Below are 139,119 nucleotides of genomic sequence, written 5' to 3' on the forward strand. Positions count from 1 at the left end.
AGTAGATGGCGTGACGAGCGGTGGGTCGGGTAAGTTTCAGCTCGACCCTCGTTTACCTTCTGTAAGCTGGAAGTTGCTTGTGCTGAAAGAAAAATATTTTTGGTTATGGAGGTCAGCTGTTGCTTGTCTCCCGATTGTATGTAAAATGGTTTTTTTTTTTTGATTGATAATATTAGACTAAATGAATGGAAGAGAAACACATCCTGTATTTATCGTTTAACACGACATTCCTTGAACACAGTGATGCGAGTGGAACAATGAAGGAAAATTAATTGTTCTCTTGTTGCTCCGCCAGTCGTCTCACTCAGGCGATTCTTGAAACGGATCTTTCCCTGGGTCTCTCCCTGAGGCTCTCTTTCGAGTACATCAATACTCCTCTTCCTCTTGATCGGCCTTGCCGTGGTGGCTCTGTTGGTTTAGGTGCTGGCGGGATGGGATCTTGTGTTGGCTCTTCGATTGATAGGCTCTCGTAGAGCAACTGCAGAGCCTCCTCCTCCTCGCTCTCTTCACCACCGACGGCTCCTTCTTCTTTTTTGTTTTCTCCGCCAACGGCTCCTTCTTCCCGCGGGACTGCCTGGACTGGTTCGTTTGGTTGACGTTGTCTGGGGCCGTGTAACAGCCCCCTGGTGATCCGGAAGTCCTGGCAAGGAGTGTTTCTCAGCCTGTGATATTCTGCTATATCAGCCGGCGTCGGGAAATATCTGTGTGGAGGAGGGTCAGCTGCGGCAATTCGATCCAAGACCCTGCGGAAGTTGACTGCCTCCTGTTCCAGTGATGGAGCTGGGATGACCGGGTCGTTAGATGGAACCGCGCACGGGACGATCGGCCGGTTGCGATATTCTTCACGCCGACCTTCTCTGGTGTTCTTGTAGAGTGGCTCTCGGATTGGGCCCGTCCATGGAGCTCTTCTCCGCGTTGGCGGACCAAATTCCGCTTTCTCTTTTGCTCGGGCCGAATTTTGCTAGATAAAGGAGCCCGACTTTGAGCTCCGCTAGAGTGGAGCGTGAGGAAGAAAAGAAACCGGTTAAATTGTGGAAATGAGATGCGGGAATGAGCAAAAAAAAATTTAATGCAAGAAGAGCTTGGAAGAATTAATTATCTACTTTCTGAATTTAATATTTAGTTATATTAGATATCAGGGAGAGAGAGACTTATCGACCGATTATACCCACTTATCGACTGATGCCGTTGACTCCTTTCCTCGGCGACGATGGACTATTACGATCAGGTGGAAGATTAGGGCGGGCCAAACTCCCATATGATTACCTACATCCTCCAATTTTGCCACTCACACGAGCCATCATAAAAGCCTTCCACGACAATATGCATCATGTGGGAACAGATTTTGCTTTCAGATATCCGGCAGAACACCTGGATTACGGCCGGAAGAGAGGAAGTAAAACGCATCAGAAACGAGTGCATTCCATGTCGCCGCTTTCACCCGAAAGCAGCCCTCCAGATCATGTCCAACGTTAATCAGGCGCGATTAGGAGCTCGGGAGCCGCCTTTCACATACACATCGGTAGATAATTTTTGCCCAATCGATGTCACCTATGAGAGAGGAACGATGAAGAGATGGGGAGCCCTGTTCACTTGTCTAGTAACACGGGCTGTCTTCGTAGATGTGGCCATCTCGCTCTCTTCGGACGATTTCCTGATGGTATTGAGGCTATTTGCAGCGATTTACCGGAAGCCAGCGCACATGTTTTCGGATAACGGAACAAATTTGGTGGGAGAAGAGCGGATCCTGCGGGAGGAGCTGAAACGATTAAAAGGAGATGAAGATTTAACCGTGCAGCTCAAGATTCTTGGAATTCACTGGACCTTTCAGCCCGCTCAAACCCCTCATTTCGGCGGATCGCACGAGGCGTTGTTACGATCTGTGAAAAATGCTCTGTATGCAGCACTCGATTCAGAGAATCTCAGTTTGAGGAAACCGAGCGACGAGATTCTTCGCACCCTGTTATTCGAAGTGTCTGGTCTGTTAAATTCGCGTCTGCTCACATACGTGAGTTCGGACCCGGATATTTTTCGCCCTCTTACTCCAAATGACTTTTTAAATCGGGCCCCAGTGGCGGACTTGCTGGCCGGCGAATTCAGTCGGTCTCTGCCAAGAGATCATTACCGCTACACCCAACGGTTAGCTACTCTATTTTGGGACCAGTGGCATGGAGCCTTTTTACAGTCAATGGTTGGACGAAGAAAATGGCAGACGCCAGCACCGAATCTAGCTGTGGAAGATTACGTCCTAGATGACTGGAAGAATGCCCCAAGAGGACGATGGCGCACGGGGAGGATGGTACTGACTTACCTTGGTTCCTACGGTTTAGTCCGTGCAGCGGATGTGAAATTCTAAACCGGAATTCCAAGAAGAGGAGCAAATCAACTAGCGCTACTGGAGTCCAGCTCACTCGATCCGGAAGGAACGAGTTCGGGGGAGGATGGACCCGCGAAAGGCACTGCATGAGTGGCTAGCAGCATCATTAACATCAGCGTTTTCATTGTGACAATTATTCGGGCCCCACTTGTCTTGTGACGACTGTTTACCCTGTTTTCTCCTCCTGCTGTCAATCAGTGTAGTTTTTGTGTGAGCATTTTGTTTTTGCTTTCTTCTTCTTCTGACTGACGTGTAACTTGACAGGTATCGTGAATTGTCTTTATGCTCATTAACCCATACTGATTTCAACTTATTGTAACTTTAGATACTTTCTCCTATTTTGAATGATTGTCCCTGGTTGCCCTTGATGTATAGTCGTAACCATAGTGACACATTTTATGTTGACAAGGCGTCATCTGACACACACTCTATTAGGTATCCGTTAATTTGTATAGTGTATGACACTCATGTTGATTTTATATTCCTTTCCATATTTGTGTGCTTCTGATGTATGTATGTGTGTGTGTGTTCACATCAAACTACCCTCAATTTGTGTTTTGTCCCTCACCGAACACTGGTTTTCCAGTTATTACCTAATCACATTCAACTCCAAACTTGTAATGACATATTTTGTACATAGGATTGGTGAAGTTTGTTAGAAAATAGAAACTCTTCGACCTAAACTGGGTTTCTCACTAGTTTATTAGTCTCTTATGACGATTTCAGTACGTACGTACTTCTTCCAGATCCAAAACTTGTTGTTCTTGCGCAAGTGCGCCGGTGTGGGGAAGCGGCGTCCGGATCTTGTCGTCGTCGTTTGTTGGGATTTCTTCCCAACACACTCCCCGCCAGATCCCGTAGCATCTGGCTCTACTTCTCCAACGACGTCGTTCGCTTCTCCGGCAGCTGGTGTAGCGTTTCCGACAGCGAGATCAGTTTCTGGTTCTAGTAGGAGTGGGTTTGGATCCTCTTCTGGCTCCTGGATCGGTTCCGGATTTTCAATTTCGACGTCTTCATCGAGGTCTTCTCACAACTCTATGGGGGAAAGACATTGAATTGCTCGATTAATGATATTACCATTTGGAACCTTGAGCATGACAAAGCGGATGAGTCCGTCGCGGCTTGGTATCAATTCTTTCACTACTCCGGTGGACCACATGAGTCGTTTGGAGTGTTCGTCGTCGATAACGACGACCTCTCCTAAGCGGATCTTTCTTCCGGATTTTCCTTTGGAGTGGAAGTTGTCCAGTTGGAGCAAATAATCGTCGACGAATCTTGAACAGATGTCAGCCACGTATTCTCTCCTTCTCTTGTCCATCTCTTGTAGTATGATGCTGGTCGAAGTAGGAGATAGCAAATTAACGGCTGGCTCCGGATCAGCGCGAGTAGAACGTATATTATTTAGAAATTAGTGAGGAGTGATCGGAATTGGATCATCAGCTCCTTCTCCAATATAGCTGAGTGGGCGGGCGTTAATCACGCTTTCGATTTCCATTAAGCTCGCTTCCAATTCCATGTAGTCAAGGCAGACTCGACCGTTGGAGCGTCGTAGCAGATCCTTGACGCTCCTCACCATCCGTTCCCAGAATCCTCCCCACCATGGCGCTAGGCTGGCGGAAAATATCCAAAGGGTTTTTCTGGATGCTAGGAAATCTTAAATGATTGGGTCAGCGTGGAGAGTCCTCAGGAATCGGTCAACACATCGGAACGTTTGAGAGTTGTCCGAGTAAATCACTGAGACGGGTCCTCGTCTAGCTGCAAATTTTCGGAAAGCAAGTAAGAAAGAGCGCGCCGTCATATCCGGTAGTATTACCAAGTGAATTGCCCGAGTAACTGCACATGTAAAAAGACAAACATAACACTTGAGATGGTTAGTTTTCTTAGCTTTAGTGGTTGTTGGTAGAATGTCTTGGATCTCGACATCCTCTTCGATTGACTCCTCTTCGCCTACGATCGGAGCTTCGATTGGAGCGTCTTCTTCACGAGTTCACGAGTGGCCGGTTCCTCGGTTGGCTCTTCAGTTGGATCGTCTGCTGGTGTCGGATCCTGGACGTATGATGGAGCTTTCCTTTTCTTCCTTCGCTGTGCTGGCTTGTACAGCAATGGTCCAGCGAAATCAACTCCTGTAACGTGAAAAGGTTGAGCATGTCAGAGTCGGTTTAAGGGAAGAGGGGCTGCTATTTCTTGGAATGGTGGTGATGTCAGTTTTTTACATTCAACACAAGTAAACAAAATCTTTTTCACTTACTATCGTCCCTTGACTATCCAGAATTTTTCTTTTAACTCTGATAGCGTCACCTTTGCTCCTGCATGTAGTAGTGACTCGTGTTTATCTGTAACTAGAAAAGTGATTACTATATGGGTTAAGGAAGCAAAATTGGGGGATCGATATTTCTATCCCTTAGAGCAAGTCATACTCTTCCATGGATTTGAATGAGTCGGTCTCTTGTGTTCTAGATTGGAAAAAGCGCAGCGACTTTTTCCTTGGGCTGGATTGTGTTGTCTAACTGTAGCGATTCAAACGCCTTAGGATATCGCTCTCATTGGAGCTGTCTGTAGATCGTTAGTTCCGCTTCATCCAGCTCCTCTCTGGATAATCTCGTAATTCGAATCACCTTTCCATTTGCATTTATTGACTCCATTCGTTCTGGACCGGGGGGTCTAAGCTTCCCTTAACTCCTGCTGAGGAATCGTGAGATCCAGGCTGTCCGTCTTAATAGTCGATTCTAGGTGGATATTTTGTCGAGATTCCATTCGACGATGGTTGTTGGAATTGCGATGGCTGCTGATGTGCTGACTGTCGTACTTCTTGCTTCCGATTCCATTTCGGATTGGATTATTTGTGGAATTTGGTCGTTGGGAGAATCTGGCCATTTCGTTTCTTCTCTTTTGAGCCAAATCGGGCCGTTCCACCATAGAGTTGAGGTTATCAGCGTTGGCGCTGGCGCTCCCCGCGAGGCAAGATCGGCCGGATTTTGGAGACCTGGAGAGTGTCTTCACCACTCGGGCTGTAAAAACTTTCGAATCGCCTCCACTTGATTCCGGACGAACGGTTTCCATTTGTTTGGCTCCTCTCTGATCCATCCTAGCGCGACTAAGGAGTCCGACCAGTAGATTGTTCTCCAATACTGGATTTGCATCGAATTTTTTACGAATTCACCTAAACGTACTTCTAAAAGTGAGCTCAGCAATTCTAAACGAGGTAAAGTTACTTTTTTCTTAGGTAGAGGTGCAACTCTAGTCTTGCTGGCCAGTAGGATGATGCATGGATCTTCTTGCCCTCTTTGGAGTCAGGCGTAAGCTACGGTTCCGTACGCTGCTTCAGAAGCGTCTCCGAAGACGTGGATTTCGTGAGAGGTGACCTTTTCAGATAATCCTATCCATCGCGGAATTTGCAATTCGGTAAAATCGGTGAGATCTGTCATCACTATCTTCCAAGATTTTTGGATTTCGGTTGGAGCTGCTTGGTCCCAACCTATCTCCTTTTCCCAGAGTTTCTGGTAAATAATTTTTAGTAAGTATTAAGTTAGTAAGTATTTTTCTTTTGGTGATTTCTTCTCCCACTTCTTCCACTGCTTTGATTATGGATGCTGGATCGAATTTAAAAGAGTCAGATCCGGTGTCCCACCGGATACCTAACCCCTTCTTTTGGCCGTCTAAGGCTGGGGAGAGTAGGCCTACGACTTGGTTCGATAGTCCTTTCTCCTTCAGGTGTTGTTTTAGGTCTTCGTTGTTGGTTGCCCAGCTTCTCATGTTGAGTTGGGCGCCACTAAAAATTTCATCCGTTTCATCGACTCTTTTCTTGGCGAGTGATAAATTGCTTGCTCCGCCGAGGTAGTCGTCTACGTACACATTTTATTCCAGTTGCTGTATCGTTTCTGAAAAGCGAGATTTTAGTGACTTAAAATGCTTATTGATTGTTACACGTAGGAGGAAGGGGCTAGAACTTAACAAGGGCAAAGGGCACTCTTTTCCACTTGTAGGCTATTATAGGGGATCCAGGCACTGCTGGATCTTTGGGCCATAAAAACCTGATTGCTTCCGCATCTTCCGGCTGCAAGGCGATGTTTAGAAATGCTTTTTCTATGTCGGCAATCCAGGCGACCTCGTATATTCTAAAGCGTATTAGTACCGATAGGAGATCGGGATTGAGATTTGGTCCGGTCTCCAACACGTCGTTCAAACTTGGTCCATACTTCGTTTTTGCTGCTCCATCAAAGACGGGTCTGATTTTTGTCGTTGTTTTTTCGCCTCTGAAGACCGGAAGGTGTGGGAGATAGATTGAATGAGATTGGTGCACTTTCCTTGTTGTTAAAGAAAAAGGATGTAAACGGAAAATTCGCGTGGTGGATTCTAACACTACAAGAATATTCAATCGACATCCAACATAGTCGTGGAACGGCGAATGTAGTAGCTGACGCATTATCCAGAGCTCCAGTCGATACAGAAGTCAGGTCAGAGCCAACCGAAAGTGTAGTAGCGACGATTCAATCGGGTGGATACGGTACAAAAGAGATCGGACTTCTTCAACATGCTGATGACGACATTCGGCAGATAGTTTTAGTGTTGCAAGGATTTACAAAAGATTCATCAACCCAGTGGAACTTTAAATTTACTCTCTTTAAAGGAGTTTTGTACAAGAAAAATCCAGGTAGTGGACGCTCGCTTCTCTTAGTGGTGCCTTCTATAATGCGAAGAGACATCGTCGAGGAGTGTCACGACTCAGCAGATGGAGGTCACAGGGGAGTAGAGAAAACTCTTGCTCGAATTCGTTAACGATTTTGGTGGAAAGGAGTTGCATCGTCTGTTAAAAGTTACGTAAAGTCCTGTCATTTCTGCCAGACGTTCAAACCCCGCGTCGGATTACCGGTAGGGAAACTCCAGCCTATTTCACCACCCCGTGAAATTTTCCATACACTGGGCATAGAACATCTTGGCCCGTTCAAGCCTACTATTCGTGGAAATCGACACCTCATAGTCTGCATCGACTATCTTTCCAGATGGATGGAAGCCCGCCCCATGGCTAGTACAGGAGTCGTCGAAGTATTGCCTTTCCTAGAGGAAGCTCTTATCTTACATCATGGAACGCCAACTCGAATAATAACCGACAAAGTACCATGCTTCACCTCTTTTGCTTTTTCCGCTTTTTGTGATAAATGGAATATTAAACATGTACAGGCTTCGGCAGAGCATCCAGAAACAGCTGTTATATCCCTGGAGTCGGCATTTCCATGGCCGCCATCTACACCTCTTACGCACGAAGAACGAGTGGAGGTGGTATCGCGTTGGAGAAAAATTGCTCGCCGACTGATCATTATCCGCCAGAAAAAGAGCAAGCTGAATTATGATCGTTTCCGAAAAGCTGATCCAACCTTCCAGATCATAGAACTAGTCCTCATTGCCCAGCATCGAAAAATCAATAAAAACCACGAAGAAATCCATCCCTCGATTCTTTGGCCCGTACCAAGTCTACCGCAAAGTATCACCTACATGCTATGCAGTCGAAGATTTACCATGTTTCCGACGAAAACGACTTTGGCGCCGTTTCAATGCACACGTCAGTCAAATCAGGCGATATTCTGTACGACGTGAGACGGAATGGTGCCCGGATAGCAACGAATATGAGAACTGTGACGAAGAAAACGGCCCAATTGGAATCACGCCTAATGAATCCGAGCCCATCGAGAATAAACCGTACGAGCCCAGCATCGAGAATCAACCGTCCGAGCCCAGCATCGAGAATCAACAATTTGTGCCGAAACACCACCCTCCATTTGTCTCTCGAGCAGGAAGAGCGGCTTGACCAATTAATAACGACAATAGTTTCATTTATTATTAATACCCGTCGTGCCGAATTGTTAGGTTAATTTCAACTGTCGCGCCGTTTATTTCTGGTCGTCCGTATTAATCTAATAGTCAATAACGTGTTTGATTTCAAAATCCAGTTTATTCATTTGCTCGTTCTATTCATTTTGTTGTTTTGCTCACGCACTCTGCTTCATCAATTGTGTTACGATAATCAGTCGCTTGGTTATATGATCGCCCCCTTTTTGTTCGGTTCTCGTTGTGTATTTAATTTTTGTCTGTGGTCTGTGGATTCTTGAATCAAAACAACAAAATCCTAATGTCAGGAAGGGCCGAATGTTGGGTAATACCCGGCAACGTCTCCTTCCCTCCCCCCATTGTATTGTCCGGCTCGCCCCCCCCCCTGGTGGGATAATGAAGAAACTAAGAGAGGAATGTAAGAAAAGGCAGTACGAGTCTGGACGCGCTCTCGATAGGATACTCAACGTTTCGTGTCGTTTTTCGGTTATTTCGCAACAGCCTCGTCAGGCTAGCCCGACAGAGAAAGGCGAGATATTTGACAGGAACGTAAATGAATTTTTGAGCAGAGATCCCCCCCCCCCTATTTGTCGTTTATTGTGCGTTTACAATTTAATTCACTCTTGGTTTTAATAAAGGGGAAGCAAACTTCAACGTTTGGGTTTTTTTTTTTTTTTTTTTTTATAGCCCCAGCCGGCTTTACAAGTTAAATTTGAGTGTGTGTCTTGATAGGGAGGACACGGTGTTTCACTGGTTAGATAATTGTTCGAAGGACCATGTAAAAACTATATTAGAATTGGTTGGCGTGTCAAGCCTTTACTTGGGAAAAGAAATTTTTACAAGAAAACAGCTTTTTAAATAGATTAAAAAAAGTAAGACAGAAATCACAGAATCTTCTGAAAATCCCAGTAATATCGGGAAACATGTATTGATTATAAACGAATAACGAACACTTGAGTGATTACTTGTTAAAGGTTTCAGTATTCAATATTTTCTTCGTCATCATACTTTGCAGTGCTATTCGACTTCATCGTTTGGCTCGTTATCTTTTTTGTTAATCATTGTAGTTGCAAAAACTATATTAGTTGTAAAAACTATATTAGAATTGGTTGGCGTGTCAAGCCTTTACTTACAGTTTTTAGGATGAAATAAATACGACACAAACAACCGTGTCCTCTCTCAACGATATATGTTTACACACTTACTTCAATACAACAATTTTAATGGGGCGTAAAACAATTAAAGAAAGGGAAACAATCAGTGGAGTTGGGGCCCCCTAGGCAGAAGTCGCGCAACTGCGCCGGTGTGGAGACGCGGCGTCCAGATCTTGTCGTCGTCGTTTGTTGGGATTTATTCCCTACAATAATTTTATTTTGAATTATAATGACTTCGTATGGTGAAAGGAATTTTTCCAAAATGCCAGTTTCTTTTTATGCCCAATCCGTCTACAAATATCCTTGCGAAACAATTTAGTTTCTTCTCCATTATCCAAGTTGTTTTCTGTGAAAAATTTAAAAAATTACAATTATGAAGTAATTGAAATTTTACCAAAAATTACTTGTTTATTTTTGAAAACATTTAGCATATCTATTCCAGTTATTGAAAAAAGATTGGAAGAAACGCTGCCATATTTGGTTTCGAAACCACATAGAATGAATGTAATGTCCGTTGGTGAAATCTTGAATCTTTCAAAATCTTCAAGTAATTCAACCTAATTAAAAAAAACAATTAATTTTGAGTTATGCAATAATTAATTGTTAATTGAAAATATTACCATATTCGATGGCTTGCAAGTGATGGATGATATTGTTGAAGCAACAATTGTGACTTTATCACAATTATTTCTGATGACAGCGGTCAACATATAGATAAGGTCACAAATTGGCGAATATTGGTTTTCCTTCTCATCTATTAAAACATGATTCATGTCGCGATAGCTTACTAAACCACTTCCAATGGTTCCAATAGGTAGCATGACGAATTGTACAGTACCTTTCATAAGAACAACTCGCGCCCACGAAAAAATAAATAAAAAGTCGAAGTTGAGCGCAAGATGGCTGTTCAATGAAATTGCAACGTTTTGCCGGAAGTGTACACCGGTTACATACCGAAAGATGAAAAATAAATGACACAAAATGAGGTGTAGACTTAATCGACTTTCTTTTCACACTAGTTTATTCGTAGCTTAGAATCGGGCTGTTTACACGTTTGGGGTAGGGGTACAATGGTGACAATGGGGCCACCTAACGGGGGCCCCGAAGGCAGTAATCATTAAGATGACGCGGCAGGTGACTCTGACGGCCAAATTTTGAAATAGGCTGTTGAGGTGTCGGTACATTCCCAACAATGGCTACCTAAATCGTACAAAAAAAAGCGAGGTCGGTAGATTCTTGGCCTTTTCAGTTTTTCCTTTTCTTCTTTGTTTAAGTAAACGGACGTGGGACCCAGACAGACTAAATATTTGTTCACATTTTCAATCTTGCATAAGGAATGAAAAACGTGTAGGTTGAAAGCTGACCTCGGCCGGCCAAACGAAGCTTTTCCTACCCTACCTGTGTCCGGCGAGATTACAAACACGCTAAAGGCTAGCAGGATCAAAATTCTTTGTTAAGTCTTACATAGAAGACTTTTTCCAGATATATCGAGGGAAAAAATTACCCAGCCCTAGAACAATATACCCGTTTTCAAAACCCAGCCTTTCTTCCAAAACTTTAACCCCCAACCCGAAGAAAAACGAAGCAAAAGGTCGGGAATCTGCCGACCTCATTTTGTTTGTTAGTTAGGTAAAGACACCTAACGCTAGAAATTGACTTTTCTGCTTTCTTTGTCGAAAAGCCCGAGTCGTTTTTATAAAGGTACTGTACATGGCCATGCAAATTCGGCAATGTCCTATCAAATGTTTAATTATCAAATTGTTTTATAATTAAAATATAATAATTGCAATTGTTTTACAATTTTAATTAGAAAAAGTTTTGAAATTGAAATTGTTTTAATCTCTCGGTGTGTTGAATTTTATTTCATCGCGATTCAGCGCGCAACAGAGTGTAAGACAATAAAAAAAAGTACACGAAAATGAATAATAACTGACTGAAATAAGTCAAACATAAAATGTCACTGCACAATTCCTAACCTGCATTTTGGTGTAGAATTTCAAACCTGCATTTTACCAAGGGAGACGCTCGGTTGGGGAAAGTGCAGGGCTCCTGCACTCCGGGCTCCGCACTTTACCCACCGTCCAACCTGCACCTGCACCCTGCACTTTACCGACACCCTTTATTCGGTGATAGGTGGCGCTAGTAGATGTCAAATTCATGCTTAAGTCTTTAAAATTAGCGATCAACATTTAAAAACTCTCTTTAAACTTTAGACTACAACTGATAAAAAGTAAACAAAACAATAAGCGAATTAAGTATAATTAAAGATACTCTTTAATATTTAAGCTTAGAATTTAAGCATATAAATTAAGAAAAGAATTGTCTCCACGGCACGCCATAATCAATTGGCGACAGCTCTGTTTAAACCATTGACTACGAACTAAAGACGGCGATCGGATCCATAAGCCTGAAAGGAATCGTCTGAAGCAATGCTTCTGCATGCCGGTAGGGGTCAGGTTGTACGGACTAGGATGGTGAAATTCGTTTTCCTGTTTCCCTTTACTGTTTATGTGCTTTCACACACACGCATCTGGACTCATACTCATCAATTAATGAATGACTGCCGACCAGATCCTTTTTTTTCTTCAATTGTTTGTTCACCTTGGAAAACAGCTCGAGTTCTTTCTGTAAATAAATGTAAATAAGAATAAATTTAAATTTTTTTTTTTTGGGGGGGGGGATTGGGAAGGCGATAATTTACTACATTCAGAGCAACTTGGAAACCTTCGGAAACTGTGTCGTGATGAATCTCGCTGGTGGCTGATGGCCGAGGGTTCCTTGGTTTTTTAAAACCAGTTGGGGCGCTCTCGTGCTCGCAGGAACAGCGGTTACAGCGTACACCAGTTGCTGGCCCGCCAGCTTCGTCCGAAGAACTATGATCACGTGCCTCTTCCTCATCATGCGGATGTTTCGAAGACTTCTTGTTACCTGCACGAGAAAAAAAAAATTTTAATTTTCAAGATAAAACTCGAATAAGGAGGCTTACCCTTGGATCGACTAGGCCAGTCCCACTTCTCACGTAAATAGTATTGAAGTGGTGGCCAAAGGGTAATTTTGGCTACCGCAACAGTTGCCAATCCAAAAACACCTTCAGCCATGTACAGGCCCCAGTTTGCAATTTGGTGATAAAACTCATCACCTTCCGATAGCTGGGAGCTAGCCATTACTGTAAAATAAAACATGTGATGAGTAAAAAATACACAAATACACAAAGAAATCTCATCACGACAGGTAGTACACCATACACATAGTACACATGGATCAATGGTTCCGATACCAAATCAATGCCTGACTCTGATATGATGGCCGAGGGTTTCTTGGTTTTTTAAAGCCAATTGGGGTGCTCTCATGCTCACAGTAACAGCGGTCACAACGTACACCAGTTACAGGCCTACCAGCTCTGAATGAATAACATCAGTCTATTTACCATTACGAAATGATGTCTTCTTTTTTTCCAAAGTGAACATTTGAACCAATTTCGTAATGTTAAAGGTTTCATTTAGGTTGTTAGTGATTACTTCCCTGATCCACTCAACCTCTTCAGAAAAAAAAACACCTTTGGTTCAACTTTCTATATTACAATTGAATGAAAACAATTTAAATATAACGAAATTACTAATTAGTGACAGTTATACTTCGGCAGTACAGTTTCGCATAAAACGAGTCCATCTTTGTCGCATATAATAGGCTGCTCTCCAAGGTGATTTGCAATTAACGCATTGGGGCAAACAAAAACATTTTCGCAAAAGGACAACATTTCCATGAGGTCTCTAGACTCGACATCCCTAGACTCTTGACGCTTTTGACCTAAAAACAAATAACCATTACTACGATTAATTGGAAATATTAATCATAGTAATTTCATAAAACCATCAATTAAACGTTGTAAATACGTGATCCACAAATTGATTAAATAATACGCAAGATGACACGGCCCCGTCCCAACCACCCCTGCTGCACTCCTAGTAGTATGCACTAATGGAACTAGGCATTGTAAGGTGAAAGACAAATCTGACGTCTTCCAAATTAAAAATTAAAATCATAATAGATTTTTTTTACATACACATTTTTACTAAAATATAATTACTGGATTTATTTAAACCCATTCTAAAGGCGTTCGTGGCGCAAATAATCTATAAATCGAAAACCGGTAAAGTTACTTAAACCTAATTTCTAAAAAAAAATTGTTTCAATTTTTTAAATTAAAGACGATGTAATTTTAAAAACCCATACCTGGCATAAACCAGCCATCAAATTCCGCTGTATAGATTCTCTTTCGGTATCAGTGAAACCAGCGTGATATGACGTGCCATTGAAATCATATTTCCTGAGATATTCCGCTAAGGAATCACATTCCTTACGAGAACTGCAGTTAACAATACTGCAATCTTTCACGTGACTTTTTCGTATAATGTCAACAACAGTTATGAAATTGTTCGCAGGGTTCGATTTTGAAATCAAATCCAAATTTAGATTTTCCCTAACGCAACTGCTAACAGATCTGTTTTAAAAAATATAAATTTCAGTAACAAATTCGTATTTTAAAAAATTAAAAAACATTACAGGTGAGGATTCTTCATGATCAATGATGAAAAAATTTTATATTGCGTCGCCGGATTAGGTTACCAGAGCCATAATGGGTACTTTGGGAAAAACGGTACGTAAGACGCCAAGCTGTCCGTATTCCTCACTAGCAAGTAAAGACAAATTATAATTACAGAAAGTAGTAATTCTAATTTTTCAAAATTACCGAAATTCTCATCAATGACAAATCTCGCAAGATAGTTTTTCCAATAGAGGACAGTCATAATCTTTCGTAACTTACGAGGCTCTCCCACAGCAATCAAAGAGTTGATTAGCTTCTCCGGGGTGAAAAAAAAAATTTCACATCTAACAAAATTTCAATTTACAATTACAGAGGTTGCGCCTTGAACCATCAATCCTGGAATGATAAAGCAACCAGATTTTCCACCACCCGTTGGCATGATAACAAGCCAATCTCGTTTATTCAGAGCTGCCTACAAAACATACTCTTGCTTCTGCTTCAAAATACTACAAATAAAGGTTATTAATCGTGAATTCTATTAATCATTTATGATTAATCATTTAAGTTTACCGAAATCCAAGTAATGATATTGCATAATTACGTGTATACATTTCAACACACTATTCATGACATCTTTCTCCAACTAGGATTACATTTTCAGCTGATGACATTATCGCATCCACTGCAATTATTTTTATAACATAAAAAAAAGAATTACACAAATGACATTATCATGTTGAAAATAAAAGATGAAGACATAACGAACCACTATTGTTGTACACATCTTTTACTTCGACAGCATCACTACAAACAGCTTGCAAACTTTTCTTTTTGTCAATGAGATAGTTTATGAGTGCTTTTGCTACCTCATATTTTCTCAATTTTTCCTCATCAAGTTTATGAATAGATTTTATTACCAAGGAGATGTATCGATCTATGGTATTGTTCAACACCACTTTATTATGTTACTGTTACGAATATCTTCGTGAGATTGACTTATTTTCAAATTTTCATTTTTCCTATTCTCCCTTTGATGTTGGTTATTTGTTCTACCCATCACATTATGCTGTTAAAAGGTGTGATATCGTTTATTTAAACCTTTTCCAGGAAAGGACTATGACCCTTTTTCATTGGATTTCAGAAGTGACGACATTCTATTATAGGTTAATCTTTTTTTTGCCATTGGAATGATTTGTTGGTCACAAATGGAAAAAATAATAATTTGTTAGTATAGTTTGAGTCCTCCATTTATAATAAAAGCTAAATTTTACTTGCAAGAAATCTTTTTTGTCCCAGTTTTTTGCAAGAAAGAATCGCCACTCTTTTTTTCATAGGATTTCAGAATTGGCGAAATTCTATTATAGCTAAACGTTTTCAGTCTTTTGTTGGTCATAAAAGCAGAAATTGGCATTCGTGGTATAGTTTGATTCTCCATTTAGAATAGAAGCATTTATAAATTTTCGTCGCAAGAAGTTGTTGTTCTTTTTTCTCAATGTTGTCCTTTATTTGCTGGTCTAGCCATAGCTACAGGTTGTCAGTTTTCCTCATCTGATATCATTGAACAGAGAGGAGTTTCCCTTCGTGTTGTTTTGCCTGACTCTGATATGATTCCGAACCACTGGAAGAAAAATTGTTCGGTGCTGTCTACAAGAAGGTTCGCTTGGATAGTACCTCTCCTGATTTTACTGGAAACGTTCACTTCATGCTCAACCGAGAGCGACTAATATAAATCTGTAATGACGTATGACCTTCTTGAAAACACAAACAAGGAAATTGACATGAAACTACGTCACTAGAGAGAAACAGGCATTGCGCCCGCTTTGTGAACCATCCAATCCGACCTATCCACCGACTCTATCCAAAACTGACCCATACAAAGTGAGGCACAATGCCTCAGGCTCTATAGCAGATGATTGCTAACTACTCTGATATTATACCCTATAACAGAAAACGTCTAGCTTAAGCCCCATTAAAGAAACTAGACGAACCTGAATTGAAAAAAAAAATTGTATGTAGTGAGAATCATTCCAATTAAAAGGGAAGTAAGCATAAATTGTAATAACACAGGAAAAATAAAGTTTTGTAGTGAAAACAGAAGTATTGTCGGTTGGTACAGAACAAAAATTGAAAAAAGAAGTCATGCCAAACCAAAATACTACAGAATCCGGACAACTAGAGGTGGTGTATGCAAAGCCTGGATGGATACTCCAAGATGATAAATAATACATTTGAAGGAGATTAGGTTAAAAGAGGCGATTTTTCATCCTCACTTTGAATTACAACTTTTCCTATTTTAGAAAGATTTGAGTGGGGTCCATTGGAATTTCCAATGATGCGATGGCCATATTATGCCGGCTGCCTTATTATGTAGGTGCTTAGTGTCACTTGCACTGGTCAGAGGTGCATAGAGTCAGTGACAAGCAACCCAACCCATACTTCTTTCGGGGGTTGAGTTCGACACCCTATTAAAAAATAACTGCAGTTGGCCAAATTACTGCAGTATTTCGGCCAAGTTACTGCAGTAATCAGCTGTTTTACTGCAGTAATTTGCAAAAACTACAGTTTAATTGCAGTTCTTTTTCAGCTTGGAAATTAAATAGTGTTAGAGGGTATGAGATGGGGCGACCCGTATTTCTTTCTTGCTGAAAATAAGACTTATAAATAATGATTGGTTTCTTTCAGTTGTGTAACACAAAAAACAAGTAAATATAGAAAAACAGTCATGCGTCAAATTTTGATTGTAGCCAAGACTTCAGACAAATAAGAGTAGTTATTTTTTTCCGCAGAGAGGGGGTCCCGAGTGTGATTGAAAAGTAATTTACCTCCGGAAAAGGCTCTTTCTGATGATTTACTCGTCATACACACACTCAAGTGTTTGATTGCCATAACTTACAAACAAGGGAACCTATTCATTTTTCCTTTCAATATAACAGAGGGTCTGATTCTTTACTAATTGTAGGTTCAGACCAAGAAATTTTTACTTCCTTGTATACATTTGAGCATTTTGTTTATTTCGGACAATCCACGACAAGTTACCACTATCTTGAGGTGGCTCACCCTATCTCCTGTCCTGCGTCTAGAATTTGGTTTGAAACCAGTAAATCTGACCATTTTATGGTTTTTTTACTGTTTTTTCGAACCGTTTGGCTACCTCTACATCTTTCTGACCATTTCCAAACCGTTTGCTGTACTTTATGTAGGACAGTAAAGATTTTTCGAAATATTTTTCCCTTTCGGCCAAGAACATTTTATGGACTCCAGTCCAGTTTTTCTACCAGAACGGTTTAATTGGCCTCCGCCTCGCAGAGGATCAGCGGCTGTTACTCCGGTAACTCGTCCGGTTGATGAGGAGGCTCCTCACGATCCTCCAGCTGCGAATCCAAGTACAGTTAGTCCCTGCCACGGTGCCTTTCCCAATGCTGCAGCACCCGTGCCCGCAATAAAGTACTTCAAGCCTTCTAGTCTACTATACGTAGACAAAGGAGGTGTTCCGAGGCCACATGTTTATCCTATCGAGCAACCGAACGAGCAGCCACATCAGACAGTTCAATTTCCATGCGTTCATCAGAAGGCTGTGACAACGGCCAACGGCCAATGACAACATGGATCATCGGACAATGAAGAGTCCAGAGTGGCGCACAATTTGGCAAGAAACTTTTGGCGAGATCGCCACCACTCTCAATCGGCTGCCACTCACTGCTCTGCTCAGAAGTCGTCAAATTTGTCCCAGCCCAATTCGGCTCAGATGGAGTCTATCGATTCGCCTTCTTCCGCGTTATGCCAAAATTGTTCTCATTCAGAAGAAACAAACCGCGTGTGATATCTACCAAGGGATTGTGCAACACAGCAAGTCATACGTAACGTTGGCAAAATTTTTTGATCCGTTCGCGTTTCCCTTTCTCAGCCCTTTCCAGCGTTATAAATATTATTAAATATAAAGCGTATATTTCATTAAGATAGATTGCAATATGGTTACGACAATGTTGCATTTACAAAACGCACTCGGATTTCTTGGTGATTAAAAACATCAACTATAATTAAGTTTTACCAAATGACTGCAGCAAGCAACATCTCCGGTAAGTGAAAACTTTTCTGTATTCGTGTTGTATTTCTAATTAAATGTGTAATATTAACAAAATATTATTTTTTTTATTTTCTAGATTCCGATTTGGCTGAGGGTTTTAGCAAAAGAGATGAATTGGACAAAACCCTAAGACAAATAGACTTCTCCGTCCTCACCGCCTCTCCCAGCACGCCAAGCGCCTCAACTTCCCTCCCCAGCGTTTCTACAGCTTCCCCCCGTCCCGCCTCGCCAAGACTCGCCAGTAGGCCGATGACAAAAAATTTCGTGTGGACTGGTTGGAGTGAGAGCGGGAGCGAGTTGAGAGGGAAATTCTTGAGGAAAAAATTTAAATGCGCCAAGGGCATAAATTTCGAAAAATGCGCAACAACTTAAAATTGTAAGTATTACTGTTTTCCAAATGTTCTATACACAAACTTACTGATTTACGTTGTTGCGCATTTTCCTCAACTTCTCGTCGTTGTATTTGTTTACTTTTGATCTTAAATTTTCCAAATGTTTTTTATTATTTTTTTAGTGCTAGGGCCACCTTATCTCGCTTTTTATTGGATGAGGCGGCCACTAGAAAGCAGTTGGCTCAGGTGGAGGGGCAGTTGGCAAAGATGGAGAGAAAGAAAAAGGAGATAATGCAATGATTTTTAAATGTTTTTTTTTATTATGTTTAAGGATTTATATACATTAATTTTGTCTTTCTTAGAGCTATTTTCAAGCAACCATATCGACCTCGAAATGTTTTTAACATTATCCGAAGAGGAGATATCCTCCCTTGGAGTTCACTCATTTGGGGCCAGGAGGATCTTAATTGATGCCATTCGGGGTATTTTTTTTCCCATTTTTTTATATTTTTATTTTTAATATTTTTTTTTTATCAGTGCTCCTTGAGTTGTACGGCGCATAGTGCGACCCACTGGCTTTCTTCGCCAGCAATGATTTTTAAATGTTTGATGTTGAAAAGGAGCTCAAAAGATCAAATTAGCTGGAGTGCATGTAAATCACGTTCATGGTTTCGAGTTTTCCATGGCTTACTCGCAGCTCGAACCGGCCCAAAGGGAGGACTGAACATAGGAGAGAAGTCAGTGAATGTGACACGTGAGAAATACAACCTACACCCTGGTTGTATTTGTGGTCGTCATAGTAAATGTCATTTCCTCGGAGGGTAAGAAAAGATTTTTGTTGTTGTTTTTTTGGGGGGGGGATGTTTTCTTCTTAGCAGTATTCTGCCATCGGACCCTCATGTCATTTCTCTCTCTCGGTAGGAAAAAATGCCATGAGAATCTTGACTGACGATATGGATATTGACGCCTTATGCTATTCTTTCTGGCGACAGTCAGCCGAGAAGGCCAATGAAGTCATATCTTCGCATAAAAAAGAAATAAACAATTCGATCAAAACGGTTGTTGGAATTTTGGTAACTGGTATCGTTAAGTTTTTTCCCCCACTAAACTATTTTCTCCAAGAGTATTTACACTAGGGTACTAAGAAAAGCAAGTGTCCAATTTTTTTTTTATTTAAAAAAGGTTCTTTGCCATTGTTTTTTTTTTCTTTTCAAACTCCAGATATGGACAGCGAAACTCCTCCGCCGAAGTCAGTGCCAACCAGTAGTCCCTGTCCTCGGGTCCCCTTTGAGTCCGAGAAAAAATTGATCCAAAAGAGTCTTTGCCGGTTACAACGCCACCGTTTGGTAAAAAGCATCAACTTCCGCCACAGATAAAGTTAAAACGGCAGAAATGAAGCAAGAGAAAGACATTGCTGGACCTAGTCAGACTGAATATTAATCTTAAAGTGAAAAAAGGAAGAATGTCGAAGCTAGATGTAATAAAGGAGCTCAAAAGATCAAATGAGTGAGAGTGCCCGGAAAACGCGTCCAAATTTTTTAGTTTTATGTGGCTGACTCGCAGCCTTAGCCGACTAGGCGGGGGGACTGCGCATACCCACGAGAGAGTGGTCAGTGTTCAGTGAAAGTCTGCTAGAATATTGAATGAAAACGTACAGGGTTGCCGCAAAAACTCGAAAGCCCTATTTTTATTTTGCACTTTAAATATGTCCAGTAGAGGGCGTCAAAGATATTTTAAAAATTGCGACATAAATGCCATCTAGAGATGAATATAAAAAAATATATAATATAATATAAAAAAACAAAACAAACATTCAATCTAGTTTGAGACAATTGTCTGGGGTTTGCTAATCGTCAATTCGGCAGAAATATAGGCTGACGAATAGAGTCGCCGTTGCAATTCGGCAAAATTTCCAAATTGTTTGTAATGGAAATTGTAAATGGAAATACAAACTAAAGTAGGATATCCGAAATTCAGGCCCATTCATTACAATCTTTTTCTGTATAATATTCCAACATTTATAAATTGCATTATACAAGTCAACGGTTGGGCTATTGGAAAGCTCGTTGAAATTACATGCGAGAAAGCATAGGATTGAATCTGGTGATGACAACGCTATACATGGCGCTCGTCTTCTAAACTATAGTGTTTTTTTGAATAATAAAAAAGTTATGCATTATTAAAAACAATTGTAGATTTTGTATTTTCAGTTTTTTCACTTTTACTTTACTGAGATTCGAAACTCAGACCTTTTGAATGGCAGCCACGCCATCTAACTGCCAATTTTTAACAAGCAAGTGAAAATTATTTTCCCGGCCATTAAGAATGTGTTCAAAAATAATTAATGCTTGTATAATAACGATTTTACCATGCCTTTTTGCTATTTACAATTGTAAGTTAAAGCAATAAAATTATTCAAAAAAATTTAACAGCAAATTCTAAGGTTTCAAAAGGTGTCACCCATTAGACCCCAAGTTAAATTGCTTATGGCACTAAAACTTGCTTTTCTTCTAACTATAAAAACAATAAAACCCGTTTCTAGCGCACCATCTACGAGTATGATTGATATTAAGAAGGACTCGAAAATTGTTTCATTAATAGCCTTATTTCTGAGACCCATGTGGGGGTCATTCTTTCTCTTGTGAAATTAATTTATTATCGACTTCATTTGTAGCTTATTGAACCGAATGGAGTTAATTCTTCCTTCTTTTAATTTTAATACAGTTTATTGAAATACAGTCATCCGCGAAAGTTTCTTTGGTAGGAAAATGGCTCTCTTTGCTTTAAGTTTAATTTGACGGAAGGGATACTACGCGATGCCTACCGTCATGGACTACTCTATTTTAAGGATTGGACTCAGTGCAATTTCGCCATGTTAAAGGCTGTCGGTGGGCTTTTTTACAAAAAAATCAGTAAAAATACTGTTCAATAGAGCTTTCAAAGGAATTCTAACTAAGTAAAGCATTTGTATCGAAACTTAGAATGAAAGGAGATATTTAAGTTTTTATTTTCGGAGAAGGGGAAGAAAGTCAACTGGACTTATATGCCATCTATCAACCAAACATTATTTACTAGTGCATACAAAGCTGCACGTGATGTTTGTTGCCGATATCAACAGCTGATATCAAATTTTGTTAATAGCAGACACCAAATGACAAGAGCTTGGATGTCATTCCGACGAGTTTTTTATTTTTTTGTCGCGAAAAAAATTCGATTTGTTTCAAATTTTTATCGCGTATTTCTTCATTTCATGAAGAACTCATGTGCCAAAGGAATTTTTTTATTTTGAGGAGTTCGCCTTCAATAAAATGTTAAAATTTAGCACTTGTCATGAATTTTTTAATGGTCAGCGGATCAAATCTGGCCTCTCGTATCGACGAGAAAGGAATTGGATGTAAGACACCAATAATTAAAAAATGAATTAAAACTAAAGGTACCCCGATTCCTTATGGGAATTTACACAGGAAAAACTAATGAGATCTAAAATGGCCGATTACGGCGTTGCCGGATTGGAAAATCCCGACTTTCCGCACTGTGAACAAGTTCTATTACTACACCGCTCGTATATCTAATATGACGAACATCATGTATGGATTATGTGTTTGGAAGGTAGATGTATGTCAATAGGAAATTCAACATTTTCTGTCCTAAATGCATCCAATTTTTGCGTCCTTATTAGGACGTAAAAACTTATCGCCCATTTTACGAAATAAAAGGGAAATCATATGAATATCCCTACTAAAACCAAACCCGACAAGACGTCATTTGGACGACGGACCTAACAGGATATCCTATGGATATCTTGTGTTAGCAGGGATGTCGTATGGTAAAACGTTTTATGTGTAAACAAATCACCAATGCCCATTACATTTTTCAACACCGTCATCATTTGCCCAGTTGTCGATCCCGTTGCATTTATTTTATAACTGTTTGTTGGAAATGTAAATTTTGCACATGAGAGATGTTTTCTCAGATTTTTTTCCAAAATATGCAGGCTGCATACATTCGCGGAATATTTTTCCACTCTCCTAGCTGTTCAATATCCACTGTTTTTATGTCAGTGTACTGATACCTGCAATGATTATTTTAATGATAATAATTGGATTTTATTATCTGTGACTTTTTAAGACATTTACATGCCTTTAAAATTACTTTGAAACTGCAACTGGCAACCGGGCGTGTTGCAAGGGGAACAGTTGAGTAAAGGAAGAGATTACAATTCGTAGGAGGTAGCACTGTATTGTAACACTAGCAAGGTTTGCATCTACAATTAAGACAGTGAATACACTTGCGTGTGCGATCTCCGCTGGAGTTGAGCTTGTATACCTTATAGTTAGTAGTTAGTGTAATACCTAGTAAGAAAGTAACCTAATGTAGAGAAATGCATAGGAATGACTCCCATACTTTTATTTTTTCTTAATTCTTATATTTAATTAATCGGCAGTGTAAAGAAAAAAAATGTTCCACATAGCCCGGTCACCGGTCAATTACAGTGCATTGTCCACGCATAATATCCAAAAATTCAGCCCTTGTCTGGACGTCAGGATTAGCATAGGGCATCTTTCAAACCACTCTACCATTCTGGCCGCCTGGTAGTCTGTTGAAGGTTAGAGATTTGCCCACCTCTACAGAACTGTTTCTTGCTCATCAGCCGTGAAATATTGGTTCAAATCCTAATAGAAGATCCGGTGTATCTCGATCCTGGCCTAGTGCAGCAGAACAATTTTCACCAATGAAGAATGTGCCCTACTAGCACACATATGTCCATAGTAAGTTTCAAACTCTGTTCATAGGAAATTTTTTCTTTAAACTAGATAAAAAATTTAAATCGTCCAGTCCTTCCCCAAAAAAAAACTTCATTTGTTAATTTTCTTCATGTTAAGTTATTTTTTTGACCCCGCTCTCAAGGATGTAATGATGATATTACATTTTTACCTGGGCGTCGATATGATTTGTTATTATTAATGATGATTTAATGCTGATTAAAAATTAATAATTAATAAACTACAATTTCTACAGTACCCACGCCAGGTATTGGATCATCCCGATCCAAAACTGGCGTTTTAACCCGCGCGAGATAGGCCTAACGGTTTTTCGCGCGGGAATTTTTTATTAGACTTTAATTGCACCTGAACTTCATTTTTTCCTCAGAAAGATGAGTGACTATTCTTCATCTTTCTGATTTTTAATTTTCAAAAAGTGTTTAAGTTCTGTATTTTATTATATCATTTTGAAATATTGGATCACCCAAAAATATGTCGGATGGCCTGTCCCTACCCACGGCATGGCCTTAGGATGTGGCGGATCCAATATTTCAAAACGATCCATTTACGTTACTAGAAACCCAAACTACGTTACTATAGGGGAGACTGGAGTAAAATGGGACAGTTTTTGTTTTCCCCCTATATCTCCCAAACTAATTATTTAATTTCTTTAAAATTTTGTTTTTATGTATTCCATGTTATAATGAACCCCCCATATTTTTTATATAATTTAATCATGAACCATTTCCCCATAAAATACCTTTAAAGTTGCCTCAGATTTGTGGGAGGAGCCTATTTTGGGGGGTAATTGAGGACACTGGGGTGGGTGGTAAGGGACGTCCTCCGTTTTCGCCTTAAAATTCATTAATAAAATTGAAAAAAATTGAAAAAGTGTTTCACTGCATAGACTCTTCGAGTTTATAAATGTTTCAATTAAATTATTGTGTTAATGAACCTTTTTTCTTATATATACAAATTCCCTTATGGAGCTGTAGGACATCCTGCGTTGCTAGGTCAGGAAATCGAGCCTCTTAAAAATGCTGTACGCTGATTGGTCCGTAACTGTCCCATTTTAGGCAAAAACGGCTGTCCCAAACAACCCGATTATGACTCTTTTTTTAAAAAGTTCATACCGTCTAAACAAATTGGTCTAAAATTCTAATTTTTGTTTTAAACGATCAAGAAATGAATCAGCTTCATTTCAATATTAAATTTACATGCCATTATCGTTTATTTGTTTCTATAAACATAAAATGGCGGAGACAAAAATTTATAAATAAAAACCGTTTTTTTAGTTTTGTCAATAACTCATGCAGTTATTGACAAAAATCAACAAAATTTCATGCCGAAGTACATTATACAGATTTACATAACATACTAAAAATTTTTAAAGTTTTATTAACATCTACTATTTTTCCCCTACTGTCCCTTTTGACCCGGTGTCCCATTTTACTCCAGTCTCCCCTAGAACCCAAACACTTTTTTTACACGAAGCACCATAATAAAGCTCGCAAAAAGAGGGGGGTGTTGCAAATAGCTTGGTGGGTACTGTATTAACTATTTTTTTTTATTATTAAACCCCAGAGTGGGGCTAACTCTTTTTTCTTTTAGCTATAATTCTCACATTTTTTACGCATTAAGTTACTTTAGATTTTTTTAAATTTGAAAACAAAAAATAAGAGACAACTGAACCCAGATACGGGGTCAGTCGCTCATACCACCGGGCCAGGCCATCTTGGCCCTTGTATTTCTTACGGGAAAAACCTGACTGACAGTAAAAACTCGAAATTTTAAAAAATCCCAATAATGCAACCCACCAACAGAACATCAATAAAAATGGTTAAAGAAGTAAGGTAGTTGACTAAAAACACGAAAACAGTCGAATACAATAATTTTACTGCTGTCATATGCAACTTTATGTAAGCCAAATAGCTCCGACGTTGTTTGGCCAATATACCGTCAAAAAAGGGGTTTTAGTATATTAATTAATATATTTTATTTAAACTATTGTAAATACAAAACAAACTAAACAGACTTGAAGAAGAGATAGCCTAAAATATTTTCCATATTTTTTTTAATTTTCAAGTAATCGAGAAAACCGATAATTGATTCAAAAGACATTGTAGGACGAACCACTTTTAAGACAAAAAATTTATTTTATTTTTAATTCCTCAACCGTTCGTCGTAATACCGTGCAATTCTGTTTTACGATGAGCATTACTAACATCTACATCTCCTGATTTTGTAATATTTTATTGCAATTCTAACCCATCAAGAAATCAATTGAGCCAACTGACTCGAACGCCAGATAGCCCCACTCTCCCCTATATTGAAAAAGTAGCGGTTTTGGGCTCCCATATTGTTAGGCAATTATTTAAAGCTTTTTATCAATTTATTTGACAACATTTGATGGATCGAAAAAAGCGATAAAATTGAGACAAAGCCTTGTCTCAAGATGCATGTAGTGGGTGTAGACCCAAAAGCCGTAACGAAAGGTATATTAGAAAAATATAGTGTGGTAGAAAAACATCAGCTAAAAAATTTTCAATTAAAAAAAAATAAAATATTCTTGGAAAAATTCTTCTTCTGAATGAGTGACCCCTTACTAAGACAAAGGTTTATCTCAAGGTGTGGAGGATAGGTAACTCAAATATTTTTCACAAAACATCTTGACAGCCAGCACTTCATCTTTGGGAGGAGGGTAGTTTTCGAAGTGGCACCATTTTCTTGACGGACGGCGACGTCAACGGCAGTCGACGGTGAGACTGCCCAGTGGGTCCAACTGTCCAGTGGGATTCGGCAACGAAGTAGCCGATACTGCCAACTGGAGAAAGCATTGACTCCGGCGTTCCAGATTGAATATTTCGTTGAATTAGCCAGAGCTGCACTCGTCGTTCGATTGAGATCCATTGGCAAAACCTCCGACGTATGGCCAACTGTAAAAAAAAACGGCCATCAATTCGTCATCTTCTTTTCTTTCCTGACTAGCGTTTCTTTCATGATTTCCAGGCCCAGCAGCCTGTTGGACAGGAAAGGCGGGTAACCAGATTGAGACTATGGGAAAGTAGCCTACTTCAGACTTTTTAATCCTTACATGGAGACTATGGAGCAAGCAAAAACTAAGAGGATACTAGTAAAACCCAGTCGCAGTTTTCAAAATAATTCGAAGCCACTTATAACAACAACCCCTTTAAATTTCAGCCTTTTTTATTTTCCTCTCCGTTTTCTCACATTGGTTATCGTCTGTAAGGGAGAGTGGGGTGAAATGGGGCACGGGTCAAACGGGACAGTTGGAGGGAAAATAGTAAATATAATTTTAAAATTATAAAAAAAATTGCCTCAAATGGATAGTGATTATAAAGGTAAAAAGTTTAGGGCGTTATTTTTATTTTTAAAAACGTTAAAAGTTTTTTCTTCGCTAAAAATGTTGCCACCATGTAGTGTTCCTAACTAAAACTATAAAAAAAAGTATACACTATAAACATACTTACATGTTCTTTCTTCATTTCTTTTCGTTTGTGTAAGAATAATATCAAAGAAAAGAGTTTAGTTTTTAATTTTATACTCCAAAGGCTTTTAAAGTTTGGTCCCATGAAAAAAGTGAGTTAAACCGTGCATCGTACAAAACTGCCAAATCTATTTATCAAAGAGAGTTAAGAAAGACAAAAACTCCGTACATGGTCTTGTTTCCGTAAAACTACATCCAATAGTGACACTTTCAAAGCCTTGTCTTCTTTTACGGGTAAATGCAACTCTATCTCTCTCCTTGAGACTATATTATAAATGGTGAACCGGTCTCTGACCCATCGGTTATTGTTGAGCACTGCTTGGATCATTTCTTTCCAAGTAAACGCCCGTCCACGGCTGCTCACGCATAACAAACTGAGCGTTTAGTTGAGACTGCGCTTTTTTGCCCGGTCTCGACTCCTATTCCCCTGATCAGTTATTGGGAATTTAATTCTGCAGTTTCTTCGCTCAATCCTGATTCCTCGGCTGGAAATGATGGACTTCAGGCCTAACTCTCGATTCTTTGTATCCCCTCGATTCAGGCTCGGCTTATTGCGATCCTAAATGCGTTTCTTCTACTTTGTTACTTCCCAGTCTCATGGAAATCTGTGAAGGTAACCATCATTGGCAAACCAAACAAAAAGTCTTATGATTCTCTTCAGAACTTTAGGCCTATCAGTTTGGGAAGCAATCTGGCTAAAACTTGGACGTCTTAACTGGCACGCTAGGGACTGCGACTGGCTCACTGAGGAGCAACATGGTTTTCTGGCTGGTAAATCTACTGAAACTGCACCCCCATTCACTTACGTCTTTTGTTGAAAATGGTTTCTCGGTCAAACACTTCTCTGCTGCTGCCGCTTTCCTTGATATTAAGAGTGCCTTCGACCCTGCTTGGAACCCTGCCATTATTGCTGCTCTGCATAAAAGATCTTGCCCCCAATACCTCTTAAAAATCGTAAGCAGCTTCCTAGCCGACCGCTGTGCAATTCTGTCTCATAATGGTTCGTCATTTGAAAAGAGAGTGGAAGTTGGATGCCCGCAAGGCGGTGTCCTTTCGCCGTTCCTATGGAACGTTATGATCGATGACATTCTGCACATCGTTTTTCCTTTTCTTTCTTTGCTTATTGCTTATGCAGACGATCTGGCAATCATAACATCACACCTGGATCCGGCAGTGGCAATTGCTCACCTTCAAATAGCTTGTGACGCTATAAATGGATGGCTGGAAGGAGTTAAGCTCTCTCTAAATGCTGTTAAATCTGTTGTCATTCTATTCTCTGGTCGTCATAAGTTGTCATAAGTTTCTCTCGTCGCTTTGCCCCTCTACCCTCTTTCAAAGTGTTCATTAATGGAGTCTCGATCCCTTGCTCGCAAACTGTAACCTACCTTGGATTTTTTATTGATGCCCAGTTAAACTGGTAACAACATATAATTCAAAAATGTGCTGCGGCGAAGAGGGCTCTGTTCTCATAACAATTGGTTGCGACTGACATGGGGTGTCGATAGAAAGAGGATTCTCTTTCTTTACGAAACAGTGGTTGAGCCGGTTCTTTTATATGGCTGTAGCATCTGGATTTCTGCTCTGTGGAAGAAAAGTGTGATTAAGAAGCTGCGCTCCTTCCAACGCTCAGTAGCGCTTCTCGCCACACGAGCTTTTAAAACTGCACCTTTAAAACATCCCCCTTCTAATTATGTCCAATCTACGACCTGTAGAGGCAAGGGCTTTTGAGTTAGCCTCTGTTGCTTTACTGAGTCAGTCTCATGCCAAAATGTTTTCACCTTCTTCTCGCCGTGTCATTAATAAAATGCTACCCTTGCTTGTGTGCTCTCCAAGAACTATGCTGATTACGTACCCCCACCTCTCTAGTCATCCTCCCTGGAATATTGATCTTAGTCGCATAGCCATTCCGTCTGATGGTACAGTCTCTCTCTATCCTGTTCATGACAGGGTGCTCCGCTTTTATATGGTTGCTTTCCGCGACGTCAAGCACTGTAGCTTCGGTGTGGTCTGTTTCGATGTCGACGGTTTGGCTTTCTCAAGCTATGGTCATCTCCCACTAGAATGCTCTTTACGTAGAGTTAGCGCTTACGCTCTTAACTCAGCCTTAATTTTTGCTCATGAAGTCGTAGGCTCTTCGTCTGACAAAATCTTTGAATTCTTTGTTCCTACATCTCCTTTCTTTTCCTACCCTTACAGGAGGCTTCATGATATGGAAATCAAGAACTTCTCATTGCTTGTTTCTATTCAATCTTTATCTACAGTGTTCACTGGCCTGCGCTCGGAGTCCGACGGATTCAAGGCAGCAGTCTTGCTTACCAGACAAATGCCAGTGAACCTAACTTTTCCGAATTTTCACTCGGTGGCTAAAGCCAGGTCTCAAATCACTCAATCTCTAAGCTCTGAGTGCGATGAGGAATGGTTATCATCCGCGGCAACTTGCACTAAATTGCTCTTTCCTGATGTGGCATCTGCACATGTAATTGGGGCTTTAGACTTGAAAACTTGGGTGGTGCAAATCATCACTGGTCACTGCGCCTTAAATGCGCATCAATATCGCTTCGGCTTTCTTGCTGATCCTGCTTGTCGTTGTGATGATCAGTCAGAGTCCGTGGAACACTTTCTTTTCGTCTGTCCCCTTTATGATCGAGCTGGTTTCAAAACACAGTCCTTGGCTGAGCTTTCCCAGTGGCCGCCTCCACTGCATTCCATATTCCTCAGAGTCCTATCTTGTGGGCTGAATTCACGCGTTTTATTTCTCGAAGCAAAAGGCTTCTTTTTAGCCGTGCTCACGTTAGGCCACTTGAGTCTTTGAGCTGATTTCAGCAACTAGAAATACTGCTTCTTATATTTTACACGAAAGTAATTATATGCCCTCCATGTCAATAATTCCCAATGCTTTCCTTCTTTCTTCTTTCTCCTCTTTTACTTACACTCCTCATTCAATGTCAGATTCACCAGATCGGAGTGTGAGGGATTGGGGGCTTCAGGGTGCCTCTCTCTCTCGGCTATACCGGCGGCCTTGAAGGTCTAACCATGCCGGGCAGACGCGAAAATTGAGAGAGTGGTAACCGGGTGACCTTCATGAACTCAACTGGGTCCGATAGGCCCAGTTTCCCCAATCTTATGTATCTACCAGTCTTGCCGAACCAATGTATCATTGTAAATATTATGAACTTATATGCTGGAAATACAATTGGGCAGCGCTCGTGTCGAGTACGGCCATTTTAAAATTTAAAAAAATACTCCAGTAGAGTTTGTATTGTGTCTCCTGATTAACACAGGATTGACATTTCTTTATAACTTACCAAGGAAGAGATAAAATAAGTTGAATTCGACGTCGTTGTGGGTGGGTTGGGACAGCTGATATGCCCAACATTGGACAGCCGTGGGTGGGGCTTGGGAAGGTGAATTTTCATGCCATTACTATTTTTTTGGGATCTTACTTAATTGATAACCGCTTTAAGTAATCGATAACCCGAAACCAAGCCCCCTTGATTTTTTATTTTTCCCCCTATCTGACATAAGCAGTTTCTTATGCTATAGGAAACTTTTTTAATAGATTTATGAAAATGAAAACTTTTCTAAAATATAGAATTCAGTATTGCAGATATTATTTCATTAAAAAAAATTATTCTGGTGTTTTAGTAAACTAAACAGAGGCTGTCCCACATCAGCACTCAACCTAGTGTCCCAATTTACCCAATATCATGGGCTCCTCCTCCAATTTTCTCACAACTTTGTAAATCAGTACAGGGTAAACCATTTCTTCTAAAATTACCAAAAAATTACTGGAAATGCAAAATTGGTGCTGAAAACACCAATCAGATCAAAACAAAAATACTTTAATGGGTTAATTTATTTGGAAGTACCGTACAAGCACAACGTACAGCATAACAACAAAACACGCCCTATTTGACCCCACTCTCCCCTATATATACGTCGTGGTGTAATACTTATAATGCGCTCCGCATTTTATTGTAAACAGGTTGCTAGTTATAATTATAAAAGAGAGTTGCTGCGTAACGACTAGACCCTCTTGATATGAGCTTCGAGCTTGATAGCACCGAGCCATCTAAATAACGCAACATGTGTACGTTTTGAGGGGAAAGTGAATAATAATGAAGGAACTACGAAGACGTTTTTCGTAAGTATACTAGTTACAGGCCGCTTTTTGGTATAACCGAACACTGGGACGCTACTGTTGATTCCTATTCCCCATCTGTAAAGTCGAACTATTAGCAGGGAAAATTCGGCCAACCCCGTGATCTGGAGTGTCTGGCTCCGCCTTTTTTAAGTGTTCGTGTGCCGTGTTGGAAACTAACAGTGAGAGAATCAGAACTGGATGCACCACTAGAGAAAAGAATGCCGACTACTATGTGAACAACAGAGTCTGTACGTGAAAAGTATATTCTACGTTTCGCGGTGAAAATTCAGGAACATTGTAGACAGCATGAAATTTTTCCGAAGTGAAAAAGTTAACCCCTTTGTTGATGTAATCGACCGCTTGGTGCGCAGCGCTCGGTGGGTGTCAGCTGGAAAAGTCGGCGAACCCTGTAATGTGGATTGTGTAGCTCCGCCCTTTTTCCGAAAAACGCGTTCGCTCGTCGTGTTTCCGTGAACTAAAAATTATAATTTTTGTTTGAAAATTATTAGTGCCACGTCGAGCAAATAACTGTTCAAACCACATCAAGATCCATAGTGCCATTTAGAAGTTATTGTCTCGTGAAATGGTTGCAACTCAGAGTAGGAAATAAGTTGGTGAACCAAGAGGGAATAAGTTCTACATTTTATTGTAAATTTTGTTCGCGTTTTGTTGTGAATTGACAAGCAAAAATGTTAATTTTAGTTCTTAATTTGACCGCTAGATGACGCTGCAGCGCTTTTTTTTATTTTATAGATTTTTTTTGCCCTGATCTAAATGGCTATTGCCATACCATACCCACAGTATAAACGGCGCGCCATGCTCTAAAAAGGCAACGTTTAGTAACCATCTAAATAGAATAAGAGATACAGGCAAATATTATTCTGTGAAAAGAAGAAGTCTAGCTTCGAAACTTGATGTCAGTATGTGTTTTAAATAGCTATACCTTTCAAATAGGGTGCGATATATGTCTCAAAGTAAAAAAAAAAATACTGCCACATAATAGGAATGTGCCGGGTGTGTACGAGAAATAATATCATCGTTCCTGGACTTTGGTTTCTTGGAGACTATACAGACCGCCAGCACTGGACGGATAATTTGAACGACAGCCGTTATAGAATAGCCATTCGAAAAAGGGGGAGGTTGACAAAAGGTTAACGCTTTTCTTGACTTGCCTGAGAAAAACGCAGAATTAACAAATACGAGCGGCACTTCAACGCAGTACAAAGGAGTAAACAAAAAAAGGTCACAGAGCTAACACAAGGATTTTCAAAAAAGAAGGAGGAGAGGCGGCGAACCTTATCCGAAAAGAGAAATTCAACATTCAGCGATCTCCATATACTACCCTGCTCATTCAACTGTCATAAACCTCCCTCAAGACTCGGCAAATACTCCCAAATATATGTGAAAAATATGCATGGCAGAGTATTGAAAGACTTTTACTTACATCTTTTGAATTTTTCTTTTTTAATTATTGCTTATATACACTGAACAATACGAGAAACCACGAGACGTTCTGGAGACGACCAATTCCGGTCGATTGTATAGGCGCTGCAACGAATATAAAACTTGCCAACATAAAGAGGGGTACTTTATTGGCTTCGTTTTCTACTTAACTATCCTATCAACTCGGGGTAAAGTAGATTGCAGCAATAAATGCTTGTCGACTTTTACTCGGCATTTTATGTACTATGTACAGTACTTTTTATGCCAGTAGCCCATATCTTGTCATGGATATTATCTTTCGACCTAGTATAGTAGAATGCAGTAAATGAACTTGCGTTAAGACTAACAGCAATGTCTTTTCAACATCAAGATCTAGGAGTGAAATAAACCGAATACTTTTAAAGTCATTTAGTAATCATCTAATAACTAACGTCCATCTTGGAAATTATTTACGTAACCAGAATTTAGAAAAGGTTTCCAATTCAAAATTGGGAATTCTCACTTATTAATTATACAGATGATTATTTAATTGAAATGACGAAAGCAACGTCTGTGAACGACGAGCGTATCTGAATTATAATGAGAAAAGAAATATGTTAAAAATGGGAAAGCGAATTATTCAAATTTTCAGACATTTTCTAATCGTTTCTGTCTCCTCCAAGTCATTACTGCTAGGCATTGCTATAGGTGCTTCTTCCAATACTACTTTCATTGTCTAATGACCGCGCTTCTAGTAAATTGCGACATATATTTGTACGACTCTTCAATTAATCATAAACGAAAGTCCTGTACAAGGGAAACTTTGGCACAAAACGTTTCGCTATGTCATCTTCCAACCGCATTATTCTTTCGTGTTTCTTGACTTTCTTCAATTTAATTTCAACTCCATGCAGGAATTTGAATTGTTAAAGCAGACGGAGAGGATGTAGGAACAAGGGACACACGGAATAGTTAAAATAACAGAGACCTAGTTACGAAGCGGTGGTGATGTGCGTGAACCCTAACCCGGAGCGCGCATTTCCTTTGCCACCTCTTCCGCCCATTCCATTCCCTTTCCATTTGTGCTCAAATGTGTGAGACAGATGTGCCACTGAAAACCTTTTTTTTTTCGGTATTGTGCAAATGAGAAAACCTTTTCAATTCCGGTTGACGTTCATAGAAATCTCCCCGGAACAAACGCGGCAAAAGCGTACAATTCTTTACATATTGGACGTTTTTTTTTCTAAAAGGTGTCGGAATAAGCACGAAAGGGAAAGGGGGGGGGGCTTCGTCATGGATTTATCAGTCAAAGCGCTTGGGCGGTGTTTCTGATTTTGGGGAACTTTAAGGGTGTGTCGAGTAAAAGGTATAGAAAAATTCTACAGATTATTGGAGAGAGGGGGAAGGGGGTACAGTAATACAGGTAATTTTTTTCTGAATATTCCATCGATGGACTAGGCAAAGGTTTCAGGGCAAGCCAAAAGCCAGCAACTTTGGATGTTATTCCAACACCGTATCTAATTTAGCCCATTGTAAAAAAAAGGAAAAAATATTTCCGCTGGAAGGGATCGAAGGGCAATGAAACCATCCAGCTTCCGTCAATAACTATCCGTAGAGCAGAGAGTAGTAGTCCTAGTAGTAATATCTTATATTGGAGCGATGACATTCCATCATAATTTTCGGAAACCCGAAACGCGTTGAACAGAGAAATCACCGCTCGTAAAAACCTCTTCAAAAGATCGTAAAAATTAACGATAGGCCGTTAAAACCTCTGGCTGCTGTTTTCTTTCATTTTTTGACCTTAGATTTCGATCCGGAATCTCATATTGTTAGTTTACTTCGCTGTCCAGTTGATACTTTAATGACCTCAATTACTACTACCTACCTAGCGATCTTTTTTTGGCCGTCCTTTCTCTACAACCTTCCAACCTTCAGGACTGCTGGCCTCGGCTAGCCTTGTCATCGAGGGTGACGAATTCGAAACTTGCTGGTCTTCAAGAAAAGCCTTCAACTTATTTGACCCCACAGATGAAGAAGCATCACAGCTTATAGTTCCCTTCAATTTCGTCCTTTTCTTGATCTTCATTCATAGTTGATGTTAAAAGAGACGCGGCAGCAGCAACTGAAGCCCCGGGTCTAGAATGACAGGGCAAGATGGTCAATGGGTCCAATTGGTCTTGAATCCCAAGAGCCACCGACTCGGATGGACGGAGATAAAAGGTTGGAACCACTAGCCATATGTCTGTGAGCTCTGTGGCCAATATAAGAAAGGTGAAACGTATATATATTAGAGAGACAAGCTGCGTACTGTATATGTGAACAGCGCGTAGGCGGAAGAAATAACAGACGTCGGGTTCATGTCACCTGGTCAGTTGAGTTGATTCGCTCAAGCGCGAGAGGCAAACAACTGGCGCGCGTTAATGTGTTTTCCAGCTCATTTCAACAGCAGCTCAGTTTGTGGACTAAATAGACTGCTGGCTCGCAAACTTGTTACGCGACTCAGCTACCCTTTTCTCATTTCCTTCTTATTATTATTCAAACAACAATATATGTGACCGGTCGGAAAAGGACTACTGTATATTTGCTCACCGAGATTTACTCCAACGTAGGCTTTTTACTTTGGATTATAAAATTAGACTCGAATTTGTACGTCGTCGGCAGTCTGGGAGGGAAAATATTTTATCGAGTAGGAAAATCTTCGCAGCATTTTAAGGCTTCAGTGCTTTTGCAAATTAGTTGAAGGTATTCAAAGAATTAGTAGAGCTCTATCCGTCGATGTTAAATGACTAATGAAAGAAGTGGAGCTGTTCTTAAGAGAAAAGATAATCTCTGAAAAGAAATAAGTAAAAACAACATTCATGCCCTCTGAAAAATGAAGAAGAAAAATAGTATTTGGTAGAGTCTCTTGGCGTCATGAAAGTTATCTGCACTTCCTTGTGATTTAAGCACCGTTGCCCCCATTGTCAAATCATCTTAATAATCCGACTAATTCCATCATGGCGACGGCTTGGTGAAGGATTTTTGTTTCTTCTCCGTTACCAGAGAGACGAAGACAAACACAATGTTGTTTGGCTGGAAAGTTGTTCTCTTGGATTTTCATATATTTCTTTTCTTTCCGCTTCTTTGGAGATTATAGCCATCCACGGTCGGAGAAACCTCGAGGACAGAGATAACATCATTGCTCACAATATAATTCCCTTCTACAAACACACAGCACACACACATATAAATAAATATATATCTTAGCTGCTGCTGCTGCTGCCGTACTGTACTTGCTTCTTTCTCTCGTCACGCTCTACTCTTCCATCCCCCATTCTCTTCTCTTCCTTTCTCTCCCTACCATCTCCTCTTTCATCCATCTATCTCACTCTCTTCTGGCCTTAACATCTTTTCTTTTTTTTCTGAACTAATTACTGACCAACGTGGGCAACAACAAGAAATGTCTGGAAGATTGCCCACCGTACTAGAAGGCACGGAATAATAAAAAGTAACGCCGATTACATTATCTTCATGTTATTATTGTCGAAATTTCTAACTTTTTGGAATGATGATTTATCAAAAGATTTGATTCACGGTTTTTTGAGAACGCTTATTTTGTATTTTTTTAATTAATCAATGTCCTTGTATGGCTATTGGGTTACGTGTTTTGCTCAACACATTTTGAGTCAGCGCATATTACACACGGCGCAGCTAGCGGTTCCATACTCATGGAAAAGCTTGGAAATCCCTTCTCGAATGAAATCATGTGGCTTCGCCGAAATGTCTATGCACTGCTGACTTTCGGGCCCCTCAAATTTCGCCTTTACAGGTATATGTGAATTCAACGTAATCAAATTAAGTACTGCATAATGAAAGGCGGACTTGATGGATGTCAAGAATGCACGAAGTTGAAAAGTGGGAGTGTGATACCCCCCCCCCTCCCCACTCTAACGGAGCAGTGTTTTATACGTTCGTTTCATTTAGGGCCGATGCGAAGATGCAACGTCTCATAGCGATTGATTCCGCTGCGACTATCACGAAGCTATAAGAAAATGCAAGGGAAAATAAGAAAAACATAAATAAATGACTAGCTGTAATGCCATCCGTCGTTACGGTGGGGTTTCGACGAAAGACCCACTAGACACCGGAGCTACTCTGCTCTTCGATTTTCTCTTGCTGGAGCGTTCTTGCAAAAGTAAGCAACCATATCTAACTATAGGCCATTTCCTAGGAATTGGCTGATTGTATATTGCTCACCCTCTTGGATACTTTTCGACGAAGTCGATGGCGAAAAGGGCAATGGCGATTGGATACAGACAGCTGGTCGCGGCGTGCAAGCCGTAAAGTGTACTGTAGTCAAGGAGATGGAGGGAGGTGGTGGGGTGGGTGGGGGGCTTGCAGCAGTACAGATATATCGAATGTAGATGATCGGATAGACCGTGAATTTGATTGAGGGCCAACGAGGAGCATATCTGTACGGTTAGTGGTTGGTCCGAGAAGAAGAGAGAGAGAAAGAGAGAGAGGATAATGGCAGGCAAGCAGGCGGGCAGGAAAAGTAGCATCTCCTGAACTCCGGCACGGTTTTCTACTGATCAAGGCCACTGGAAAAAGTCCGTCCAGTAACGCCCAGGCATCACGACTCGCAGTTATTCATCAATGCGCCATAAGGGATCAAAATAAGCCAGCGAGTGTAATCACTCGATAGGGAGGGGGTGGAGGAATACCAAGGATGGAGGAGGGGGGGGGGGGGAAGAGAGATGAAGAAGAAGAAGAAGAAGAAGAAGAAGAAGAAGACGGCCATGTCAAGTCGATCCTTCATCGCACGGGCAAGAACTTGCTGCGCGCCATCAAAAAGGCAGACCAAAGGAAATTATAGTCATTGAGCTGCAGCTTACATGGGGGCTGCGCTCCCAACAGCAGCGGTCGTTGCATACAAATATATATCTATGACCGCTGCAGCAGCGGCAGCGCAGCAGCAGCAGAGCAGCAGTTGATGTATTCAAAACCGCACAGCCCAGGCACAGCCCAGGCACAGCCATGGCTTCTAATGGATAGCAGCTACATCAGTCGAGAGACGAGACTCACAGAGAGAGACTCACACAGAGAGCCGGAGAGGAACAACCCCAAGAAAACACATCTACATAGGGTCGCAGCTTGTAACTACACCTATGTTTGTATTATATCCACCAGCCAAAAAAGAAAAAAAAAAAAAAAAAAGAGGGGGATGGCAGGGGAATCAACATTTGCATTATCCGATAGTTACCTATTACCTTCTTCCAGCCGTGTATACTTATTACAGACTCGGTTCTTCGAAGCCCGCCAAAATATTTCAAAACTATAGAGCCGTTGAATGATATAGGGGCTGCGCCTGCTGTGCGCGGGCAAAAACAACTGGGCGAAATTTCAGACGTGATTGTGTAGTAGCGACTTGTTTGTTTTATGACTAGATCCATTTTGAATAGTGAAGGAAATATTGGGGGGCTCAATTGGTTTACTCGCCAGCTAATTGCCTCTTTAACAGCCGAGTACCAGGAATCTCTGCTTCCTAATAGGTTTCTGGCAGCAGGTATACAGCAGAAGCTATAGATGTAGAGGCCATGCGTGTGCCCTTTGTAGTGGGGTTTATTGAACGTGAACTGATGTTCAATATTTTGTATATAGCCAACAGCCGATATTCAGGTTAAGGAAGTAATCATGCATGCGATATATAAGTCTAAGATCCCCTAGAAATTCGCTCTCGTCGACACACAGCGCACACAGTCGGTGGAGCACAATTGCTGGTCTGTAGTCTGTACATAAATGCCATGTCTGCCTATAGAGAGAAGATGAGACCTCCAGGTCAAAAGACCGAGCTAGAAGAATATATTTGTGCTTTGCCTAAAGCAAATAGGAGGATTCGAATGATTAGACTTGTTTCTTTGAGAATATTTCAGATTTTACCTTTTATTTTGAAATAAATAAATAAATAAATAATAATAAATACTATCAGACGTAAAAGTCGACAAGGAGCTTGTGCCCGATTCATATAATAGAAACAGAATTTTAAAAAAATAAAATAAAAATAAAAAACCGGTCGGCAATTATCAATCATGCTCGGTTGAAGGCCCAGAAGCTTGAATTTTGAGTGTATATATAAGAACCAATATCTGAATTAAAAATCTTCTCTGGAGCTGAAGAAAGCATCGAGAGTCGAGATTTAAGGTTTTCAACCAAATGGAATGGCCAAGTTTGCCCCCATCATCTAAAGCTTCTCGTTGCATCTTTAATTCGGATGACGACAAAAGGTTATACACGCGTCGTTATTATTGATCTTTCAACGGGCTCTTTTGTGTAGACTATGTATAGACTACATAGAGCTCAACTGACTCAAGTAATATTAAATGAGCTGATTTGGAATATTGGAGTTGAGACTTGAGAGCCTTGCCATTTTCTCTAAAACCTCACTAGAAAGTAGAAATCTAGGAAGACTTTGATTCTTGTAAATCTTCCGAGTCTTTTATCCCCTTTTCTGGGATAAAGGCCATCATCATGTCGAACGGAAGAAAAGGGAAAAAAGAAAGAAAAAAGGAAAAATCCTACTGCATGTCATGGGATTTCATTTTAAGCTGGTAATATCATCCATGAGTGCATCAGTGATTTTCAAGATTGCGCACACATGCTCTTCTTCTCCAACCAAATGTAAAGAGATTTCAATAGTTTTTATTCTTAACGTCTACTTCACTATACTATGCTGCTGCAGCACACCATGGTTATATAAATCGTAAATAGTTTGCTGCTGCTGCTGCTGCTCTCGGTAATCTTCTGTTTTCTTTGGACAAACACACAATAGACATCTGTAGTGTCTATCTATTATATAATCACCACATTTCGTCTACCCCAATTGAATCGGGGTTTTCATCGCTACCTTTTACGCCAGAGTAGCTACATATCGCAGAGTTTATGTTTCACTCGGGTCTAGTACTCGGTAAAAAGTACCTGAAAATACTCGATAACTATTGTGAGCGCAACCCGATGATGAAGGTATATTTATATAAACTATGCGATGGAAATGTATAGGGAATTTCGACCACATAACGGTCGTAGAGTCCTGGTATCTCTCGTCTCTCTCTCGGTCGTGCACACATGAACACACGCGGAGAAAGGGAAAAAGAAAAAGTCTAGGAATATAAAAATACAAGGAGAAGAAAAGAAACCAAATCTCTTTTATACCTCCATAGCAAGCAGTAGTAGTAGTCACTGATGTGCTTTGTTATTGGTTAGTATGTACCTGGTCAAAAAAAGAAAAAAGAAAAAAAGAAAAAGAAAAACGCCGCCAGCTATATTCCTCCTCTCTTTATATTTCGCTCTACCAACAGTTTTTTGGTTTCTCCTCTGCTTCAAGGTACACTCATATCTAAAAAGTTGGCTGGGCTGTGTACTACAGCGTGGAAGTTTTGGGGCGGAGCGGTCTGTATAGTGCTGCATGGCGCGGAGTAGTATAGACGAGTGGTAGAGGAGTGCTGTAGTGTGTGTTAGCTCTGGTCTGGCTGCTTTCCCTTTAGCTGGCTCAGTCATTCCTTGGACGCCGTACCCACAACTGCCGCACGTCTGTTCCCTCCACTTGGCTAGAGCGTCTCTAGATTTCGTGTGGTGCAAGTTCTTCTTCGTCTTCTTCGTCTTCTTTTCAGTTATTACTAGACGACTCTTCAGTTGCAAGTTTTGTGTTAACTAGTTGGAGACTCGTCTCATCTGATGAACGCTGCTGCCCTGTGTGATTATACAAGTTGAAATAAACCTTGGAATTTGAGCGTTGCTGAGACGACCCAGAGAATTTCGAGCCGCTGTCGCCCGCAAGACGAGAGTTCTCCTGATTAAGGTAAGATGATTTTCGTGTGTTGAGTTTGGCTTCGCGTTCAAGAATCTCGAGCGCCTTTTTTGAATGAGTCGGATCGATAAACAAGCGAGTAGACAGGAGCAGAGTTCCAAGTTTCGCCAAGCGACAGCACAATATATAAGGACAGTGTGTGTTTTCAAGTTTGTTGCCAGAGTGAGTGGGGACTTTCGTTGGAGAGGAGAAGAAGAATGAGAGAAAAGAAGAAGAAGAAGAAGAACTATGTGTTGTACGCGCTAATAACCCTTTTCTCATTAAATACTTTTTTTTTCCCCGTTGCGAGTTCGCTGAAAAGCGTCACGAAAAGTAGTTGCGTCCTTATTAATTCTTCTCTTCTTCTTCTTCTTCTTCTTCTTTCAGTCACTTAGAAATTGAAAGAAAAAAAGAAAGAAGAAGAAGAAGGACTGAAGTTGATTAAATGAGCCCATGGCATTCATTTCGTCTAGTTCATTGTCCATTAGATGCTACAGAGCATATAGACGAGCTAGCTAAATGTATAACTCTCAATATAGGACAACCATCTTCTCCTATATCGATCAGTCTACTCGATCGTTGGGCTATAACTCACTTGAGGGGGGGTTGAGCCGGGGCATACCATCTGAAATCTGCTTCCATGTGTGTGTGTGTGTGTGTGTAGTGTACACTCGTGATCCTGTCGTGCGTATCCGAGTGTTGCAGGTTGCTTAGTCGATAAAATCCGTTTAAAACAAGTTGCCATGCAACTGCTTGTTAAAAGTTCTCCTTGTCACCAGCCCTTTGCTGGCTGGCTGGCTGACTGGCCGTCCGTCCGTCCGTCCGTCCCCGTCTGCTTTTATTGATGCGACTTGTGCAAGGTGTGCGAGCGAGTGGGTGGACGAGTCCTCCTTCTTTTTTTTCTTTCCCCCTTGCATTTTCAATGATAAGAAATTGTCGTCTGTAGCATGTGCGTTCGCCTGTGTACACAAGGCTTTAGCAAGCTGCATCAAGCTGCATCAAGATGTAGTCAACACCGAAATAGACGTGGGCAGATAACTGTTCCAAGAGAGCGACACTTTATACACGGGACTTTGCAGGGCACAGGTCTTGTGTGTGTCAAAAGAAACTGAGAGCTCAAAGTAGGTCCACACAGTCCAACAGCAACAGACTAAGCAAATATACGGCTTCGACTTTCCAGCAACCAACTCGACCAAGGCGCGGGCCAAGGCGCTTCTTTCTCCACAAGAGCAACACAAATATGCTTTTAATATGACTTCACATGTTATTCTCTCGCTTCTTTCCACCAGCAATTCACGCGCTTATCCAACGGAATGGAAAGCCTCTTTTTCGATTAGATATAGACGCATTTATCTCTTCTTTTTTGTTGAACGATAAACTAACGTTTTTTTAATCTCGGACAACAAGTCGACGAAATGGCTCTCCATACTAATTGTGTCTGCTGCGCACTTAAAACTCGCGGGTAATGAAAGTTGCCGGACAGCCAGTTTGATCGTTGCCATTCAAAAGAATAACGCCGTTTTACTTCTTTTCTTCTTTTCTTCTTTTCTATATGGCCTTAGAGTGCTGAAGGGAGATGGGGGATATTTTCTTATTTTGAAGGGAATTGAATTGGGATTTTTACAGACGTGATCTTTTAGAGTTGGCGTTCCTCGTGAACTATAAAAATGCGCGAATAAGTCTAGCTAGCTGTTATCCCAGACTGTAATCACGGTGATTAGTTTGGCTTCTCGGCTGAAATTGCGCGTTTCTTTATTCGCCAGCGCCAGCGCATCTCCATAATGACATTATTTCGAAAGGTTGAACGAGCTGCTCGCTGTTGGCTCATGTAGGCGCTTTATACATTCTCTATACTACAGCTGTTCGCCGTTGTCTTCGGCTCTAAACGGTTATCACAATATTCAGGATTTGGAGTATTGATCGTTGCCCTGTTGTTTCTGCTGACTGTGGCATCAATGAAAATGAGAAGCCTCGCTACCACCATCATCGCGTTACAGAGCTCTAGCTAGCTAGTCCAATGGTTATCTCCCATTTCGCTCGAAATGGGTTCTTAAAAGCTATCGAGCAGTTAAGAAATTACAGACCGTGACAAGTTGGATGATGCGAAGGGGAAGCAACGACTTTCATGGTACAATTCTTTTCGAGTTTCTGAAATTACCATCCGAGTGTATTATATAGGATAGGCCGTTTGGCTGTCATTCGGACAGGTGCGATTGCTCCTAGCAACTGTGGCCCTTTCTTTTTATTTTATTTCTTAAGGTTTCCTTCTTTATGATAGTAATTATAAGGAGGAGTCTTAGAAAAAAAGCGGTCTAACCTTCGGATGCCTTTTGTTCTGGTTCAATTCGAATGTTATTGCTTATTGGCCTATACGCCTGAAATTGTTTTTGGTTTTTGTTTTTTCCTGCTTTGGCTTCGTTGCCTGGCTGTTTCTCTTATTCTCCGTGTTTTTAATACTGATGAAAAAGCGGCAGTTCTTAAATGATAGTTTACAGTTGATGGAGTAATGGGAGCTAGTCGCGGATGATAGTCGAAGGAACGTCTTCAAAGGCGTTGCGAGAAAATTGACCGACAAAGGAAACACAGTCGTCGCGCACAATGTTGAACCTGCCGTGTTTTTCTCTCTTTTATTCCGGCAGCAGAAGAAAAAAGAATCGAAAATAAAGTTCCTCTACTAGCTCCTATCCGCGACTGCTGGCGTTCATAATGGGAGAGAGTTATTAAGGAATTTGGAAAACATTTCAATATTCCATCATCATTAGAATGGGCCAATTAGAGCGATATTTCAGCAACGACGCACCGAAGCTTTTAAGAAATGGGGTTGTGGAGACATTCGTTCGGTCTATCGTGATTCGTGATGATATGCATTTATATAAAACGAGTTGACAAAACTTGTTCGTCGCGAGCCCCGAATACTAATAAGTGGAATGTACATATGGCGACCAGTTGTTGATGAGTTGAAAGTTATGATGTTGATATTGTTTCAGACGGACTAATCGTCGTCTATGTATATACGAAAGTGAGGCTGCTGCTGCTGCTGGCCTTTCGGTTTCTAGTATCTAGACGATATGTGTTGCTGATGGAATGACTAAAAAAGTCCATTCCACCCGATTCCACCCGGAGGGACAAGACGACGACGACGACGAGAAGGGAAACCGGAATCTGGTTTTGGCCACTGTCCATCAGATCGTCGAGCTGACTTCTTCTTCTTCTTCTTCTCCTCCTCCTTTTCCAACATGTCCAGCTCCGCTATATAGGATACACGCCTTTTTGGTCTGACAGCTGGTTGGCTTTGGTTGGGCTGTAGGGCCCCGTTGGTATTTGGGGAAAAATAAAGGAAAAAGAAAATAGTCCCTGACCTTGTCTCCTGTACAGCATTAGAGCTCGCACACGTACCTCAAATCCCGACTGGAAAGCCGCACGAATTTCTCTTTTTTGATCTGACGCGCGCGCGGCCCAGCAAAGCATCTATTTCGGGATTTCAATTTTCCTTTTGGTCAAGTGCCGCTGCTGCTGCTGCTGCTGGACTCTGTGTGTGTTTGTGTGTGAGAGAGAGAAATGAAGCCCAAGCACAGCAAATCAGTCCGTTTACAGTGAAGATTTGGCCCTTTTTTTTTGTTCCCCATTGAACGTTCACGCTGCTGTGCGCAAGTCCCGGAAGATCATTTATCAGGATCATAGCGCTAAAGCGAGGGGCCCGTCTTATCCCGGAGGTTGGCATGCGTGTGCCTCTGCCCAGCCAACGAAATTTTTCTCTCTCTCTCAAGCTCTCAAGCTCTTTTTTTTTATTATTTTTATTATTTTTCTCTCTTTCTCTACTCTTTCGGTTCGCCCCCGCTAGCGTATTCGCTCGTAAATTCTCGTTGAGGGTATTATATGAGCGGGCAAAAATAAGGGCTTCATTTCCCCCGATTCCTCCTTCTCTTCTCTTCTCTTCTTCTTCTTATTCCTTTCTTTCTCCATGTTTTCCCCGCGTCTTTCTCTTTCCACACTCCCTTCTTCTTCTTCTCCAACATCGTCTATATAGCATATAGCTGCTGCCTGCCCTGCTGCCGCTGCCCGCCTCTCCGGCTCTCCCTCTTATTTTTCTTTCTTTTTTCTTTCTTATCTCTTTTTGTCTGTTGTGTGTGTGTGTGTGTGTGTGACGGGCTCCCCTCGCTCTGCAATTAAGCCTCGGGTTGTGACTGGATATATGTGTGTAACGCCTGGAGCTGAAGTGTGTGGAAGGCTGGCCATCCGTGACGCCGTTGGCGGCATTCGTCCGCCCATCGGAATATCAGGAATATAACCACAGCACAGAACACAGAACACAGAACACAAAACTAAGAAAGAAGAAAGAAGAAGAAGAAGAGAAAACAAGAAAAGAAGAAAACAACCGACTCGAAATGGTTCCTCAGACCCGTACGCCCTACGCTCCCGTCGCTCCCCCCCGTCTGAGGCCACTGGAAACACGAAAAGACCAAATCAAATATTCACAAAATGAAGAAAGAAAAAACTAAAAAGGATCCCAATCAAATGCGTTTCGAGTTACATGTCAACGGTTCAACTCGTTTCTCAATCGACAATCACTCGGTCACTCGTGATGATTTCAGAGGACAGGATATTCTTTGTTCTTTGATAATCATGTATCTATGAAAAACCAGTAATGTCCTCTCTCTCTGCTATACAACTGCCATAGCTGCCCCTGCATACATCATATAGCTCCCCTCTTCTCTTTCCAAAGTTCCAACTACCCGGAACAATGTAATTACTTCCTATGGTTCCCCACTTTGAGGTTTATCCTGGCTTGAACATTATCTATTGTTCTCTCACTCTCTGCATGGCGCTATTAGTCCATTGTTTACGACGTGTTTCTTTCTCTAGCAAATTCAAGAGTATTCTTTTTCTTTCTTTCTTTCTCTCTTTCTTGATTCCCTTCTTTTCAATTTCATAAGAACACAGCGTGAGTGACGGTAACGTTGGAGAAATCAGCGGTGCGGAAATGAGCCTCAGCAATGTCGATCGATTAAATCGCAATACTCTAGACAGCTAGACGTAGCAGTACTTGAAAAGATAATAATATCGGGGCATAGCATATACACGCCGCAAACATTGAATATATATATCCGTTATCCCGTTGACTTGGCTCCGGGGTTGTTGACATTAGCCGTCCAACTTCACCGCGCGCCGCACGGTATTAGATTTATATTTCAAACGGAAGTTGAAGTAAAGTCTAGTTCTACATTATTCCAGCTCACTGAGGTATACAGAACCATCCAGAGTTTCCGCATAGTTGAAAGCCGTTTCGATTGACGTAGGCATGTGCAATTATTCCTCGAATTATTTCTACCTCATTTGGAGTGTAATTCTGACTAATTCAAGTGTCGGCCGGTGTCGGCTAAACCACATGATGAGGAAATTGTTACTTGTACTTGTATCGTTTCTCGTCACTTGCTGCGGTTTATGATACGAGTCAAGAAATGCCGGGCGTTGGATTCGATGTCAACTTCCTTGGCGCTGCTGATTCGCACATCCTGTGCAATTAAATTCCCATATAGAAGCGCATGCAAGGGGCGATCGGATCGGCGAACATTTTCTCAGAAATATCCGATGGCAGCAGGTCCCAGGTTGTTCTTACGTGAACTGGGGGAATGTGACGGCATCAATTCGACACGCACAAAAAGGCGTGGTGTGGGAACGTATCTAGTGTCTCTTTTTCTCTTATTCTTTGGACTGGGCCACAGCAACCGTCGCCTGTCTCTTTTCCATTTTATTCTCCAAACAACCCCTCCCCCTTTGGCTCGAACCTGCACATCGTGTGAAAAGAAAACAAGCATTTTGTTAGACACGAAAATTGGACCAACTTGTTAAAGCGTCACAAACAGCTAGCTCCGTTATTTGGATAAAAAGTTAAAGGTTGTTTTAACGTCCCCGACTGTTTTTTCAACTCCTCGTCACTCATTAGTTTCGGGTTTCAACTCCTTACAGTTTATTATTGCTCTTAAATTTAAGAGTGTTTTGATTGTATTTTTTTTTTTTTTTTTTTTTTTTAAATCAGTCACATATCCGCTCAGCTCAGCGGCATCTGGTGACCCTACAGCAATAGATTTGGGACGTCCCTATTTTTTTGGTCACTGCTGGTTCTCGGAGGGGACCACTTTGTAATTAAAAGTGCCAACGACCCTTTGTACAAGAGCAGCCGATAGATGATTAGCTGCTGGCCAGCTCAGTGGTGTGTACGGTCCGCTGGCCAGACGCGGGGGAGGATCCCAAATTTTTATTTCATTCCAACTGAAATATATAATATCTGTCTCTCTCTCTCTTTTTTCTTGTTCTCCGAAGAGAAAGCTTTTTTTATATATTCTGTCGCTGACAGGTAGCTCTAATGAACTGCAGGTATACAAAAGGCTAAGATTGTAAGGGACGCGCAGCAAAAGGTGCCCACCCAACGGGCAATGTAAAAGTCCCATAAAAAACAATTTATTTCCCCTTTTTTTTTCTTTCTTTTCTTTTCTTTTCTTTCGTTTTCATCTTTTGCTTTTAGTGCGGTTGTGTTGCCCCGGTTTTTCTCTATATATATCTACTGAAACCTGTTCCATTCCCAGATGATAGCCGAAACTCTTTTATATTATCTCACCTTCCTTTTTTTCTTCCCCCCACCGAAAAACTTTCAAAGTTGGACCGTGTCGAAAAAGCAGAAGAAGGAAATCATTTCTGGTGCTGAGGTGCTTATTTTCGTTGCTTCGTTTCTGCTCTCTTCGCCCACCCCTTTGTGATGTGCAGCCTTCTTAAGTTGAGAATAACATGATCATCTTCTCTATATAATATAATATCACGCCGAGCTTCTCGGAGCTTCTATTCCTTTCTGCTGCTGCTGCCCTTTCGAGACGCCCCATACAAGACACACGGACGGCGTTAGAGTTTAGAGGAGAAGAAGTTTATCGTGTCGTGGTGTGGCCGGTTCAACTTCTTGGCCGCCGTGTCTACTACTATGGTTGTTGCGAGTTGTTGCGAGTTGTTGCCGATCGTAATCGGGGGGGCTTCATCGTCGTGCACACCTCTCCTCGCCCATTTGCTACTCTCCGTCTGACGTCCAGTTAATCCAAAAGTGGTTGCCAGTCGATACTTTCACGAGCAATGGCCTTTTTTCTCTTCTCTTCTCTTCTCTGCTGGCCTTTCCCAAGGTGTCTGTGCGTATATGTGTGCGTGTGTCTATCGTGCCTATAAAAAGTTTTATTTGCCCGGCAGAGATGTGTGTGCTGTGAGGTTGGCCGGTTACAATTTACAAACTAGACGAGGTCTACTGAAGATGTCCTTAAGTGTCGGGAGCGCGCGAACGTGATCAATCGCTTGGCGCTTCTTTGCCGACCGACGACCTTCTGCCCAAGAGTTTCTTTTCTTTTCTCTCTTCTTCTTCTCTCCATCTCTTCTTCTCTCTTCTTAAGAAGAAAAGAAGAAACGGACCGGGGTGCTCTATCGTGTGCCGCCACCAACGTAAATAGGTTTCTTCATGGTCCGAGCACGTCCCGGAACCTTGTTACACAAATCAGACGATTGAGAAAGACCTCCGACTCTATTTGGCCAGTCCGATCCTACGTCTCTTTCCCTCTACGTACTACATATAACACTGACAGCTACGCCAACCGTTACTGGCCATCCAGCAGCTCTCTGGCTCTGGCTCTTCGAGTCCCCCTCACTCGTTACACACGACGATAGCAGAATGTGATTCCGGCCGGCGGATAACTCTGTTCGGCGGCGATGACCAGTCCAACCCAAAAGGAAAAGAAAAAGAATGTCGTCGACATATTGCTGGGCCTATATACGATATATACGTCACGTCGACACACGTGTGGACGCGACAAACTCGAGGACGTCCCTCAATCGGCTCTGCCGACCACACGTATGGCCATTACTGACCTTTGATCTGGCCAGATTTATTTTTTTTTTTACTTTCGGTGTTGCGACCCGCGTTTGTCGGCTTTCCCCACAGCTTGACCGGAAGCGTTGAACCGTTTTCAATCAGCTTTGACGGAGTCCACCTCCTCCCCCCGCTGGCCTCCTTTTTTGCCATTTCCGTGCGCACTTTCCTCGTGGCACAGCCGAAGGAAAGAAGAAAAAAAGCCGCAATCGGCCGCTTTTCTAAATGGACTGTAAAAGCCTATACAGTACTACATGTAGGAGCGAGCGCGATGGGGCTTCTTTTTCTCCACCCCCGTCCGTCCGTCCGTCCCTCCCTCCCTCCCTCTGACTGTACTAAACACTGTTGGCACGTTGTCCTCAAAGTCGTTAACTGACTGTGACTATGATTAGGGGCCAGCCAGCCAGCTGGACCAGCTTGTACGACATAAGGCGATTGAGGGGACACAGTTTTTCTTCTTTCATTCTTTTTTGTTTCTTCCTAATGCTCAACATGACTTGGAAATACATAAAGGAATGAGGTTGGTCTTGATTGGAAAGAAGTTCTCCTTCGCTATACGGATGCTGCGGTATATATCTATATATAACGTTGGCGGATTGATTCCCTGTGCGCTGATTGAACGCCTGCTTGCATTTCGTTTCTTTTCTGGCCAAAGCTCTAATCAAATCAACGGGCAGAACGGGCAGCACCCAAAAAAGGCAACGAAAGACCCAAGGCCGCGATGAAGCCTCTCAATTCCTTTTGATATTCCCTCGTCGGTCAGAGCCATTGACTCCATTGAGGCGGAACCACCAAAATGACCCACATTTCGGGTCATCTTTTTCCCATATTAGACTGCCCATGTAAGCGATCCTCTCTCTTTATGTCTGTCTCCCTTCAACTTTCAACCGTTTTCTCGGCCTCTTTATTCGTCGATTCACCCCTTGTTGGCCACGTAGAATAGAAATCGAATCCACCGGTTCTATAGAAAAAAAAATCAAGGAAATAAAAGTCGGCAAAGTGAGCAGCGACAAAGAAAACGGGCGGTACAACGAAAATCATTCGAGTCTAAAGAGATGCGTCGTGACAACAACCCAGTTTCATCGGCCGTTACATCACAGCGAAGTAATATAGCTATATTGCTATAGCTGCACAACCCACACAACAGAGAGAGAGAGAGAGAATCCAGCCAATGTGTTTTGATTAGCGAATCCCAGAGCAGCCCCAGTCCCAGTCCCAGATATTTTTAACGATGTGACGAAAGGAGCCGAAGAAAATCAAGATCATTAGCGCGCCGGGCCGACTGCTACATGCATGCGGGATTGGCTGGGCCCAACTCAATCTATACAGGCGCATCATCATCGACAATCTCGGGAGAAAGAGAAAGAGAAAAAGGAAAAAAAAAAAGAAAAGAAAACGGGAATGAATCAAAGCTTTTCGGTCTCATTGTGTCGATATTTCTTTGGGGTCGTCTTGATATCTCAAAGAAGAAGAAGGAGGAGGAGAAGGAGCTTGTTGACGTGCTGGGGGGAAGAGAGAAAAGAATGACGTCGTGTGTGGCGCTCCCTTCTTACAAATGACCGATCATGTGGAATAATAGGCAAAGGACAAGCCAATGTGTTTGCTGCCGCTTCTATGTATAGTCGCCCCTTTCATGAGAGAGTCAGAGTCTGCCTGTGTCGATTTGTTCTTCTTCCCAGCAGCAGCACGTTTGTGAAACAACTGCCTTTGTCTCTCCCATCTCCCATCTCTTATCGAAATTCTTTTGTTGCCTCCGTGCAGTCCGATTAAAGTCGAATGATGACAGATCGGATTTGGATGCCATTCTTGGTCCCAGCACGCTGTCCCTACCAAAGATAAATGCTAGCTGCTGCGTGTCTGCCGGCCGGCCGGCCGGGCGTAGCAGTGCCAGTCGAGAGTTGAGAGTCGCTCAAACAAAAGAGGAGACTGTACAACCCAATTCCTTCGTCTCTTCACGACGCTGCCAAACGTGCTGGCACACACACACACACACAACAGCAACGACGACAGCCTTTTCATAGGCGGAACTTCACGAGTTTTCATCAGAGAACAAACGGCCAAGAGCCTCTCTCTCTCTCCTTTTTTTTCTTTTCCCAGCAGCCAGAGAGAGAGAGCTGAGCTGAGCTCTCTCTCCGGGGGCACTAACAAAATGATGCTATCCAAAAAGTCCTTTCACACGTGCATCCGGGGCAGCACCAAGACTTTTTTTTCTGTTTTTTTTTTTTTTTTTTTTTTTCTTATATTGCCGAATCATCGACAACGGTGGGCCCCCCTTTAGGAATCTTTTCCTTTTATTTCTTCTTTTTTTCTTTTTCTTTTTTCCCCCGTCCGGCTTTCATTTGACAAGCGCTCGCTCGACTATAGATACAAAAAAGCCCGGCTTTTCTCTGCCTGGCTGCTTATGACTGTTCAAACCATATCGCTGTATATACGTATAGCTATATAGGAGACGCTATATAGCTCAGACTAGGCTTCTATTGGTTTCCATTGTCGAAGCGTTTAGTTGAACATAAGATGATCATGACGCCGCGGCCGGATGAAAAAACAACTTGCGCTGCTGCTGCTGCTGCTGCTGCTGGGTGTCTCTTGGGCTGGAGCAGATTGACGCAAACTTTTTATGGCTTTTTTTCCTTCAATTTCTTTTCTTTTTGGGTTTTTTGGTTCATCCAGGGAGAGAAAACTTGATGGCAAAAGAAACGTCATTGAGTGTATTGTATATCTTCTAAAAATAACCATGAAGAGGATATACAAGGAGGGGGGGGGGGGGGGGGGTTGAGGGGGTCGAAGCGAAGTGCGTCTCCAGTTTCCCCCCAACATCATGACGTTGAAACATTTGATATGAGAAAATGGATGATTCCGCTGGATGGCTGGCTGGCGTTAAGGGACTCTCTCTCTCTCTCCGACTCGTTTCCACTCCACTCGACACGCTGGCCGTCTGTTTGGTGACTCGTAATTATCTCGGGCCGGGCGCTAGAAGACCCAGGCGAGAACTGCTAGCTGAGCTGCCCTTTGCCAGAGATTTGTTATAAAGGTTAACTAGAATGCCCGAATGCCCGTCGACAGGTCGTTTATAATTACGAGATTGCCCCAAGTTACTCAACTCTACAGTATGCTAGATCTAACAGCTAACAGCGTCTTTGAATCGGAGACGGCCATCAAGGAAATGGAGGCCCTTCGGTTTTCTTTTTTGGGCCGATCGGATTCGAGCGATTCCCGCTAAAACGAGAAGAAGAAGTAGAGTCGTCCTCCTCCTCTGCTGGAATTTCCGATGGCTGGAATACATTAAAACAGTCGATGCTGAACCGCCTGTGGCCAGCAGAGGATTAGATGGCCGGTGTTGTGTTCAGTCGATGCTCAGGTTGCACTAGTAGAGGAGGAATAAGGCAACCGAAAACAACAACCATAGTCGATCTGGCCCGTCTGCCATATGGCTGATGGCTGGGCTGGAATAACCTTATTCCAAGTAGTATATAGCGAGGCATGTTGAAATGGGCACTGCTGTGGAAACCCAAAAGAATAAGGGAGACGACGCTGCTGCTGGGTTGTTGTTGTTTTTTCCATATTTTGTCCATGTTTTTGTTCCTTTTTTTCTTTTTTCTTTTTTCTTTTCTTTTTGGGTTGTTGTTCTTTGTTGCTGGTTGGAAGAACTGGTCGGTCGTCTCATCCTTCCTCTATAAACATGTCGACATTGTATACATGTACACGGGACAAGGGCTTCCTGGCATCAACGCGTGAGTGCTCTGCTCGCCCGCACACAGACCAGCAAGGCAGCAAGGCAGCAAGGCTCCTGCATGGGCTGTCAAGGCGTCAACTCGATGGTTTATCACGTCAGGAGCAGCGCCGAATTGTTCATTATAACTTGGCTGCTGCCCCTATACAGTCAAAATAAGTTGTACGTACGATGTAACGGGAAGAAATGAACATGTCATACTGTCTGTGTGTCTCTGTGAGTCTCTGTGTGTGCGGAGTGGAAAGAAAAAAGAAAAAAGGAAAAAGGAGAACAAGGAGCGGAAGAGCGGAGCGTTCATAAATCTGGCGCGCAGCACTGCTGTTGATGTCATCTGGTTATGCACCGCTTGACATTGGCAGCTTGTTATTACCTTGAGAAATAACGATTTCCCCCCGCTAGCCCAGCTATCGGCATGCATGCAAGAGCTATAGAGCTGGAGAAGTGGAGAGAGTCCGTCCAAAAAGTCGGACCATTTGTCGGTTATTGCAGCCCATGATGATGGTGCAGTCAGACACACACACAAATGGAGAAACAGGTTGCCAGCTGCTCTTCCGCCCTCAACCTTTTCTCTCTTTTTATTTTATTATTTGTGTCTCCCCTCCACCCATACGGCCCGAGTTATGGTTATCTTTTCCAAACTTTTCGAGAAAACCCTTTAGAGTGGTCGTGCAGCGTGTAGTCGTCATCTCCGGGCACTAAAAACACACGGGGAAAAGAGAAATACCGAGAGAGAGAGAGAGAGAGAGAGAAAGAAAACGAGAACAAGTCGATGGGTTGCTGACTACTTTGCTGAACGTTTCCTTCGCAGGTACGATGAAACATGGGAGTTTTATGAGCTAAACACACACTCCTCCTTTTCTTCGGCTCACACAACATCGTTCGGTTATTCAGCGCTTTTGTTCACAAAGTCGCTACACGAGAGAGAAAAAAGGGGGGGGGGGAATAAGAAAAACGAGTTGATGGAAAAGAGAAACGAAATGTCGGGTGATGATCGCTCTGCGCCGAGCCAATATTTGGAGTCGTAAAAACTACCGACATCTTTTGTGGCAGCTGCAACACAAAAGAAATAGTGTTGCTCTCTTCTTCTCCTTCTTCTTCTTCTTCTTGTTGTTGTTGTTGTTATTGTGGTTGTTCTCTCGCCGTATTTCCTGGCCCGCAAAAGACTAATAATAAAAGGCCAGAAATATTACAGGGAGGAAATGTCTATAATTCATAGTGTCGGTCGGTGCGCATGCGCGTTGAAAACAACAACCCAAAAAGTCAAAGGGAAAAGTTTTCGATCAATTATCACTGCGCGGTTATTCTGTACATTTCCGCTGGCCGGGTTATATTGTTGGGCGTGCTTATGGCCGCGGCTGCATCTCATGCATATCAAAAGGCGCCCAAGACGACGACGACGACTAGCAAGAGTGCAAATGTCTAGCGATTCGCTACGCCTTTTGTTCCGACTCTCTCGCGCCGCCCTGGACGCGACCACCACCGTCCAAGTCGATCCTTCCGCCTATATACATCTATACATGTATACTACACACAGCACAGCACAGCACAGCACAGCACAGGGGACCCACCCTGCTGCACTGCAGGCAGCCGCCCCGCCAGTCTTTTATGAGCCGTGTCCGCCGGAAGAGGATGAATCTAGTCACATTACCGCAGCAGCAGCGCGGCAGCAGCTAGAGCCAGAGCTCTAGCACGACGACTACTTTTGAATTCAAACGGCGTGCCGGGGGGGAAATAGCCAAGTCACCCCCCCTTTGAAATCGCCTCATCATCGATACTTGAATGCAACGGGGTCAAGACATCTCTCCCAACTTGCTCCGCGCCGTGTGTTCATTATTTCACGATTTGACTCTTTTTTTTTTTTCCTTTTTCTTTCTTTTTTTAATGTGGCGCACGATTTCTTCGTCGATGCCGATGACCGCTGTTAATATGTTCCTGAAATAATCAATAGCCTTGTGGTTTGATACCTATTTCTCTTTTTTTCTTCTTCTTTTCTTCTTCTTTTCTTTAAAAAGCGACCGGCTTTATATTATATACAAGCTCGTCCGTCCGCTTGACGCTGTGTAGGAGGGACTCGTGTATATGCACAAGAGATGGAAGGTGAGATTTGTTTGCTGCGAGTCTATACTACTCTGAAAGCCACATTAGCGGCTTCTTCTTCTTCTTCTTCTTTGACTGGATTTCCTAAAGCTTCCATCTCTTTGACATGGCCCCGATAGTTTGGCTGTGTAAAGATAGGCTAAAAGACTGTCAGCAGAGGGTGATCATTGCCCCCCTTATTGGTCAGGCGTTTCTCAAGCTTCTTTGCAGCTGAAAAGAAAATGAGATCGCCGTCCCCAGTCTCGCAAAGGATGCGCATTTTCTTCCTTTCTCTGCGCCACCGCGGAGCCCCACCACCACAAAAAGAAAAAAAAGAAAAGTATGGAAATAATAGAAAAAGGGACCCAAAATATTCATCCTTGGGGGTGGTGTCGGTGGCGTATAGTTTAGCCTAAAATAGCCTGATATATCCGTCAGCAGCGCAGTAGTATATATTTGACGTGAAAGAATATGTGACTAGGGCCCTTGTGGCCGATTCAGCAGGATTGACTCTGACACATCAAACGTATTGTGCGTATATTTCGATTACTTTTATGGTGATGTGATCCAGTCACATCCACATACGGAGCTGCTGCTGCTGATATATTTAAGTGGCATAGGCTCGATGCGGCAGTCAAAAAAACGATGGCCGCTTCATCTTGTGTAATGCACTGGGTGAAGCCAAAGTCATAAGGAAAAAGAAGGAAAAAACACACACAAGCTAGCAGCTAGGGCATTGTGTCAACTTTTTGGGTGCGTGTCTGCGGCTCCTCCTTATGGTGGGGCCGGGGTGGTTGGTCCTTCATCTCGCGTGAGAGATCGATGAAATCATTGACCGGAGCACACACAATATGAGAAAGGGCCGGGAAAACAGTGCTGCATGCCCAGCAGCAGTTATATAGACATTGGGGGGCTATAGCAACTGCCCGTTGAGTCTGACGGCTCCATGAAAGAATTCACGTTGTCAAGTCGTGAAAAAAAGGAGTCGCTTTTCCTATTCAAGTTTATTTTATTTATTTTCGAGATAGCGGCGGGATTGGTAGGAGGGAAAAATGGAATGGAAAGGAAAAAAAAGTATCCAACTTCTTGAGCAGCGCAATCCGGTAAGTTCCAACTTGTGCTGCTCTACCCCCTGCAAAGCATCCGGGTTGTTGGGAAGCGATGCAAGTTGATCTTTCCGTGCAAGAGAGCAGCTAGCGCTAGCCCCTCTCTCTCTCTCTCTCGCCTGCACATAAACGGATCGTTCTTTTCAGAATGCCATTAAAAGAGGAATGCCGGCAACGATGCAGGTTATTCCCGGCTAATGTAGAAAGTTTTTTTTTTTATTTCTCCCTTCTTTTTTGGCCAGCAGTTGTTTACTTCTGTCTGCTCCTGCTTCTTCTTTTGATAGAACTGGCGAGAGAATAACCGAATCCATCGCTCACGTCAGCGAGAATATCAATAGCCATCAGGCAGCAGTCGGCCGGCCGATATACCGTGTGTGCGCCGTGTGTTCTACATGAGAGGAAAACAAGAGAATTGTGGAAATGTTTCCTTCATGTCAGAGAGCGGAGATTCGTGGATGGATAGCGAGGACGACATCAGCGCCCAGCGGGAGCGTGCGGAGGTGGGCCCAGGCGGGAGGTCTCCCATTTCTATGGCACGCCGATCGCCCAAGACAAAGTCCCTTCAAAACTTTGTTCACAGCCCCTCTCTCGCTCGCTTAGTTTCTCTTCCTTTTTCTTCAGTTGCATGAATAATGATCGCCAGGGAAACTTAGACATACGGCACTTTGCCATTCCTATTCCAGCCCGTGCTGCTGCTGGCCAATGCCACCTATTTTATTTTATATATAGATAGATGGATATACCACTAACCACTTTGTACTACACAGTCGGCCAAAATGTCTTTACCTGCGCTCAGAAACCCTCGACTACTACGGTACGACGAGAGCCGATTACAGCAGCAATGTGCATTATTTAAAGAATGTTGCTTCCATCCTGCTGTCTCGATCGATACTTCATGAACCCAAAAGATATTTTCTTTTGGCATGGGCACAACGTAGACTCGCCGTTATGGTTATGGTGGCCAGATACCGATCCATGGCACCGAGTCAAGAAAAACAACCAACGTCATTTACATGCGTTGTTCCTGTTTCGGACTAGATATACTATAGTATAGGGGGCTATAATAGGCCTGTATTCTGTAGTAATATTCTATACAGACTGGGACTTTTGTCAGACTGAGCTGCTGCCACACATGACAGGGCGTCCTCCCTTTTGAACAGACGTTTATTTTCTTGAAATGTCCCTTGACTTTTGAGCCAATGAGCGGCGACGAAGCTGATGCTCTTTGTAAAAACGATGAAATATTCATCACATATCGTAAAGTCGCCCTTTTTTTTCCTCTTTTATTATTATGACGTTTCCTCATTTCTGCCGCCTTCAATCCATGGCGGAGCATTCCAGCGTAAATAGAATTGATGACGACTGGCGTGACGAGTGCGAGTTCTTGCCATACCCACGCCCTTTTACCAATGGTTCTTCAGCTCTTCCTGTTTAGTACTCTGCCATCTCACGAACTCAAAAAAATCAATAGGATATACATGTACCATCTCGACGAGTTTTTTTTTCTTTCTTTTCTTTTCTTTTCGAGCACAGCTGCAAGTTTTTGTCTTGGAACCAGCCAACGTTTCTGTGTGTCTTTGGTTATAATACATAACCCTTTTCTTTTTTTTGGCTGGGTTTTTAACCCCTCCGACATTTCGGCAATCGGAGAGAGACGAAACCACTGCGCCCATGTGGTCAAAGTTAGTAGTTGTCGCTATTGTGAATTGTGAGCGACATGACAGATGCGAAATCTATATCTATTCATCTCTCTACTCCATGCAATCGTCTCTTCCCCCCCACTCCCCTCGACTATACCACTATACTACTGGTAGTAGTCTAGTGGTAGTGGTACGTGTATCGATGAAATCGGCTTTATGTCTGCGCTGCTTCCCATTTTATTTGTCGTCGTTATACAAAAGGGGCCTCGGCAATGCGACAGGACACTCGTCAATTGACAAGAGTCTCACCTCCTTTCTGACTGCTGCTGGTCGACAATGTGTCGAGGGGGTAGTCGCACTCGACATCATTTCGTGGGGGGGAAATGAGAGAGAGAGAAAAAAAAACTTGTTTGAATTGAACAAAAGAAGATTGCAGGTTGGATACAAACTGTATAGAGAACTGAATTGTGGGTGTGTGTAATAGGATGACGCAGATCTCGCCCTCATCGACTTCTTTCATGTCTTGCTATTGGGAAATAAAATGGAAAAAAGAAAGAAAAAATGTGTCAGGTTTTTCATGCGATGGCGGTTGAACAGCTGTTGGAAGCACCTTTTCCTCCGTACGGACTGTGCAGATATCAAATGGTGTAGCCTACTATTTTGTCTGCACCGAAAAGATGGCGTTATATTCTTCTTCTTTTCTCCTTGTGCGGGTCTCACTGGAAACTCCGCTGGGGAGGGCTGGTGCCTAAACATATGAAACGGCGGAGGGGTATATATATATATTATAGTAAGCCCGGCCAGGATCGATGTGCCGACTGAGACGCAAAGCGGATAGAGCTGGCAGTTTGCTGGCTGGCACACTATAAAAGTGTGCAAAGGAAAAAAAAAAAAAAAAAAAGAGAAATGGATAGACTTTGACAAGAAAATGGGGGAGAGAGGAAGATGAAAAAAAAAAAAAAAGTTAGAAAATGATTAGACACGCCCAGTCATCGTAACGAATATTTGATGTTCCATACACACGGCCGCAAGACACACACGGCGTGTAGTAACAAAATGGCGAAGTGGTTGTCACACGTCTAGACGTTCATCCGACAGGCCACATCATATCCCCCAGGAAAAAAAGGGAAAAAAATAAATAATCGTTGTTTTTTGTTTTTCTTGTGGTTTGTGAAGAAATAAGAAAAACTAAGAAAAAAAATAAAAATAAGTTGGAACTTCTTCCTTGTGCCAGCACACGGCAATCATTTACAGTGCACCGCTCGATAGCATACTGCGGCATAATTGGAAAACATGATGACAGGGACGGATAGGAGAGACGGGGGGCCTAGTTGTTCTCGCTCGTGTACCTGGGATTAGGTACACGGTATGCTACAGCATATTCACCTGGGCTAGCACTACCATATACTCCCCCCTGTTCCAGGCGTGTGCCCCTCGTGTCAAACGAACCAGCGACTTTTTTTTTCTTTTATTTTTCGGGGGGGAATAAGGCAACAACGTCCGCCTCCTGCTCGTCATCACCAACGCGCTGGTTGTTGTTGTTGTTTCTTTTCCCCCCAACTTATAGAGAAGAAGAAGAAGGCGACCATATATCTACCGGAGTTCGACCACTGGCTTACTCTAACGGTGAACAACACACGACGGAGAGAGAAAAGAGAGAGAAAAGAGAAAGAAAAGAGAAAGAAAAACTCGTTGCGTTGGCTGACTGGCCACAGCACAGCGCCACTCCCTCTGAACTGTGCGTGACTGGAACAACTTGAGAGTCACGATGGCCCTTCTCGGCTTATTACTCAGTTGGAAGGGGGAAGAATTTCAATAATCTAATCGGGACGACGTGTCGGAGAGGTTCAATTCCTGCGTCACGAAACTTGTATCTACACCGCGCTCTATCTTCCGTCTCGACTCTTGTTTTTTGTCTTCTCATTTGCATCCCACATGTATAGACTGCTGGCCGTGTGCTGGGTTGGTTGGCATGATTATCATCAAACAGCATCTTGATGATGAGGCTGTGGTGTGTCATAGACAACTGTAACGATGAGTAAAAGGTCGCCAGGGCTTTTTACAAAGCCCACGCCATATATTTTTTAGCCATGTTGATCTCTGCTCAGTAATAAGGATTGGGGTCGACCAGATCTTAGTGTCCATCCAAACAAGGAAAGGCTCACAGCCGATGAGGCTTAATCCGCTGCCCCTGCCTGCACGAGACCCCGGCCCAAACGCCCAGCAGACTACTCTAGAGAATAAACATGTCCCCTCAGGAGAGAGAGAGAAAAAAAGATCTCATAGATACTTTTGAGACCCATATCGCCGTCCATTATATCCTATATATACGTATATACGGATAGCAGATAGACGAAACGGCCAGCTTCTCTAGCAGCTTCCAGCTGGGTTTCTTTTCTATAGTGTGTAGTATAGTTGTTGTTGTTGCTGGTAGAGATTTGGTCGCTGGTACCCTAAAAGGATTAAATGCGCAGTAGGGTGAGCGCAAGTGCATCTGTGAGTGAATGTGAATGATCCTTGCTTACGCTAGTACACTCCAACCGACTTGTGTGTATACCTAGCTGGCTCCTCCATTTGACTTTATTGATCGTTTCAGACGATGCCTCTGCCCTCCGGCTATATAGCCTTACAGATTGCAACCAATGCAATCGAGGTGGAAAGAATCTCATCACTTGTTTCAAAACCACCAAATATCAAATTTCATCTCGTCGAAAACCATCCGTGCTTTGGATTATTTTATTATTATTCGCCATCGGCTGGTGTGCTTAGATTTCCATCCGACATTTTTTTTCTCATCCAATAGAAATAGAAACCGGAATGCCATAGTATTCTCAACACTAATTCATTTCTGAAGGGATCTCTCCCTCCTCCCTTGTAATCGAATTTCAATCAAATTTGCATCCGCCCATATGCCTTACTTCAAATCATCTTTTTCGGGGGGTATTTCTCTCATTTCTCTTTGAGACTTCGATGAATGCAAATGATTCGACTTTTTTTCTTTTCCTCTTTTTTTTTAAAGATTTCCAATTTGGAAAATGGGGGGGAATCAGAAAAAGAAAAAGTCTTTCAGTGTTCGAAATTCATTATACGGTAATCAGGCACTCAGCGACACAAGAAGAAAATCAAGAGTGCCGAACGTGCTTAATGGATGGTTCGTTCCTCCGTGTCGTTGTGTTGTATCATCCAGCAGCAGCTCCAGCAGCAGCCTGGATAGATGCGGGAGGGAGAGGGAGAGAGCAATAGAGTTTGACGGGTGGAGTTGGGGAGGAATGGATTTCAATCAAGCCAGGAATTCATTCTATCATGTCCGGGACGCTTTTCATCTCCCAACTTTTCCCCTTCATCTCTCATCCTCAATATCCCACGTCCCATATTTCCCTTTTTTTCTATGGAGACCAGCAGCAGACGAGAGAGTCGTGTTGTGTGTGTCGTCGCTGGGATGCGTGCAGACAGACCCTACACACGCGCATCCACTCCGTTTACCTGCGTGTCAAGCGTCTTTGAAGTCGACCCCCCCCCCCTTTTTTTACTTAGATATTATTCAACTTCTTGTTGGCTGGAATTTCTAAAGAAAAACTGATTAGGCATCAAGCTCCTGTCCCTGTGATCAGTTTAATTGAAATTCACGTTTTCTCTGATGGCTCATGACTCTGGACCTATGCCGTAGTTGATTGTGAAAGTGGACCCATAGTGGCCTTTTTATTGATTTTAATTGGCGGTGCACGACATCACGTTCTCAGAGACCGCAGCTTCTACTAATATTTAATTGTGATTATCTTTCTGTATGTATAGTTGCAGGTTAGGATATCGCCAAGTAAGCATGCACCATTGAGATGTTGTCCTCCTCAAGAATGGCCTGTTCTAAAATTGCGCTCGTGATGGCCGTGCTGCAGTTGTGTTGCGCCACACGAGTAACAAGACAACAATTGCCCAGCGATCATCAACATCATTCCAGAGCCCAGCACTCGGCAGTGCTGCTGAACAAAGGCACTGACAATCACGACGACGACACGAAACTGCCGGCCGGCTGGAATGGCCTTCTTCCCATCCACCCACCGTTGGGTTCCATTGACAGTGACACACGACCAATTAGAAGCCGGAGACAAACCGGCACAGCAGTCGGTGGCACCGGCGGCAATGGCGAGCGGCGATCATCACAGCTCCGGGCGACGTCGTCACCACAGGGCTTATCGCTGCTCGACCTGCCCGTCTTCTCCCGCGGTGACAGACCCAGCTCGATGGATAAAACCTTGGGCGCCATCTTCAGTAAAGTGGCCTTCTCATCCGCCACCAACCAATCGGGCGGGTCTGTGGCGTCACCCAACAACAAGAACGGCGAGGCCGATAAGATCGACGAGCGGAATGCGGCAGCTGCTGCTGCTGGACCCCTAGACGGTCAGTCCATCAATTCGACAGGGTCCGCCGGCAGCGGCAGCGGCAGCAGCTCGACGACGACGACAGAAGCCTCAACGTCCAGCGAGAGCAAGAGCGTGCCGGCCCATGGCGCCCAAGGCACATTGGTTCCCGTCCGATCCAATAAGCCCGTCTTCGAGTTCGACACGCGCGTCTTTGATTTCATCCCCTACGACCGGACCCCGACTCCGTCCGACCCCAATCGCCAGTACAACCCCAACGTGCCTGGCCTGAGGGGACCGTCGCGGATCAACACGGCCCGCAATCCCGGCAACAACCAGCCCTTCAATCTGCGACCCACTCTGCCACCTCTGGTCGACCTGAGCGGGCAGACGGGCAATCGTTTCGTCACCAGCACCAGACAGCAGCATCACACGACGACCACCACGGTGACGCCCAGCACGACCGTCGACCCCGTCGAGGAGGACGACGCTCTGGAGACGACGACCACAACGGCGACATCGACGACAACCGTCACGCCACCGTCGACGAGGACGACGACATCGGCGACGACGACCAGCACCAACGCGCCACCGGCGCCTCCTCCTGCAGTGGTGTCGACCGCCGCTGGACATCCGTCGACGTCGACACGAGACGTGACCAATCGGGTGGCGGAAGAATCAAGCGGCGCTGATCGCGACGCGGCCTGGAGCATCCAGGTGTACGGAACGTCGACGCTGTTCGCGTTGCTGGGCATGTTCGCCCTGTCGAATCTGCTGCGCCTGAGATCGTCGACACGTCGGCTGCTCAACACCAGCCATTGCCTCTCCATCCAGCTGCTGGTTCTCTTCCTGGCCATCACCCGCTCCATCCATTTGCTCTACGACGCCTACAATCACAGGAGGCTCTTGCCACCCGCTCTAGCCTTCAGCATCTTCAACGTGGCCTTTCCGTGTCTCAGTTCCGCCCTGGCCGTCCTCCTTCTCGGAATCTTCAAAGCCACTAAACTGCAGGTAACAAACACAACACACAAACAAATTATCAAAGGAAAGAAAAAAGGAAAAGCTTAAACGGGTTTTTGAAAATCCACTTGTCTTAATAGTCTCTCCCTCCCTCTCTCGGCTGAGACTTTTGAGAGATTTCGTCCCCTCTTTTATTCGTCCATGGTCGACGGCTGTGACTGACAAGCATTCAACATGCAGCATTTTCTTCTTTTTTCTTTTTTCTTTTCCCCCATGTCATGCTTCACTTAATGCGTGCCCTATCGGTATTTGAGTTCTTCCATCTGCGACGACGAGACGTGAGTGGTGGTCGCGACCGCTATCAGCCCGTTGCCAGCGGCGCAGCAACTCTCGACGGTTCCTCTTCTTTTTCTTCTTCTTCTTCTTGCAAGTTTCTCGCTCTCTCTCTCTCTGCTCTCTCAGCTGCTCTTCGCCATTCTTTTGGGTCGTAGAAAACATGATCGTTTCTCTTCGTTTCTCTCTCTCTCTCACTCTCCAAGAAAGAAAGAAAGAAAGAAAAGTGAAGAGTCATTTTTCGACGACCCCAAACGCCAAGATGCCGGATGATAATAATGGGCGCCCCTCGAGCCCAAGCATTTCCCATCTGTGCGCTGCATCTCCGCTGCCAGCCCAGCCCAGCCAGCACAGCACCAACCGATTTCATTTATTTCAATTTGTTTCCCTAAGTGGTTAGACGAGTAGAATAGAGTGGGAGATGAGAGAATCAGAGAGAGAGAGAGAGGAACGACGCAAAGAGTGAGTGGGCACAAAAGATGGCGACCAGGTAATTTCTGAAATTCAGAACCCCGGCGTGCATACGATTGCTAGTGGTGGGACCCCTTCTTCTTAGCTCGCCACTCGTCGTCGTCGTCCGACTCTCCAACCGCATCTGGGAGCCATTCATTAGCTCGACACAAAAGCCAAGAGAATTTCGGTGGAAAGTTTGGTCAGAGTGACGCGGCAAATCTAATAGAAATTCGCTGGAAAATCTATGAACTCGACGACATTGTTCTCCGTTTCCTTTTGGATTATTGTCGAGCGCTAAGAAGGAGCCAGCCAGAGAGATTATTCCCAACAACGAAATGATGCTCGAAAGTCGAAACCAATTGAATAATGTCTGTCGTTCCAGGCGACTAAACGAGCTAAAGTCTTTTCAAAAAGGCTGACAATCCCATAGGCGGTTGACTCCCAATGCGCACCGTGTCACGCTCGACGTCAGCAAAGACGGGCCATACAACTGTGGCAGCCGCAGCCTGACGATATGCTATAGCACGATGAATTTCGACATTCACGCCGACTGCTGCACAGACCGCCCACCACCAGACTTTCGCTAAATATCAATGCAGCAACAGCAGCAGCAGCGGGAGCAACCTTCACTTTTTTCAGCACATTTCGCCCGTTTTCTGGACGATTTCACTTTGGATGACGATGATGAATGCGCGAGTCGTACAACTGTGACTTTTTCTTATTCATTGGGGCCAAGAAAAGGTCGACTCTCCTAATCGCTAGACAATTGCCAATTGAATTTTGTTCTCTCACGGTGTGTTGTGCTCAAGTCATCATTTGTTTGTTGCCCTTTTTCAGGTGATGCCGAGCGTGCTGGTTAAACCGGCACTTTGGGCGGCCCTGGTGGCGTTCCATTTTGCTCTCAGCCTCAGCATCGACATCGTCGTGGGGTCCGTGGGCGGGCTCTTCTCCCTGCACCTGGCCAGCCAAGCCTATTTCGTCCTCTGGTCGCTGGCCCTGTCGCTCGGCTATCTGGCCGCTTTCGCTCCGGCCACCAGGGCCGCCGTCAGCCTGCAGACAGAGACCGTGCGCAGCCATTTGACTGCCCTCCACGTCCACGGCGCCTCCCTGCCCAGATATCTGCCCCATCCGACGCTTCTCAGGGCCGTCCGCGTCACTCTGGCCGCCGCCATTTTGGCCCTGCTGGTCGCCGCCTTCCAGCTCTACGGCATGTTCGGCGTTTACGGTTTACCGTGGCGCCAGCAGCCCAATACGCCGGCCGGCAGCGCCAGCCTCGGCCTCGGCAACAGCGCCGTGCCCGTCGTCCTGACCGCCGAATTCTTGGCCCGTTACCAAGGACTGCAGCGCGAGCGCAACCTCAACGTCGATGCTCTGCGCGAGGTGCTGGGCCTTCCGTCCTCCTTGTCCAGCATGGAACAAGCGGCTGACGAGAAGCGACTCGATCACTGGCCAGTGGCAACCGAGAACTTTTGGCCATGGTGGACCTACCAGCTGGTGGCTCGACTCCTCGAGTTCATCATGGCCGCCCTCATTGCCTACGTGGCCGTCCAGCCGCTGCGCTACAATCAAAGCACGCTGGCCGAGAAACAAGGTGATGTCAGCGGTCAATCGTCGACGGCCAAGAAAGGCTCCTTGTGGATGTTTGCTGGCCGATCGTTCAAGAACGGCTCAATCGAGACGCTGTCAACGCTCTGTTGCCACAGCAACAGAAGTGCCATGGCTCGTAACGGAGCTGGAAATGGGGAAACGGCCGCTGGAGGTGTCATGACCGACCTGTCGCCAATTAAATCAGTCACCTCCGACGAATCTCCGTACCCACCGGCCAATTTGAGGAATTACTGCTACTCCAATCCGACCTCATCTCACCAACACCAGCACCTTCACCTTCATCAGGTCCAGCAACAAATGGAACGATCGTCGATTCCGCCCAACCATTCGGCCACTTCCTCGGCTTCTTCGTCGGCTTTCACGACTCTCTACGATTCGAAACGATCGTCGTCACAGCAGCACCAGAGGCCGCGATGCTCCATCGCCATGTCGCATCCGCAGGTCTCCTCAGTTTTGGTCAACGACAGCGGATTTATTCGCTTTCGTGACGGCATCGCCTCCGATTCGACGGACCAGATGGAACAACCCTACGAGGAAGTGGACCGACAGGTGCGAGGTGCCGCTGCCGCCGGAGACCCGCACCACTCGCACCAACATATCTATCAGGAGCTCGGCTACAAGGCCCCGTCGATGACGTATTACTCGACCGCTTCGTCGATGACTTCTTCCTCCAACACCAACAAAGGGACGGCCACAACGCCGTCCGTCTGTACATACGAACATCTTTGCCGCCGTGGTCTGGCCGGCTACTACGAACCGCAGTTGTACGAGATGCAACTGCCCAATAACGCCCAGTTACTGAGTCTGCTGGCCAAGGAAAGCTGCCAGGTGTTTCAGACGTGCAACATTTACGGCGGATCACTAGCTGGACAGCATCCACCTATCCCCGCCCAGCATTTGTTGCGACACCAGCATTGCCAGCACTGTCAGCACTGCAATTGCAGCAGCTCCAGTCAGCATCTGGCCAGTGGCGTTGACACCCATGACGAATCCCCGGCCGCTTCTCTGTGCGGCCAGAAATCGTCCAATTACGAATCGTATGGACCCAAACCTGAAGGGCAGAGCCCTGCCAATCAGTCGGACGTCCTTCAGGTGATCAATCCCCCAGACATGAGAAATATTCCAATTTTCTTGTAAAGAAAACGTACAGCGACCGAACGGAAAGAGCCAGTCAGAACCAACAAACGAATATGTACCCAGACTCAACACGACCCACTTTCTCTCAATATTGAATTCATGATATTTCTATATTCAAAATCATTCTCTTCGTATGCCTAGCTACAAAAGTTTAGCCCAACCGTCTTCCATCTACTATTCTTTATTCGCATTTGGACCTCGAAAGCAGATACAAGTTCGTCGCTACGATGTGCTTACAAATTCAATGCGGTTTATTTGCATATCTGAAAGGAAAAAATGAATAAACACCCCCAGAATGGCCTACTAGACGTTGGGATGGCAGCTTCCAGATGATAACGGATGAAGAACACAAGAAAAAGCTCAAGACAACTCAAACTCAAGACAACTCTTATCTACGGCCGCATCGGCTTGGCTTCGGTGTTGGGAATTCAAGAATGCATTCAAGCTGGAACGTGAACGGAATGAAACTAGGCTCATCAGCCAAATCTAGGTGGGAATCGACAGCAAGAAAGGAGGGCACCAATCAATCAGCACCTCAGCGCATCTCCTCCACGCCAACCGCCGTCCAGGATTTACCGAGCGTGCCGATACGATTTCAACGAATCCTCGTCATGTGTCCGCCTCATGACAAAAACCCCGAACCACAATCGGCCGATCCCATTAGGATGTCTGTACCAGCAGTGATGAACACACGGTTCAGCCCCGAATCCGTCCATCGCTTACTTGCTCCGTCCATCACACTATCCAGCTGTAGTACGCTACTCCGGCTATTATAGAAAGGATCAAATAGGACACACCCTACGAGTACAGGCCCTCCTTTACCTTTCGCGCTCCTTGAAACGAGTTTCACCGAGTGGTGCTACATTACGGCGGTGGTGCTTCTTCTTCCCAGCCACAAGTTTAATCACCTGGTCAACAGTAAACAGAAGGATCGCAACTCACCGTCCAGCATGCCTTTGTGATCTTTGACAAACCCATGCATCCATTCCACACTTCAACAAGTCGGGAATAATGGCGATATCGACGAGCGATATTCATATGGTAGCTCATCTCCGAGCCACGTTTACTGGAATTATAATCAAGAGTCCATCATTGCTTCTCCAGTATAGAAGCAATCCTGATGTTTACGACTGCAGCTACACAACAGCATTGGCCGACCGACCCTCTCCAGGTAAATTATTATTGCAAATAATTCAAAAGTTATCTTTGTAATGCTCATCCTTTTTATTTTACTTTTTAGAAGTCGAAGATTTGATACAAACCCATTCAAGTTCTGATGACGGTGTATCGTACGAATCGAGTAATTTGACAACATCTGTTCATCTCCTTAAACCAGCAGCTGGAATGCGGAGAAAGCACTCGAGAGTTGGACCAGTGAAGCCTGAAGAATAGAAATTCGAATACTAAGGTGGAAAAGCTCTCTCTGAATATACGCGAAGATTGAAATGAACTCAGTTATGATTTTGTTGGTTCTCATATAATAACACCCCGCTTGATTTAAGAAAATCAATACCCGTATGGATTACGCTGTTCGAATTATGTACGTAAAGAAAATATTATTGTTATTTACTGTTGTATAAAGGCAAACGTTGCTGATCCGTCGGAACACTTTGACATGTATTGCGCGTCATATTGTTCATGTTCATACGTCTAAATTCGCAATTCATTTTGTTTTCATGTGACTCATCAATAATTGTTCTCTTTGTTTCTTCATTTATTTTCCATTTTTCCTATCATTTGGCTCCTGTCATGTGGAGCAATGTTGTGTTCCCATCCCTAGTCTGTCGAGTGTAATGTTTTATGGGGCAAATTATCAATCGCGACATTCCAATAAATAGTTCTTTTATTAGTAACTCATATGTTTGACAATTCGGTGTAAATATTACTGTATCTAATTATTCATTCTGTAACGTGCAGCCATGCTTGGAAGATGAATAGGATTACAAGTATAAACCATTTACCGCGTATTGCTGTCGATCTGTTCGAAAATGTATCGGCATGATTTTTTCTTCGTAACCATTTTATTGCTGGGTACACAACAATTGGACTCTCAACGGGATTACATAGCATTGAACTCTACATCAGTCTTGGATCGTAAATGAATCACAACGAAAAAATAAGCAGCTGCAAATAATACAAAGTAAGTTTTTTTAACGAGCGATTTACGTTCTTTTACTTCAAGCAGAGAATGTAGAATCAGTTGTTTATAATAAGTCGAACAAATTTACTACCAGAAAATATGAGTACAAAGAAAACTGTTGAAAAAATAAAAAAATAAATATAACCTAATATCACCTCTAATTACACTGCAAAACAGCACTCAAACAAAAGATTTCCGGAAAACAAAGACTGGTGTGATTCCGCAACTCATAATAAGGTACGCACGCCTCCAGAAGAACAAATAACGCTAACAATGAATCCACAACTCAACAGGGCCAGAACGCCAGATTTGCATTAGCTATGAATCGCGACTATAGCGGCATCGCAGGATTCGCAGCCAGTCGCAACTCGCAAATGTCGCAATGCATACTTCCCACTTTATGTAGAATTTAGTGAAAAATCAAATCGGGCACTCTGTAAATGTTCTAATTAATACAGTTTTTTTTTTTAGTTGACAATAATAATAATCCTTGAAAATCCAAGAAAATTTTCTTCTATTTTCTGTCTGTTTTCGCCAACATGCCTTCTGGTATTGTTTTGCTTTAAAAAAATACTCGTATTCGTACTTCTTTTGTCTTACTTGATTGGCCGTGGCCGGGGCTCAAGGCAAAAAAATAAGTTCAGAAGACGGATGGGTGAAAAGAAAAACAAAAAAGGGGCAACAAACAAATGCACGCGCGAGAGAAGAAACAAAAAAAAAATATTTCCCCCTTAGAAATCTCATAGTATCATATACTATATACAAGTCAATTACACACGTATTGCAATGCCATTATTTCATTTTTTCGAATTCGCATAGTATGTAAACTGAATAATACTCTGTTTCTTTATTCTGACATTCCTTATTGTACAGGAAATGGGGCACTCATCAGTCATCAACGCTTTTCTCACTCAATCCAAACAAGATTTTATGGGTTTCTTCGAACACGGACTAAGCTAATCCTCAAACTGCCACTGAGGCATTATTCGAAAAAGGGCTAAGTTTATTTATGTAAAATAACTTTCGATTGTTTGATAATTGTCCACAGAATTGCAGTTCATGCTGACGTAATATGGAGATCAGATACACATTACTGTAGAAAAAAAATTTCGTTGTTTTATTAGAAGATTGAAAATGCGATGATTGTAAAGAAATAAACCAAAGGATTACACAGACGGACCGGGACGGACAACACGGTTACCCAAAATGTAAGCGCTATCGTTCGCTAATCGCTCGATGTTTTTCTAAAATATTATCCCTGCAGTTCATACTTGTTTTTTGCTTGTTATTAAAAGCATTTTCGTAACAACATTTTAAAATCATTTTAAGTTGCAACACTTTAAAAATATATGATATTATGATGCCAATCATCATGCCATATTAGAAATATCATCGTGTGGGGCGTGTGGAGTAAGATCAGAAATTTTCACGACACCTAGCCGCGACATAACGAACTAAGTGTAAAGAGCAATCGCAGGCGTCGCTTTGAATAAGTTCATGGCGGGCTGATCGTACATTTCCTCTTAAATGATGTCGAGTTCTCGAGATGAAGGTATTTATATTTTATCTTACCGTTGTTTAGATCATGACTGTGTTATTTCCGTCAAGTTAAGAATACTAATTTCACACAAAAATAGATCTGATTGCATAAAATTCAAGCTAGGTTGATGCCCTTAGGAAACTATTTTCAAAATGGCGCCTATTACAGGCGGGTTTTTCGATATTCGTTGAAAAATCTTTTTTAACTGGAATAAATTGTGGATTACATTGAACAGATATTAACCTTCCCAATACTAAGATCACTTAGAAGCTTATTTGATAGTGTGATTAAGTACCTACTTGATAGATATTTACCTTACTAATCTTGTTTTCCTTCCCAGTTTCCGCTATGCAAGTCGAAACAGATGACTTCATTCTCTCCCTTACTTCTGTTGGAGAAGAAAATGATGAACATACAGAAGTGATAACAACAGAAGTCTCAGATTTACCTCCTGATTTAGTTAACACTGATGTGGCTGATTTGGTAAGTTATTAAAGCTATCGAAGTTGGTTTCTAAAGACAGTTGTTATTTAGCATTCTTTGACATATTTTTAAATTTCCAACCATATTCTTTTGAAGGCAAACAACCCCAGTCTATGGCTTGGATTAGAAGGAGCATTGGAATCGAATGATGCAGTATCCAACATGTCCAATGTTTCTGGCATAGTAGAGGAACATGTTCAGACAAATGAGTCAGCAGTGCATTTAGGAAATGACCCCAACAACTTGAATATGAATGATCTGGGTCATTCTGAAGAAGTGGAAACTATGACTATTGAAGCTATGGAGGTGGATGTGCAAGTAATATACTCTAAATATTAAACTTTTTTTTTCCTAATTATCTGTTGTTTACATTATTTTAGAACATGGAAGTGAGCAGAAGTCAAGAGGTACACTCAATACCCTTAGAAAGTTTTATGGATCAAAGTGACATGGGAATCAGTATCATGACAAGCCAGTGTGATGATAAAAATGCGCCCTCGATAACGCCAATGTCCGTTTCCTTACCGGTAGTCGAACCAGTGACTAGAACTGTTTTCCCTCTGGGTCAAATCAAGAAAACAATTCCAGTTTCTTCCTCGACTCAGGTTTAATTAATATTTTATTTTTCTTAATTATTTCTTTTATTAATTATTGGTTTTTCAATGAATAGGTTACTAAAGTCGTGCTAGCACCCACAAGCCAAAATCAAACTGGACAGCCATTACTTCTTACAGTTCCAGCATCAACAAGTGGATTAACATCTCTACTAACTCCGAATACAAATTTGCGGTTTGTTAATGCCCTTAGTACAGATGGCAGTAAAATGTCGACCATCGGTACACCCTCTTCAAACATTCATTCACAATCTGTTCGCCTTATGAGCCCGACCAAAACCATCACACTTCAGCAAGCCCAACAGCTTGGACTTATATCGCCTAAAAAGGTAGACAAACGCCTATAAAAACGTATGAAATGGGAACTAATATATATTTTAAAATCAGGGGCAACCTTTAATTGTAAATAAAGTCGCCGTTGCCACGGCAAGTCAAGGAACCCCTACTACCAATATCTTGGCAGGAAAACAAGGAGCTAAATTTGCAGGAGGAAACGTGACGTTGGTAAGAAGCGCCCCCACCAAAACACCAACGAAAATTGCCCCAGCTCCCCCGCAGACAGTTGCATCGAATATTTCATCCAGTTCTTCAATACAAAGCCAACCAACCAGCTTACTGATAAAGAACGCTGCTGGACAAGTAACAATGGCAGCACTGGTCCAAACTAGACCCAACGGTGGTAATGTCACCAACATGAACCCCCTTAGTCCTCAGAAGTTCGTACTGAGACCTTCTGCACCAGGCCCGATCACTGCAGCCCAAGGTAAAATCGCAGATTTGTGTTAAAATGCGAATTTTTCTTTTATGTTGCGAATTTTAAAACTGCGGTTTTTGTAATTAATTATTTAATAATCCACTTTTCAAACATATTTTTAGTTCGTCAAGGAAGTGGAACACAACCGGCTCAGTACATAAGATTAACAACAGCTCAAGCTTTAGCTGCCGGAATACTCCCCGCAATCGGAACCCACGGAGAACAGAGTGGTCAACAGCAGCATTTTCAACTTGCCGGGAACAAGGTTGTTTCGATCATCTAAATTGGAATGTGTAAATTAATATGAAATGTATTGGTTTTAGATACAATTAGTTCGCGTTGTTAACCCATCTGCTGGAAACAACGGGTCGGGAAATTTGGTTACTGCATCAGGAACTTCAAAAGTTATAATCGGGGCACCTACTGCAAATTCTATTAAGGTAAATATTCAACCTGATAATCCTGAAATTATACAGAATTACAATTATTTGTTTTTATTGTTTTTTTTTTAAATAATTTTAACAGATTCATTCAGCAAACAGTTCGCTGGCACAACAAACAGTTAAGGGAACAACTACTTTAACAAAGGCGGTAGGGCAAGTAAAGGGTGCGATTTCCACTGTTAATGTTCCTCCAGGAGCTCAACGTATTATACTACCTGCTGGATCGATGGGTTCCCTGGCAAGCGGCCTTGTGATGGTTCCAGCTCAGTATACTTCTCAGGTGATTCATCTATCTCGTGTTCGATTTAATAGGTCTAGAAAAGTCGACGAATTTGATTTCTTAGATATCACGTAATTTTATTGATGAAACGTTTATTTTCAATTTATTTTTAGAGTTCAATCGGGGTGAGTGGTTCGCCAGCAACAGTCAACTTCTCGACCGTTACAACCAGTGCTGCTACTGTTGTGTCAGATTCTGTTGCTTCGCCGGTAGTATCTAGCGTCAGTACAACTTCCCGTTTATCCCAACAACCAAAAGCGGCTCCTCCGCCTTCTCCCGAGTCTGCTCAAATGTCGGCTTCTGCATCCCAGGCGAAAGCACAAAGTGTACTGGAATCGAACGGACTCAAGCCGCGCAAGCCATGCAATTGTACCAAGTCGCAGTGCCTCAAACTGTAAATTCATCCACTTTCTACTTCAACATTTTAGAAAAATAGGGAATTAACTCTTGGGCTTGAAAATTTTCAGTTATTGTGATTGCTTTGCCAACGGCGAGTTCTGTCATGGTTGTAATTGCGTCTGCTGCGCCAACAACTTGGAGCACGAAGAACTACGTCTGCGAGCTATCAGATCATGTTTAGATCGTAATCCACATGCATTCAAACCCAAAATTGGTGTCGGATGGGGTCCGGAGCCAAGACGTCACAATAAAGGATGTCACTGCAAGCGCTCCGGCTGTTTAAAAAACTACTGCGAATGTTACGAGGTTTGTTTGTTAAATATGTTTGAAAAAATTAAATATGCACGATTATTTAATTGTTGAAATTGTTCCGTAGGCCAAAATAGCTTGCTCCGCCATTTGTAAATGTATCGGATGCAAAAACTGTGTCGATCCTGCTGGTTCTCCGCCAGGACCTGGAGAGAAAAGACTCTCGAAAATGGCAGCCCTTCAAACTAATCCGAGCAGTTCTAGCGATAGCCGAACGGTGAGCAATCCAGCTTCTCACAATAGCAAACAAGAAGACCGCGCCACTGATCCTCCTAAAGGCTTTTCAATACCTACAGCAGCTGGGTCGAGGTATTGTTTTTCTCAATTTTTGCAACGTTCTTCACGTTATAACTGAAATGGTCGTGATTTTCTGCAGTAGGCCGCCGTTTAGTTTCATCACCCAAGAAGTCGTGGAAGCTACGTGTCAGTGCCTTCTTGCCCAGGCTGAAGAGGCCGAAAGGCTGTGTAAAACCTCTACTGAAACGGAAGGCCTCGTTCTTGAAGAATTCGGTCGATGCCTACTTCAAATAATAGAATACGCTTCCAAAGCCAAAGGTACTATCAAAATTGCCGTCAACGTCCAAAAAATTCAAGCGTTTAGAAAACAATTAACTCTCTATATCCTATCTCTCAGTCTCTGCCAGCCCTTGATGAAACGTCGCCAACCGGGTCAGCAATCGAACAGAGATGGCCAACCATCTCACGGATTTCATTTCTAAATTTACTATGTACAAAGTACGGTCCCAATAGACTATCCCCCAAAGGGTTTTAAACAACTCGCGGCCGTTTAGCTTCAGTCAATTTTAAAGTGAAAATATGATCGCAGAACAATTTACAAATATTTTTATTTACCTTTCTTTTACAGTAAAATTATAACCTCTTGTACAGCTAGGTAAACAGTGAGCTGCATTGAAACTTTAAAGACAAACAACGATTAATTTCATTGAGTTTCAAGTGGTGGTAGCGCCCAAAAATAAGTCGTGATTTTTGCCAATTTTCGAATTCTATTGTCGAAGTTAAGTTGTTGAGCGCTACCACTAAAGAATTGAAATTAAAGGCTGTTTTTCTTAAAAATGTACTAGTAGCTTATTCTTTACCAATGTGCAAACGAGGTTTTGATTACGTTACTGTAACAATAACATTGTTTCAAGAACTAATTTTTTAATTACTAAAAAACATTTATAGTATCTTTTCGGCTGTGAATGTTTAACTCTTCGTTGAATAGTCTATTGTCCCATAGTTTTATACATTATAATTTTTTAAGAAGAAATCCAATGAGATGGTCGCTTTTGGTCGTTCGGCTTAAACTGACCCAAGCTTAGTATAAATGGAGCCGGGATTTATTTGTTGATAGAACTCCGTGCATGTCATAGATATATTAACCTTCTGTCTTTATTGTTTTGCTACTGCTTCTTTTGTTCATCTTGAGTTTTTTAGATGTAAAAATATGGCTTCAAGGGGAGATGATTTAGGACTTTTTGACGTGGTTCAAATATACCATAATCTAAGGCTTGAAGAGAGTGAGTTAAGTTAAATAGACACCAAATATAATTTTTTTTTTCTTTGGTGTAATTTTGGAATATTGGTGTAATTTTCATGCTCCTTTTTTTTATAGAGCTGTGCATTTTGTATGGGTGATAGCTAACTGGGTAACCAAATCTATAGCTCATACCAAGTTTACTCGTTTTAACTAAAAAAAATGGAAATCCAATGATCTATAATATTGATTACTTTGTAATGGTTGTTATTCCCTTGACTTGTTTTACTTTTGGTTTTTAAAATACAGAACGATGTGGGTTTTGTATTCGGGTTTTCTAACATGTCCTGGTTTTTCCTAGTTTTAATACTAGGTTAAAGTACTAGTTTCCGAAATATCGAAAGAGAGACTGCAAATCACGGTGAATTCGCATCGTTTAAAAATGTTTGATGGAATGTGTATATTGAGTCTGTAACTGAAATTGAATTAAGGAATATATAGCAATAAAATGATCCATTTCAAAGACTAAGAGGGAAGCAGAGGGAAGTAAAAATAAAACCGGGTTAGATTAGATTCGTTTTAATTTAGAAATACATTTTAAACTTAATTGCTTTTCACTTTTTTCCCAAAATAAAAATTACAATTAAAAGCGCGTTATTTGTAAATTTTTTGTTTACCTACGCAGTACCCGTACTAAACTTGGAAACAGGGTGAGGAGGTCGAGGAGTGATCTCTTATAGCGCCAAATAAAAACCCGACGCTCGGTTTCTTACGTGTCCCCGTTGTTTTTGTTTTTTTGCGATAACCCTCGTTAGAGTTATCGCAACTTCAATCCCAAAAAGTCCTTGTCGTCAGGAAAGGTAGGCTTCCATCGCGATTTTTTATTTCAAATCATGGTGAATGGTTGTTCAACCTGAAAAGTTAGGACATAAAGTTTAGAAACAGAGCCGTTAACCACCTAAATATGCGGGTGTAAAAAAAAAACGTCGCAATTAATTCCCTAAGCATTACTTTTCTTGAAAACTGAATTGCACAGACGACAGAACCCCATAGACAGACGCCGGCGTGATCATCTACAAATGTGTAAAGTTCGAAAGACAAAAAATGATAAGAAAATTAATAGGCATTTTTTAAGGAAAAATTTATATTTTTTTCGGTGGCGCATGGATCAAATTCAAATGATATCGATTTCAAAATCAATTTCGTAAAAAAAAAACTTAAAAGACTTAAAAAAAACCCTACCGAAATCACCAAAATGCCGCAAAATGCCGAAATTGCGAACGAACGAAGCAACCACAACGTCCACAAGTGGTCTTTATCTGTGGAACGAAGTTTGGGGGTTGGGCTGGTTCCTGTTTAGCGAGAAAAGCTCGACCTTAATGGCGGATCTTGCTGAATGTTTACTAATTGAGAACTTTTTCCAGTTCCGCTTTTTCAATGACATGTCCGTAAAGTTTTCCATTAAAGATTGTTGCTTTTTATGCAGATGATCATTATGAGGTGCAACATTTTGTGTTTATTTATGGTTCACAATAGAAATACAAGAAAATGTAAGTATTATTTTAAAATTGTCCAAACATCTCAATATGAAAGATTAATTTTCTTTCCCATAACATTAGTGATAAGTTCGGTTGTTAACATAACTTATTAGTATTATATATATTATCTACTGTACATATTAGTAGTAGTATGATTTTAACATAGTTTGAATTCTTTTCATAATATTGAAGCTACATTACTAGTGTTAATTTTGCCATGAATAATATTTCTAGTCTGTAATGGCAAGTTTTACTGATAACAGTGGAATTTATGAACTGTAAATCAATGTCAATGTTTAAACTTATCTTAAATCCAACATAACAAGTTTTATTTGTAACACAGGAAACTACTTACCCCAATGATGTGGACTACTGATTAGTGATATCAACACTACCTCGGTTGTGAAATGGCTGCAACTGCTGCATTCATAGAAGGATGGAAAGTGGCAGTTGATTGTGCAATGCGAAAAGTGCAGCAGTATTCTCCAGTGTTTATAACTCAATCTGAACAATAATGAAACTTTGCCCATAGCTGGCATTATCTGGTGTTTTAATCACTGATCGGAGCTAATCAATTAAAAGTGCAAGCAATTGTGTGAAGTGTAGGAGGTCTTTCTCCTGTCTTACTTTTTTATCATGAAGGAAGAACACAGTATAGCTCTTCTCAATGGGGATGGCTCCTTCACCAATGAAAGGAGTAATAACTATATGAGTAGCCACCTTTGCAATAAATTCAATCTGCTGCAAAGGTGCTTAATACATAATAAATCCGGATTGGGTCGAAGTTGCACGTATTTAGGGCGCTTGGCTTCCGTTCGACGATGTGTTTGTTTTCTGGTTTTCTTGTGCCTCGTTTCGTTGTTTTACTCAGCTTATCATCTTTCGTCATTTCGCTTCAACATGTAAGTACATTTGCTTTTTAAATTGTATAATATAAAACTTAAATTTGCTAAATTCCAACTCATCAAGTATAGAGACGCTTTTTTTTACAATGAAAAAATAATCCAAAATTCTTCTTGAATGTTGAATTTGTGTGATATTCATGTGTTTTCGGATGACTCGTTCTATTGCGTATCTTGATATAAGGAATGATTAACTGTTGACGAATCTTTAAATAATTGGACAAGGAATATGTTTGATCAAACCAGGATAGAGAATTAAAGTAAACTATTATCTCATTTTTTTCTTTTTTCCCGTTTATTCAACAGCATCCTACGAGGACCACGATTGGATCCGTCAATCCATTGTTCTTCTACAAAAGAAAATGGTCTACGTCTGGGTAGTGTAATGGGAAGTCGAAGCCATGCCTCTCCAGGCCGCCTACGCATTGATGCCAAAGTTTTACTTTTTGCTGAAACGCAATACTCACACCTAGGGCGAGATATTGCCGAACTCTTGGTCCACAACCGCTTAAAGTATTTTAGCCAACTAAGAAATGAGCTATAAATCCATGTTTGAGCTTCAATTCTATGTATTTTCCGTTGTATAGGTACAAATTAGAAGTAGTTGGGAAATCGCTTCCAATTTTGACCAATGTAGACAAAGGCAAATATGGAGTGATTGTTTTTGAAAATATGGATCGTTATCTGACGATGGATAAATGGAACAGGGAGCTTCTTGACAAATATTGTCGCCAGTATCAGGTAATTTTTTGAAATATAAAATTTACTTAAATTCTTATCTTGACTTGCATGAATTTTAGGTTGGAATTATTGGATTTATGTCTCCCCGCGAAGAAAGTCTAATTGGGGCTCAGCTTCGTGGTTTCCCGTTGCATATTCATACAAATTTTAAGTTAAAGGTAAGAGCAAATCATCCGATTGTGGCGTAAATATTTATTTTTATATCTACTGAAATACAGGATGCCGAGTTAAAGGCTGATTCTCCTGTATTAAGAATCACTCGAGCAGGTGATGTTCTGTGGGGACCTTTGCCTGGAAACGATTGGACGGTATTTTCTCCAAACCATTCTACGTACGAACCTTTGGCCATGGGCTCCATTCAAGCCCTCGAGGGTAGTGCAGGTTTTGGGGGATTGTCCTCAAACGTCATCACAGTTCTTCGAGTATGAAACTTTTTTTTGTATGATTTATTTAACAGTTTAAAACTCCTTGGTATCATCGTGAAAATAGTAATAATCAGAAAATCCTTAACCTTCATTTTATTACTGATTTATTTTTTTAATTTACGAAATGATCTTTATATATTTACATTGTCTTTTGAAAATACCCTTTTCAGGACTGTGGTGAATTTGACGGAATTCAACGAATCTTCTTCGGATCTGGGTTAGACTTCTGGCTCCACCGACTTCTCTTCCTAGATTCCATGTCTTTTCTATCTCATGGCCGATTGTCGACCAGTTTGCAACGCTACATTCAAGTTGATATAGACGATATCTTTGTCGGTCAAAAAGGCACACGTCTTACTCCCAGCGATGTAGAGGTAAGATTGTTTAAGTTTATCTATCACTATCAAATCTCTTTTCACTCTACTAATTTTAGAATCTCATTTACTTTATTGTTTAAATACTTTGCGCGGCTATACAAGGTTAATCTTGTATTCTAATTTCATTTATGTTTGTTAATTGGTAGAGCATCATCGATACCCAAAGTCGTATTCAAACGATTGTTCCTGGCTTTAGATTTAATATGGGGTACTCAGGAAAGTTTTTTAACCATGGAACTGATGAAGAGAATAAAGGAGACGAATACCTTTTGCGTAAGTTGTTTTTCAATAATTATTATTAACTTTGTAATATAATTCATCGTGATCATTTAGAACGTGCCAAAGAATTTACATGGTTTGGACATATGTGGAGTCACCAGCAGCCACATCTGTATGAAAACATCACCTTGCTGGAAGCTGATATGATTCTTAATAAAAAATTTGCGATTGTAAGTAGCCGTCCGAACGGTGCACAGAAATGAAAAACCTATAAAACTCTTTTTAAATTGTGTTTCGTAGGAACATGGTATTCCAACAGATTCTGGGTATTCTGTATCCCCACATCACTCAGGTGTCTATCCAGTTCATGAAGCACTATACGAAATGTGGAAAAAACTCTGGAATATTCATGTCACGTAAATAAGAATTAGGTTTATTAGTAAGGTTAAAGTAAACTACCTTCAAAGCTTTAATTACCCTATATAGGTCCACAGAGGAATATCCGCACTTAAGACCTGCTCGATTGCGCCGTGGATTTATTCATCGTGGAATTATGGTAAAATTTGTAGCTCTAGTCGTCTAGGAATATTTGTTGTTTGCTATGTGTTTTTATTAAAATTTGTTAAACATTTGTTGTTCAACCAATCAATTGAACCAGGTTCTCCCGAGACAAACTTGTGGATTGTATACTCATACCATCTATATCGACAAGTATCCTGGTGGTCGCTCAACCTTAGATAGCAGCATCAAAGGAGGGGAACTTTTTCAAACAATCGTCTTCAATAGGGTATCACAGAAATCTCACAATATTTTAGATATTACAGTTTTTCATTTCAGCCTTCTACATTAGATAAATATCTTTATGACTCATATGTCAAACTACGGCAACGATCGTCTGGCTTTGTACACCTTTGAAGCAGCTACAAAATTTTTGCAGTGCTGGACGAATCTACAGTTTCAAAGTATTTCTGCTCTTCAGTTGGCTGACAAATATTTTCGGATGTACCCCGAAGAGAGTGAACCAGTTTGGGGGGTAAGGAGAGATACCAGTCATATCATTTTCAAAAATTTATTCATTCTTATGTTTGCGAACAGAATCCTTGTGACGATCAACGTCATATGAAAATCTGGTCGCAAAATAAAACCTGCGATCAGTTGCCAAGGTTTTTGGTTTTGGGACCTCAAAAAACTGGTACCACTGCCCTGTACACCTTTCTTTCCATGCATCCAGCAATTGTTAGCAATTATCCCAGTCCTGAAACTTTCGAAGAAATCCAATTCTTCAATGGGAAAAACTATTATAAAGGTATCGCATGGGAAATAGTGTATCGAAAACCATGTGTTCCTAATCTAAAATGTTCTTGATATTCTCAAGGTTTGGATTGGTATATGAGTTTCTTTCCGGTACCCAAAAATTCCACTGCGAAATTTCTGTTTGAGAAGAGTGCTACATATTTCGACGGCGAGTTAGTCCCTCGACGAGTACACGCTCTTTTACCTAAAGCGAAGCTGGTAAGATAGCACAGAACTTAGTTTTTACCGTCAAAGCGTGATGTTAAGTCATTTTTCTCTAGGTCATCATTATAATTTCACCTGCTAAAAGAGCTTACAGTTGGTATCAGCATATGAGATCTCATGGGGATCCTACTGCTCTTAATTACACCTTTTATCAAGTACTCACTGCCGGCGATGCACAACCCAAAGCATTAAGAGACATAAGATTTAGGTGCCGAAAATTACATTCTTTGATTTCCTTCGAATGCAACCCATTATAAAAAATCACTACCTCAAAATAGTTGACTGAAATAGTCAATTTGTTTTACTCTGAATTATTTCAGGTGTCTTAGCCCAGGAATGTACGCCCACCATCTAGATCGTTGGTTGCTGTATTTTCCTCCACAGCAAATTTCAGTTATCGATGGCGAGCAAGTTCGTCTGGATCCGGTCACCTCCATGACCAAATTGCAACATTTCCTAAAAATCAGACCGATTTTCGATTACTCATTACATCTCAGGTAGAGGGGTGGGGGATATATAGTGGGTTTTCCAGTTGACGCATATTTATTTTAATATTTTATTTTAGATATGATGCTCGGAAAGGTTTTTTCTGCCAAGTAGTGAACGGTGACCACACTAAATGCTTAGGTCGAAGTAAAGGACGCCATTACCCTGCAATGGATGCGCAGTCAGCAAAATATCTTCAAGTAATATTTTTTATCACTCGTTTTTATTTTAAGATTTAAATCCATCGATCCCGTTAAATTTGTTTACAGTCTTTCTACATGACACACAACATAGCATTGGAAAAATTGCTCAAACGTCTTGGTTATCCTATCCCGCTTTGGCTAGAAGAGGACCTCAGCGATCGCCCTGTTAATAATCAGGCGGTCGAGTTATCAAATTCACTCTGAAACTTTTAAACTGAGTTATTTTTTTGTACATGCGGTTCAGTTAATTGCTTACCAATTTTCTAATGTCCGATTCAAGTAATCAAGTTATCAGAGTGAAATGAGGGATAAGGAATTGACGCATACATCATAACCCGACCAATTCAAACGTGAAGTGCTTTATTTCAAATTTGTATCATTCTTCAAGTGCAAATTTTCAGCTAGATTTATTTTCCAAGATCAGCAAAACTCCTAAATTGTAAATTGCCAAAATGAAAGTTATCTGAGGCTTTACTGTAAGGTTATTTGGGTGTCTTGCTGGATTTCCTGAATTCATAATCATTTCCATCATAATTTTAACCTGTCGAAAGGATTGTCCCGGAGCACTATATTTAAAAATATAAATAACTGAATATATTTGAATTGATAGTGTTCAACCATGTCTTTTCTCATTCCAATGCTCAAGGTCCTTTGTAATGTGAAGAAATTTGGCAAATCTACTGAACACCTGTGTGGTTATAAGTGAATAACAGCGAAAATGGTACAAGTGTTGCATTTTTTAATCCGCTCGGAAGATTAGACAACTAAAAAATGGCCCAATTGCTTGTTTACTTGGCAAAAAAAAATGTCCCGACAGAAATACACTTGATTAACTGCCGGCCGGATCCCTTGATCGCATCCTTGATCATTCTTGTAACTTGATTGACGATTTCAGGGTTCTGACCGATTTTTTTTTTCGACCGCAATACCGATCCCGATCAGCGGGAAAAAAACGAATGCAGTCGCGATTGCTATCTCGATTTCACAGAAGATCGCGGTCGCGACAGTTGCAACAAGCCTTTGGGTTGGTTTGCAGTGTGCTTATTCTTTGAAAAAGAGACTTCATTTAAAAAAAAAAAATGTTTTTAATGAAGACGCGCTTATCGATCGTGCGATTTCAGAATTGTGATCCCGATCGCGTTTTTCAAATTGTATCGCAATCGCGATCACGAAAAAGGCCCGCGGTAGTGATTGCGCTATCAAAAGATTGCGTTTTTCACAACCTTGGACGATTTCTGCCGGGCATTGGAACTCGCAGATCAAGTTACAGGAATCATCAAGGGTGCAGCCTCTGAGATCCGACCGGCAGTGGATCAAGTGTATTTCTGTCTGAACATTTCAATTGCCATATGTTTATCGTTATGAATACTGCGTCAATAATTGGGTACGAATTTTACATTCATTTAAACTGTTATCGACAGACTGCTGTAGCTATGCGAATTTGAACGAGGGTCATTCGAGTACGTTCACATCCCACATGCAATCGGGGAATGACCTTCGTGATAGCTACTTCAAGGCTGCTAGCTATTTCAAGTTATTTATATATAAAGTTATTTCCCTTTTTAAATTCAAGTCTGATTATTTTCTACTTAATGTTCTGAATTGGAATGAAATGTGTATTTTTCTTATTGTAGATGATTATAAATATTTGTTGTTATTCTATTCGTTATTCTTTAAGTTGTTCTAGAAAAATCCATTGCTTACCCTTGCCCATCCCTTTATAGTATGTTTGCCAAGGTCGATCGTTTCTGTGAAGTGTAAAAAATAAAACCCAATAAAGACTTGAGCAACTAGTGGGTTTCCATGCATGGTCTCAAGAGAAAATTGATGTTGGTCCACCATCTATTATATTTCACACTCATTTTATGAAGGGAAATGCGGTTACAGCCATTAATGGCCCGCATTCTTAGGAAATATCAACACGTTTAAAACTGCAAAAATGACTAGGGTTGTAAGGCCTCGAAACGAGAAGTACCGACATAGGAATAAAAACATTTGTTGGTCTAATCGGCAATCGCAATTTCCATTAAGGCGAGGGGGAAAGTAAACCATGTAAAACAGTGAAGTCTCACAAGTTGCTACGCGTCTCTTTTCATGAGTAGCCTCTACAATGTTTCTGTGGAATAGTGCAGTTCCTACTCGTTTGATCGTTACTATATTATGTTGGCTTTAACTTGCATGTTACGTGTAAGATGAATAATTGAATATGATGCGTAAATTCGGCGGTATTATTTTATAAAACTGTTGCGTAAATCTTTCGTTGAATTTTAAGGTAACCGCCCTAGTTTAAACAAATGTCAAGGAATAAGCAAATTATTTTATAGCATTTTACCATTTTTATTTATTCTTTTTTTTTTCAGTTGAGCTATTTTTGGCGCACTTAAATAACTAGGGTTTCCTGTGGCATCGCCTACTTTCAGATGCGAAAATTCAATTGATTTGTGTTCATTTAGTTTGGTTTTTAGTCAGTTGAAGAAAAAACAAATTAACTGATTAACTAGAGCAGCAAAATGTTACCCGTTCTCCATAACTTGGTACACGATAATTATTAATTTCTTATCTTGGAATATTGGATTTCAAGTACTACAGACCAAAACAAGGAAGTTCAACGTACTAATCTTGTAACGTTTAAAAATCTAACACGTGCTGAAAAAAAACGCTTAGTAGACCGTTAGTTGGTTGCCAACTAAAAAAAAACGAACTTCCACACCCATACTAACCTTCATGACACGTACTTTTTGAACATAAAAACAAAAACACGAAACAGGAATTGATTCTCCTTATTCAGAAGCTCCCTGACAACCAATCAGTCAGTCGTTAAAAAAAATTTTTTTTTTTTGGGTAGACCAGCAGTGTTTCATCATCTAGCAGGAAATGAGATTTCAACACTGAATCAGCAATCATCGACTAAAATTACACCCACAGCGTATTTGGTTGCCAACCAAAGGATCAACTTTAAGTCAATTCGTCGGCAAGTCTACCTTTCGCGAAGCTTCAAGTTATGCTTAAATTTGCAGATATTGCAGATATAATTACTATATATTTACGTATATATCTTGAAGGCAAGGCTCTGACATTTTGAAACCGCTCCTTTCCTTTCTCTGGCCATTTATAAAAGTAGAAATGAGGTCAATCAGCAACTCTGGCCCAGCTTTCTCTCGACTCCTACGTCTTACGCGGATCAGTTTTCAAGTTGTTGGCGATCTTAGATCGCAATTTTAATATTAACTTTATGGCCTACAGCTATTCAACGGTCTTTGCAAAAGCGCATTGGTTTAATTGCCAAAAAAAGAATTTCATTTTTCGATTGTAAAGAGAATAAGACTTGCTCATACAAAATGAATTGAAATTAACTGTATTGTCTTGTGTTCACCGATTCACTCCACGGATTTGCATAACCATGACAAACGAGCATTCTATCATATAAATTTGGTGAGAGATGGGAAATAGAGAAGGAAAATGTGCAAACGCAATATGATATTTTTTTTTTTAAATTTTACAGAAAATTTCTACTTTGAAATGTTATGAAAAAAGGGAGCTATGAATAAGGTCTGCGATCTATTTTGGAAATAAAACTTGTGACATACAAACAGTTGAGTTTTTTTTTCTTCTAGAGCAAATACAATTTAAAAAAAGTTATATTCCAATCGATGGACATTTTTTGTATCTTTTGTTTAGACCTTTGAGCAGTACAGCTTTAGTTCCCGTTGAAGGTAAGAAGCAACATTTCTAAACAAACTTTAAGAGAGCTAGTCAAACATGCCCTGAATTCTCCACCGTTGCAAAAGTAGGCCAAAAGCACCTACCAAGAACAAACAACCGAGCGCCGATCAATTTAAAAACGGACAATATTCTCACTAGTTCTTCTTGTCTTCTGGAATAATTTCACAAAATTGCTCCTCTTCTTTAATGTCTTCAGCTGTGTACTGACTATCTTCTAAGGAGAATGGATGAGAGCCATCTCCTGTTCGATTCACACGGCTGCGAATTATTCTTTGTGGTACACTTTTCAGGTCGTAAGCTAAACCAAGCCAAGAGAAGAAATCAATGGCAGCTGTTGTCATGTTCATGCTGTAGTTTCCCAATTCAGCTGCTTTATAGTCCCAGGGAAACACGTGATGATAGTTGTGCCATCCTTCCCCAGAAGTAAGGAAGGCAACCATTCGATTTTCAGCAGGATTGATTTCTCTAAATAAATAAAAATATATATATATAAATATGAATTTTCCCATGAGAAAATATAAGACTGAAAGATTAGAAAATAAACCCACTCACTTGTCATAAGGATGGTTACCCCAAATGTGGGCAGCACTATTAACTAGCCTATTTGTCAAACAAAAAAAAATGAATTGAGTTGGTCCAAACTCTAATAGTCAATGAAAAAGACTTACCATGTGACGTTAAGCGTGAAAACGTAGCGGAAGATGGAAGCCACGAAGAAAGCCGTTTTGAAGGACTCGCCCCAATAGTACCATGGGATAAGTGCTGGCAGAGCGAAGCAAAGAGTCAAGACCAATGGAATGTAGAACCTTAAAAAGAAGGATGACAAAAATTAGCTTTCGTTTAGATCGCCAAGTAATTCATTATTGGGTTACTACTCACTTGCGTTGAAAGACTACAACGGGGTCTTGCAAAAGATCGCTGACGTCAACAGTCTTTCCACGGCGTTTCACTTCGGGGTGCTTCTTGCACAACAGCCAACCAACGTGAGCAAAAAAGAAACCACGGCGGGCGTTATGAGGATCAGCATCAGTTTCGCTAAACTTGTGATGGACACGGTGATCTCTGCTCCATTCATAAATATCGTTCTATCCAATCAGATTCAAATAGAGATGTTAACCAATGATGATGTTTACTTGTTTTACTATTTTTGAGCAAATTCTCACCTGGACAGCAATGGTTTGTGCAACGGCAGCAAAGATACGAAGTGGCAATTTCGCTTTGTAACAACGATGAGCCCACAATCTATGTGCTCCGCCCGTAATTCCGAATCCGCCAAACAGAAACAAGAAGAAGGCTGCATCGAGAAGTTTAATGTGACGGATAAGTCCTAGCTTTTACTTGATAAGGACGATCTAATGTAACTTACACCAAGCTAGAGTTGAGGGTTTGGCGACCGTGAAGCAGAGATAACCTCCATACAAAGCAGCGGCATGGAGATAGATGAAAATAAGGACGTTCCGCCAAACGATTTGCATAGGTGGCTCCTTGGCAGCCGAATCTTCAAGAGGCTTGGAATGCACGGCGTTTCGACTACGAAGAGTCGACCGTTGCTGCTTGAAGTCATTGTCCTCTCCATCCACGCCAAGAATCGAGCCTACCAAATCCGCACTGGGAGTTGAGCCCATGCCATGCAAAATCCTGAATATGTAAAAAGATGCAGCAGCCGTTAGTGATGAGTTAGTCAAGTCTTCCAAGTCAAAATACAGCTAGAATTTCGCCGTTTTCATCATTTTCTCTGGGGGGTGAGCAACAAGCGGAAATTGGAACATTACCATCTATTTGAACCGGCACTTGGCAACTGTGAAAAGGGTCAACGCTCTTATTGACCCGTATTCACCTTTCGACCTTCTTGCTCCAAATTTAAGGATTGGCTTACCATCCCACATCACACCACTCCATTTGAAAAAAAATATCGGATTTCGTAAACATACATATTGACAGATAAATTATTTCTCCACTCCTTACTAAACACGCTTATTCTTTATAGACGTTAAACTTTTGATTTTACTTTCCCGTCGTTGCATGTGCATGAGCGTATAAACACGCATAGATGGCTATTGTATACTGAAATTGTAAATTCCACGTAGGCCATCCAATCAGAATGGCGTACGTGTTGGAGTTGTTACGTTCCTGTTACGTAACGCTCGAAAACAAAAGAAAGAAAAGCGCCGAGTATCTGAGAAGAAAGCAACTACTTGCATTGAAGTCACTACGAAAGAACTCGTGCCCAAACAATTCAAATCATTCTGAATGATAAAAACAACATTCCTCTAGTGATTGTTGATTCATGCTCGCTCACATGTTTGAAAACACTTGACTGAGCTTAATTCACAGTAGAGAGAAGTTTCCCATTGATTGATTTTAAGCTGTTTTCTTTTAAGCTTTCCATTTGCCATCCACCACCTGGAATCGAAGAGAACATAGCCAGAAGGAGTCCTGGTTTTATTGAGTCCAGTGGGACAGCTAAAAAAGTCTCGTCTGTAGGTTCTCCCTTCCTCCCTACTCTCGCCCCCCTTCTCTCAGGTATCCTAACGGTAAATTCTGCTGTGCTATGCGCGTAGCAGTTCGCCCTCTGGACACGAACGTGAAGAAGGAAAAAAAAAAAAAAAAAGGAGAAACCGACCCCCTTTTCCACCCACTCAAACCACAAACCTAGAACCTGACGTAGTGAGGTCAATCAACTTGAATACATGCCTGCCAACTTTTACAGATGTAAAGAAGAAGAAAGTTTTCCACAATGAATGGATCACCGAATCAAAATATCTGGCAAAAAGAAAAAGTATTTGTACTTACATGTCAGTCATTGTCGAGAAGTAGAGTTGTTGGGCGTTTGTTGGGTGATTATTTCACGCGTTTTCTAACGTCTTTGCTTTAGCTTTAACAAGCAATGGCTGCTGGTGATGACTAAGTGTCACCAGCAAGTCTTCTCAAGTGCCTTAATCCTTGGAAAATGTGCAGCAGCGTGTCAACAGTCTACCGGCAGCCGCGATGGAGTGGGGAAGACTGAGCTGGCCAAGGATTAAACAGCTTAGAACACTGAGGCACATGCATTTGCAAGTCGTAAGTCTGGGAAACTTGTGGATAGCCGTTTCTCTGCTGCAGACGAAAAATGGCCCTCCTTCTAGCGTAGACGTGCCACAATCCAAGCATTCTGATTGGTCCACAACATGTAGCCTCGATTCCTCCTGTCCGTCAGTGCAAGGCGATACATTTATTGGATTCGTTTTTAACAAAAAAGTAAATTACCGATGTACAGGGTCTACCATCACATCGACACTTCTAAGGTTCTGTTAAATAAAGGAACAAAATTTTAATCAGCAAAATACCTGTTAGAATATGATAGTAGTTAACCTTTTACATAATTTGATTCGACAGCATATCTTTTTATTTTACAAAATTGTCTATATTTGGTCAAGATATTTTCCAAGCACAATGTGATTGAAACTTTCTCGATTTATGAAAACAACGGGTTTATCGGGCACACCTGGCACCTCGATATAAAGAAATACCGGTTATGATACTTGTTTTCCATTAAAGAAAAACCCTTTTAAGATCCATTGGCACACGTGGCGGATGGAAAACGTGATGGGATTGCATCACCTTTGAAAGTATTTTCTAGGGCACCAAAACTCGTTGCTGCTACTGTTGCTTCAGTTCCCTTTCATGTATACGTCGACTTTCCAATATCAGATACCTTTTGCGTAAAAGTAGAAAATAGTTGACGTTGTTTTTAAACTGTTGAGAAAACGGAGGGAAATTAAATTTTGCAAACATATGAAGACAACTAAACAACTAAGTTTAAGTTTGTTAACTAGGTTTTTGTTCTCTATTTCGGTATGACGGTATCTGTGTATGGTTAAGGAAAGGAGAAAGCTGATGCTAACAAGCACTGGACCATGGAACTAATAGTGTCTAGAAAGATTTTTTGGCTTTCGAATACTTTTTATTCGGCATTCTTCCTTTATTTTCTCTTTTTTTCTTTTCTTTTTTGGGGTCTCATGAATATAAATTAGAGTTTTCCCGCCAGATGACACTCTAAACAGATGTCACTTATTTATTTTTCTTTTCCCCCAGTATGCAGAATTTCACTTGGAAATAAGGTTTAAGGACTTGAAACTTGCTTGATTTATCCCAAAATGTCTCAAAGGATTTTTCGAAAGTAAAAGTCGACCCTAGCTATCAAAACCCAATTCCTTATTTAACCGGCACCTGTGTGCGAACGTTCTCTTGAAGTGTTTTTTCTGCCCGCTCACGGAAAATATATTAATGTCGGAGAACTTTGTATTCTACTTTTCTAATCAGATTTTCAGAAATAATTATCATTGCCCTATTTCAGGAATTTTCAAAGTAAATTTCTTCTTGAAAAAATGTAATAAAAATAAAAATAATGAGTTCATGGAATTTAACCAAGAAGGTCATGCTAAGAGTTTGTGATGGTCGTCAAAACTAACGAAGCACGTCTTCTCGTTCGTCCCTGAATTTTGCCGCTGGTCTTCCTGGAAATTTGAATGAGGTCAAATAAGTAACGAACCTTTTTATTAGCGGGGTTTTCCCAATAATCCCTACAATCATCATCGTGATGCAGTTGCAGATTATAAGTCCCCATTAAATTTCCTTTGCGAATAGAACGACCCACGAATGGAAATTCGAAAGAAAATAGAACAAATCATACTACCTCCAAGTTTGGTAGGCTACCTATGGCAGTTTTGCACGTTATAACTTATAAGCAAACAACCTCATTCTTTTTCACTGGCCTACTTTAACCTTATTGGCCTTCAAGCCAAAAAGGTCTGAATATCTAGACCAAATTTAAAATTTGATAAAGGTCATTCACTGTGCTTATTTTACTGCTTGTCACTGACCTGAGATAGACATCATGCCAATTGAAAAACTGAAACCAATAAGAAAGAAGCCATCGTGCAAGTTCTCGCATTTACCGAGAAAGTAAACTGATGCAGTAATTCATCATAAAATACTAATCTGTAAGGGTTTTCGGAAATTTGTAATCGATTCCACAGAAATCTCTATTTTTCAATGAAAACAGAAAACATACATTACTGGCAACATACTTAATAAGATGTCAATAAGTAGACTATGATTTCAAATTATAGAAAAAGTTACAAGATTTCGAGTGAGCCTTGCAGCTTTTATTACTTATCAATATTAGCGTTTGAAAACCTTTTTTAACTTGTGGCATTGCAGACAAATCGCGAAATCGGGAAGTAAAACTGTAAATTGTTATGTAAGAAAGCAGCAGGCGCGCGCGCAGAGTTTCAGAGCTAACCAAAAATTGCTGAGACATGAAAATGAGCGAAGCGGAACTTGAAGAGACTAAAGCTGCTCCTCTTATAATCATCTGTAAAATAAATGTAATCATAGTTTGCAATTTCTGTCTTTTCTTGTTTCGTGGTTTAATTTTTCGTAATAAATTTAGTGGGCTACACCTTTTTTTCGATTTATGAAATGTCAAATGATTATGGTTCGGGTATACATCACCTAGGGGCGCTGATAGCACTAGAGCACTGAAAAATTTCGTGAACTGATGTCCCGTTCGATTCTCCTCTGTCTATACTCTATAACTAAAAGTAAATAAATTTTCTCGGGCGTGTTTATAATGAAGCCATGACTGGAAACTCCTGTAGCCATAGAAACAGTCGAAACGTCAACAATATCTTCACATAATTGTCTGTTGATGTATTGAGTGCAAGGTATAAAGAAGTGAAGGTTTTTTTCTTTGGTATTATTTTCTGTTCAGTTTATATCTGATTTCAGATACTTAAATAATAAGCTTTCCATTGATTAATACTTGAAAAGTTCAAAGCAAACTGATAGCAAATTGAAAGTGGTACAGTTTTTAGGTTTATTTGCTGCTTTGACTAGCTAAACTATATTTTCATTTTTGAATAAATCTATAGAAATTGGGCTGTGTTAACTATGTGACAGTGATTAAACAAATTGTATATCATATTGTTTTTGTTTGTTTTTTTCTATTTCAGGAAGAAATGAGCACTCTTCATGGTTCAGTAGGGTCCCATACAAGTGTGGGGTTACCTACAAGTAGTGACAGTGGTGATTTACCTAGTGCTATCTCTACATCTGACAAAAAACAGGAACACTCAGAACCAATTTCAGATTCCCCAATTGCTAGAAATATCACACCTGAAGATGTTTTGAAACTTAAACAGATCACCAATAGTAATATAGAAGATATATTTGCAATTATTGTAATGTTTCTTTGGTTACCTGATTCTGAAATTCTTACATCTAGGTTACCTTTGCTCTCCTGATGCAAACATTTATGATATTGATTTTACCCGATTTTGCATTAGGGACTTGGAGAGTGGAACTGTTCTCTTTGAAATTGCAAAACCACTACCTCCAGGTACGCTTATTTTGTTGTCATGTATTCTAATATGCTGTCTTCGGTCAAAGTCATTTTACATTACTTCTTTTCTTGTACATTCTTCGGCCAGTGTGAAGATTTGCCATATTTTTCTTTTGAAAGTATGAATTGCAGGTTGCACAATCTTCATAATGCTTAATTATCGCTTGTTAAAACAAATTATAGAGCTTCTAACATAGACAAAGAAACTTTGGTCTAAGTAAATATTGAATTTAATTCATAACTTATTTTATAATTTTCTTAAAGAATTGTGCGACAATCCACCCGAAACTGATGTGAATGATCTAGATCCGAACGCTGGCCGGTTTGTGCGATACCAATTTACTCCGCATTTTTTGAAACTTAGAACTGTTGGTGCAACGTAAGTTCTGCTTTTTAAATGATTAGGCTTACGGTTTTATTATTGATTAAATATACCTCTTTACAGAGTTGAATTTGTGGTTGGTGAAAAACCTGTAAATAACTTCAGGATGATTGAGCGTCATTTTTTTCGAGATCGTTTGTTAAAAACATTCGATTTTGAATTTGGTTTCTGCATTCCCCATAGCAAAAATACTGTAGAGCATATTTACGATTTTCCCGCATTATCTTCAGAAGCAAGTAAATATCTTAAATTTATTTTCGGAATAAAGAAAGCGCTAATTACGCTAATCACATTTTTTCTTATTAAGTGGATGAGATGATCAATCATCCATTTGAAACTCGATCAGATTCATTTTATTTCGTCGAAAATCGTCTTATTATGCACAATAAAGCAGATTACGCCTACAATGGGGGAACAATTCAAAACAACACGCATAACGAAGATTCCAAATAAAACTAAAAAAGATATTATAAGAACACATTCGCCATTCCTTTTGAGGTCTTTGTCGACATGGCCAATCTATTTTACGGTGTGTACCTTCACTGTCATGATACGATCAATACAAATGTTCACTAATTCGTTACGCTTTTTTTTTGTTTTGTTCTTTTTCTAATTTCAAATCTTGGGGCTACGAGAAGTTTTTTTTTTTTTAATTAATGTATCCATTTTTCCCAGTCTTTTGCATAGTCACCATATCCACCAATCTAAATTTGTTTATATTTTAGTTTTTAAATGTTAGAACTTTAGCAAACAAAAAATATGTGCCTGAAAGATAAGGTTAGAATTAGAAAGTAGAAAACTAGAAAAGTAGAAAACAAAAAAATTAATCAAAAAAAAAATCAGAAATTCGTAAATTTGGCTATGCAGACTACCTTTGAAGTCCCGCCCACTCGAAAAGTAAATAAACATAAAACATATTAACGGTGTGTCGACGCTACAACACGGTTACACTTTATTGTCATAATATTTCAACAAAAAACAGAATATCTGCATTCATGTTGTCAAATTTTGGTCTCCGGGGGTGACGCTTATTTTTTAAATAAATTTTCATAAAATATTACTTTGAGATGGGGTTGGCTCAAAGTGCATGTAGTTACGTTTTTGGTCAACCAAGAATAAGTTATCAGAGGAAACGAAAACGACGGCAGCTTTCGACCGTTAATGGAGATGACAGTGACGTGGATTCCAATACAAGCAAAAGGTATATTTGTAATATAATTCTTAACTTTGCCAATATATTTCTTCATTCATATTTACAATGCAGGATGCGGTTAATGACAACATCACAAGTAAAATTATTTGTTTCAGTGGTTACAATTACTGGAATTTTTACCATAAAACATTGATACATACATTGCCTTTTTTATTTGTTTATTTTATCAGTACATCTACAAAGCCCTTTTTCAGGAAGGTAAAAATCATGATATAACTCTCATAATACTTGGAAAAGAATGGAAACTTCATAAAATCTATTTGTGTCAGGTATGTGAGTGTTATTACGTATATTGACTATTTGGGTTTTTAACTAAATTTTTTTTTTTTTTCAAAACTCTTACAGAGTCCATACTTTGGTATGTTAATATATTATTTGAAATATTATACAGTATCATCTTCATCAACTATTAATCTTTTATACATCAGCTAACAATTATTGTTTCATCTATCTATATTAGCCAGCATGTTTTCAGGATCTTGGAAGGAATCAGAGCAGAATGTAGTACACATACAAATTTTGGATCCCAATATAACCTTTGATTGTAAGTATACATTTTTATTTGTTATTTAAGATGAAAATATGGAACTCAAAAAAATTATTGGCTTGTTTTAGCATTGAAAGTTGTATTAGGTTCTCTTTATCAAGATGAACTGGAAATTGAATCATCAGAAGTAGTTTCTTTATTAGCTGCAGCATCACTTTTACAACTAGATGCAATCATTTTGAAATGTTGTGAAGTAATGGCTCAAACAGTCAATATTAAGGTATACAATTTATTTAGTTTAAATATGAAACTTTCTGATTATTGAATTAACAATACATTTTAGACAGTGATAACTTATTATGAATCTTCCAAAAGTTATGGAGTTTGTACTGTGAAAGAGGCATGTCTTCAATGGCTCTTAGTAAATCTCTTATGCTATCTTCCTGAGTCACCTAATCGATTGCGCGAGATCAGGTATAAATGTACAGAAATGTTATATCTGATTCACTACTATAACTGATACTATTGACAGTGCCGATCTGATGGAGTTGTTAGTCACATCGAAAAACCTGTGCGTTATTCAGACTGAATTCTCACTTTATGTTCTATTGAAGTTCTGGCTTTTTCTGAAACTCCATCCTGAATGGGAAGGAACGGCTCAAGATGGCATTACATGTGCTAATAAATATTTCCAAGCAGAAGCTGGTATGCAGAGTTTTAAGATTGTTTTAATTTAGAATTTGTTAACACGCTTTAGTTTTCTTTTAAATTAGCCGAATCGGATTTAGAATTTCTTTTGAGGGAAGTTGGCAAGCCGTATTTGAAAGCATTTAGTGGACTCAGGCTCGCATCTCTTATTGGGCATCCACAAGATGTTGACATGATTCAGGGTGATCAAATTATACCGGCATCACTTCTTCTCCCCGTTTTTCGTACCCAATGGTATCGGATGCTTCAAGCCGATCAAGGATACGATAAAGGGTATGTAAAAAATCTGACACATGATTATCCATCTACCTCTTTTCACTTCTTTTACATATATCTATCATAATTGAAATTAACATTGTTTACCTGTTAGGCCGCGCCAGCTAAATGAAGCCGAATTTGATCAGCATAGTCTTAGGTGTGGACGAGTTCTTTGTGCCAATGGACAGCAAATGTGGCGGTGGACTGGATTTCACTTCGGTATCTAACTATTAAAGTTAAAAAGTAAATTTGCGTTGTTAACGTAATAATTTCTTATTTCAATTTCATGGTTTGGGTTGGGCTATAGGATTGGATTTGGTTTTGACATACGAGCACAGTTGTTTGAAATTGCGTAGAAATCATCGCACGGAAAATGAAAAGACGCTTAGTCATCAAGCACGTCGGAATTTAATGTTTAAGTGTGTATTGTTGGCGCGTCGAATTTTTTTTTTTTTTTTGTTAACCTTTTTTTTTCCATTTACTTGCAGATTGACTATTTACGGTTTGGACGAACAGAGGATGGTTCAATACACACGAAGTACTGGAATACAATCGACGACTTTGGGAAAAAACGAAGAAGTAAGTAGCAACATGCCTTGGAATTTTTTTTATCTTTATTGTTACATCTGTGTTTCAGATATGCCTTATAACTCTGGATAAAGAAGAACTTCCCTTGTTTTTATCAGCTAACTTTCTAGTGGCAACTCCTCCTATACCACGTGTTTCTCAAGTCAAAGAAGATAATAGCCTTAATTTGTAAGTGGAAATGGAACTTAACGTGATTTATATATGTAAAGCGACAAATTTCATACAACGTTTAAAAAAGCGACATTGTATTTCTATTTTTTTTTTTTTTTGAGTTCTCTTAACAATACGAAGGGTGAAATACGAGCGAATCGATGACAATTTTAGAATGAAATTAAATGAAGTGGTCCATTGTAGGAGAAGCAAAATGCAGCTGAAAAAGGTCTGGGATGGCTTGTTGAGATACGACAAAAACAGGAAAGAGAAACCAAAACATAGAAAATTTTAGTCGCGTCAATACAAAGAGCACATTCTTATTTTTTCGATGAGGTCACGGGCGAAACTTGTTTTCATTCATTAGGGGCCAATCAAACAAATTTTAGTTTATGGTTTAGGATTTCCAGGTGTGGGCCCTCCTTTTTTGCCAATCAAGGACTTGTGGATGTGAGGAATGACACCTTAAATAATTGAAGAGTTAATAAAAAATCTTTTTGTAAGTTTGAGAAAAGTTTTACCTCCTCCAGCAATGGTTGCTTTGATTAAACTATCCAACTCTTCATCACCGCGAATGGCAAGCTGTAAATGGCGAGGGGTAATACGTTTGACTTTGAGGTCCTTCGAAGCATTTCCCGCCAACTCCAATACCTAAACACAATCAATTTTATAAAATCTGAAATCAATTCTAATTATTTAAAAAAAAAAAATGATGTTCTAGAAATCCTTTAAACGTTAAACACTCTCATGGACACGCACTCGCAATTGACATCAAGTTTCCGTTAGAAATTTTCAAATTCAAACCGCTAGAGAGAAAAGGGGGCGGAGTCAGTCTTTGAGTTTAGAACGTATCTCATAAATGGCGGGAAAGCTAGTTCCAACGGAAACTTAAGTATCTTCACTTTTCACATGATTAAAGATGTTGCAACAGAATAAACTCAAGTTAATTAGTAAGAACCTTACTTCAGCCGTCAAATACTCGAGAATTGCGGCACTATAAACAGCAGCAGTAGCACCAACTCGGCCGTGACTTGTTGTCCTATTCTTTAGATGCCGGTGAATACGACCAACAGGAAACTATTTATACAAAATATTGATACAAAATACAAAATATATGAACTGATATCCAACTGAATAAAAATGGACCAGTGTGACACAATCAAACTTTGAAAACTGACCTGAAGTCCAGCTCTTGCTGACCTAGACACAGCTTTAGCTTTGGCTTTTCCCGAGTCCTTTCCAGCTTTACCTCCAGCCTAAGAATGCAATAAAAACAGGCAAATTCAGTGAATTTCGAGTTGAAACTTTGACAGCAGCTAAACCACATGACAAGGAATGCAAATATGCAAGAATTGCATTCAGATGACAATTAATGAGCAGGAAAACTTTGGATACAGTACCATTATGTATAAGTCACAAGTGAATCGTACTGAACCCAATGGCTTCGCAGAACTAAACCAAGTATAGATGCTTAAAAGCGGGCTGTTCTGACAAAAAAGACGCGACTACCTCAGTGTATCCCACTGTTGCCAATTCTCGGATTTCGTTTTCGTCGCCCATCATTTGGTTTCGACAGTCGACACACATCGACACGTTTCTTTTATTCTTCGAAGGGAGGGTTTTTTCAGCTGTTTTTTTTTTCCGTTGACATCAAAAGTTTCCCAATCTATGGGTTAATTCGTCCAACAATTAAACTTTAATATCAGATATTCAGATTGTTTCAACACCATTATGTAGTTACCCAGCTCCAGTATACGCCGTTGATGGAAACAATTTTAGCGTAAATTTTTTCTAACTTTCTTATTGGAATTTGTAGGTCTGTTTAAACTTGAAACATTCACAAAGAAGCTTTTCTAAATTTGATTTTTGCGTTTAACATAAATTCCATTTTCAACGATATTTAACTTGGAATTGAATGACTAATTCAAATAAACACATGTTCCCTGTTTAGCGTAAGCTACTCTCGTGTTCGTGTGTGCCTGTATTCTACATTTTAAAATCGTGTTTAATGTTCAAATAGATAATAAACCATAGGTTTCCATGTATATCCTTCCAGTTAAAAGTTTCGTTCCAAATTTACATCTCTCTCCGTCGTTAGCTTGCCGCCTTGCCCATACAGCCATGGTCCATGGGGTTTATCTGTGCTCTTACCCTCTTACACCGAGAAAACAAGAATCTTTCGATTTCCGCCACCAGCTGCTGTTCTGTAAGTCACAACAGGGATAAGAGAACTGGCTGTTGTCCCGAAAAAAAAATTTAGTTTCCGTTTTTCCGTTACTTACATTTTAGTTTTAAATTAAGTTAAAAATAAAATATATCATAATTGTTTAAATCTAACGTAGAGTATAATGTTAAAATATACGTTTTTGGTTTTTTGATTTTCCGTAAATTTGTAGGAAGTGGCAACAGTGCACGGCATTAGGGAAGCTTGAAGTTTGGCGTCATTTCCGTCAACTTCTTTATTCCGCTGCGTCTGTTAAGAATTTAGTAACGTTCATTTTCTTTTTGCATCCAATTTGACTAGCCTAACAGAAATGGCTGCGAATCAAGATTATACGGAGGATATGGCACAAGGGGACTTTAGTAATGAAAGCTATGGTGACTTTCAAGAATCAGAAACACAGCAAGTGCAGGAAAATGCTGAACTAAATGGAAACGAAGCAATGGAAGAAGCAACTAATGGCGATGGACATGAAGATTCCACTTCTCAAGATCCTTTGGGCAAAGATGAAGATCGGTAAATACAAATCTCTTTTTCTTTAATTTAATATTTTTTTCGTGTACGGGATCCTTTTTTTTTGTTTGAAACGTAGTATGGTATTGAAATCTTGAACTCTTTTCTTTTGGAACTACGCTCGTAAACATTTTTCTGTCAAATATTCATGCCTCCTGACATTACGGCTCAGTAAATCCACAGATATCGGTTTCATCTTTGCTTGTGTACTGTACAAATTGTGTTTGGACTTTTGTCATTTTGGTGTTCATTATTTGCTCATCGTAAAAGTTTTCAACTTTTAACATCCTGTCAATTAGCCATTTCATTAAGGCCTTTGATTTGTTTGGAAATGTCATAAAAATTGTGTTGTTTGTAATTGCAAAATTATCAAATGAGAGAAGCAAATATTTTTTTACATAAGTATCGAAACCAAACCCCAAATCCTCCAGACAGTGTTCTTGCAGAGCACAAGGTGACCAGAACAAGATCTTGAAGCCACCACCATTCCAGTGGGACACGAGGTGCACCATGGAGGACGTCAATGGATTTCTTTAAATGACTATTCAAAGGGTATATACTGGCCATTTTCATAAGCTTCCCTTGCCAAAACAACTTTGCATTGGCCTAGAGAATGTCAGTGCCCAGTTGGTTTCTCTATAGATGTTTGCAAAACATGTTCATTCATCAAGAAGTTTGTGCTAAAGTTTTGTTTAAAATTCATCATTGGATCCTCGAGTTCTTCAGAATCAATCAAAATCAAGTAAATTGAGATACATCCTGAAATTTAAAGTTGACAATGTAAACCATCTTTAAAGAGAAAATGTCAAGACTTTCAAATAATTTTCAGATGGATTTGAAGATTAATCAGATTTGTGTTAGTGTCCTTTTCCTTTGATACATGAATATTTTTGTATAAATTTTGATTTCAATCTTGGAAATGTCTACTCAAAACAGTGCGGTTGCCCTCCCTTTTTACTCCTTTTTTTTATACACAATGTGCATCTTTTGTTTGATATTTTTGTAGTCGGAAATGTTTTAACGTAAATTTCAGAAGATTTTTCACATTGTGTCGATTCCTAATAAATGTTACCAGTCGTGGCCTTACGTCGTTCTTATAGTGATCGGAACTTTTCGATTTTTCCCTTCACTATTTGAATTCATTACTAAAGTTTTAATGTTTCGATTATCTTTCAGGAAACTTTTCGTTGGTGGCTTGAGCTGGGCAACAACCGACAGTAAGTTTATATCTTTAATTTTGTTCTATTTCTTTTGTTTATTTATTTATTATAATTTTTCTGCAGAGGAATTGCGAGAACATTTTGGCAAGTACGGTGAAATAGAAAGTATTACAGTCAAAATGGATCCCCAAACAGGGAGATCAAGAGGTTTTGCTTTTCTGGTTTTCAAGTCTGCTGAAAATTTAGACAAGGTAAAAATAATCATCCTATTACAGTTAAAAGTACCTTGCTAATCTGAGTTTTAAATAGGTAATGAATGCTGGAGAACATATAATTAATGGCAAAAGAGTTGACCCCAAGAAAGCAAAAGCCCGTTCTGGAAAGATATTCGTTGGTGGATTACCTCAAGATACCACAGAAGAAACTATTCGTTCATTTTTTGGAACCTTTGGAAATGTAAGTATTTCTTTGCTAACTTTGCTAACATTCAATGGTTTAGAACCCATTTTTATTTTCTGGTTGTGTCTTTAGATTGTAGAAATTGAAATGCCATTTGATCGTGTCAAGAACCAAAGAAAGAATTTCTGCTTTATTACATACGACAACGAGAATGTTGTATTTGACCTACTGAAAACGCCAAAACAAGTCATAAATGGAAAGGAAGTTGACGTCAAGAAAGCAACTCCCAAACCAGATTCCTTTGGCCCACCAGCAATGAGAGGTGGAAGAGGTGGTCCAGGTGGTATGCGAGGCGCTCCACGAGGAAGAGGAGGTAGGATCTAATAGGAAAATTCACTGTTCAGTTGCTTTTGAACTGTTACAATTTTCAAGGTTGGGGCGGTTGGGGTGGTCAAGGCGGCTATGCAGCTGGAGGATACGGAGCTGGTTACGCAGGAGGATACGGCGGAGGCTATGGTGGCGGCTACGGATACGGCGAAGGTAATTTGAGTCAGAATTTGTTTTAAAGTTATGTCATACTCATGATATTATTTTATTTACAGGATATGGATATGACTACTACGGAGGTGGATATGATTCGTACGGAGCTTACGGTGACTACAGTTACGGCGGATATGGTTAAGATTAATTTTTAAATGTGCCCTGAATGTCAACTAGTATGACAGATGATGACGCTTGAATTTTTCGTTTTTTATTCCTAATGCAGGCGGTCAAGGGCAACAATACAGCGGAGGTAAACAGCGCGGCGCTGGACGCCAGGCGCCGAGACACCAACCTTATTAAGAATGTTAATCGATCCGGTCCTGCAATAGAAATGCCATGTCTTTTTTCTTTGTTTTTTTTTTCTCCCTCATTGACAGGACACTGTACAAACAGTTTTATTGTCTGCACCTCTTTCTCAATTTGGTATAAACCTGTCTCATTTTATTTGTCACTCGAAACAATCGATCAACTTGATTACATTCTGAATCAGTGGAAAATGACTTGATTACATTTTGTATCTAAGAATTTGCCATTGCTGAAGATACTTTGGCTACTGGTTTGATTTTAATTGTTCATTGCATGAATCGTGAAGGGGATATTCATGGAAGTAGTTAGCGTGAAACCTAGAAAATTTGATAGTGAAGATGAGATAGAATTGCAGTAAAGTATATGATCGAAAATGCTGAAAAGTAACTTATGACTCATGGGATGATGATATTTGTGTGACCTATGCCTTATCTTATCATACTATTGATCTTTTCTTTTGTTAAAGAGAATTCATTAGAAATTATTATTTAAACCCAGCTTACCACATCAATTTACTTGAATGGCCGTGATTCGAAACCATCGACATTGTTTTTGCTATAAGATGTTTCAGCTTTCCCATGAGTCAAACAACTAAACATTTTGCAAGTAAAAATAGATGAAAACGTACGTTAAACTTGGAATACATCGCTCATTTTCGCGCAGCTGTTATACAAAAAAAAATTGCATTATGCAACACAGTCCCACTAAGCAATGGAAGTAAAAGCGGTGTTTGATACTTAATTGAAAAAGAAATTTAGTTCAGCTTCAATGATGAATCTACTTTTTAAAAAGGAACATGTGAAAAAACAAAAATTTCTTTCTCCAAATTGTTGCGAGGATTTTTCAACACCGACAACAATGAGATTTAAAAAATTTCGCTTAAATTGCATATAATTCTAAAAGTATTTTTTTTAATTGTTGTAGGTTGTTTACGAGATTCATTCAGCTAGGACCGCCCTTCATCTCTCGAATTATCGCCATATCGACACAGCGAAGAACTATGAAATTCCAGGCGGTACGAGTTTAATTTTCCATTTCAACTGAGTAACTTGTTTCTTGCTTCTAGCTTGTTATATCTAACCTACCAATACTCAATGACTACAACACCCCCTCCCTCCTTTTGAGCTGTTGAGTATTGACATGTCCGAGGGTGTCGCAGGAAATCATCATTTCAAAATCATCTCAAGACAAGTCATCGACTAGAAAAAAATTCAAATGTCCCACTGGTTTTCAGGATCGACAACAGATGGTGTCGTGATACAACGAAAGACTATCTCATTAAACCAAAGAGGTGCCAGTCAGGCCGGTGGTCAAGCGGTAGGTCCTTGTCCTTCCTGGTTCCTGGAACTATTTTTAGAATAAAAAAATGTAGGAGAAAAAAAAAAACTTAACTATACTTTATTAGTTATTGTTCCTGTTCTGCTTGAATAAAATTCAAATTGATAATATAATAATGATACAGAATTAATTCAATTTTGTTTACTATTAGTTATATTGAATAATCGATATTTAAAATATCGATTTACAGGCAAAAAATCCATTTTCCGTTTCCGCCAAGTGTCTTTGGATCCATAATTTATTTATTTTTTGTCCTGGCAATATCTTTTCCAGTATTTACGTGATTGGCGTTCAACAAGGAAACATAAAAAAATAAAAACTTTGACCCAATACAGACCTCCAACAACATCCCCTCCTCCACACGACCTGCTAGATAAACCGATGAGGAAATGAGTTTCTTGCGTAAATTTACTAAATCGTTTGAAAATATTAAATATCACAGAATTTTTGTATTGTTGTTGATAAATAGCGAGATAAATAGTTTAGATTAAGTTTACGTTTTATCAAACCCATTTTTTAGCGTCTTTGAATTGTGCATGTGATTTTTTTTAAATGGGGAAAATAAAACCAAATTTATGTTTTCAACCAATTACAAAGGAAAAAAGGGGGGTTGTGTTATTTAGAGTTATTGAAAATTATATTCTGTAGAAGCTCTTGTAAGTCAAGCAACTGACAAAGTGCTTCAGTTATCTCTTAAAATTTGAGCAGCTTGACCCCTATCGTGCTTGTTATCCGTCACGGATGGGTATGGACGCCAGATGTTCGAACTAGGTAAGGACCGGAGCACGTGCCGACATGTGACACCTTGCAAACAGCATCGACTGTTCAAAAGTAGACTGAAGGGGGGAGGGAGACGGATACAATTTTTATTTTTGCAGAGACGAAAGTTTAGATGTTTCCCTATGTACAAATGTTTCACTAAATAAAAATCAGCGTTCTCAGAAAATAGTTAGATCTCTCGTCAATCTTAGTCTTACTAGGTTTTTTGTTTATTCATAAAACCAATAACCATTTTTAAAAATTCACTGTAAAATTCAATTTAATAAAAAAAAAATAAACTTTATATTCATTATGTCAAGTTCACATTTTTAAATATTTAACAAAAAGACGCTGGACTGTCAGACGTAACGAAATCAACAACAAGCTACTACAGAAAATTGAGAAAATCCGAAAGTTTACTTTTTCAGTATAGTATTTTATTGTAGATATTAAGTTATTCATGTGGACAGAAACATATATATATTTAAACTTAATGCTGTATTTGTGATGTTGCCATAGTGATATCTGATTCGCTCAGTGCGTTTTTAAAAATGTATTATAGGACCATTTGATGGAGTCTGTATCCCAATGTAGATGTTAAAGTGCGTTGAAATTCCTTCATGTATTGTCTGACACTACGGTAACTATGGTAATATCTGAATTCCAGGCATGGGAAAAGACGAGAGGCCAAGCTTTGCAGATGGATTATTGGGTTACTCTTATGTCGACACTAAAAGTGGCTAAACTACAATATAGATTCTTGTTGAAATTGTATACCTGCTCGGTACTTCACACATTCCAGAAATGAAATAAGAAATTCAAATCCTAGCACACTGAAGAAACCTTCCGAAATGTGATGTTACAAATCCGCAGTATCTGTTCTGTGTTATTTCCTTAGCCGTAACGTTATTTCGAGTTCAACTTAATTTGCGTTGCCATGTAAAGTTACATTCTATACATTTCTGATCCATTTTGAATTGATGTCCTTGGTACAGTCTGAAGAGACAAAGAGCGTGCGATAAGTTATAAGTAGAAACGATTTTATGTCAAATAAAGACACACTTTGATACATGTTAAAAGAAAGAGGACAGACTAGTGTCATCAGAAAAAGAAAAAAAATTTAATTTAAAAGCGGGGCTCGTGGCACACACATGACTTGGTTTTATGAAGGCTATAAATCTCCTGATTATATTAGATATTGTCAGTACGTAGGTTTCCTACAAGGAAAAGCCGCTGCCACTTGATGTTTACAATATATAAGGTCGATTCATTTTTATTGATCATGCTAAGGGAAACGATAAAAGAGCATCAAATAACCCTCGTTGATTAGCTCTGGTATAAAACAATTCCACTGCAATCCTGGTCGACAGCTGGCCGCGTGGCGTTTTTATGAGGCGGATATCTTTGGCTCACCACGACGTCAGGGATAAATTGACCGGCATAAGCATGTGGCAGAACTGCTGTTGCTTCCGCAGACCCTCGACTCGAGTAGCCGTAGTTCGATTAGTTGAGGGTTAAATCGTATTTCCAAAGAAGAGAAGAAAAAAGAAAAAAAAAAAAACTCAAACTGTAACAACAACACCGGGCACATGTCAAAGACATTTTATAAACATGAGAACCTGACCACCTGCTCGACTTTCTAACTCTCCTCACCAAAGCTTGTAAATTTTAAGAGAAATCGAACATCTAATTAGTATACAAAGTTATTCGTTAGACATCATTAGACCTTGGCTTCTAAATTGGAGTAGTAGATTTTGTGTCATTATAAATTAAAAAAAGTGATGCACACAAAATTCTGCGTTTTGCGCAACGTCTCAGCATGCATAAACATTTGCGCAATAATTAATTTCACAGTTTAAAAAAAATTGCCCTTGATCAAATAAATATACGTATACTGCGGTATACTGTGTATGCTATATTGTTTTTGATACATTGATCGTAATTTTAAAGGTATTTAGGTTCACTTAAATCTAATGCAGGCAACTGGTATTTTGACATTTTTTAGTAGCAACCCCGTTGATGAGCGGATTGAAAGAAACCTCCAAAAGAATTGAGTTTTAGATTGGAAAGTTCTCTTTGTTTTCGAGGAGCATTCATTGGCATGTTTTATCAGGGGAGAGCGTTATTTTTTATGTGGATAGGGTCACCATAAAGGAAATGGAAATGAAAGCAAAAAGTAGAAGGAAAGCTGTGGGGGTCTTCATGGGTGATCTGCCGCTCAAAGAAAAGAACCGACGTTCTTGGTGAACAGTCACAGATCGTGTCCAGTTTTTACCATGGTGACTTAGTCGTGGCATTTAAAACATTTTTAAAATTAAGCTATATACTGTACATGTAGTCTGAGCCGTATTTCGACAATCGGTTTCCGACCTTTTCCGTCTTCATCATGCCACTTAAGATTCCCATGAATATGTCTTGGACAGCACTCAAATGTTACGGACTCCGCTAAGTTATGCAACAGTCAGAGACTTGCTCATTCTGAACAAATGAAAGCGTCAAAGACGTGCACTGGGCGAGAGGTCAAATAGCAGAATGTTGCAGTCATCAACAGCTTCGTTGACAAATATTCAATAAATATCCGGCAAAACTAGATTTCTTCATTTTCAAATTTATACTTCCTTTAAGTACTTCCAAATGTTTTATAGAAAGAAAAAAAAAATCACTGAATGTGTAAGCAAACTCTCGACGTAAGTGAGAGTCCGTGGAATCGTATTTCGTATTTCTAGATCGTGAGATAAACAATGCGATGGAAATCCGATAGATATAAAGCTGGACAAAGCGTTCCTCTATCGGATTACATCAATAGACGACATCGAACAAAGCTTTTTCTCATCACTTTGATCCGCAGTGGGCTTTTCATAATCATCTCCTTCCATTCCCCCGGTATATTATCTTTGCCTATCGTTTTACCCAGATGGTTATATGATTTTAAACACCGCTCTTCGGGGTGGAGGGGATCGGGATGTGCCCGTCAAGACAAAAATCGGACGACAATTTTTCACAAAAATTTGACGCTACACAAGTCTGTTTTAATTTGGGTATTCTTTGTGTATGTAACTGGTGTGTAAATTAATTTTTATTACGAAAAAAAGGACTACAATAAATATTTAGCCAATTAATAACTCGATGCCAGCATATGGCTTACATAATCGATAAAATTGCTGGTAATCTGTGAAGCTGGTGCCGTAAATAAAGAACAGAGGAGGACGTCAAATGTTAGAAAGAAAGCCCCAAAAGATGCCTGGGATGGATATAGGCGGTGCAATTAGAGTTGCCTCGCAAAGCAATAAGTGACCTATGGCAGTGGTTATGAGTAGACTCAAAGGGAACCGATTTGGGTCTACGAAAAACCCATTTTCTGTCCGTCTGTTCATAAAGCATTCGGCACGTGTCCATTAAAACTGTAACGAATTCTTGATTTCATAAAGTCTGGAAGGTTCCTAGGATGCCCGAGCAACTACAGCCTCTTTGGTGGCATTCAACATTGATGGCTTCCGCCGCACCCATTAACAGGAAGTGCAATCCAATTACATTTTATCATGGTTATTGACCCGTAGCAAATAACAACACCCTATTCCTTTTTGACGCCATGTCATACACGTCACGAAGGGAACCTTACTTTTTTATTTATTTTCAAAACTACTCGTCAATAATCGGACGACTCAAGAGAATACCATCGCCATTTTGAAATTTGGTAATTGGAGTCAGTATTGTATGTACAAAAAAAAGGCGATTTTCATTTTCGTCGTTTATTTATTTGATCAATAATGAGAATTTGTTCATTTGTTAATCCCTCGAAATAGAAGCTTATATTTTCGTTTGAATCATTCCGTCCAGGCTCCCAAGCGACCAACACAGAGAAAAAAGCGGCAATAAATCATTTGAAGATGAACCGAACTATTTTCCCAGCCAGTTCAATCCCAGTAGATTTTTTTTAATCCGTAAGATAGCTCATAATCCTTTTCAGTGTGAGCATGTATGTCAAGTAAGGAAAACGGCTAGCCCTGTAGATCAGGATAATTAACATATACTTTAAAGGGGGGAAAGTTCCAATATGTCTAATGAAAGTAGGAAATATAATCCGTGACGGTCGAAGAAAAATGAGTAGGAAGGTATAACAGCGGGTGGTAGCAAAGATTAGGGGAGGGTGGCTATATACATATAGTCATTCATAGGGGAATGAACCTTTGAAGGAGTGGTCGAGTTTTTTTCTTTTTCTTTTTCGATGAGGGTACATACAATACGGTCGGAGTTCAGGCGGCCTTAACCAGTTGTTCCCTTTAGGCTGTATAGAATCGCCGTTAACATTTTCTAGCTTTACGAGCATCAGACTAAGACTATTCTAATTGAAACGAGATTCGAAAAGCATATGTTCCGGCGATATTGCTTGTTCACCTTTTATTTAAAAAATGTCTAAATATTTTGTTATTGTCTATTAGATACCAGCTGGCATTTTGAATCTTTAATGGTGATCGCCAAATTAGGCGACGATCATGTTTTTACGTCATCTTTGTTTCTGAATTGTTGAGATATCCTAGCTTTTCTGAGTTGATCTGAAACTAAATAATTGTTTAATGGAAATAATAACAGCCCATTTTTTGTGACAACTTTACAAACCAGGTGGAAAACGTCCTTTGATCTGATAATCATAGTTTCTTTATTTTCAAGGAAACTTTACCGTGCGCATTTCCGCCCACTTTAACTTTACTTCACATGTCTAGACACGCCAATGTCACATGGAAGTGCATATTTTGAGCCGAATTCTTTTTATGAAGCCTGTTCCACTAGCTGTTTGGTAAATAATATCGAAATCATCTCTGATCGAATTTTTTTTTATGTCTCAAGTTGTTCAATTGTAAATCGTTGTGCGGTATACCCTTTATTCTCTTATGTGTAACAACAAAATTCACTTCAGGATCTTTTCTAGGCTGTAGATGTCTTGGTTACTGAACCTACGTAGGATTTAACCACTATTTTTATTTTTAGTTTTTGACCGTTATACATTACTATAAGTGGGCCAGTTTAGGAATTTTTCTATCATTTTATTCTTTTGTCGATCACGGCGATCACGGTCGACCATGTTTTGTCAATTCGTTTACTTAATCTGTAGATATTATTACCTATTAAAAAAAAGTATTTTAGCATTGATATTTTTTAAAATCAAAGATGTAGTGGATCAAAGAAAATGCAAAGAGCGAAAAGAATTTGGGAAACCGTCCGCCCTACAAGAAGTGTGAAAGAAAAAACTTTAGAGATTGAAAAGATTGCCAAAAAATTGAGGGTGGTATCACATATTACCCTTAAAAAGAAGCTTATTGGACTAGAGTAAAAGGAGTGTACCTGCCGTCTGCCGATCTATCCAAATGTCGATTTACAGGTGATAGCGCAGAGCGGCGCTTTTTCCAGACTCAAAAGGGATTTTTTTCTTTCGAAAACTTGTCGAAGAAAGCCTAGCTCAGGCAGTTGTTGAAAACTGAAAGAAAGAAATGAAAGGGAGAAAAAGAAGAAGAACCCTAGGTCGATTGAATGCAGCAGCTCAAAGGTGGAGAGTCCAAATACCAAACTCTGGGATCGCGACTGTGTTCTGCTAGCTGTACAGACTAGTCGCCCCCGTTGGTGTCTTTTCCCTTCTGTCTAAATGACACACCGGACCAACTGTCCTGTCCTCTGTGCATCAATAAAGAAGCAACCGAAAGGGCCGAAAAAGTAGTGGGTGGTTAAAAGATCCATCCATACCCTCGTCGACACCTTTTCTGTTTTCTCCGCTCAATGGGCACCTGGCTCGGAATTATTCCGTCCCTCAAGGGTCACAACTCCCAATGCTGGCCAGCCTGCCGTTCATGCATGCGCTCACAGTAATGCATTTGCAAGAAGCTTATCGAGTGTACCAGCTCTTTGCCAGCACTGCTGCGCAACTCAAAGTATTAGGCGACTACCAATAAACTTACGAAACACGTCAAACGGATCACTACGCTAGTGTGTTATTTATGACAACCAGGAATTCCTTTAATGCTCAAGATCCTCAAAGAGTGTCAAACTGTCGATTCTATAATATATCTCCTTCCAATATTCCAAAAAAGAAAACAAAAAAAAAAAGAAAAGTCAATTATTCCGAATTTATAAAGTTTGAATGTTTTGTGTGATCAGTGGAATCTTGGCAGAACAAAGAATAAGGTATGCTGTTTGAGTTTCAAAAGACGCGCTACTACATTCTTAGGTCTCTTGCACATGAGTAGCTGCATTGTCAGCATTTTCTATGCGGAAAAAATCAATTGCTAACGTCAAAATTAGGATTCGAAGAAGGCCACAGATTGTTTAAAAATCGATTTAAAATCGATTTAAAGCAAGACACAGGAATGTATTGATTAACTTACATAAGGAAAGAAAAGTTCTGAAATGACAAAAAATAAAAAAGAAAGAAAAACAAACAATTCTTTTTCAATGACAAAACGAATAAGCTAAGAAAAAATCAAACCTGGAAGCAGTGATCCGTAAGACCCCACACTAAATGCGCGAAAAATAATCCCATGTTTCCATAGCGAAAGTTCGGATATTTGCGAGGGTATTTGTAATCCATTCGAATATTACGATTATATATGTTGACTCGGGTGCGGCTTATGTTACCGGCCGACGCCACACCTTATTATCATATTTCCAATGGACAGTTAATTCCTATTACAATAGTGGAAATATATAGCGTAATGTATTTATAAGTAGCGTAGTAAAAAATTTGAACAAGCAAATGCACCGCATATGGCGCTCTCAATTAACGCAAAGATGTAGGGTGCTAAGAAACTACAAATTTTCCATTCACGAAAAAAAGCCTATTAAAAAAAGTTTGACATAAAGAATCGTCCAATTGAATGTGGTCAAGCGGAAACCTGTGAACCCAGGAGGTCCTTCAATCAATATACCAATGGCATTCGGACTGGAATCCGCACCGGTGGGAACTTTCTGCATTCTGGTCCTTCAGTAGACCGTCAATAAAGATGCTTTGTCAAAAGAGTTTTTCACTGAAAAACAAAATCCAAACTCTGAAATACCAGCACGTAATAAAAGAAAAAATAAATCCGCGAGAATATTTTTTAAGATATTTTTTATTTTTTAAAAATTATTTTTATTATTTATTGTTAATCGAACTTTAACACTCGCCATATTTGTTATATTTTAATATTCTATTTTCTTTGTCAAAATACATACTAGTAGCCTACTGATATACAAGCACAAGCCTAGTTGTTGTTTACGTTACTTAACGTAATAGGACACTGTAGAGGTAGAGCGTTGCTGGCTTACATTATTTGTCTTTATTTGACTTGTTTGAACCCCTGAATTCTGTCGCTGTTTTACATTGATGATAACGGTTATAGTTGTGTACGCATCAAAGTATGCATCGTATGCACATCTTTCGCGTATGAAAGAACCGCACCGTCCCGCTCTCTATACGTTTTGTATCACTCGCCTTGGTGCAGCAATAAAAATCCTGATGGAAGTTAGAATCGACGAAAAGTGATTGGTGTTCTTTCGGCCGCGAGTGTTGAGACCTATCAGTGAACAAGGAAATAATGAAGAGCTCTGACAATGGGGTCATTTACTCATTTCATGGTTAATTGGTGCACCACTACTTGGGGAAATGGGGAGGGAAATAGGGAAATAGGGAAATATGTGAAGTTGAGCTCTGTGTGTCTGCATCGCGACATGCAGCTCGGAAATAAAAGACGGGTAAAAGAAAAATAAACCTACAGCAGCCTGATGGCCAAAGGTAAAGAAATGGTTTGAGGGGGGGGGGGGGGAGATTCAAAGCTTGGGAGAGAATGTGTCTATTAGGGAATATGCAGCAGCATGTCGAGAGGTCACAGCATGAGCCAAAGCAAAAGAAGTGTCGGCGAATGCTTGTGTGTGGGCCCCCTTAGTCGGCCACCACGGCCATAGTCTGTTGGGGGCACATAACAGTCATTAGTCTGAAGGGAGGTTTAGGTTTTTAGACCGAGCAACCCTTGCCCGCCTCCTCTTTTTCTCCTTCTTCCACTGTGCAAATTGGAATGCTGTCCACCGTTGACCTGCCAGCAGCCTATATCGTATTGTATATATACAACTCAACCTAGAGCTCGTCTCTCTTAGATTAGGGTGCTGAAAATGGGGACAAAATGTCCCACCATGATAATAGTCTTCTCATGACCGATCCAGCAACTGAACCAGTGAACCTCTCCCGCTCAGTGTGTGACGTTCACCTGGAGACCACCAATCATTAATTCTAGTTTTTATTTTTAAGTTGACTTGTAATATGCGCCACCTTTAGGAGTCTGTCGAGCGATTTTTTTCAACGAGATAACTTTAAATGACAAGATTAGTTTATACGATACACGAATAAACGAATAACAAAAAACTAAATAAATCGAGAAATAATAAATGCAGAAATTTAGGTTCAAGAAGAAAACAAATACTATATATCATCAAATAGCTTTACGTGAATGGAACAGTGAGATTCATCAACGTCAGAAATTCGCCGAACATCACAAAAAATATCAAAACTTGGATCCATTTTGGCAAGGTAGTATAATTTAACGGCTTCTGGCCCGAAACAGAAATCTGAAATGGCAAGTATTCAGTCATTCAGATATGCAATTGCGTCTGATATTATTAGGCTTTATTGATATTAGAATAGACGACATATAAGCTCCAAGCCAATGATCTGCTATTGCTTTTCCCAATTGACCGATGAACCACCAAGAATGGTGAAAGGAACGCTATATATCTATCTGGCGGATTTCTCTTCTAAATGTGTTTGTGTGCGTTCCCACGACATTTGTGGGTGAGGCTAAGGCCATTGCCAGCCAGGGAGTGTCGAACTGAATGAAAGCCTTTTTACAGTTTGCTGGAGCACAAGGAGAAAATATCATCGTCGTATAGTCGATGAGAAAATAAAGCAAGAAAAAAACCCAACGAAATCATACTGTACTAAGATGGTTGACATATCTTCCCCAAATGAATAAAAATAACCCATATCGCGTCTACGTTTGAAATAACTGCGGTAGTTTTAAAATTCCTATACGAAGACAGAGTGACGGCCGAGCACTTTGCTTTGTTCATTTTGTTGCCTAGCTGTTCTCACCTCTTGGTACCGCCTATCACTTTCGTCGTCGAGGCGGCCAAAAGAGAACGAGTGAAAGAGAGAAAGGAAAAAGAGTGCTGGGCCAGCGAGGATAGAGAAGGTTGCTGGAGGTATTTCTTTCCTCGGTATAGATACACACAGACTTATCTGAGTCTGAAAAATTCTCCGTTCAATAGTAATATTAGTCCATAGAAGTGTATAGGTCTCTGGTTTCCCATGTCAACCGGTCTAAATACTTCAGAGTGTGACCATTTGTTAGTGGATTACTGCCACGGTAAGCTTGAAAACCAATGGTCATCGGCAAATCCATGAATCGACCGACACCCTGCTTTCCCATTTTTCCAGCCACATTTCTCCTCCGTTTCTCTGTGTCTGTCCACGGCACATATTCATCCTGAAAAAAGAAAAAAAAAGAAGAAAAAAAAAGTGTTTTATAACCTAGGAGACTAGGAGAGAAAAGCTAGGGAGGAATGTTTCTCCTTTTCATTGGCTGGCTCCACGGGATGTCTTTGCTTCAATCTATTTATATTCATTCCACCGTTATGCTCATTGATATACACGTTCAGTCTATTCTCACAGCTACTTACAACTATGCCAACCATAAATTGCTGTCGACCTCTTGATTATTAGAACAGGTGACGAGGTTCAGTCGGCTTTCGGGTTCGAGATATGTTCAATGCCAATTGTGGACATGAGAAAACATATGGGGCCCACACAAGAACCAGTTGGAAACTTATTGGTTAGTTATTTCGAGGTCCAGTTGTATGTTCTGTTGAATAGCTTTTTTCAATCGCTGCGACAAAGAAATAAAAAAAAAAAAAATTCTTGGGATTGGGTGCGAATTAGTTACAATCCATTGACGTTTCATTTTGATTTTCGTTCCTTAAAAAAGTTTCTCCGCTTCGGCAAAAAAGCACGGCTGTGAAGAAAAGGACGTGTATAACAATAGTAATAAAAAAAGACGATACTGCGTCCAAGTGTCAATAATTCAATATCTTCGCCACACCATAAGTTTCAAGTTGGAATTTCATCGCACCAACTTTAATATTCTTCTTCTTCGAATTATATATTCGGTATCGTAGCTGTAAATTATTGATTTTTCATTGACAAAACTACATGTACCTACAACTTTGGTCTTCGGTCGCGTTGCTGGTTTTGTGGTGACCGTCTAAAGAGAATTTCGTTGAAGTCTACTTCAATAAAAAATCGCATTAAATAAAAAATCGGTAGTCGTAGTACCGGTAGTAGCTGATGTGTATACAGCGGTGTACTTTGCGTTTTCTTTGACGAACTTAAGAATTCGCTAGTGACCTAAGATTACATTATTAAAAAGAATCCTACGCAAACTGTAAATAAAATAAACTAGAAACTACGTACTGAATTTTTTTCATGACGATGTATTATTAGAAAGAGTATTATTAATTTCAACGCAAAAAATGTCAAAAGCTTTATCTTTTTAGATTTCTCATAACAGATAAATTTTAATCTGAAACCTTTAGCTAAGGGGAACTTTCTGTTATAATAAATGACTGCTTTAATAGTGCATTCAATACCATAAAAGGAAGTTTAAACTATTTTCCGAAAGAGTAGATTAGTTGTGCGGGAAAAAACAAGGTTAGATTGCCTTCTAAATGAAATGAAAAGTAAAACAAACGATCAATTCAACAACCGAAAAAGGCTGACAAATGTTATTTTGTTATTTTAAATTTTTTAAAAATTCGCCGAATAGCAAGAGCGGATTTATGTCGCTTCATTTGTCACTTGATGGGGATGGAAAATTTGTCTGAATATCTTCCATTGGACATAATAACAAATGATGGAAAATTTCGAGCACAACAAATTTTTCACGTTAACCTTGTTCATTTTTTTGCACATTAAAAATCATAAAAATATTATGCGAAGCGCACTAGTGGCGCACCTGGTGAGTTTGCGTAAATTTCAATTTTCGTTGGGGGCGCTGTGCGACGCGCCTAAAACCCCGGAAACGTCGGTATGTTAGTGGCTAGCGCCTTTCTTTCTTTCTTTCTTTCTCTTTTTTCTTTCTTTCTTTTTCTAAAAAAATATTATATATCTTTCGTTGGTAGCGAGCTGTGGTTTGCTTTTCCTCCACTTGGCTAACGAAGCGCTTCGGAGCTTGCAGCTGGCGTTGCTTTTTACCCAAAAGTCTAGGCAGCCAGCAGCCAGCAGCAGCAGCAGCCAGCAGCAGCAACAACATTATGGAGGAGGACCGGTGGTTCTTCTTCTCCCCTCTTTGGCTATTGCCTATCTTTCCTTCCGACGCTGCTGTTTTGTAACAGCATACACACAGCGGAACACTCGCTGCTGGATGTGTGTGGCCTCCCCTCCTTCCTCCTGCGTGTGTCTGGTGGACAGAAAGAAAAAAAGGGAAAAAGAGAAAAAAGAGACCGTGCCTCGAATAAGTCGAAACCCAAGTTCACTCGCTGGGTTCTAGTCGTGCGCCCGAGGGGCCTGCCAATGCCGTCCTCCCATTGGCTGGTGGGGAAATGGCCACCAGAGAACGCGCCACGCCACCCTCCTGCCTGTACTGCCCGACTAGACTACGTAGACGTAGACCAGTCACTATTCCATCCATGAATTCAGATGGTCTACGGTCGTCGTGAAAAGAGGACGTCGTGTCTACATCGCCCACCATCTTGATCGTGACTCTCCCCGTTTCGCCTCGTTTTTCCCCCCTTCAGTTTCACAGTTTTTAACCATTTTCGCAGCCCTTCACACGTCCTTATTCTGTGCTTTTATTTATCTCGTTTGGACTCGAGTTTCACATCCAACAAGCCGCCAGCTCTCAGCCAACACTCATTTCAAACTGTGAACTCGGGTGTACCTGTGTTCCTTCGAAAAAGAAAGGAAGAAAGAAAAACAACTGCAGTGTGTGAATATTGTTGACGGAATTCTGTGCATTCTGCCAATTATTTCCAGCCCAGGAAAAAAAAAAAAAGAACAAGTCATTCGGTGAGTTTTTTCTTTCTTGTTCGACATTTACGTTATGTTTCAACTGGTGAAAGTTTGGGGGAAAAAAGCGTGGTATTGACATGAGGCAGCCAATAGGTTTCCCTACCACTCTTATGTGTACTGGTCTATTTCGTTGTGTGTTCCACGCAAATTACGGATCCCACCACCGGTACTAAGGTTGGCTGACTAGGGCCGCCACCACTCAACAGCCTTTTTCTGTTGCCACGTATCCAACTAGTTTTTCTTTCGGGGGAAATTCATTTGCTCATTGCATGGATGGATTAAACATTCTTCTTCACTTTGATTCAAACAAAAATCTAAATCTCCATTTTGTTACCCGTTAAAAATCGAACAAAGACCACCACAAGCGATTTGATAACAGATGTCTGAAGAATAATTCTAGTAGAAAGTTTAGTTGTTTTTTTTTTTTTTTTTTTTTAATCGTGAAAGCAAATGGACGCCGTTATGCCTGAGAATAGTTTGGTCTGTGTGTTGAATGTCAATGTTGTTAAAGAGAGGGAAAGAGGGGCAAAAGTCTTGGGTGGAATGCCATGACAATGATAAGAAGACGACGGATGGGTCGAGTAAGAAGGGCAGAAGAAAAGGGGACATCCATCTAGCCGAGCCGCCACAGTCTATTCACTTGTGGAAGAAGGTAGTTGAGCGCTTTGAGGCAAAATTCAGCCAGACTCTTCTTCTTCTCTCCTTTTTCTTCTTCTTCTTACAAGAGAGCTAGCTACCTGTAAAACATTCCGAACCGTGAAACCTTGAAAACGACGCCTCGTGGAGCAGGTAGACATTACAGATCTACACACACACACACACACAAACAAGAGAGAACAACAAAATGGGGAAAAAAAATAAAAAAATATAAAAAAAATCAAGCAAGGGGAGCTCTAAAGAGAAGAAGAAAAAATATTGAAGCAGCAGCTATAAATGTTAAGTAACCGTACTGTTTCGATATTGGCTTTTTTGAACCTCTCGGATGGTCATCTATAGAAGAAAAAAAGATCCTCGTTGGAAGAATGGGTTGTCTGTGTGTGTGTGTGTGTGGCGTCGTGAAGCATTCCTAGTGTTATTTCGTCCGTCAAGGGTGAGAGACTATCCAAATTTATCTGGAAAATGGGGGTTCCTTTTCATTTTGCTCGCTTTGTCTGCCCTACGTTTTTTCCCCAATAGACCAGATAGGTAATCCGTTCAAATACTCACCCCAGCACGTCCAGGCTGGGTTTTTGTTATTATTATGATGATGCTAAGGCTTCTTCCTGTATCTCGTTTACTTGCGCTCCTGCCGGACCCGAATTGTATTTTGTACACATCATTTGTTCCAAATCCGTTGAAAGCGTTATTCAGTCTGCTGCGTCAAACAATGACTCGCCAGTTACGTTCACTGACGTTTCCCCCCCTTTCCGATTTGTCACCGATACAACTTTCGACCGACAAATGTTATTGGTGGACGTGTCCGATAAGACTTCTTGGAAAAATCGGCCAATGTATTTGGTTAAGAGCTTGGGGCGGAGAAGATTCTCTCTCTCTCTGGCAAAATGGCAACCTTTGTCAGTGTCTTTTTCTTCAATTTTGGACATTTTTCTCCCGTGGCAGGCGAGTGCTTTGTAATCTATCCGAGATAAGGTCCGAATGTTCGCAGTGTCATCAGCTAGTTATCCTTGTACGTCTCCACCGGAAACGGGATTGAGTAAAACACCGTCCCCCCCTCCCCACTTCTGGCAGCATTCCACCACTCTGCCCAGCACAACAAACGAGAGACACACACATTTGAGGCTGAATGATTGATTGCCCCGTTTTAAACTCATTTATTTTGTTCTTTTTTTTTCTGCAGTGCACCACACAAAGTGATTGCCAATGGTGTGTGACCTTTGGTATTCAGTTGGCCTTCTCCATCCTTGTGGTAATCATCATGCAGTTCCTGGAACGCTCTACCCACCAGTCTGCTTAAAAGCGCATGGACCGTTGTGAACGGCCGCACCACTGGAATCTGTTTCTTCTTTTTACAACGACTGGACCGTTTTCAAGGAGGAAAGCAGAAGAAATAGTGTTGCTCTCGGTGACCAACGCCGGATAAAAAACAAAACAAGAGCTTCATCGCCGCTTTGTTCCCCCCACCGTTTCTCCTCTCGTCGAAAATAATAATTGGTTGAGCCTCGTCGTCTGCGGCCATGTCACTCTCTCCCGAAGAAATGTTTTATCTGGCCACTGGATTGCTGGATCTCAACTCGTGGACAGGCTCTGCCGAAAGTAAAGCCGACAACAACGAACATTCGAGGACCAAATGTGCAGGTATGCATTGCCCTGCCTCCACCCTAATCATGTTTCGTCGAAGCGCTCAAAGAACACCGACAGATTTATTTGAGAGGCATTGGAAATTGTGTGCATGCATCAGACTCTTGTTTAACATGCACATGGTTGACTAGCACCAATGAACCTAAGTGTTCGGATGATTGCACTTTTCGATTCAAGTACGGCGTTTGATGGGTCGGGCGACTCAAGAATGTCTGGCAAACAACATTTCATGATGGCAAAGGGGCCATTTGATGAATGCCACGATGTGGCATGCAGACGAGTGCAAACGAGTCAATTATTTTCACGAATGGCTATCCAATGTGTTTAGTATTTGGCCGCAGGATTTTCGTTGACGGTAGAAAGGCGAGCAGTGGCAGGTGGATTGGTAAGGCCAAGTTGAGAGATTAGCTGGACGCACATGGCTACCTTTTCCACTCGTGTTGCCCACCTGATAAAAAGAAAATCTACCGGAGGCGAGTTTTGGTGGTAATCAACCAAGCGTCGCTGGCAACGTCACGGATGCAGAACCAAGTTTCCCTCTTTCTCTCTTTTTCTCGTTTTATTTCTTCTCTTTCTTTCTCTTTTCCTTTATTCTCTTCCTTTCCCTCTTTTTATTCTCTCTCCCTCTCTCGCTCTCTTCCAAATTTTTTCTTTCCTCCCCACCACCACCACCACCACCACCTCTGCTTGTAGACGGGAAAGGGTTGCGTAGTCGAAACGACCAATGGCAAGTATCGATCCTCACCAGTTGCCAGTGAATGACGGACCGACTGTTTGAGACGTTGTTGCTATTTGAGGATTTTTGCGTGGTGACAAGCCGGGCACAAAGAAGAGCCTAGGCCCTAGACTGAGGGGAGTTTAAAAATGGAAACACATTGAGTGGAACGAACGAACGAACGAAGGGCTGGCTGGCTGGCTGGTAGGCAGGCAGAGTGTGGGCCTGAATGACTCTCGCCTGGAGAAACGAAATCTAAAGGTGCAGTGGGCAGGTACGACTTTGTGCGCTGGCCACTAGTTTGACCACCTGTTGGACCAACCGAGTCGTTGTACACGATCCAAATCAACGACATGGAAAGAATGGCGTTCCATTTTTCCATGTTGGAAGCCTTCCTCTCATTATACCAAGACATCGTTAAATTCTTCAGTCTGGCACCGCTGTGTGTGTTATTCACTGTTATCGTGTCACAACAAAATGTAAATAGATGCTCAGCCGAATTTACAAGGCTAATTTCTTTCCCTATCAAGCTAATATAATTTCGTCTATTTTGAGATCAATAGTTTCAGCAAAGGCATTAAAAGGGGAAAAAACGGGACATTGATTGGGTAATTTTAAACGTCGTAAAATTCAGAGATCTCTCTCCGTGGTACAGGAGAACTCCTTGGTCCTAGGTCTACCGCCTTGAACTTGTATGGGTACCCTAAGACACGAGAATAGCTTATAAGCCTAGTACTTAGTGGCGTTCAAAAATAAACGCTGCCTTTCAAAGACATGAGCTTCTCCAATAATAGAAACACTAAGGCACAGTAGAGAAACAGAGGATAAATATTCGGTTTTTGTCTTCAGCCCAACTGCCTTCCGCCGATCAACAACTGTTTTAATTGATGTTTATCCTCATTTTAAAACTAATGGCAATTTCTTTTCATTTGCAGCGCACAAGAATTTGGGTTTCGATCGGACTAAAGAATCGGTTGCATCCGCCACGTTTGAATCGATGCACCCATCGTCTCCGAGAAAGAAGTGCTGCTCATCTCCATCTAGTCTTTCATCTCACGCTGGAAGGTGTTCTTCAGAGTGCCTGGGCCAGGTTTCGTTAAACAACATGTCGCCATCCTCATCGTCAGGTCGACCCAGTTGGCGGACTATCTACTTAACCATGCTCGTCATCTTCTTGGCCTTTTCCCTACAAACCGCAGGTAAAAACCGACATTGACTTGAAATGCCTTGCATGTGTGTTGTTGCCCGTTTCTTGACAACAGTTGTTTCTTTTTGTCACTGGACATTCGAGTGTCTCTTTGGCTATTTGTCACCCGAGTCGTCGCACGTGGTACGCAGACGCCCGGCCGTCTCGGCATCCGCTACCAACAGACGGCGCTTCTTCCACCCAACCAATTTCCTTTCCACGTAGTCAAAATTGGTTTGGGGTGTGTTCAATGGCTTCCAGCCACGGGATCAGGCTAAAATAGGCTAAATCAGTCGCTGCTTAAAATGTAAAAGGGAAACAAAAAACAGAAAAACAGAAACAGAAAAAGGTTGACATTGGTGGGCTGAGTTATTTATTTGAAAGTTTGGGTTGATCTATTATTATGTGGAATTATGAATTTTTTAAAAAAAGGGAACTTTTGTCATCGATGAGCCTTTTGAAACGAATCGTGATAGCCAACAAAGTTTGTGTGCGACAAAGACAATATTGTGAAAAAAAAGAAGAAGAAAAGAACTTGGTGGATAATTAAAAATTGAGAGACGGTGTCTGGCCTAGATGCGTGTCAGAAAGGATCGCTGACCAGAACAACAGCTGCTCGAAAGAGAAAAAAAGAAAAAAAAAGAGCCCCGAGGTCTCAGACCGCAGAGTCATGAATGTGCAGCTGCTCTCCCCTCGTGCGCTCGCCACGCACCGCAAATGATGTATACATAACTGGACGCAGCTTGCCCAAGTCATTCGCTTTCCAGGCAGATGCACCGCGCATTTTTTGATTGTGCAGCTATTTAATTTCATCATTATCCACCATTTTACTCGCGCGCTTCACCTATTCCGGCCAGCTCCGAATTTTTTTTCTCCGCTACCACAGTGGGTTTAAAGCTGTGCAGATAGAACAAAGTTTGCTGCGTTTAGTCCAATCTGTGGCAGATGATGTTTACCCTGCTTAAGGGCATATGAAATCGATGACAGGTCACCGGATACAAGCGTCGGCAGGTGGCGCGCCCTCGGCATGTGCTTGCACCCTCTCCGGAATCATCACCACCGTCAGAAGGCTTACTTATGTCTGCCCCATATGGTCACACATGGGCAGGCAGGAACCAGATGTGACATGCGCTGCGCTCCTTTCCCTTTCCCCCCCACCCCCCTCTGCTTCCTCCTTCTGTTTCCTCACATTTTTTTCCCCCCTCCCCTTTTCCGAAAAACGTGCGGTGTCCTATGACAGGCTTTAGGGAAACACTCTTCTACCTTCCACTCGCTCCAAGGTGATTTCCATCGCTTGTCTCTCAAAAATCCGGCCCTGCCTTCATAATGTTGTTCGATTTTGGTGTGCCATTAAAGATAACGTCGTTAAAACGGCCGATGATTATTTGAAATTCCGTCCAGCCAGGGCCGAATTTTTGTTTCTCTCCTTACCTTAATGATAAGCAGTGCTAAGGCCCACGCAAGACAACATTGGTGGAAGGACCACGCCACACGCTTGCCATCTGACGGGCAACGAGTGTACGTCTGACCTCGGTGACCCGTCTTTCTCTTACTCTTATATACAGTATAGGATATTTTTGCGCTCCCCTTTAATCTCAAATAGAAGGGGGTGGTTCAAAACGTTCACTTTCCTATCGCGTCTTACGTTGGGAGAAGAGCGATGCCCTCCCCTCTGGCTTATGAGGCGACTCGAATTTCATCCCTGCCGGAGTTGCCAACAACTTTGGAAACTTCTCTCTTTTTTTTAGTGCCGAGACCATTTTTCTCGGACCTCTATATGAGAATGAGACCGAGGAGTGAATGGAGACAAAATGGAGAAGTTGGTTAGCGGTCATCATTCTGTTCCGACCATGTTCGTTCCGCAGCTATGGACCTACTGCATCACCGGAACTTGGAAACTTGACAATATAACGGCAAATGATAAAATAGTTCCGGTTGGGCTTGTTCCGGATGTGATGATGTGATCCCCTTTCGAAACCACATGTTTACCGTGCCCATAATCAGTTGATGCATTGCTTATTTTTTTCCCCATTTATCGATGGAACATTTTGAGCGCAGTTGCCCGACTATTTGGCATCCGATTGCATTGCCGAATAGTGCGAAACACGTCCGACACAATTATTCAATGTTTTGTTGGTCTACCGAGTTTCAGTCATAGCCATAAATATGAGCTGGCGTCTTTTTACATTGTTCTTCCATTGAACATGGCCAACAACTCGAGTGGCCTGTGGCGCTTGCACACGGGCACCAATGTGCAGTGAGTGTCTGCGTTGTGACTTGATTGTAAAAACAGAGGGGAAATTTGTCGGCTGGAAGCGAGAATTTTCTTTTCAGTGGGGACATCATTTTAACCAAACACCTGCCTCACTTATGGGTGAGCTGCTGCACAGGCCGTGGGGTTCCGCTACACAAGACGCGAGAATGTCTTTGTCTAAATCATACTTTTGGGGTGGTGTATACCTAAATTAGTGATAATTATTATTTATTTTAAAATTGGGTTAGCGTTAGCTGCTACTGTGTTAGAGTCAACTTGAATTAGTATCCTCACAAACTTGATGTTAACCAATGATTTTGTTTTGTTTTGTTGTTTTTTTTCCATTTTTAGAGGGTTGTTCGAGTCGATCCACACCCAAGCCACGACCTCCGCCTCCCCTGCCCAGCCCGACTCCCGCCGTCCGACCCAACATCACGTTCCAGACGTACGCATGCCCGCCAGCCTATGCAACATATTACTGTCTCAATGGCGCCACGTGTTTCACAATCAAAATCGGAGAGTCCATTCTCTACAATTGCGAGTAAGTCTTCCTACAATTACGGACATTGTCCAAGTTTTGCGTTCCTCATTGTCAAAATGCTTTCAAATGGGTCCCAAATTCCAAATTGTGTGGAATTTGGTAATTTCGATGAAAATGTGAGGGGCTCGACTCGACTCCCCACCTATTGTTAGCAATAATGGAAATGAGGTTGTTTGAGATGTGGCATTCCAGAGGTTGGCTGCCTGATTGATTCAGCGCACGTAGCCCGTGTTAACGAAGTTGTTACCAGAGGAGGAAGCGACAAAGGGATTGCATTCCTTTTTCCTCCTATTCCTCGTGTGGCATTTCCTCTTTCCTTTCTCTTTTTTCTTGTCAAATAAAAACAACCCAATCCCTATTGTTTGCATTATTTTATCACACACGCCTGAATAACTAGGAAAAACATAGACTTACCCAAATTTTTCTTCGTCTACAGGTGCACCGAAGGTTTTATGGGTCAGCGCTGTGAGTATAAAGACTTGGACGGATCTTACCTGCGTAAGTCTACACATTTCAAACGTTTGCTACTTTTTGAACATTGTTTGAATCTCTTGTTGGTATTTCCATAGCGTTGAGAGAGAAGATCATGCTGGAGCGAGCGAGTATTGCGGGTGGAGCCACCGTTGCCGTCGTCCTGGTTGTTATCATTTCCATCATATTTTATACCTACGTCCGCCAACAAAGAAAGGAACAACGGCTCGCAAGGTATGCATCCATGTCATTTTTCTTTGGCTTACTTTGGACGCTGGACTCTAATGATTTATGTGTTTCCAAACAGTTTTGAGCAAGTGACGGTGGACAGAATTCAAATAAGGAGCCGGAGTTGCAGTTCCTGCAACAGCTTTGGGGGATGCCGTTTTGGTGTTGCGTCTACAAAGAACGACTGTCTCCTACATCAGCAGCGCCCTCATCAGTTTACCTTGTCTTCGGGCTACAAGAAAGTTAAACATCCCAATCTGATCAGCATCGACTATGCGCATGCTCTTCGCTTAACTGGTTTAGCTTGCGATCCAGTCAGCAATACTAATGCACCGATCAATATACTGGTACGCTCCATCAACCTGTGAAACCATGGAATTTTGTCAATAATTGTCAATTTCTTTCCATTTTTTAGACGAGTGCCCCTGGGTCCAATGTCAAGGCAGAATGTAAAGCCTCCCAAAGAGAGCAGACAGTGTTGTCTCTACCCAACAGAGAATGGGACTGCAAAACCAATGTGGTTGCATCTATGTAAAGATTAAACAAAAACAAAAGCTCAGCCTGCTGCTTTCCCCATTAATTCACGTGTTAAATAGATTGTATCTCGAACGTTTGGAACATTGATGCCACATAATATCTAAATTGTAAACTTTCGAAATAACTTGGGGGGGGGGGGGGGGGAGGGAGCATCTAGTTGAATATCATCAGTGGGGCCCATCTTCAGCTAAAGTGGTATTTTTCTGTGCGTACAAATACATTCCATACTACCGTTATTTAGTGATCCGCAAGGAAAAAGGGTATACTGTTAACACTATGCAACATTTTTTTTTTTTTTTTTTTTGACGGGTTCGCAAGTATTCAGCAAAATCCTATGGTAAATCCCTTTGAATCGACTTGTTGGATCCTGAGCAGCGTCTGGTTGAAGTCTCAATGATTGGAATGTTGCAAGCAAAACTCAATCGAGTGGATGTTGAGCTAAAAGATGAAGGAAAACAGCTGCCACCTAGTGCTCGCTTCACAGCAGATTGCTTAGACCGCACAAGAACATGTTTTGCATTGTACAACAGTTTCCCATCTCGATGTCCAGTGCACCATGTCTGTAAATTATATAGTCAACAGTGCGTCAAAAGGGTGTTTCCCGCGGCGGACGGACGTGTTTTCGAAATTTTTTCTTCTTCTCCTACTAAGAAATTTAGTTCGAAGTCTACATGTTGGAAATCTTCCGACTCGTTAGATATATAAACTGTATATGCCTGCCTGTATGGACATTTTCTATTGAGTATTAAAATTGTCATAATGTAATACCGCATATGTAACATAGATGCAAAAGGTACTGATGTTTTTTTTTTTCATCCACGATTTCCTTCACTTTAAACTTATCTATTCATATTTTCTCCCCCTAGACTGTATGAATTATTATTTACCATGTACAGTTAGAAGTGTTTGTTTCAATTTGAGCCGATCTATTTAGTTTTCTTAACGGCGATTGTTGTAATATTGTTTGCTGGCGCAGCTTGCATTTACATGTACATAATAATGAAATGTTGAAATGTGTATTCTTATCTTCTCTCTTCGAGTGAACCACATCTTTGAACAGACTGTTGATTACACAGTTCACATATCATGCATGTACCAAATGTACAGTGTCGTTTTTTAATTTAATTTACACAGATCTAGAATTGGAGAAAATATTTCTTTTCAGTAATCAAGGAGCCAAATATAGAAGAAACTTTCGTAGTTCAATGATTGGGTCCCATTCTGATATTTACGTCGTGCCAACCAAGTTAAACGCAGTTGTTTAAAACAACAAACAAGGGAATTTCTGAAATGTCTTCAACTAAGGCAATATTTTTGAAATAAGAGAAACAGTTGTTTGTTTCGAGCGTTTAATCCTCGAAATTGAATCACTTTAACGTCGGTATGTCAGTCTCAACTTTATAAAGCAGCAGCGCACACTTCATGAGCAGGTTTAAATAAATTTAAATGAAGAATAAATCATTTAAAATTTTGAATAAAGTTTAAGCATATAAAGTTTATACGTATATACTCGCCTAGGTCAAGCCGAAACTCAAATGCTTGAAATTCGCCAAAAGAATATTACAGAAATGTAGGATGAGGTTGCTCCGTTGCTGCATACGTTACGACCAACATTACAACTAACCAGGCTTTTTTTTTACTTCGAGTTCTTTAGTTCGATTTGATAACTAAAATTATTGGGTGGCTCAATAAGTGCTAATTTATTTCATATTAAAATTTCAGCTACTCGAATAAAATGTCACATTAATAATCAATAACACACCTTCAATTGGTTTTCAAGGGCTTGAATGATATTCGGATTTCCTTTGACTGATGCAAGCGTTCACCGCTTTCACCAACAATATCAAATCAAATTTGTAAATATTTTCCTGCGATCCAACAGTTCATCGTTGTATAATAAAATCGCAAACGTTGATAACTCATCGTGTTATATAATTAAATTAAATTCAAAAAGATGTCTCGCACATCAACGCAAGATGGTGTTGGAAGAATATATAATTTCTATTGCGCATAGCAGCAACGTTGTTTCGTTTCGGCAGGCAGCGAGACCACTTGGGCTGTTTTGGCAACGCTGTTCCTTTCCCTAACCTCCATATTGGAAAAGGTTTTCTCGTTGGTGACAAGGGCTAGTCTTTCGGCAAAACTTGTATAGCGTGCATATATCATAAAGATGGCATTGAAAAGAATCAATAAGGTATGTTTGCCAATTTTGAAACTGTTCGAATTTACTGTGCATTTCAGTCGAGTTCAATCGTTTAAAGTCGCTCGAAAATGAGTTACAAGGAAGTAAAACCCGATAAAGGAGTCGCCATGTTAAGTGGCTTTGGCTCGGCGAAAGTCGGGGTCTAGATTTGTCTCCATTCCTAGATGTAAACTTGTTAACTACTAGACTGCTGTCACAATTTTATCTAGACGTTCTATTTAATGCGACGCTAAAACGTATCTCTTAACATATTAATTTTTTTTATCGCATTTAGGTTAGGTAAACGTGTTAAATACTGACATTTAACATTTAGTTTTTTTAAAATTATAAATGAGTTTATAATGTGTAGCTGTACAAAAGGATTAGTCATTGGGGACACTAAATCTATTTCAATATTCATTTGTGATTCTACTCTTATTCTGAGTTGCATTTTACTTTTCTTTCAGGAACTTCAAGATCTTGGTCGTGATCCCCCTGCACAGTGCTCGGCAGGTCCTGTAGGAGATGATTGTAAGATTTTTGTTTCCTTTAACTTAAGATTAGGAACTTATTTATTGAAGCTCAGCTGTTTTATAGCACAAGCTTTAATGTCTGTGTAAATTCATAGTTTGTTACTTAATAGTTTTGCTAATTGACAATTATTCATTTTTCAATAGTATTCCATTGGCAGGCCACAATCATGGGACCCGTAAGTTATTTATTCCCCTTATAAACCAAACCCAAATGACTAATGAGTTTTGTTTTAATAGCCTGACAGTCCCTACCAAGGTGGAGTTTTCTTTCTAACCATTCACTTTCCAACAGATTATCCATTCAAGCCACCCAAGGTAAATTTATATATTTTTTACTTATCAAGTGACAGTTGATGACTTGCATAATGTTTTTACTTTAGGTGGCATTCACCACACGAATCTATCATCCAAATATAAACAGCAATGGTAGCATTTGTTTGGATATATTGAGATCCCAGTGGTCACCTGCACTCACCATTTCTAAAGGTGTGGATTTGTTTAGCTTAACTTAATATTGCTATATATTAAAATATTTTTTAAAATATATTCTTAGATAGATGGAATATTTTTTAATTGTATCATATTGTAATTTCAGTGCTGCTGTCAATTTGTTCTCTGCTATGCGACCCAAACCCGGATGATCCTTTGGTTCCCGAGATTGCCAGGATATACAAGACTGATCGAGAGCGATACAATGAACTTGCACGTGAATGGACTCGTAAATACGCCATGTGATGACTACGTCATTTGTTTGGCCCAGCTCTTTTTTCAAATCCCCTCACACCCCAACTTCCCCACCCATCTACTCCTTGCGATCGAAATGAATCGAGATGTCGATGGAACTTAATTAATTCTAAATAAAAATCCTTGTGCCGTCAGTTAGTATTTTCGGTTTATTGTCGCAAAAGCTGGAATAAGTTATCTATTGATGCTTACATAAGAAATAATGCTTGTGAATAAGCATACGAAACTGAACTTAATTATTCCCTTAGTGATGTTTTGAGTGATTGAAATTTTTATTGCTTTTAGAATTCATGGTCGAAAATGGCTTACTCAGAAAATTTTCCAATTCTCAATTGAATATTATGTAATTTCAGTAGGACCATCTGTTGCAGATTTAAATAACCTTGAAGTGATCGTAATCGTAGGATGACAAATAAAAGCATCAGTTGCATGACGTGCGCAAAAATACTATATTGAAACAAAGTACATACATTTACATATACATACAAATTGTGGAATGGCTAAGAACTTTTCCGAAATTTAATATACAATGTAATTATAATCAAAATTACAGCAAGAATAATTAAGCCAACAAACGCAAGACGATTCTGAATAATTCTGCCAAACATGCGATTCAGCAAGCGCCCACTACGACTTAACTGTTCATCGGTTTCTCGTAGCTTATAACAAAAAAAAGTTAGCATGTTAAAATTTGAAATCAAATATTAGAGCGATGTTTTCTTAAACTTACTCTGTTCCTGGTTTTTTGAATGGTTTCCCTTTGTTGATTGAGATCAGTAAGTATGTTGTTTCCAATCTGCTCTGTTTCAATAGCAATTTGATAGCCTGCTTCTAAACGATTTCTTCCTCGTTCTAGCTTTTCACCATTACTAATCAATAGTTGATTTTGATCATATACATCTTCTGCATCAGTGTCTCCAATTAATTCTTCTCTCTCTCCACCATTTGAAATTCTTTTACTCTTGAATTCTTTTTCTAGTCTGGAAAGTTCAACTTTGTAGCTTTCAATACGAGTACAATATTTGTTTTTTGAAGCTGTATCCAGTTCTCGAATCTCCAATTCCATCTGTTCCAACTGAAGTAAAATTAGAATATTTAAAAGTCGTGTTACATTTATCAAATATTAATACAGAATTAATATTCTTACAATATCCTTAGTTTCTTCAAGTTCTCTTACAATCTGTTGAATGGAACATTTCTTATCCTCCGCTGAAATGTTAGAAATAAAATTGACTAAACGGAAACATAATAAATGGAAAATTTCAATATGATTGAACCTTTAGTTATTCCATTCAGTGTTGCTGTTCTTGCAGTAATGCTTGCAGTGATGACACTTTAAAATCATAATTATTATTGAAAACTGTGAGTGAAGAAATTTTAAAATAAACATACCTGAATTGCTGTTCATAACTTTTTAACAAGGAGTCCATTTTCGTTAACATATAGGGTATATTTACCTGTCACAAGACAACACCAGGGGTACGGCGAGACGCTACATGTAAAGTTGTAATTGTAAACATAATCCGTAAACATTTGCCAATTTAAAATGGCTGCCAAGTACTTCAAAGAATTGAGTAATAACATAAGAAAAAAGATTTGTTGCCAGTGGTGAATTACTTTTAGAAAATTTGTTGAGTAAATCACGAAATTTATTGCAATTTATATTTAACTTATTTCGAAAGGAGACAAGAAAAGATTAATATTATTTTCCGCGACCATTTTCCATTTTTCAGTTGACTAAAACTTTTATTTGCTACTTGGCAACAGCGAACGTTGTTCTCTTCGTCAAGTAAAGTCTTTCTCTTAGAGCTCCTTTTCACTTCGGGCTTGGATTCGAAAGGTATTTTTAAATATCAATGTACATCCATATCTCCTTGAAACTATTTTTCAGATTAAATATTGTAATGTGAACTAGTGTTCGTTTTGAACTAAATGGTCCAACCTTTTTGTTGATTTTAGGTAAAATGGCTCAACGTTTAACTTATCGGAGGCGCCTCTCCTACAACACCGCTAGCAACCAGCGACGCATGTAAGATTGTCATACATTAATTAGATGTCTAGATTAGAGATAGAATTGATCAGTTGAGTGAAAGCGATTTTTAATGAGAATTTTCTAAATGTTCAACACTTTTATGTGAAGTGTCAACAATACCTACAACTTATTGTTATGAACTTGTGATAATATTTTTATGTTTTCAGTGTGAGAACCCCAGGTGGTCGCCTTGTATATCAATACAAAAAGAAGCAAAGGAAGATTCCCAAATGTGGTATGTGCAAGACTACACTCAGAGGTATCCGACCAGCAAGAGCTCATGAGCGAAAAAGGATGTCACTGAGACAAAAGAAAGTCTACCGTGCCTATGGTGGATGTCTTTGTCACAGCTGTGTCAGAGAGAAGTATGTTGTGCTCAGTACATTTTTAAATTGGTGTTTCTAACATGTTTTCCTTAATTTCAGGATTGTGAGGGCGTTCTTGATTGAAGAGCAGAAAATAGTAGCCAAAGTACTGAAGGCTCAGCAGGCTGCTGTTAAATCTTCTAAAGGCAAAGTTTAAATGTCCTCCAATGAAGTGTGGGTGGATTTTAATACACCTTGCATCATGTGGTATTATTGTATTTGTGTTTCTCACTGTTAAAAGGTGTCCCCTTCATGGCTCGCTTGAAATTATTTAAGCTTTAGGATAATGTGTTCTGTGCATCCGACTAGTTTTTTTTTTTTCGGATTAGAAGTTGGATTGATAAATTTAGGTTTAACAATCTTAGCGCTAGTTTACAGCTGTAACCTAGCGTCAGCCTAATTCACCAAGAGGTTAACATTTATTCTTTTGCTGAAACAACCAATTAGACAGGATGTCCTTACATACTACTAGAAATTAAAATAATGTCAACTATTTACTAAATTAATTAAATGATTAAATCAAAATAAAACTACTTGGCTGTTGTTTCCAAGGCGGTTCAGATATTTATTTTAAGAAACGCCGTGCAGGTCATAGTTTTAAAATCACAGTAAAATTATTCATTGGGCTTGCTAGATTGCTGGAAAGACAAATTTAATCTTGTAGTTTCGTAACATGATGCGTTCCTACGGTTCCTAACAGGTTCTATAATATTAAATCCGTTAAACCAATCACAACACACATTAAATTGATGCTATCAACCTTGTCCGCTACGACGGGGGTTATTTTATTTTTTCAATTGCGCCGAATTTGCCAGTTTAAAAGCTAAGTCATCACGACGACCATGGCATAGCTTCTTTATTTTTTTTTACTACTGGAAAACTAGCGTAGCTGTGTTCGCAAGTTTTCGGATTTTCGTTATCACTTGTCCGGTGATCGGTACTGTTCAGTAAAATCATTAATTGAAGGAGTTCATTCATTTTCCGTTGCAACTACTTGTTCGGATGGTGTGCTCATTTCCCAGACGTCGCGGTTATCTATGGAGATCCTTTTAAAAGTGGGCAATGGCTGCAAACGCTGCGTTTATAGTCTCAGTTGACAAATCATTAAGTATTCTATGAATATGAGGTAGATAACGATGGAAAGTAAGCCCTAATATTTTTTAGAAACTGGGACATTCGCGTATGTCCAGGTATTTCAGACAACTAATTTTTAACTCCATGTTTGGATTGGACGATGGATTGGAAGACATTGAAATTGGAAGGAAGGAAATTGAATTGGAGGACTCCTTTACGTTCACAGAATCATAGTTTCATCTGTCCGCGTTCAGAGATTTTTCATGTCAGAATACCCCCAAGATCAAGTATAGCACGTTCTTGCTTTCGTAGGACTTAAACCTACCGCCGTGCATCGTCGCACAAAAGAGCCTTTAAAAAAATAATCATACATTCACAGATTGTTATTATAACTTCATTCTTCTTCATTCGTAATTCATTCGAATTTCCCTTCCTAGATGGCGAAAATATCGAGCTATTACTGGCTCGATTGAAAACATCTCGTACTCGTACTCGTACGTAAACTCGTATTACAAAAACAAGATTAAATGACTAAAATGAGCCATCTAATTGCGGGATTGAACTTAGTTAATGCAAAAATTATTTTCCGCGTTAATACAAATTATAAATAAATTTAAAATGGATAACGTAATTGTATTTATAAACATTATTAATTCATTATTTGGAATGTCATCATTAATTTAAAATTGAAAACCCTCTGCAAACTGCGCAATAATATAAGCTGTTTACCATTAGGATTAGCATTACATTTAGCATTACATAGCTGTTTACCATTACATTTAGCATTAAGATTACCGTCGCATTTACAAAAAAAAAGTGGCACGAACGGCTTGCCATACCCAGCCACCAAATTTTTAAGGTCTACCCACGGATTCTATGCCGAAGCATGTTTCAATAAGGACCCTGCGGCATTTAAAGTTATATAAAGAATAAGGCCGGGGACGTATTAGGTTCTGCTTGCTATCCGCAAGGAGTGTCAATGTCCAATCACGAACCAAAACCTTGTAAATCTCCTAAATGGAAGGAAATTTCGTCGTTCTTTAAGTTTCTTTTTCGGATGTAGTTAGTATAGTACAAAAAATGGTCTGGGATTTGGTTCTCCTTGAGTTGTGCATTGATTGTTAACTAGATTTGTTTAAATCCGTAACTGTTTAAGTGGCGATTTTCTCTGTCAAATACGTAAAACACTGAGACTAACGAGTCTTTAATAAAAATACAACTAATTGCAAGACAAATTGGTCGCAGCGATTTTTTAGATTTTCTGAAACCAGTTTTAATCTGTTTTTTTGTCCTTACATGATTTGTCTTCACTATAAATTGTTTTGGCGACAGTTAAATCAATGGCAAAAAACAGGCAGTCAATTTGGCAAAGTAGTGCTTAGCCTACCATTAGTAACAAGTAACGAAGACGACTGCAAAAGATGTTTCGAATTAGGTCGAATGCGAGAGCATAGAAAGCAAATTTCCCACAAAATTTTCTAAACCGTAAAGTTTTTTTTTACTAACAGATAGCCTACAGTATTTCGTTTTGGCCTTTTTCTCGGAGACAGCACAATTTCCGACAATTTCCCGACAATTAATATAAAGTTGCTTCGCGAAGGGAATCAGAATAGCAAAGAAAGTGCATAGTGAACCTGTTTTGAGCACGATCGAATAGTTCCGTTGCTATTCCTATTTTTTTTCCTCTTCACTAGCGAGGCGTGTCATAATAGTAGAAACCTCCCGAAGGCTGACTAGCGGCGCTATTTGTCTTCCTTAAGGAAGTTAAGAAAATCTTCTAGGCATTCCAGCAATACTGGCAGTTGAGTGTTGTATATCCAGCAGTAAACAGCTCCGGTTCCACAAAAGTCCTTTTTATTTTACAAGTGTCAAAGTTTCTTCAAAGTTTCTCTGCTATTTCAGCATTTTGAATCATAAAAAAGCAGCTCGACGGGAACATGTCTATCTATCAAGTAACACAATTTTTTTTAACCGAGAGATTAACAATCAGATTTCTAATTTACGAAGCAAGTCAGAATTTTGGTTAAGTTAAATATTTTTCCAGTAAACGGCAGTAAGAATCTTGGTTGTACCTAAGAATCAGGTTATACCTATATACTGTATGTAGTACAACATAATGTAGGCTACGTACGTTGCAAAGTCTAAATGCTCTATGTAGACTGAAAATGTAAACTGAAAGTTTGGTGATATTTTTTGAAACCAATTGATCAACGTAGAACTAAGAACACTAAGTGATTCTGCCATTCTGTCGCTACAGTTACGATTTACGAACATTTCTGAGCAATGTAAGTTGAAGAAAAAGTAGGACGTTGGGGGAAAAATCTAAATGATGAGAAAAATTCAATTGTTACACATAGATTTTAACATTTATTTTGAAGATCAAATATTTTTTTGGGTGAATATTACGCATTATTAGCGGAAACAGTTCTACTTCTCATAAGCATTTCAACTAAGTATAGTTCTACGTGGTTTCATGTTTACACCGATCCGTTTTTCTCTTGTGAACAAAACAGAAAAGGTCGCTGGGAAACTGCTATTCCTTGATGCTGACTGCAATAGTTCTGTTGGCGACAGTGAGTCATGCAGCGAGCCAGCGCGTTTCCATCGTGGAGCGTCTCAAAGCACTGGACAAAGGAATACGCCAAGGATTGCAGCGTCAAAAAACTGAATTACCTATTTTTACACCTATTTCACCCCAAGATGATCTTCCTTTGAAAAGTGTAATTTACGATCAAGAGCAGCAAGAAACGGCCACCCATTCGCAGCAAACAGCGGTCAACACCCTCATGCCAGTGTTAGGCCCTAAACCGGCTGAGCAGATAAATCAAAAGGCTGAGTTGCAACAGTTGGGCGTTTCGCCAGAAGATGCTGATGGAACTTCAGATTTAGTTCGTCAACTTACGGAAAGTTTTGAAGAAGAAGACGAGGTAAAAATTTATCCAGAGCTTTTTAAAATAAATAGCGCCACGACGTTTTGCTTTAAACTTATGGGTCGCTTTGAAAGATAAATTTTGTTCCAACGAAAATCCGAATTAAACCAAATAACGTTTTTCAGTCATCAAAATATGGCCGTTTTGGGACAACAGTTAAAATGCATAAACCCATCCTTTCCACACAGAAATTTGAAATGTAAAGTAGGCTATGGATGACCGATGACTGAATGTGGAGGGAGGGGGCTAGCCACTCATAATTGATTCAGCCATCAATCGATCGATTGCCGCAGGTGACCGCCTCGGCGGAATCCAATGAAATATTCTGCTACTGCGGTGTATATTCCCGTAATAAGAAAATGGGCATTGATTCTTTTACAGTATTGTTGCCCTTGTAAGAAATGGCTATCCGCAATTTTCCAAATCAAACGATTTAGGGTCTTCGGATTTTATGAGTGGATTCAAAACAAACAAATGAAAAAAAAAAAAAAAAGCGACTGGCGAGGAAATTCAATGAGGGCGTAGTTGATTAATTCTACAACAGTTTGGACACCAAACTCGAAATCCAAAGAAATCGAATTCAACAGATTAGGTATATCAAGGGAGCAAACCGAATTGGCGAAGAACTAAAACGTAGAAACGAAATGAATAAATACGGTAGCAAACTACGTTGCATTGAATAAAAGCAATCTAGGCAAATGAAGCAACGGCAGAGTGACGATCCCACCAACAACTATCTACCGTTCCAACCCATGTCCATTTGCTTCATTCGTTTTTGTTGGAGGAACATTTCTTTGTTTCTTTGTTACACTGATTCTATTCGGAGTGCTTCTGAAAAAATATTTGACTTCCGTTTCGTCTATATGAGCTTGAACTTTAATCTTGATAAACCCCCAGGTCGCCACGCACATCAAACTAGCTTATTAGCTTATTATAAAGCTTAAATTCCTGCAGTAGTTTGAATACGAAATCATCAACCTGTCCGATATCGTTCTTACGATTTTACAAATGTCTAAAGATTGACTGTTGAACACAAAAAAGTATTAAAAAATAGAAAAATAACAAACATAAACAGAAATAACTAAAGCACAAGCTTTCCATTCCAGAAGGGAAGAATTGCCTGTCAATCGTAAATTCGTAATGGTACGCTGAATCGAAACGGTACAAAAATGTTTACGGAAGCTGCTCACGCTGAAGGGTTGAAAGCCAAACCGCGTGCGACACCAAACACCACTTTTGTCCCGTTATTTTTCTTTGAAACTCGTTGGCGTTACGGGGATTTTGTTGGAAAGGATTTGGTGTGTGACGTCTGGATTTTAGAAGGGAACAAAAGAATTGAAAATCCCTCGGAAAAATAAAAGGATGGACAATAAGAAGCGGTCATCTGTCAACAGCAAAGGAGTAAAAAAAAGCAGCCAACTTGATCGTAAGGTAATGTTGGGTAGTATAAGAGTTGAATAACCTTAATTGAAAATGATCTTCCAACTGGAATAATGTGATCTGTTTACTGGAATCTCACGATGCATTTCAGTGCCGTTGCACTTGATTAACACGACCGAATCTTGATTTCGCAGTCATTGACATCATCGTACTGTAAACCGGACTCCCGTCTGGAGATAAACGAACACCCAGAATCGCACAATTAGAAAAAATGAGGAGGGGGAAAGAGAATGTCGTTCCGATGTAAAGACGTTTTACTCAACCAAATTTTGAGCATAAAAGTTTATGCGCAATGCTTATCTTGATTAACTTTCTTTGTGAAGTTTGACCTCCAGATTTTCCCTGCTTTACGCTATTATTGTATTTCATTGTATTCCATAAGAAGCGGTTGTGAGCTGAGATCCAAGTGTGTTTGGATGAATGAGCCTGAGAACGCACAACGATTTTATGTCGTCGAAGAAATTATAACACGGTCAAATAAATTTAAAATGCAATCGTGCATAAGCTGTTTTATGATCGCAAGCGTTGAATTGCTTGTTCCACTTCGCGTCTCCCTCTCTATTAGAGATAAACGAGATGAGATAACGCTTCACACTTACAAAGGTGTCAACGACCGTTCCGAGTTGCCCCTTACCTTGAATTCAAATATTTAAAGGAATTAAAAAATTGAGAAATATGGTTCTAGTTTTTAGCTTAGTTCATTGAAACTGATAAATTTAAAAAGGCAAAATAAATGAGCTGTCTTATCGTACTTCTTTTTAAATGGTGTTGCAACCAACCATTCGTCACTTGTCACCAAAAATAAAAATATCATTGTGTTGTTGTATCCCTATTTTAGGAAGAACGATTTCATGGCAAGGATAAGAACGAATGTTCCTTTGTATTTAATATGATGTTAAATCTGTTTTAAGTGTAGCCTATTTGAAACCTTTTTGGTTTTTGCTATCACACACACACACCTTATACTGACAAATTTTCCTTTGAAGGAGGAGTTGACTGACGTGGAGGTCATGACGAGCAAAGAAGGGAATTTGGCTGTAGAGGAGGGTATTCGTGACCGAAAAAAACCGGTTGCTAAACCGACTAAATACCACTATTATCCGCACAATCAACATCTCTACTTGCTACCCGAGTGCGCTACACAGCAGGTAAACCTTTTTTTCTGTCATTTCCTCTTCATCTTTTTTAACCAAACTGTTAGTACGTAAATAAAAAAAGGAAGAAAAATTTAGTTACAATCGAAATATTTTTACGTACGTACAGTACGTCAAATCGAGCGTACACCAGATGTTGCACTAAAGTGTTCAAGCCGATGTGAAATTTAAATTTTCCGTCAGTATGAGGGAAAAGTTTATTTTCCCTCAAGGCAAGATACAGTACTTCTACAATCAAAAGCCTCAGCAAAAGCCAAGCATCTAGAGAGAAACAAAAGTTTCCCATGTGAGTGTTAATCTACTGAGCACGGAAAACTTGATTTAGGAAAGCATTTTGAATGTTTTTGTGCAGTGTAAATTTTCTGTCCAAGAGTATGTCACTTTTTGGTAAGATAAAGTTTTTATATTATCAAGTTTTATTTTTGTTTAACGAAATTAATATTAAACAAGACAATTCGATCATAAAAGGAAAATTCGGATCATTATGTTTGCCAAAAATTTTACAACACAGTTAGTTCAACTTTGACTACACAATAACTTATATCAATTTGTAGGTATGCAATGCCGTCTACACACGATTTAACTTTACGCAACCACTCTGTGCCTGTGCAGATCGCTTTCAGGGCCCTTGCTCTGCTAGTATTGCCCGAAACGATTTTCATACAATCGAAGTTGGAATGAAGAAAAATATCAAAGTAAAAATTATTCTGAAGAAACACGATAGAACTTAATAAAATAAGATATCGATTCAATTAACTTCTATAGAAGGGAACCGGAAAAGCGGGGCGCGGATTCAAATCACCAACCTTGGTAAAAACCTGTGAAGAGACCAAGTTAATTCGTGAATGTCGCTCACCACAAGATTGGGCATTGCTCGCCCTCCAGAATGTTCGCACGGGAAAGTCTCAGTATCTTGTCATCTGTCGCTGCGAACAAGGCGAACTAGGTAAGAACATTTCCTACCAAATTTAGATGGTTAATGGTTCGATCGACATTTTATCACCTATAATTGTTTATTCTTTTTTTTCCTACAATTCTCATGTTTTTATGTTTTTGCTGTAACATCCTATAAAGCAGAATAGATTTTTTTCCTTTTCCATAAATATATGTTCCTCCAACTTTACGATCATGGTCTAAACCGTTCACACCAATCTTGCAGATGGACCCATGAGCCATGACCAGCCAGCTTATGCTCGTGTACCAGGAATCCGCGTTTACGGTATGATGTGTAACAGCGGGAACGGGACAAATAACCGCAACGGACGTATTCAGCGATCAAGTGGTAATTTATACATAAACTATCAGTAAAAAATTATGATAACTTAAAAATCACAAAAAAATGAGAACAGCAAAAATTTGATGGAATCATTCACTGTTTTGAAAAAAAAAAAAGAACTACACATAACATTGCACACACGGTCTTTTGTTTGTAGGTACCAAACCCGAGGAATTTCCGTGGGAGAAGGTACTCGGGTTTTCATCGACACTTAACTGGACGGAATAAACCTTCTTGAAGTAGCGCAATACTACACTGGATTAATTACGGAAATAAAAAAGTATAGATCTTATTCCAACTAAAAGTACCTGTCAACCATAGTTGTAGCGTATATTATGGTATGCACGTGGTGCCCTACTGCGGCCTCTCACCAAACTATGCTTCCCATTTGGCTTGACTTATATACCCACACACATGAAGATGCATCTGCTTGGTGGGAAGCATGAGTAGTATATAGGTAGTCAAGCTCAAATAAAAGTTTAGTTGGGCTGTAGGCCACAGTGGTGCGCATTGGCGCGAAAGCTGCGCACCACTTTTGACTTTTCGTCTACTTTTAGTTGGAATGAGATCTATACGGAAAATTTCATTATGCAATTTATCGTGGAATGCAGAAACAAGCTGCTCCATCAGAAATAACGTATGACAATATTTAAATAATAATACTTTTCTTTTTGTTCTGCAGGGTTGCTTATTCCTTATTTTGCAACCTTAATTATTTGTTATTAGTTGGTTTCTAAAAAGTCAAATTCTCGTTTCCTTCTTATGTTTCTATATATTTTGTTTGTAAATATCTGACTATTTTGGATTTATATACTAACGCTAATTCATTTAAAATTTCCATCCATAAATCTAATAGATGAAATAAAGATCATTTGAAATTTGTGGACTATTTAGTATTTACCATCTTTTTTTTCAAATACATAAAAGTAAACCATACACGTCTGCAACCGGCCGTAAGTGAATTGTCAAACAAGTTGGCATACTGTATCTTACAAGTAAATAGACGTTATCAGCGTCTCGAGTGAGTGTCCACAGGTTGCTTCCAGCTGGTCCGAAGCTAAGTCGGCATCCGTTGACCGCCGTTAAGGTATTCCCCGATTTGAAGTGGTGCTAGCAGTGAGTTGGCGATCTTGTCAAGATTACTGACGAGTTGATTTGGAGGACGGAACCGAAGTTTTGCGCCAATTGGTCAATTAGTGTAGCGAGATAGATCTCCTGGTCGTCATCAGGTCCCGGGCATCTAATAGGACTCCCATCAACAAATACAGGTAGGTCCACCTGAAATGGCTTTCCATTGTTGAAGTTGAGACTAGCATACTTTCCGGCGTTGAACTTAGTCCCAAGATGGAAACTACGCGAAATAAGTGGTGAAGTGTCTCTTGCAGTGAATGGGGTGTGTTTGACATCAGTGATGTCACATCACCGCTATATTGCGAGGTTTGGTTTTGTTCCACTCAACGCGGGTATTTGTTCGATGATGTTTTATTTCCGTAACGCGCATAATTTAAACAAATCAAAGATACATCAAGAGAGATTGAAGGCATACACACGGCCCTTCACCGTGTAGTCAGCGTCAAAGTCTACAGCGACACAAATAAGACAAGTTTAAAACGGAGAACGAGCGAGCCAGTACCAGACGGAATAATCGGCTCGTCACTAGACCAGAGAGGGGGGTGAGCCAGCACCAGACCAACTGAACAGCCTGGCGTTGAATGAAGAAGAACTGCATTAGGTGGGATTTTATACAAGTCAAAACAGGGTCAAACGCGGTCATCGACAGTAGAGTCAAGGTTTAGCGTGGGTCATAAAAAGAAGGGGAAATGACTTGTATTGAGGTCAGCGAGAGGACAATAACCCAATAAGGGGAACTATTTCTTCAAAACTATGGCGCTGATAGCCAATTCCTTGCATATCATCAGTGTAAGATGTTACTTTAAAAATATGTCCGAAGAGGTCGATTCCAGGGTTGCTCTCCGACAGTGCTGCTCGAAGAAGAGGTTGGCTGCCAGGTTGAAGACTGTGGTGCTCAAAGCATCACCTTGTCAAACTCCAGCAGTTGTAGCAATGGAGACGAGCTAGTTTCCGACAACAAAGTCCATGATGTTTCCAGTGTAGATGTCGGAGAGTATGCGCTTTAGGTTGATCGGCAGTGAAAGGGAGTGAAGCAAATCAAAGAGCACGGTGTGAGGCACAGAACCAAATACACTGCACAAGCCTAGCCATGCCATAGTCATAGACTAGTGTTTCGAAGTTGTTTCCTCACGGCGTTCTGCAAAAGTTGAGGGTTTTCTTGAATGCCATTAACGCCTGAATGAAATCCTTTTTGTCCAGGGGATAGCCAGCCTAACTATGGTGATGGCAGTGATTCTCTGGCTGAGGATGCCAGAGTAAATCTTGTAGAGGGTAGATAGATGGGAGATGGGCCTGAAATTTGAAAAGTCACTAGGGTCCCCTTTCTTGAACGTGGAGACCGTTCAAGAGGTTTGGTAGATGATTTCAAGTAGGCGGCATTGAGGGTCGAGGACCTTGAGGTGGCGATATTCGACCTATCAGCTCCCGGGGACGTGTTGGTTGCGCGTCGAAGCTTGATTTCTATTTCTTCCCTGGATGGTGGTTGTTGTGTCTGATTTAAGATCTTCAGATCACGACTGTATTCACGCAACACAACTAGATTGAACATTTAGGAAATTGCTCGAGATCGCGTAGCGATCGATGAGTAGTTGGAATTGTATGAAATTAGAGAGACCTTAACTGGGTGTGGACACGATGTATTACAGCCATTTGACGCAACACAAAAACAAAAGAAAAACGGATTGTCTTCTTCGGGCGATAACGCTCCTTGCCACCTCAGACCTTTGAGGCTTCCTATACATAACTAATAAATAGTAATTCTTCTGTGGGTAACGGAATCCTCTGCATCTTGATGACTGAGTGACGGTCAATAGCCATTGTCGCGACCCCTGTGAATAAAAAAAAAAAGAACATTTAACAACTGTTGGGATGGTGGGTGGATGCCTTAACTTAATTAAGGTCTCTCTAATTTCATACAATTACAACTGCTCATCGATCGCTACGCGATCTCGAGCAATTTCCTAATTGTACTCAATTAGCTCCACCTTAACTGGGTGATTTAGAAGTCTGGTATTCACTCTACTCCCAGAATTGCATTCTGGAAATTTTCTGAGACGATTCTTTTATTATAGTGTGAGGAAAATACACTTTCCGTTGCCCAGCTGGGTAGCTGGGCAACGGAAAGTGTATTTTTGTACGAAGGATTGTTTCGATAGGCAGCCCAGAAGATTTTGCTTTGGAGGCCGAAGCTCCGCGGGTAGAATGAGCGCTATATACCGATGTGTCGACCCCTGCGTCGGCTAACACCAATTTAATCCAACGGGCAACAGACGAAGCTCCGATTGGAGCGTGTGGAGATTTAATGCCCAAAATCAGGCTGGAAGGGGGTCGGCTTTCTCTGAACGATCGAGTCAAATTTACGTACCTTTCAAGGCACAGGACTGGGCAAAGGTTGGAAAGGGATTCCAGCTTACACAAAGAGAAGGATTGGATATCGTTCGACTTGTGTTGATTCTTCCTCAGCTTCAATAAGGCGAACTTCACGACTGGACCCGGGAAAACTATTGACTCCGAATCAATTGCTGCAATTTCGGAAACTCTAAATAAGGATGTAAGAGCTAACAAGATGACAAGTTTATGCGACAAGGAGGTGAGGCTCAAGTCTACATCCGGTCCAAGTGATTGTAAATGGCGCAAAACAACCCCGACATCCCAAAATCCGGTATATTTTGGCTTCCGTGGAGTGGAATTAAAT

At 40.5% G+C, this 139,119-nt stretch overlaps 15 protein-coding genes and 1 long non-coding RNA gene across 22 annotated transcripts; 11 read left to right on the forward strand and 5 right to left on the reverse strand.

Annotated features, from left to right (window-relative positions):
• The first annotated feature begins 1,330 nt into the window (after nt 1-1,330).
• On the forward strand, nt 1,331-2,356 carry LOC124337671. The gene has a single exon (XM_046791710.1). It carries the CDS (start codon nt 1,331-1,333, stop codon nt 2,354-2,356), a length of 1,026 nt encoding a protein of 341 aa, XP_046647666.1.
• A 36,875-nt stretch (nt 2,357-39,231) lies between these two features.
• On the forward strand, nt 39,232-67,228 carry LOC124338494. Its single transcript, XM_046792573.1, has 4 exons — nt 39,232-39,987; nt 60,217-61,790; nt 63,363-66,441; nt 66,511-67,228. Exons 2-3 carry the CDS (start codon nt 60,258-60,260, stop codon nt 65,268-65,270), a joined length of 3,441 nt encoding a protein of 1,146 aa, XP_046648529.1. The 5' UTR covers nt 39,232-39,987; nt 60,217-60,257; the 3' UTR covers nt 65,271-66,441; nt 66,511-67,228.
• A 1,637-nt stretch (nt 67,229-68,865) lies between these two features.
• LOC124338014 (protein lin-54 homolog) lies at nt 68,866-74,036 on the forward strand. Its single transcript, XM_046792034.1, has 14 exons — nt 68,866-68,962; nt 69,291-69,433; nt 69,530-69,751; nt 69,814-70,038; nt 70,104-70,376; nt 70,435-70,810; nt 70,924-71,066; nt 71,125-71,241; nt 71,327-71,524; nt 71,638-71,918; nt 71,992-72,229; nt 72,300-72,541; nt 72,609-72,787; nt 72,867-74,036. Exons 1-14 carry the CDS (start codon nt 68,938-68,940, stop codon nt 72,881-72,883), a joined length of 2,679 nt encoding a protein of 892 aa, XP_046647990.1. The 5' UTR covers nt 68,866-68,937; the 3' UTR covers nt 72,884-74,036.
• A 455-nt stretch (nt 74,037-74,491) lies between these two features.
• LOC124338015 lies at nt 74,492-75,045 on the reverse strand. The gene is made up of 3 exons (XR_006917620.1): nt 74,952-75,045; nt 74,721-74,782; nt 74,492-74,622 (listed from the first exon to the last, which is right to left on the reverse strand). It is a non-coding gene; the product is annotated as an uncharacterized LOC124338015 (long non-coding RNA).
• Nucleotides 75,046-75,099: 54 nt separating this feature from the next.
• On the forward strand, nt 75,100-80,735 carry LOC124338013 (bifunctional heparan sulfate N-deacetylase/N-sulfotransferase-like). Its single transcript, XM_046792033.1, has 19 exons — nt 75,100-75,259; nt 75,591-76,149; nt 76,456-76,662; nt 76,737-76,890; nt 76,950-77,048; nt 77,109-77,312; nt 77,486-77,689; nt 77,839-77,965; nt 78,026-78,141; nt 78,212-78,327; nt 78,398-78,467; nt 78,570-78,698; nt 78,762-78,944; nt 79,007-79,217; nt 79,287-79,423; nt 79,486-79,637; nt 79,750-79,926; nt 79,995-80,115; nt 80,185-80,735. Exons 2-19 carry the CDS (start codon nt 75,884-75,886, stop codon nt 80,320-80,322), a joined length of 2,811 nt encoding a protein of 936 aa, XP_046647989.1. The 5' UTR covers nt 75,100-75,259; nt 75,591-75,883; the 3' UTR covers nt 80,323-80,735.
• Nucleotides 80,736-83,457: 2,722 nt separating this feature from the next.
• On the reverse strand, nt 83,458-86,835 carry LOC124336818 (acyl-CoA Delta-9 desaturase-like). Its single transcript, XM_046790624.1, has 7 exons — nt 86,635-86,835; nt 85,208-85,479; nt 85,005-85,135; nt 84,721-84,926; nt 84,510-84,647; nt 84,394-84,441; nt 83,458-84,306 (listed from the first exon to the last, which is right to left on the reverse strand). The coding sequence occupies exons 1-7, from the start codon at nt 86,643-86,645 to the stop codon at nt 83,976-83,978; spliced, it is 1,137 nt and encodes a 378-aa protein (XP_046646580.1). The 5' UTR covers nt 86,646-86,835; the 3' UTR covers nt 83,458-83,975.
• LOC124336821 lies at nt 86,712-89,298 on the reverse strand. Of its 2 annotated transcripts, none has more exons than XM_046790634.1 (4): nt 89,030-89,298; nt 88,779-88,865; nt 87,088-87,128; nt 86,712-87,026 (listed from the first exon to the last, which is right to left on the reverse strand). In XM_046790634.1, exons 1-4 carry the CDS (start codon nt 89,216-89,218, stop codon nt 86,963-86,965), a joined length of 381 nt encoding a protein of 126 aa, XP_046646590.1. In that variant the 5' UTR covers nt 89,219-89,298; the 3' UTR covers nt 86,712-86,962. The 2 variants fall into 2 exon arrangements, with proteins under 2 accessions (XP_046646590.1, XP_046646589.1); XM_046790633.1 differs by having other exon boundaries at nt 86,712-87,030; nt 89,030-89,053.
• A 99-nt stretch (nt 89,299-89,397) lies between these two features.
• Nucleotides 89,398-91,187, forward strand: LOC124336820 (protein unc-119 homolog A-like). Of its 2 annotated transcripts, none has more exons than XM_046790631.1 (6): nt 89,398-89,549; nt 89,838-90,036; nt 90,110-90,223; nt 90,491-90,605; nt 90,672-90,844; nt 90,916-91,187. In XM_046790631.1, the coding sequence occupies exons 2-6, from the start codon at nt 89,844-89,846 to the stop codon at nt 91,059-91,061; spliced, it is 741 nt and encodes a 246-aa protein (XP_046646587.1). In that variant the 5' UTR covers nt 89,398-89,549; nt 89,838-89,843; the 3' UTR covers nt 91,062-91,187. The 2 variants fall into 2 exon arrangements, with proteins under 2 accessions (XP_046646587.1, XP_046646588.1); XM_046790632.1 differs by having other exon boundaries at nt 89,433-89,578.
• Nucleotides 91,188-91,482: 295 nt separating this feature from the next.
• On the forward strand, nt 91,483-94,227 carry LOC124336817 (protein germ cell-less-like). The gene is made up of 13 exons (XM_046790623.1): nt 91,483-91,809; nt 91,873-91,897; nt 91,992-92,090; nt 92,167-92,179; nt 92,282-92,365; nt 92,437-92,588; nt 92,652-92,782; nt 92,841-93,013; nt 93,082-93,289; nt 93,387-93,493; nt 93,582-93,693; nt 93,763-93,853; nt 93,912-94,227. The coding sequence occupies exons 1-13, from the start codon at nt 91,676-91,678 to the stop codon at nt 94,032-94,034; spliced, it is 1,452 nt and encodes a 483-aa protein (XP_046646579.1). The 5' UTR covers nt 91,483-91,675; the 3' UTR covers nt 94,035-94,227.
• On the reverse strand, nt 94,087-95,564 carry LOC124336823 (histone H2A.V). The gene is made up of 5 exons (XM_046790635.1): nt 95,413-95,564; nt 95,191-95,268; nt 94,976-95,089; nt 94,534-94,663; nt 94,087-94,476 (listed from the first exon to the last, which is right to left on the reverse strand). The coding sequence occupies exons 1-5, from the start codon at nt 95,413-95,415 to the stop codon at nt 94,403-94,405; spliced, it is 399 nt and encodes a 132-aa protein (XP_046646591.1). The 5' UTR covers nt 95,416-95,564; the 3' UTR covers nt 94,087-94,402.
• Nucleotides 95,565-96,433: 869 nt separating this feature from the next.
• LOC124336819 (RNA-binding protein squid-like) lies at nt 96,434-99,345 on the forward strand. Of its 5 annotated transcripts, none has more exons than XM_046790628.1 (8): nt 96,434-96,749; nt 97,923-97,963; nt 98,030-98,157; nt 98,216-98,362; nt 98,438-98,678; nt 98,762-98,845; nt 98,908-98,982; nt 99,072-99,345. In XM_046790628.1, exons 1-8 carry the CDS (start codon nt 96,547-96,549, stop codon nt 99,146-99,148), a joined length of 996 nt encoding a protein of 331 aa, XP_046646584.1. In that variant the 5' UTR covers nt 96,434-96,546; the 3' UTR covers nt 99,149-99,345. The 5 variants fall into 5 exon arrangements, with proteins under 5 accessions (XP_046646584.1, XP_046646586.1, XP_046646582.1 ...); XM_046790630.1 differs by having other exon boundaries at nt 96,435-96,749; nt 98,738-98,845; nt 98,908-99,002; XM_046790626.1 differs by having other exon boundaries at nt 96,435-96,749; nt 98,738-98,845.
• Nucleotides 99,346-112,560: 13,215 nt separating this feature from the next.
• On the forward strand, nt 112,561-122,658 carry LOC124335762. Its single transcript, XM_046789203.1, has 8 exons — nt 112,561-113,330; nt 115,171-115,628; nt 117,282-117,545; nt 120,138-120,327; nt 120,764-120,825; nt 120,897-121,032; nt 121,106-121,373; nt 121,442-122,658. The coding sequence occupies exons 2-8, from the start codon at nt 115,508-115,510 to the stop codon at nt 121,559-121,561; spliced, it is 1,161 nt and encodes a 386-aa protein (XP_046645159.1). The 5' UTR covers nt 112,561-113,330; nt 115,171-115,507; the 3' UTR covers nt 121,562-122,658.
• Nucleotides 122,659-123,592: 934 nt separating this feature from the next.
• On the forward strand, nt 123,593-125,156 carry LOC124338598 (ubiquitin-conjugating enzyme E2-17 kDa). Its single transcript, XM_046792686.1, has 6 exons — nt 123,593-123,757; nt 124,213-124,276; nt 124,423-124,454; nt 124,516-124,593; nt 124,659-124,764; nt 124,874-125,156. Exons 1-6 carry the CDS (start codon nt 123,734-123,736, stop codon nt 125,011-125,013), a joined length of 444 nt encoding a protein of 147 aa, XP_046648642.1. The 5' UTR covers nt 123,593-123,733; the 3' UTR covers nt 125,014-125,156.
• Nucleotides 125,157-125,452: 296 nt separating this feature from the next.
• LOC124338597 (vesicle transport through interaction with t-SNAREs homolog 1A-like) lies at nt 125,453-126,661 on the reverse strand. The gene is made up of 5 exons (XM_046792685.1): nt 126,415-126,661; nt 126,300-126,355; nt 126,170-126,231; nt 125,753-126,097; nt 125,453-125,681 (listed from the first exon to the last, which is right to left on the reverse strand). Exons 1-5 carry the CDS (start codon nt 126,462-126,464, stop codon nt 125,523-125,525), a joined length of 672 nt encoding a protein of 223 aa, XP_046648641.1. The 5' UTR covers nt 126,465-126,661; the 3' UTR covers nt 125,453-125,522.
• Nucleotides 126,662-126,772: 111 nt separating this feature from the next.
• On the forward strand, nt 126,773-127,629 carry LOC124338599 (60S ribosomal protein L34-like). Its single transcript, XM_046792687.1, has 4 exons — nt 126,773-126,862; nt 126,982-127,051; nt 127,222-127,419; nt 127,480-127,629. The coding sequence occupies exons 2-4, from the start codon at nt 126,987-126,989 to the stop codon at nt 127,574-127,576; spliced, it is 360 nt and encodes a 119-aa protein (XP_046648643.1). The 5' UTR covers nt 126,773-126,862; nt 126,982-126,986; the 3' UTR covers nt 127,577-127,629.
• Nucleotides 127,630-130,286: 2,657 nt separating this feature from the next.
• Nucleotides 130,287-136,229, forward strand: LOC124335869. Its single transcript, XM_046789361.1, has 7 exons — nt 130,287-130,445; nt 131,007-131,420; nt 133,850-134,011; nt 134,572-134,712; nt 134,783-134,963; nt 135,177-135,299; nt 135,451-136,229. The coding sequence occupies exons 1-7, from the start codon at nt 130,431-130,433 to the stop codon at nt 135,519-135,521; spliced, it is 1,107 nt and encodes a 368-aa protein (XP_046645317.1). The 5' UTR covers nt 130,287-130,430; the 3' UTR covers nt 135,522-136,229.
• The last annotated feature ends 2,890 nt before the right edge of the window (nt 136,230-139,119 follow it).

The sequence above is a fragment of the Daphnia pulicaria genome, chromosome 4, assembly GCF_021234035.1.
Source record: "Daphnia pulicaria isolate SC F1-1A chromosome 4, SC_F0-13Bv2, whole genome shotgun sequence".
Taxonomy (NCBI): Eukaryota; Metazoa; Arthropoda; class Branchiopoda; order Diplostraca; family Daphniidae; genus Daphnia; species Daphnia pulicaria.

Bases quoted from the DNA above. Each gene is read 5' to 3' on its own strand.
- LOC124337671 (XM_046791710.1), top strand. From the start codon at position 1,331: ATGTGGGAACAGATTTTGCTTTCAGATATCCGGCAGAACACCTGGATT.
- LOC124338494 (XM_046792573.1), top strand. From the start codon at position 60,258: ATGTTGTCCTCCTCAAGAATGGCCTGTTCTAAAATTGCGCTCGTGATG. The intron at 61,791-63,362 runs GTAACAAACACA...GCCCTTTTTCAG, and splicing joins TCAAAGCCACTAAACTGCAG to GTGATGCCGAGCGTGCTGGT.
- LOC124338014 (XM_046792034.1), top strand. From the start codon at position 68,938: ATGATGTCGAGTTCTCGAGATGAAG. The intron at 70,377-70,434 runs GTAGACAAACGC...TTTTAAAATCAG, and splicing joins GACTTATATCGCCTAAAAAG to GGGCAACCTTTAATTGTAAA. The intron at 71,919-71,991 runs GTAAATTCATCC...GAAAATTTTCAG, and splicing joins AAGTCGCAGTGCCTCAAACT to TTATTGTGATTGCTTTGCCA.
- LOC124338013 (XM_046792033.1), top strand. From the start codon at position 75,884: ATGAAGGAAGAACACAGTATAGCTCTTCTCAATGGGGATGGCTCCTTC. The intron at 76,663-76,736 runs GTATTTTAGCCA...TCCGTTGTATAG, and splicing joins TTGGTCCACAACCGCTTAAA to GTACAAATTAGAAGTAGTTG. The intron at 78,945-79,006 runs GTAAGGAGAGAT...GTTTGCGAACAG, and splicing joins AGAGTGAACCAGTTTGGGGG to AATCCTTGTGACGATCAACG.
- LOC124336818 (XM_046790624.1), bottom strand. The intron at 85,136-85,207 runs GTAAGTTACATT...TTCTCGATGCAG, and splicing joins ACCCTCAACTCTAGCTTGGT to CCTTCTTCTTGTTTCTGTTT. The intron at 84,442-84,509 runs GTAAGTCTTTTT...TTTGACAAATAG, and splicing joins TTCACGCTTAACGTCACATG to GCTAGTTAATAGTGCTGCCC.
- LOC124336821 (XM_046790633.1), bottom strand. The intron at 87,129-88,778 runs GTAAATGCGAGA...TTTATTTAACAG, and splicing joins TGCATCAGTTTACTTTCTCG to AACCTTAGAAGTGTCGATGT. The intron at 87,031-87,087 runs GTAATTTACTTT...TTGCACTGACGG, and splicing joins ATGGTAGACCCTGTACATCG to ACAGGAGGAATCGAGGCTAC.
- LOC124336820 (XM_046790631.1), top strand. From the start codon at position 89,844: ATGAGCACTCTTCATGGTTCAGTAGGGTCCCATACAAGTGTGGGGTTA. The intron at 90,037-90,109 runs GTAATATAGAAG...TCTTACATCTAG, and splicing joins ACTTAAACAGATCACCAATA to GTTACCTTTGCTCTCCTGAT. The intron at 90,845-90,915 runs GTAAATATCTTA...TTTCTTATTAAG, and splicing joins CGCATTATCTTCAGAAGCAA to TGGATGAGATGATCAATCAT.
- LOC124336817 (XM_046790623.1), top strand. From the start codon at position 91,676: ATGGGGTTGGCTCAAAGTGCATGTAGTTACGTTTTTGGTCAACCAAGA. The intron at 92,589-92,651 runs GTATACAATTTA...AATACATTTTAG, and splicing joins CTCAAACAGTCAATATTAAG to ACAGTGATAACTTATTATGA. The intron at 93,854-93,911 runs GTAAGTAGCAAC...TCTGTGTTTCAG, and splicing joins CTTTGGGAAAAAACGAAGAA to ATATGCCTTATAACTCTGGA.
- LOC124336823 (XM_046790635.1), bottom strand. The intron at 94,664-94,975 runs GTAAGGTTCTTA...GATTGTGTTTAG, and splicing joins TCGAGTATTTGACGGCTGAA to GTATTGGAGTTGGCGGGAAA. The intron at 94,477-94,533 runs GTAAAACTTTTC...CAATTATTTAAG, and splicing joins AGCAACCATTGCTGGAGGAG to GTGTCATTCCTCACATCCAC.
- LOC124336819 (XM_046790626.1), top strand. From the start codon at position 96,547: ATGGCTGCGAATCAAGATTATACGGAGGATATGGCACAAGGGGACTTT. The intron at 98,158-98,215 runs GTAAAAATAATC...AGTTTTAAATAG, and splicing joins CTGCTGAAAATTTAGACAAG to GTAATGAATGCTGGAGAACA. The intron at 98,363-98,437 runs GTAAGTATTTCT...TTGTGTCTTTAG, and splicing joins TTTTTGGAACCTTTGGAAAT to ATTGTAGAAATTGAAATGCC.
- LOC124335762 (XM_046789203.1), top strand. From the start codon at position 115,508: ATGTCACTCTCTCCCGAAGAAATGTTTTATCTGGCCACTGGATTGCTG. The intron at 120,328-120,763 runs GTAAGTCTTCCT...CTTCGTCTACAG, and splicing joins TCCATTCTCTACAATTGCGA to GTGCACCGAAGGTTTTATGG. The intron at 121,374-121,441 runs GTACGCTCCATC...TCCATTTTTTAG, and splicing joins ATGCACCGATCAATATACTG to ACGAGTGCCCCTGGGTCCAA.
- LOC124338598 (XM_046792686.1), top strand. From the start codon at position 123,734: ATGGCATTGAAAAGAATCAATAAG. The intron at 123,758-124,212 runs GTATGTTTGCCA...CTTTTCTTTCAG, and splicing joins CATTGAAAAGAATCAATAAG to GAACTTCAAGATCTTGGTCG. The intron at 124,277-124,422 runs GTAAGATTTTTG...ATTTTTCAATAG, and splicing joins AGGTCCTGTAGGAGATGATT to TATTCCATTGGCAGGCCACA.
- LOC124338597 (XM_046792685.1), bottom strand. From the start codon at position 126,464: ATGTTAACGAAAATGGACTCCTTGTTAAAAAGTTATGAACAGCAATTC. The intron at 126,232-126,299 runs GTTCAATCATAT...CTAACATTTCAG, and splicing joins ACTGAATGGAATAACTAAAG to CGGAGGATAAGAAATGTTCC. The intron at 126,098-126,169 runs GTAAGAATATTA...ATTTTACTTCAG, and splicing joins TTGAAGAAACTAAGGATATT to TTGGAACAGATGGAATTGGA.
- LOC124338599 (XM_046792687.1), top strand. From the start codon at position 126,987: ATGGCTCAACGTTTAACTTATCGGAGGCGCCTCTCCTACAACACCGCT. The intron at 127,052-127,221 runs GTAAGATTGTCA...TTATGTTTTCAG, and splicing joins GCTAGCAACCAGCGACGCAT to TGTGAGAACCCCAGGTGGTC. The intron at 127,420-127,479 runs GTATGTTGTGCT...CCTTAATTTCAG, and splicing joins CACAGCTGTGTCAGAGAGAA to GATTGTGAGGGCGTTCTTGA.
- LOC124335869 (XM_046789361.1), top strand. The intron at 134,713-134,782 runs GTAAAAATTATT...TAACTTCTATAG, and splicing joins GAATGAAGAAAAATATCAAA to AAGGGAACCGGAAAAGCGGG. The intron at 135,300-135,450 runs GTAATTTATACA...TTTTGTTTGTAG, and splicing joins ACGTATTCAGCGATCAAGTG to GTACCAAACCCGAGGAATTT.